General features: G+C 50.7%; 7 protein-coding genes and 1 long non-coding RNA gene across 29 annotated transcripts; 3 read left to right on the forward strand and 5 right to left on the reverse strand.

The window, feature by feature from the left end:
- The first annotated feature begins 739 nt into the window (after positions 1-739).
- ITGB7 (integrin subunit beta 7) lies at positions 740-17,257 on the forward strand. Of its 4 annotated transcripts, XM_047742790.1 has the most exons (16): positions 740-782; positions 7,880-7,956; positions 8,636-8,839; positions 10,565-10,766; positions 10,844-11,014; positions 11,767-12,008; positions 12,360-12,518; positions 12,831-12,926; positions 13,069-13,158; positions 14,030-14,176; positions 14,727-14,920; positions 15,281-15,504; positions 15,750-15,969; positions 16,108-16,316; positions 16,608-16,765; positions 16,986-17,257. In XM_047742790.1, the coding sequence occupies exons 3-16, from the start codon at positions 8,639-8,641 to the stop codon at positions 17,064-17,066; spliced, it is 2,394 nt and encodes a 797-aa protein (XP_047598746.1). In that variant the 5' UTR covers positions 740-782; positions 7,880-7,956; positions 8,636-8,638; the 3' UTR covers positions 17,067-17,257. The 4 variants fall into 4 exon arrangements, with proteins under 4 accessions (XP_047598746.1, XP_047598747.1, XP_047598749.1 ...); XM_047742791.1 differs by lacking the exon at positions 740-782 and having other exon boundaries at positions 7,945-8,016; XM_047742793.1 differs by lacking the exons at positions 740-782; positions 7,880-7,956; positions 8,636-8,839 and adding an exon at positions 10,269-10,325.
- A 436-nt stretch (positions 17,258-17,693) lies between these two features.
- Positions 17,694-27,582, reverse strand: ZNF740 (zinc finger protein 740). Of its 5 annotated transcripts, none has more exons than XM_047742810.1 (7): positions 27,077-27,356; positions 25,879-26,201; positions 23,309-23,490; positions 22,872-22,961; positions 22,290-22,413; positions 21,879-21,997; positions 17,694-20,984 (listed from the first exon to the last, which is right to left on the reverse strand). In XM_047742810.1, exons 3-7 carry the CDS (start codon positions 23,390-23,392, stop codon positions 20,895-20,897), a joined length of 507 nt encoding a protein of 168 aa, XP_047598766.1. In that variant the 5' UTR covers positions 23,393-23,490; positions 25,879-26,201; positions 27,077-27,356; the 3' UTR covers positions 17,694-20,894. The 5 variants fall into 5 exon arrangements, with proteins under 5 accessions (XP_047598766.1, XP_047598763.1, XP_047598764.1 ...); XM_047742807.1 differs by having other exon boundaries at positions 23,309-23,458; positions 27,077-27,353; XM_047742809.1 differs by lacking the exon at positions 17,694-20,984 and adding an exon at positions 21,257-21,366 and having other exon boundaries at positions 23,309-23,458; positions 27,077-27,582.
- CSAD (cysteine sulfinic acid decarboxylase) lies at positions 26,525-54,290 on the forward strand. 5 transcript variants are annotated; one of them, XM_047742802.1, is made up of 15 exons: positions 26,525-27,181; positions 43,773-43,909; positions 44,171-44,297; positions 44,387-44,477; positions 44,821-44,927; positions 45,358-45,473; positions 46,018-46,097; positions 46,413-46,467; positions 51,136-51,252; positions 51,329-51,393; positions 51,677-51,758; positions 52,183-52,382; positions 52,575-52,626; positions 52,801-52,890; positions 53,772-54,290. In XM_047742802.1, exons 2-15 carry the CDS (start codon positions 43,784-43,786, stop codon positions 53,943-53,945), a joined length of 1,482 nt encoding a protein of 493 aa, XP_047598758.1. In that variant the 5' UTR covers positions 26,525-27,181; positions 43,773-43,783; the 3' UTR covers positions 53,946-54,290. The 5 variants fall into 5 exon arrangements, with proteins under 5 accessions (XP_047598758.1, XP_047598759.1, XP_047598760.1 ...); XM_047742803.1 differs by having other exon boundaries at positions 26,618-26,845; XM_047742801.1 differs by lacking the exon at positions 26,525-27,181 and adding an exon at positions 43,083-43,546.
- A 17,023-nt stretch (positions 54,291-71,313) lies between these two features.
- On the reverse strand, positions 71,314-80,962 carry SOAT2 (sterol O-acyltransferase 2). Its single transcript, XM_047742799.1, has 15 exons — positions 80,718-80,962; positions 80,210-80,265; positions 79,615-79,751; positions 79,204-79,263; positions 78,779-78,886; positions 77,071-77,347; positions 76,581-76,650; positions 75,898-75,982; positions 75,357-75,402; positions 75,017-75,146; positions 73,964-74,061; positions 73,441-73,539; positions 72,580-72,715; positions 71,966-72,111; positions 71,314-71,769 (listed from the first exon to the last, which is right to left on the reverse strand). Exons 1-15 carry the CDS (start codon positions 80,791-80,793, stop codon positions 71,719-71,721), a joined length of 1,575 nt encoding a protein of 524 aa, XP_047598755.1. The 5' UTR covers positions 80,794-80,962; the 3' UTR covers positions 71,314-71,718.
- A 947-nt stretch (positions 80,963-81,909) lies between these two features.
- IGFBP6 (insulin like growth factor binding protein 6) lies at positions 81,910-85,624 on the reverse strand. The gene is made up of 4 exons (XM_047739783.1): positions 85,214-85,624; positions 83,041-83,180; positions 82,735-82,854; positions 81,910-82,256 (listed from the first exon to the last, which is right to left on the reverse strand). The coding sequence occupies exons 1-4, from the start codon at positions 85,542-85,544 to the stop codon at positions 82,134-82,136; spliced, it is 714 nt and encodes a 237-aa protein (XP_047595739.1). The 5' UTR covers positions 85,545-85,624; the 3' UTR covers positions 81,910-82,133.
- An 8,678-nt stretch (positions 85,625-94,302) lies between these two features.
- Positions 94,303-108,258, reverse strand: LOC125106146 (uncharacterized). The gene is made up of 3 exons (XR_007129245.1): positions 108,152-108,258; positions 103,214-103,217; positions 94,303-94,349 (listed from the first exon to the last, which is right to left on the reverse strand). It is a non-coding gene; the product is annotated as an uncharacterized LOC125106146 (long non-coding RNA).
- SPRYD3 (SPRY domain containing 3) lies at positions 100,876-116,034 on the forward strand. 6 transcript variants are annotated; one of them, XM_047739776.1, is made up of 11 exons: positions 100,876-101,000; positions 102,458-102,604; positions 103,640-103,715; positions 104,444-104,568; positions 104,892-105,027; positions 105,854-106,039; positions 112,636-112,785; positions 113,216-113,273; positions 113,951-114,070; positions 114,157-114,329; positions 114,650-116,034. In XM_047739776.1, exons 1-11 carry the CDS (start codon positions 100,978-100,980, stop codon positions 114,782-114,784), a joined length of 1,329 nt encoding a protein of 442 aa, XP_047595732.1. In that variant the 5' UTR covers positions 100,876-100,977; the 3' UTR covers positions 114,785-116,034. The 6 variants fall into 6 exon arrangements, with proteins under 6 accessions (XP_047595732.1, XP_047595737.1, XP_047595738.1 ...); XM_047739777.1 differs by lacking the exon at positions 100,876-101,000 and adding an exon at positions 101,175-101,315; XM_047739780.1 differs by lacking the exon at positions 100,876-101,000 and adding an exon at positions 101,231-101,248.
- Positions 116,035-116,274: 240 nt separating this feature from the next.
- On the reverse strand, positions 116,275-132,362 carry TNS2 (tensin 2). Of its 6 annotated transcripts, none has more exons than XM_047739772.1 (29): positions 132,178-132,362; positions 127,658-127,766; positions 127,174-127,211; positions 126,261-126,299; positions 125,911-125,949; positions 125,719-125,768; positions 125,365-125,536; positions 125,024-125,074; positions 124,579-124,701; positions 124,427-124,491; positions 123,498-123,581; positions 122,951-123,063; positions 122,796-122,856; positions 122,469-122,544; positions 122,094-122,223; positions 121,947-122,012; positions 121,760-121,873; positions 120,351-121,562; positions 120,060-120,210; positions 119,340-119,935; positions 119,135-119,224; positions 118,673-118,798; positions 118,383-118,475; positions 118,177-118,254; positions 117,926-118,003; positions 117,347-117,515; positions 117,194-117,262; positions 117,047-117,076; positions 116,275-116,917 (listed from the first exon to the last, which is right to left on the reverse strand). In XM_047739772.1, the coding sequence occupies exons 1-29, from the start codon at positions 132,250-132,252 to the stop codon at positions 116,779-116,781; spliced, it is 4,236 nt and encodes a 1,411-aa protein (XP_047595728.1). In that variant the 5' UTR covers positions 132,253-132,362; the 3' UTR covers positions 116,275-116,778. The 6 variants fall into 6 exon arrangements, with proteins under 6 accessions (XP_047595728.1, XP_047595729.1, XP_047595730.1 ...); XM_047739773.1 differs by lacking the exon at positions 132,178-132,362 and adding an exon at positions 130,417-131,331; XM_047739774.1 differs by lacking the exon at positions 132,178-132,362 and adding an exon at positions 130,417-130,442 and having other exon boundaries at positions 119,340-119,932.
- Positions 132,363-135,350: the final 2,988 nt, after the last annotated feature.

A 135,350-nucleotide genomic window follows, 5' to 3' on the forward strand; every position in this document is an offset into this window, starting at 1 on the left:
GGGTTCTCTTGGAAGCAGTTGATGTGATTTAGCTCTTTTAATTCTCACGGCAATCCTTAGTTCCCTGGGACCGATGAGAGGAAGCCACAGGAAGGTTAAGTAACTGCAGAAGTTCTCAGGGCTGTCATGAGAGATCCAGGATTGGAGCTCAGGCTGTTTGGCCCCAGAGCCTGTGACGTTCAGCCCGCAGCATGATAGAGTGGGCACTGGGTTTTCAAAATGAGTGCCCATAGTCCCTAACATTCCCCTTCCCGGTACTTACTGCCTCCCTATTTCTTCCTTTCTTATCATGTTCCTGTATGAAGAAGTAGAGAGGTCACACCAACTTGGGAAGCAGGCAGCCCTGGACGGAAAGCCCACACCAGCGAATTGTTAGCTATGTGGCCTTGAGCAAAGAAAGATGTTCATTTCTTACCTCCGAACCTCAACATCTATCTTTCCTCTTAGCCTCTATATCTGTAAAATTTGGGGGCTGGGGGCATATTAACCTGTGGCTGTGTCATGGGTTAATTATAATATCATGGGACACCCCAGCATGACATAGGGTCTTGGTAGCCAGACAAGCTTCCTTGCTTCCTTCCAGATCCCTGTATCATCACCCCCCCTTGGCTCAGTTCCACCCCTATGGGCTCCACCTTCTCCTAGGTCAGTTACCCCACCACTCCGAAATCTCCTCCACCCCACCCCACCCCAGGGCGTGTCACTTCCTCCTCTGTAGCCTCCCAGATCAGTACACAAAGGCCACCGCTGCTGGAGGAAGAGCTGCTCGGTGGCATGCACCTGTGAGTACCAGGGCACCAGCCCTCTGCCTCCTCTCCTTACAACCCAACCCCTGCCTGCTCCCTACCACCTCCAGGGAATAGGGCTCCGGGCTCTGACCCGAAGATGCCCAAGATCCGGCTGAGACTGGAGAAAGGCTCTGAACTCCTTTCTGAGTTCCTAAGATCCTCTTCCCAGTTCCCTCCTCCAGTTTCTCAAGCTCTCCCCGCCTCACCCCTACCTATCTCTCCTGCATAGGTTTCCCAAAAGTGGGGCTGGAGAGGGAGGCAAAGAAGGTAGGGGAGTGTATGACTGCTATCATTGGAGAGCCCACCATGTGCCAAAGATTATGTCAAGGTAGGGCTCTCCCAGTGTGACTCCCCAGCAGCTACACCAGTTGCCTAGTGCCTGGTGCTCAGCTCAGATCTGCCAGTGACAGCTTGACAGTGGCTACCACAGTCCTGGGGGATGGTGGCCCAGTGGCTCTGTTCTCTTCCCTCCTTGTGCTGCTGATTGAGCAGCAGAGGATTCCACCTGATTTGGGAGATCTGAATAGGTTGGGCAAATGCTCTGTTTCTCAGATGGTGAAGGGGGAATGTTAGGGTGTGTACTGGAGTCAGAATCAAGGCTAGGAAAATGGGACAACTACAGAGGGAAAGAAGGGAAGATGGCAGAAGATACCCTCAAGGGAAGAGAAAGGGGATCAGGTGGAGCCCACTGGAGTTGATAGGGAGAAGGCACAACTTTTGATGAGTCTCACCTGTCTTAATCCCTGTTCACTGTCACTTACAGCCCTGGGATTCAGGTTTGTAAAAAGAGGGGGATGAAGTTGACAGCCCTGCTGTTCTATGGTTAGGATAGGAGGGAAAAGGAAGTAGAACAAAGAGCTGTACAGAAGTGGAGAAGAGGGGCGCCTGGGTGGCTCAGTGGGTTAAGGCCTCTGCCTTCAGCTCCGGTCATGATCTCAGGGTCCTGGGATTGAGCTCCACATCTGGCTCTGTGCTCAGCAGGGAGCCTGCTTCTCTTCCTCTCTCTCTGCCTGCCTCTCTGCCTACTTGTGATCTCTCTCTGTCAATGCACATAAAATTTATAATTTTGTAAAGATTTTTTTTTAGACTTTATTTATTTATTTCAGATAGAGACAGAGAACGAGAGAAAGCACACACCATGCACATGCAGAGGGAAAGGGAGAAGCAGGCTCTCCACTGAGCAGAGAGCCTGTCTCACAGGGCTCGATCCCAGGACTCTGGGATCACCACCCAAGCCAAAGGCAGACGCCTAACCAACTGAGCCACCCAGGTGTCCCTAAAATTGATCATTTTAACCATTTTAAGTGTTCGGTTCAGTGGCATTAAGTACCCTTACAATGTTGTACAACCATCACTGCTATCTAGTTCCAGAACTTTTTCTTCACTCCAGAACAAAACTGCCCGTCAAGCGGTTATTCCTCATTCTTCCCTCCTCCCCAACCCCCCCTGCACTGACCACCTACTTTCTGTTTCTGGGGATTTTTCTAGTCACAAGAGTTCCCATAAACCGAATCATACAATGTGTGTTTTTTTGTGACTGGTTTCATTCACTTAGCATTGCGTTTTCAAGTTTCGGCGATGTTGTAGCATGTGTCGGGACTTCATTCCTTCCTATGGCCAAATAATATTCCATCGTGTGGAGATAGCACATTTTGTCTATCTGTTCATTAGCCGATGGACATTTGCATTGTTTCTACCTCGAGGCTATTGTGAATAGTACGGCTACGAAGGTTCAGGTACAAATTTTTGTTTTAAGTAACTTACTGGGGATTTATCAAACTCTGTTGTACCATTTTACATTCCCACCAGCAATATACGATGGTTCCATATTCTCTACATTCTCTTTTTCTATTTTTTAAAGAATTTAATATAGCCGGGGTATCTAGGTGTGTCAGTGGATTAAGCCTCTGCCTTCGGCTCAGGTCATGATCTCAGGGTCCTGGGATTGAGCTCCACGTCCGGCTCTCTGCTCGGCAGGGAGCCTGCTTCCCTTCCTCTCTCTCTGCCTGCCTCTCTGCCTACTTGTGATCTCTGTCAAATAAATAAATAAAAATCTTTAATAATAATAAAAAAAAGAAGTGGGGAAGAGAAAAGCAGCAGAAAGATGTCATCACATTTTTGAGTGAGGGGGGGAGAAATTAACAGAAACAAGCTGCAGGTCGTGTATCCCCAAGTTAGAAAGAAGAGGGAAAATTGGGGGAAGGGGGTTGGGAAGTCCTGGGCAGGAAGTCCCAAGGGCTCCCTTTATGGGAGATGAGTGGGTTTGAGATCTCTGGATATGTCCAATCCTGGGGGCCCCGCCTTGACAGATGAGCCAAAACTGGGCTTTGTGCTGCAGCATCGTTGGCCTCCTTGACCACAGGCATGCAGAGCAAGCAGGGTTGAGGTTACAGAGCCTGAGCCGTGGGCCGACCTTGCACAGGAGGGGGGCCCCGAGACATATACATATATATATATAGCACCCGAGGTCCTAAGTGGTAGAACAGCTGAGGTCAACAACTTGGCACCCCACCCCTTCCTCACGCTGTATAGAGCATCCATTTGAATCTAGAACCAGGAGGAGGAAGATGCAGGTGCTTCAGGCCAAGGACTTAGTTGGCCTTTCTCATACACACACCACTGGTGGGAATATAAACCGACACAGTTGCTAAAGTGGTTATGTCAGTGATAACCCGCCAACATTACAAGTGATACCTATTTATTGACCCTACAAACCCTCTTCCAGGGACTTTAAAAAAATTATTCATTTATTTGCCAGACAGAGAGAGAGGGAGAGCACAAGCAGAGAGAGGTGCAGGCAGAGGGAGAAGCAGGCTCCCCACTGAGCAAGGAGCCCGATGTGGGGCTTGATCCCAGGACCCCAGGATCATGACCTGAACTGAAGGCAGACGCTTAATCAACTGAGCCACTCGGGCATCCCTTCTTCCAGGGACATACCCTACAGATTCACTCACACACATGTGAAATGATAAGTGCATGAATTTCCATTGCAGCATTAGTTTCAATAGTGAGCAATTAGAAGCAATTTAAATCCCCATGAGAGATTAACTGTAATGTGATACATCTGTGCTAAGTGGAAATCTATATGGCTGTGAAAATGACAAGCAAGTTCTTTATTTTCTTCAGTAACAGGTTTCCAAGAAAAGTAATTGAAAGAAAAAAAAATAGAGGGCAAAACTGCGTGTATTCTAGAATTGTGATCGTAGAAATCTGTCATTTGATTTGACCATTTGAAGAACATATATACTTATATTAGTTTGTATATGCATAAAACAATCCCTAGAAGAATTATAAGCAACAAAAGATAATAAAAAAGTGATAGTTATTTATTTGGAGTGAGGTGTGGAAACGGGAGGATGGGGGATACGAGTGGGAGATTTGTAAATGTTTTGATGTTTTATGTGATAAAATGCACATAAAATTTATAATTTTGTAAAGATTTTTTTTAGACTTTATTTATTTATTTCAGATAGAGACAGAGAACGAGAGAAAGCACACACCATGCACATGCAGAGGGAAAGGGAGAAGCAGGCTCTCCACTGAGCAGAGAGCCTGTCTCACAGGGCTCGATCCCAGGACTCTGGGATCACCACCCAAGCCAAAGGCAGACGCCTAACCAACTGAGCCACCCAGGTGTCCCTAAAATTGATCATTTTAACCATTTTAAGTGTTCGGTTCAGTGGCATTAAGTACCCTTACAATGTTGTACAACCATCACTGCTATCTAGTTCCAGAACTTTTTCTTCACTCCAGAACAAAACTGCCCGTCAAGCGGTTATTCCTCATTCTTCCCTCCTCCCCAACCCCCCCTGCACTGACCACCTACTTTCTGTTTCTGGGGATTTTTCTAGTCACAAGAGTTCCCATAAACCGAATCGTACAATGTGTGTTTTTTTGTGACTGGTTTCATTCACTTAGCATTGCGTTTTCAAGTTTCGGCGATGTTGTAGCATGTGTCGGGACTTCATTCCTTCCTATGGCCAAATAATATTCCATCGTGTGGAGATAGCACATTTTGTCTATCCGTTCATTAGCTGATGGACATTTGCATTGTTTCTACCTCGAGGCTATTGTGAATAGTACGGCTACGAAGGTTCAGGTACAAATTTTTGTTTTAAGTAACTTACTGGGGATTTATCAAACTCTGTTGTACCATTTTACATTCCCACCAGCAATATACGATGGTTCCATATTCTCTACATTCTCTTTTTCTATTTTTTAAAGAATTTAATATAGCCGGGGTATATTATATATAATATAGCCGGGGTATCTAGGTGTGTCAGTGGATTAAGCCTCTGCCTTCGGCTCAGGTCATGATCTCAGGGTCCTGGGATTGAGCCCCACGTCTGGCTCTCTGCTCAGCAGGGAGCCTGCTTCCCCTTTCTCTCCCTCTGCCTGCCTCTCTGCCTACTTGTGATCTCTCTCTGTCAAATAAATACATGAAATTTAAAAATATATATATTAAAAATTTTAATGTAGCCATTTACTGGGTATGAAGTGGTATCTCACTGTGGTATTTGATTGGCATTTCCCTGATGATTAATGGTGTTGAGCATCTTTTTCTGTGTTTGTTGGCCATTTGTCTACCTTCTTCAAAGAAATATCTACGCCATTTAAAAATGGGGTGGTTAGGGGCGCCTGGGTGGCTCAGTGGGTTAAGGCCTCTGCCTTCAGCTTGGGTCATGATCTCAGGGTCCTGGGATTGAGCTCCACGTCCGGCTCTCTGCTTGGCAGGGAGCCTGCTTCCCTTCCTCTCTCTCTGCCTGCCTCTCTGCCTACTTGTGATCTCCGTCTGTCAAGTAAATACATAAAATCTTAAAAAATAAAAATAAAAAAAATAAAAATGGGGTGGTTTGTCTTTTAGTTGTTGAGTTGGAAGAGTTCTTTATATGTTCTGGATCCTTCCCAGATATATGATTTGCAAATATTTCCTCACTTTCTGTAGCTTGTCTTTTCGTCTTCTCCATAGTGCTCTTTGAAGCACAAAAGTTTTATATTTATATATTTATATTTTTATGAAGTCCAATTGACCTATTTTTTTTTTCTTTTGTTGCTTGTGTTTTTGATGTCCTCATTAAGAATCCGTTGTCAAGGGGCACCTGGGTGGCTCAGTGGGTTAGGCCTCTGCCTTTGGCTCTGGTCATGATCTCCGGCTCCTGGGATCAAGCCCCACGTTGGATTCTCTGCTCAGTGGGGAGCCTGCTTCTCTCTCTTTCTGCCTGCCTCTCTGCCTGCTTGTAATCTCTATCTGTCAAATAAATAAATAAAATCTTTAAAAAAAAATCCATTGTCAAGTCCAAGGCCGCAAAGATTTACCCCTCCATTTTCTTCGAAGAATTTATAGTTCAAGGACTTACATTTAGGTCGTTGATGCATTTTCAGTTAATTTTTGTATATGTGGTGAGGTAGGAGTCCAACTTCCTTCTTTCACATGTGGATAGCCGATCATTCCAGCACCATTTGTTAAAGACTATTCTCTCCGCATCGAGTAGTTTGGCACGCTTGTTGCAAATCAATTGGCTGTAAATGGATGAATTTATTTCTGGACTCTCAATTTTATTTCATTGATCTACATGCCTACCCTTGATCTACATGCCACATTGTCTTGATCACTGTAGCTTCCTAGTAAGGTTTGAAAGATGTGAGAGACCTCTGATTTCATTCTTTTTCAAGATTGTTTTTGGCTATTCAGGGTCCCATGCGATTCCATAGGAAGTATAGGACCAACTTTTCCATCTCTGTAAAAAAGGCCATTGCAATGTACGTTTCTGATTTTTAAAAAATATTTATTTATTTGAGAGAAAGCGCGCATGCACACAGGGGAGAGAGACAGAGGGAGACAGAGTGTCAAGCAGACACCGTGTTGGGCACAGAGCCAGAGGGACATAGGGCTTTATCTCTTGACCCTGAGATCAGAACCCTGAGATCAGGACACAAGCTGAAAACCCAGAGTCAGACACTTAACTGACTGCACCACCCAAGAGCCCCCTTAACTTTCTGATTTTTGTCTCTCTCTCTTTTTTTTTTTAAAAAAGATTTTATTTATTTATTTATTTGACAGACAGATATCACAAGTAGGCAGAGAGGCAGGCAGAGAGAGAGGGGGAAGCAGGCTTCCCGATGAGCAGAGAGCCTGATGTGGGGCTCAATCCCAGGACCCTAAGATCATGACCTGAGCCGAAGGCAAAGGGTTTAACCCATAGAGCCACCCAGGCTCTATTATTAATTGACAAACAATAAGTTTTTAACAATCAGAAATTTGCCTGGTTTTCCCTGGAGGTCATTCCAGGAATTACCCTGCCTTCAGGCTCTTTCTTCAGTATATATTTGCTCTGTGCAACATACAAGAAAGAGAAAAGTTTACCAACCATGGCTTGCCTTCCTGCATTATCCCAGTCCTTTAGAAATTTCTCTTATGGTCTAATCTTTATTCCTCTTGCTACCATGTCAGCTACCTTCCCTGCCTCTCTCACATACTCCTTCATTAGCTCTAGTCTTCCTTCCTCTCATTTTTTTAAAGATTTTATTTATTTATTTGACAGACAGAGATCACATGTAAGCAGAGAAGCAGGCAGAGAGAGAGAGAGGAGGAAGCAGGCTCCCTGCTGAGCAGAGAGCGCCAGGACCCCAAGACCCCAGGACCCCGGGATCATGACCTGATCCGAAGGCAAAGGCTTTAACCCACTGAGCCACCCAGGCACCCCTCTTCCTCTCATTCTTATTCCCTGACTTTCCTCCCTTAAATTTAGAACCCTTGACCCTCTTTCTTTTTTTCTTTTCTTTCTTTCTCTTTCTTTAATGTTTTTTCTCTTTTTAAAAAGATTTTATTTCTTTATTTGAAAGAGAGACCGAGACAGAGCATGAGCATGAGCAGTGGGGAGGAGGCAGAGGGAAAGGGGGAAGCAGACTCCCCGCTGAGCAGGGAGCCCAATATGGGGCTCAGTCCCAGGATCCTGAGATCATGACCTGAGGCCAAAGTAGACGCTCAACCAACTGAGCCACCTAGGCACCCCTGTTCCTTCATTTAGAATCCAAGATTATGAAAACTGCAAGGCCTGTCAGATTATTTATTTAACTGTCTCTCTTTACAGATGTGGGAACTAAGGCCCAGAGAAAAAGTGTGATTGGCCATACAGCCATCGAGTGACTGAAGCAGGTCCAGAACTTGGTGTGTTTCCTGTTTAGTTCTGTTTCCACTGTGGCTTGGAATCTTGGTGACTAGACATTGGTGGGTGTAGACCTTAGTGCTTCCGGGGCTAGTCCCCAGACTCTTGTTAGGCCATTTTGCCCACCTTTGCCCTGGCAAAGTCTGTGCAAAGGAGGGACAGGACTTCTCTGAGGCTCCTACCCACGTGTGGTGGCTGCCTCTTCCCTACATTTTTTTTTAAGATTCTATTTATTTATTTATTTGAAAGAGAGACTGAGCAAGAGAGAGAAAGCATGAACAGGGGGAGAGGGAGAAGCAGACTCCTCTGCTGAGCAGGGAGCCCGATGTGGGGCTCGATTCCATGACCCTGGAATCATCACCTGAGCTGAAGGCAGTTGCTTAACCTACTGAGCCACCCAGGCCCAGGTGCCCCGTCTTCCTGACATTTTAAAGAAACAGCTGAATCCACAAGGAGAGACTCTCAGAGGAGATAAAGAATTGAGGTAGAGGTTTGTTTTCTTAAGTAAACTCTACACCCAAGGTGGGTCTTGATCAAGAGTTGCATGCTCTAGGACTAAGCCAGCCAGGCGCCCCTGAGGCAGAGTGTTGAGAGTGACAAACACAGGCTAAGTTTAGAGGACTGAGAGCTTAGAGGCCCTTCCTTAAGGACCCACGTGTCACCCTTTATGTCCTATTGTAGGCCATGGTGGCTTTGCCCATAGTCCTTGTTTTCCTGCTGGTCCTGAGCAGAGGGGAGAGTGAGTTGGATGCCATGATCTCCCTGTCTGAGAAGGCCACAGAATGGAGGGATCCTGATCCATCCCTGCAAGGGTCCTGCCAGCCTGCCTCCTCCTGCCGGGAGTGCATCCTCTCACACCCAAGCTGTGCATGGTGCAAGCAACTGGTAAAGCGGGGCCTGTGGCCTTTGGAGACTGTGTATAGGTGTATGTGCAGAACAGAGCTCTGTGCGTAATTGTGTGGGCAAATGTGTGATTTCTGGGTGTACTCGGCAGTCCCATGGGTGACTGAGTTTGTGCACCTAGGACTCCTGTGTGTGACTGTGTGTGTGTGCATGCATGTGTGTGTAAGGGCCCTGTGTGTATACACTTATGTGTCTGTGTATTTGTGTATCTCTGGAGAAGACCTGGTGACCTTACATTTGGTGGAAGTGTGTTCTTGCTGGAACTCGCACTTGCGGACAGGTAGAGTGAGCTTTGGCACACATGTACATGTGAGAAAGTGTTTGTCAGCTCAGGCAGCCGTAACAACATACCACAGACTGGGTGGCTTAAGCAATAGGGATTTATTTCTCACAGTGCTGGAGCCTAGATCCAAGATCAAGGTGGCAGTCATTTTGGTTCCTGGTGAGAGCCCTCTCCCTGGCCTGTAGTCAGGCTGTAGAGAAGCTCTCTGGTGTCTCATCTTATAATGGCATCAATTCCATCACCCCTCACCCCAACCACGTGAGGGTTCTCCCTTCACGATCTCAACTAACCCTCATTTCTTCCCAGAGGCTCCATCTCCAAATGCTTTATCATGACATTGGGGGTTAGTCCCTAACAGAAAGTATATGACTGGTTTTCTGAGTCTGTGTTGGGGGTGCATGGGCATAGCCTTCCCAAGGTATGTATTCTCCTGTGGCTGGGAAAGTAGAAGGGAAGGAGGTAGAAGTGGGTAGGCTTTGGGGGAAAGACTTGATCTACCCAAGTGGCCCAGAAGGATGCTGGGGAGGTGTCTCCCTGGCCTGTCAAGCGAGGCGGTTCTTTTTTTGTGCCTTAAAGAGACAGGGCTCATGGAGTGGCAGAGCATGGTGGGTACCTGAGCTGGGGGGTGGAAGAGGGAGAGTTCTATCAGAGATGAGGGTAAACTCCCTAGAAGGCAGAGCTACAGAAGCTGAGTGGAGGCTGAACCAGCCTCCACTGTGGCACCTTGTGCACAAAGGCACCCTGTGAATCTGGGAGGACCGGAAGAGGAGACTCAGAGTCAGCGGGAGACAGAGAGCAGAGAGGGGAGACAGAGAGCAGAGAGGGGTGAGGCAGACAGTCAGATACCAATCTGCCTCCTTCAATCTCTGGACCTAAGACTGGCACCAGAGCCAGCTGAGAAGCCACTGTAACCATTTCCTTCCTCTGCCACTTCCCAGCCAGTCCCCAAGGGACCAGACACGGGGGTGGGAGCTGGGTGGGGGGAGGGGAGAGGAGTCTCCTGTTCTGTCCTGGTCTTTCCCCCTCCAGGGGAACTTAGCCTGGGTCTTCACCTGACCAGCTTTCCCATTTTGGCCTGAGCATGCAGGAGAGCTTGGACTAGGAGACCAGGTTCCTCCTTTTCTTGTGGTAGTGAGGTGCCTGAGATCTCAACAGGAAGTCTGTGGCCCTGCGGGGAGGAGAAGGGTAGGTGGCTAGGGAGAGGGGGTTGTCTAGATGAGCAGAGGGTAGGTGTGGTGCTAGAGGAAGTGGGCTCAGACAAGACAGAACCAGGTTTGGAGGTGGCTGTGGGGGGACGGAGAGGGGAGGGCATCCGAGGGGTTCAGGGCACTGTGAGGGGAGGGTCGCGAGCGGCCTGGATCGCAGGTGTTGGGGTGGGGGTCCATGGGGGACCAGAGTCCCGACGCGCTTCCCCTTGGATTCAGAACTTCACCGTGTCGGGGTTAGCGGAGGAGCGGCGCTGCGGCCGGCGACAGGAGCTGCTGGCGCGTGGCTGCCCCTTGGGGGAGCTGGAGGAGCCCCGAGGCCGGCTGGAGGTGCTGCAGGACCAGCCGCTGAGCCCGGGGATCCGCGGCGAGGGGGCCACGCAGCTGGCGCCGCAGCGGGTGCGGGTCACACTGCGGCCCGGTGAGTCCCCGGGGGTGGGGACGGAGGGCGGGGCCGAGGTGCCATCTCCAGCTCGCTGACCCACGCCCGCCCCCCAGGGGAGCCGCAGCAGCTCCGCGTGCGCTTCCTCCGGGCCCCGGGATACCCCGTCGACCTGTACTACCTCATGGACCTGAGCTACTCCATGAAGGACGACCTGGAGCGCGTGCGCCAACTCGGGCACGACCTGCTGGTGCAGCTGCAGCAGGTCACACACTCCGTGCGCATCGGTGAGCACCCCGCCGGCCCTCGGCTTCCCCCTGCGGGAGCTCGGGCCCCTACCTGCCCTCTCCCAGTTTTTAGCAGACCTGCTCAGGCAACGGGTTTCTGGTCTCTCCTCCCAAAGACATTCATCTTCTAGGACAGAACTGGAGGGGATTTAAGAAGCTGTCCAGTAGGAGCACTCATTCTACAGGAGGGGTAACTGAGTCCCAGAGTCTAGCCAGACGGGGTTCAGACAGGGTCAGACAGGGCGCCCTGGATCTACCAACCAGATAGTAGCCTGATACTGATACTACCGGATGGATACTGCCCTGACGCCACTGTCTCAGCCCAATCTGTGTCCCTCCGACAAGGGTTAAATGCCACTGTCCCTGGCTGCGACTTCTGCACTCACATCTCCCTTGTTCAAGGGATGCCCTCCTTTGCCCACCCTATTCCATCTCCTTCCTCCAGAGACCCTGCCTGACTGCCACTGTATCCTCCTCTTGATCTCTTCCATCCCCCACTGCCCTGAACCAGTGATCCAAACCTTTTGCTCCCCCCTCCACCGCCCCCACTGGCCAAGTAGGCCAGATACTCAGACCCTCCACGCTGGGGGCACTCGTTCTCATTATCTCCTCTACTCCTCTGTGACTGTCCCCCTGACCGCCCTCCACTGCTTCCCATGGACCTCTGCCTTCTGAGTCCTCAGCAGAGGCCCTTCCATCCTGCAGCTAGCCATTGACTTCTGGCACACCCCTCATGATTTCCACCCTCCCAGGATTTGGCTCCTTCGTGGACAAAACGGTGATGCCCTTTGTGAGCACGGTGTCCTCCAAACTTCGCCACCCCTGTCCCACCCGGCTGGAGCGCTGCCAGCCACCCTTCAGCTTTCGCCATGTGCTGTCACTGACCGGAGATGCTAAGGCCTTTGAGCGGGAGGTGGGGCGCCAGAACGTGTCTGGAAATCTGGACTCGCCTGAAGGTGGCTTCGATGCCATTCTGCAGGCTGCACTCTGTCAGGTGAGGACGTGGGGAGGGCATCTGGGTCCGAAGCACTGTTTGGGGCTGAGACTGCCACCTAGGGTCATGCAGTGCCCAATTCTAGGGGTGCCCTTTGTACCATCCTCACTGTAGTTTGCATATTCATTTGAACAATTTCCTGGTGGATTGGAGTAAAGTACCTTAAGGAAGAGGCATGTTTTTCTAGTTCATAAGAAGGCCTCCACTAGCAGCGACCATGTTTGGGGGGCTGGGGAGAAGCAGGGGGCTGGAGACAGGGGTGTACACAAACTGACTCAGAATGAGGCTGGCAGATCCTTGGCTCATAGAGCAAGGTGCACAGCCTAACTTCCACCCCCCCCCCAACCCCAGGAGCAGATTGGCTGGAGGAATGTGTCCCGCTTGCTGGTGTTCACTTCAGATGACACGTTCCACACAGCTGGGGATGGGAAGTTGGGTGGCATTTTCATGCCCAGCGATGGGCACTGCCACTTGGACAGCGATGGCCTCTATCGTCGCAGTCCAGAGTTTGTGAGTCTCTACCCACGCCCCACCCCTATTGGAGCCACCCCTCCTCTATGTCCAGGCCCCCCACCCCTGTCTCCCTGCCCTTACCAGTGACACCCTGCCCTCTTCCCCAGGAGCTCCTCTTCTCCATGTCCCCCCACTGGTCAGACAGAAACCCATGTCACCCCACTCCCTAGCCCCTCCCTCCTCCTTGCTGAGCCTCCAGGGTTCCTCTAGCTGGTGGAACCCTGGTTCCTGGACTTCCTGGGCAGAGGGCATGTTGGATGTTGTGAGGGAGACTGGCGGAGCTCACCTTGTCTCTACTCCCCTGCCCAGGACTACCCCTCTGTGGGTCAGGTAGCCCAGGCCCTGTCTGCGGCAAATATCCAGCCCATCTTTGCTGTCACCAGTGCCACGCTGCCTGTCTACCAGGTGAGAGCTGTCTGAATGCCGGACCTTCCTGCCGTGACCCTTTCCCAGCTCCCTCAAAGACCCACTCTCCTCCTCCCCATACGTCCTCACCCCGCTTCCAGACCCTCCAGAAGCCCATTTCCTTCAACTCCTCATAACCTAGGAGCTGAGTAAGCTGATTCCTAAGTCCGCAGTGGGGTTGTTGAGTGAGGACTCCAGCAACGTGGTGCAGCTCATCATGGATGCTTATAAGGTAAGGGGCTGGGACTGGGCAGCATGGCGAGCGCAGGCCCTGGAAAGGGGCCTTTGGGGAGGTGACAGAACTGAGAAGGACTGATCGCTTTTCGGTGTAGCCCTCCATGGCTCTTACTACAGTTTGTCTATGGCTGTCATTAATCATTCACTCAGCTGGGCTGACACTTGTACATCTGAAGTGTCTGGCTTGCGTGGAACACAGAGCCCTGCTCTAGGCAAGGAAGGAAAGGAACATTCATTGCGCCAGTATTTCATGCCAAACACTGTCCTAAGTGCTCATGCTGTTTGCCTTCCCACTTATCCCACTGAACCCCTGTTTGCTAACAATTAGCATCCCTATTTTATAGATGAGAATACGGACACAGGGGGCTGAATGACTTGCCCAGGGTCACACAGAGAACAGACAGAAGGGCTGGCATTTGTGCCCCAGTCGATCCATAAGGAAAGTAACATCTGGAGCCTACTTTCACTGAGCTTACAAATAATTCAGAGGCATTTTTCACAGGAACCATAGAATTTTACAGGTAGAAGGAACCATAAAGATCCTTAAGTGTTTCTTGGGCTTAGCTCTGTAACCATGCTATAGGCGTCTTATGACGGGGATCACATCCTAAAGCCACAGTGAGAAAATCTGAGACAGGATCCAATTTCCCAGGGCAAACTCAATTGAAAGACTCTGCCCTCGAGGGCTTTACGGGTACAGGTTGTATATCCTGATTGGGAGTATGAGAAGCAGCTCCTGCATGTTACAAGGGGCCCCATAGCAGGTTGAGGGCAGGCTTGTGGTGGAATTTGGAATGGCTGCAGAGGGCACAAGGTGGGGTTGGAGTCCTGCCTTCACGTGGTTACTCACTGTCTCCCTTCCACAGAGCCTGTCCTCCACGGTGACCCTCGAACACTCTCCACTCCCTCCGGGGGTCCACATCTCATACGAATCTCAGTGTGGGGATCCTGAGAAGAGGGAGGGTGAGGCTGGGGATCGGGGCCAGTGCAACCACGTCCGAACCAACCAGACGGTGAGAGCCAGCCGAGATAGGTAGAAGGAAGGAAGTGGGGTGGGGGAGGGAAATTGAAGCAGGCAGGAAAAGATTGGGGGCAGACACAGAGAACAATGCAAAAGCATGGGGTAGTTCTCCCTCCATCCTTTCTGAAAGGGTTTAATGAGTGGCTTCCTCCAGTGGGTTTCTTTTTCTTTTCTTTTTTTTTTAAAGATTTTTTATTTATTTATTTGACAGAGAGAGATCACAAGTAGACAGAGAGGCAAGCAGAGAGAGAGAGGAGGAAGCAGACTCCCTGCTGAGCAGAGAGCCCGATGCGGGACTCGATCCCAGGACCCTGAGATCATGACCCGAGCCGAAGGCAGCAGCTTAACCCACTGAGCCACCCAGGCGCCCCCTCCAGTGGGTTTCTAAGAGATGGGTGTTAGCATGATCTTATCCCTTCATTTCCTAAGGAATAGGTTCTCGATGATCAATGGGTTTGGCATGTGTGTGTGTGTGTGTGTGTGTGTGTGTGTGTGTGTGTACATAGGACCTTAAGTCTGATATTTGCCCATATTGTCCTCAGGTGAATTTTTTGGTTGCTCTCCAAGCTACCCACTGCTCCTCGGAGCCCCAGCTTCTGAGGCTGCGAGCCCTTGGCTTCTCAGAAGAGCTGACTGTGGAGGTGCACACTCTGTGTGATTGCAACTGCAGTGACACCCAGCCCCAGGCTCCCCACTGCAGTGATGGCCAGGGGCTCCTACAATGCGGGGTATGCAGGTGAGGCCTCCTGCTTCCTTTCAGCCATGTGGCTCCTCACACATGACCAAGCCCGGTATTCCTCCTCTCCCTTCTATCCTCCCGCTGGCATCTCTAGACATCTTTTTCCAGATGTCCCAAGACTCCACCCTGATTTTCATCTGAAGTTTCCCAGATATGCCAAAACCCTCCCCTCCACTCTTTTACTCCTTGGTGCTCAACCACATACCAGCATCCCTTCAGCCACTCATCTCTCTCCCACTCTTTAGAGATCTTAGGTTTAGAGGATCCTGGGAAAGATAGGTCAAGGGATGGTAACCCTCTGACCCGCCCTTCCCTTTCCTGGCTCTGCCTGACTCTGCATCTGCCTTCCCCTTCCAGCTGTGCTCCTGGTCGCCTGGGGCGGCTCTGTGAATGCTCTGAGGCTGAGCTGTCTTCCCCTGATCTGGAATCTGGGTGCCGGTCCCCCAATGGGACAGGGCCCTTGTGCAGCGGGAAGGGACGGTGTCATTGTGGACGCTGCAGCTGCAGCGGACAGAGCTCCGGGAGTCTGTGCGAGTGTGATGATGCTGGCTGTGAGCGACACGAGGGCATCCTCTGTGGAGGTACCTGCAGGCTTTGGGAGAAGGGAGCGGCTTTTAGAGTGGCTCCCAAGGGTATTTAGGCTCTGGGGACTTCATGGCCTTAAGGGTGAGTATCGAAGGTTCTGGTGTAGGTTAGAGGTGTCTGGCAACCTTGGGAGGGAGTTGGATGCACGGGAACAGACCAGCTTTAGGCAGCCTGTGGTGGCATGTGATGCCCATTGTGTGTGAGGAGCGTGGTTGTCAGCCCGAGCATGGCTCTGCCCCAGGCTTTGGCCGCTGCCGATGTGGATTGTGTCACTGTTTCGCCAACCGCACTGGCAGAGCATGTGAGTGCAGTGGGGACACGGACAGCTGTACCAGTCCCGACGGAATTCTGTGCAGCAGGCATGGACAGTGCAGGTGCAACCGCTGCCAGTGCCTGGAGGGCTACTTCGGTGCCCTCTGTGAGCAGTGCCCAGGCTGCGCAACGTCATGCGAGAGATACAGGTGAGGCCTCCGGTCCTGTGGCTTGGGAGCAGGGGCACAGCAGGGCTCGCAGAGCCACTCCCATCTGCCTGCTCCTTCCTGCCGCGTAGTGTGGGTGACAGCTGCCTAGCTGGTAATCTACTGGTATCCACTGGACAGGGACTGTGCAGAGTGTGGGGCCTTTGGAACTGGCCCCCTGGCCCTCAATTGCAGCGGGGCTTGTGGCTCTGTCAACGTGACCCTGACTTCGGCCCCTATCCTGGATGACGGCTGGTGCAAAGAGAGGACCCTGGACAACCAGCTGTTCTTCTTCCTGGTGGAGGAGGGAGCTGGAGGCAAGGTTGTGCTCAGAGTCAGACCCAAAGAGAGTAAGTGTGGCAGGGATGCTATGGGCATGCCAAAGGGAGCCCTGGAAGTTTGATGGGTAGGGCCTCAAAACTCCGGTTGGGGACATGAAGAGAATGGGAAATGAGGCTAGGGGTTGAAGTACAGCAGAGAGTCCAGGCAAAACTGGAGGTGATGGACCAAGTGGACAAGACTAAGGTCTTGGCCACTGCCGGGTTCCCTTTGTTTTCAAGGACAGGCAAGGCTGGGGAGGCTGGACACACTGTGGGCAATGGCTGATCAATCCCCATGGCTCTGTTATTTCTTCCCCATAGGAGCAGATCACACGCAGACCATTGTGCTGGGCTGTGTGGGGGGCATCGTGGCAGTGGGACTAGGGCTAGTTCTGGCTTACCGGCTTTCTGTGGAAATTTATGATCGCCGAGAATTCAGGCGCTTTGAGAAGGAGCGGCAGCGGCTCAACTGGAAGCAGGTGGGGAGACTGCCTCCTACCCTGCTGGGCTCTCCCTGGTTAGGACCTCTTTGCTCTCTGCTGCCCGCCCCCTCACTTTGGTCTGTACCTCCTCTGGCCCACCCCGCTGCTAACTTCCATCAGCTCTTGGGGAGCTGCTCAAGTTTGAGGTTGGCCTCTTAGGATTAGATAAAGGAAAGCCCAGGGATTCTTCCTCATTGTTTCCAACCTCCCTTCCCAGGACAGCAATCCTCTCTACAGAAGTGCCATCACGACCACTGTCAACCCTCGCTTTCAGGAGGCAGGGAGTCCCCTTCTCTGAAGCAGAGGGAGGAGCACTCCTCCCAGGGCTCTTCTCAGCTGCCTGGAAGGGGACTACTGAGGAATGGTCACCACCCACTTCATTCTCAGAGTGACACCCGAGGGTTGCCTACCCCTGTAACCACGCTTCCCTACCTCATGAGTGGGGGTTAGCCCCCACTCCCCGTATACAATAAAGAGTCTTACCTCAGAGCACCGCTGTCATCTTGCTTTACCCAAGGCCAGAGCAGGCTGTGGAGCCTGGGCCTCAGGAAAACACGTGCTCATTCCTCCCACCTGAGTGTAGGGAAAGCCTGTAACCCAAGGTGCAGGAGGATTGATAAGTGGCTGCCAGGTGGGAGCGGGCGGGGCTTCTCAATCCCCAGGTAATGCTGATGTGGGAGGACTGCAGACACACACTCAGAGACACATTGGTAACCCGCCTCATTTTGTTCTGGTATGCATGCTTCCCCCGCCCCCCCATATTCAGAAGTGATATCCTGTTCTTACTTGCACTTGTTGCTCTTCTGTGGAGGGGAGTTTTAAACAGTGGTTTAAAGGATGCTGGACGTTTGGAATGGTTATATTTGGGGGGAAAACAGAAAACCACTTTGGCCCCAAAGAAAAAGCTTTCCCAAAAAGAGAGATAGTATGTAGAAAAGCCCCATTTTCTTTTTATTTAAATATCCTAAATATATCACGAAGGAACATACACTGCACTTTAATGGTAAAAAGATACAAGTTTATAACATCTTATAAAAACTACCATTTAAAAGTGATCTTGTTCATTTGATATTCCCCTCCCCCAATAGCAAAATAAGTATATTAAAAAAAAAGAGAGAGAGGGAGGGAGAGGGCAGAGAGGAAGAGTTGGGAGGGATTGTTAAGATAAAAGCCTCAGGACTGCAGCAGAGGCAAAGAGCGTCTGGGGAGAGGGTTAGCAGTTGTGGTGGGACCCCACGTCTCATTTAACCCTCCAATGTCAAGCCATAGGGCACAATCAGTAGCTAAGTGATGAAAGAGGCTGTTGGGGGGTGGATGGAGAAGAGTTGGGGTGCAGGGAAGGGCAGGGCTGGTAGGGCCCAGTACAAGGCCCCCCCCCAGAACTGGTACTACTCTTTCCCAGGTCCCCAAATTCCATGTCCTGGTCTCTGAGAGCCTGCCCTAGCTCCCTTTCCCTTCACTCCAAACGCACCTAAGGCATCTGTCCAGTGCTAGACCCCACCAGCTGAGGAGGGCTGGGGCCTTGGGCCCAGGAGCCCCTGCAGCGCTCTTTGTGCTTTCCCTGGGGTGTAAGTGGGGCTTCCGGGCCCTCTGGGAGGCTAAATCACTCCTTTCTTCGCTTTGCTCCTCTCTCCTCACACATCCTTGGCCCCAGAACCTGGACACCTAAACCTCCCACCTGCTCCTGAGTTGCCCCCACACCCAGTCCTTGGCAGGGGTGCTTCTGGTATGGCTCTTCACACACCTGTGCACAAACTCCCTCTCTCTCACCCACCCTGGCAGGAGACTGGAGCTGTGGGGGGCCATGGCACACTGGGACCTAAGCACACATCCGCACATGTAGGGGAGAGGTCACTCAAGGGATTCTCTCCACACACACTCCACCCCTAAACAGAGTAGCTGCAACTGGCAGAGAATGAAGCCTCCTGTTTTCAAAAGTGCTCCTGGGAGAAGTTTTTAAAATGTTGCCTCCTTCCAAGAATCTACTCCCAGAGGTGAGTGATAAATTCCGGCCCCAGAAGAGCCCTCTAACAGGAAAGGGGCTCACTTACATACGGGAAGATACCCAGCTTGCGGGGACCACATGGCAGCTTCAAGGACTGAAGCCTAGGTTCTGGACGGTATCAAATGCAAGTGCCAGCGTAAAGCTAGAAGAGCACAGGCGGCAAACACATTCCCCAGTGTCTCTTGCAAAGGATCTCAGGCGCTGTCAGGGAAAATCTGAAGGGTGCCATACCTTTCTCTTTCCCTGAAATCCTCACATTTCGAGGTATAGAGCCCCTCCCCCCACCTCAGGTAACAGCCAGGAGCTTTCTGCTGCTGTTCCCTACATTTTCTAGGAAATGAAGTCACACTGTCTGGAGTTGCCATCTTAGAGCCCCACTGACAGCGTGGTCAGGTTCACCAAGCCTCCATGATTATTCCATGATTACTCCCCTCTATAGGTCAGGGCAGGCCACAGTGGGGGCCAACCAAACCCCAGGACCTTCCATAGCAGAAAGAGGGTTTTTTATTTCACTTTAAAAAGTTCATGTTTACAAGCTATGGCTTGGATTAAACATCCTAACCAGCCTGTTGAATCAATAAAAACAAAAAACAAAAAACAAAAAACCCTCCAAAACAAAGCCCTTCACTCCCCTAAATCAAGTTCCTCAGCTCCTGCTGGGACCTCAAGCACCCTCAGATTTGGTGGTGGTGATGGGGGCTGTTTCATGCTCATCCTCCCCTGAGTTGAGGGCCAGAGAAGGGTTTGGCTCAATAATATGCCATCTCCAAGCATACAAACACAAGCACACATTTGAATGAACACATTCACACGCACACACACACACACCCCTGATCACTTTTTTGAGGGTGGGTAGGGTGGTGGTGTTGGGGCAGAGAAGAGCAAAGAATATGATTAAGAATAAAACCTACAATAGATTTCTTCCTCAGTCCTTTCTCTGCAGCACCCCCCACACCCAATTCTTTGTTGGGTAGGGATGGCCATTAAGAAGGAAACGAAGATCTTATTCTTTGGGACCAAAGGCCACACCCCTATCTCCTCTCCCTGAATACAGTGATAGGACTTGGGCAGGGAGAGCAGCTCACACTGCTCAACCGTCATGTCAGGGGACACCAAACTCCTCTGTTTCTTGAACAGCTGTTGCTGAACTTGGGACTAGTTTCAGGTTGTTCCAAGAGGGCACAATGAGAGATAGCCCCCTTTGATATCCGTGACTACCTGCTGAACACCTCTGTCTGGCTCAGGAGTCAATGGCAGCGAGGTAGCCACACACTATCTCCAAGATCGAGTGCCCAAAGAGGGCATGGAAGGGCTCTGTGGGCCGCTCTCACCCAAGTTCCCTCCACAAGGCACTTGAGCTGACTCCATCAGGTACCAGGGTGGCCTAGGCCAATGCAACAGCTGTGGGCACAGCTCTTGCTCTTCCCTGGAGGAAGAAAGAGGTACCTGCCCACTCTAGTTGGACCCAGCCCTTATCTGCTCTTCCCGCCATTCTTCCTTCTGTCCTTACAGTGTATAAGGAGACCAAGGTGAACTCAGCTGCCATCCCTGATCCTACTCTCCTTCAAACAGAAGGTGAGATGCAGGGCTGTGGAACACTGAGGATCAACTGCAACTAAAAACTCAATTTTGGGGAGGGCTGGACCAGCCATAATCCCTGCTTTGACCAGGGCTCTATTGCCTCCATGTTACCTGTATCCACAGTGTAGCTGCTAAAATTGCTTTTGGATAAACAAAAACAAGAACAGAACAAACAAACAAATCCCTCTCCCCAAACCTTTCCATTTCAGGTGCCAGCTGGAGTCCAAGGTTGTGGGAACCACACCAGTCTTGGTCCTGTACCTTCAGTCCCCACCTATAACCTCAGCCAAGGGTCCAGGGACTAGCTTCCCTACCCAGGAATGCTGTAGGAACTTCCCCGAGATACTCATAGTCTCAGATTATTTACAGAGCTGAAGCTCTGAGGCCGCTGTCCCCTGATGCACTCTTCTGGTCTCCTGGGTCAACTCCTCCAAGAGGGGGACAGGTACAGACGGGGTGGTGGTGGGACCATCAGACCAGAGGGGGTGCGCTCTTCGGTAAATTCTTCTGATCACTCCCACCACCCAGGGCCCCTTGCGCCTATAGAGAAAACTGCCCGTCGGAAGTCTTGGACTGGCACCCTTGGCACATCCGTTTGTGTCTGAGTAATCGATCTGTCCGAGAAAAACACTGAGAAGAAAGGAAGGATTAAGTGTTGAGAGAACCTCAGCTACCTTTGGCTAGCTCTGCCGTCCCCACGTGGGAGGCAGGAATTCGGTTCCACATGCCCTCAGCAAGTACACAGACGGCAGGAGCACACAGCGGTTAAGAGCACAGGCTCTGAAGTCGGAGTCCTGGCTCTAGCCCTCAGCAGCTGTGCGACCTTGGACATGGTATCTAACAGCACTCAATCTGGACACTCATCTGTAACGGGGCTAAAGTACCTACTCACAGAAGGGCTGTGTCATTCATCCAATATTTATTGTCTGTCTCAAGGCAGGTACAGTTCTTGGGGCTGAGGACAGAATGGTGAACCAGAGGGGCAAAATCTCTGCCTCATGGAGCTTCCATCCTAGTGTTTCGAGATTCAGTGTAAGAGGGTGGAGCAAACATTCTCATCAGATCAGACAGTGACCACCCCCCCACCGCGGCAGAGATGGTCTTTCTTCCAGGTGCACCAGCTCTGAGTTTGACTGAATCCTGCCTCTGCCCTTAATCTGCTGTGACTTCAGGAAACTTAACCTCTTTGAATCTCAATTTCCCCATATGTGAAATGATGACAACACAGGTCTTTATAGAATTAACATGAGGATTAAAAAGATAATCTATGTTTACAGGCTCTCACAGTACCTTGCACAGAAATAAGAACATGAAAAATGCTATTGTTAATACAATTATTCTCATGGCCCCTCCCCATAGACAGCTGCATAAGGCCAGAGAGATACACCTCACCTGGACATACTAACTCTATCATGGCCAGGAATTCGATGTGGCCCCTTGTCAGAAAGGCGACGGGGGCGGGCCCTCCTTCTTGGTGAAGGGAAAGTTTGTTGTGCGGGGTGGGCGGAGGACACATGAGCTTACCTGATGACACCGTTCACACTGGTAGGGCTTTTCACCACTGTGCACACGCTTGTGACGCTCCAGGTGGTACTTCTGGATGAAGCGCATATCACATATATCACACTCAAATGGTTTCTCACCTGGCCCACGTGGAGAGAGAAGTTGATTATCATGAGGTACACAAGGTAGGGACTTCATTCCAGGTATTTTCCCAGAAATTTTTAATTTTTAGCCATGTACAGACACCTAATGAGGAAGGGTCCCCAAAGCTGTTGGTCTCAGTGACACTAGATACAGAGCCACAAAATTTCTCTAACTCACTTATCTTCTTCCTCTATTTCTAATACTTGGCCTCTAAAACAAACCCAACAAGAGCTACACACACACACACACACAAAACTACAGACTACTGAATATGAGCAAAAGACTTACCAGTATGAATAAGGATGTGCCTCTTGAGGTGGTAACTGCTCCTAAAGGCTCCAAAGCAGTGTTCGCAAATAAAATTTTTGGGAATCTTTACTTGAAAAGAACCATTTTGTTCCACTACCACCACCTAGAGGCAACAATCAGGCATGTCATAAGGCTATCTCTCAGCCTCCTTTTTGTCCTCATTCTATCCTAGGTCAATTTCCAGTTGCTGGACAAAGTAATCTTTCTAATGTTTTCATCTCCCTCATTCCCTAGATTTAAGACACCCTCTGAGGAAGGAGGTGGGTATGGGTAAGCTGTATGCCCCATCAAACCCAACACTTCTGAATGCGACCTGAGGGAGGTCTACCTGCCCACAGGATCCCATGCTTCCCCGGCCCTCCTTCCTTTACCAAGGATGTTCTGGAGAGGGCAGAGATCAAAGACCAAAATGGTCTATGGAAGAAATCAGAGTGACACATTCACTGGCTACGAGTGACCAAAACATCTAGGGAAAACTCCAGGTTGAACCACAGATGAAAAGAAAAGAAGGATTATCCCATTACCAAATGATACCAGTTTGGGGATTACCCCATTACCTGCCTTTTTAACAGTCTTCTTTGAATGAGAAGCCTCAGCCAAGCTGTCATCATCTTTGCGACTCCGGGACTTATCGCTGTCTTTTCGGTGGCCCTTTTAAAATAAATCAAAGCTAAACTCACAGCCTATCTCCCTACACAAGACAGGAAACCAAATGCTGTGCTTGCAGACAACTTCTAAATAACAGTAACCACCTGCCCCAAAGGTTTAGAGAAGGTACTCATCCATTTCCTCTCTAAGTTCTATGGTGTTAAGGGGTTATAGGTAAAGAAAAGCCCTTCCTTAGCTCTCTAAAATACCCACATTCACTCATTCCCCAGCTGGATCCCTTTTCCCCACTTCCCTAAATAGATGCACTGAGGAATTAAAGCTTGACATCTCCTGGCAGAGAGCTTGGGCCACCCGACCCCCAGGTGCCACAATGGACTCAAACGCTGTACCTGACTTGAGCACCTCAGCACATCAGGGCTACCTGCCCGCTCTCCATTCTCGGCCTGCTTGCTGGCAATCTGGCTCAGCATCATCTTCTTGCTGGCTGCAGTGGGAACCAAACTCACACCTGCTAGGCCTTCACAAGCCAGGAGACTTGCCTAAGTTGAAAGGAGATGAGGTGTCAGGTCACCTGGCAGGGCAGGGCAGGACAAAAACAGGCTGCCATCTTCTGTACAACTACCTTTCACACCCAGCCACAAACAGACTGCTTCTCTAAGGAATGTCCCACTCTACTGCGAGAAACTCTGTTTCCTTCAAGAGTACTCCCTAACTCACCTCACCAAGAACAAGTTACTTGTTATTATTCAGCATTTAAATACCAATCAAGTGAATAACCAAGTATTACTGACACTTTTGTCATTAGCAGTGTGCTAGGACATGTTACCAGGTACTTGACCTTGTGAATGGGCATGAGGGTCTGCCCTGCTGATCCACTGAAATGGGAGATTTCTAGCAGACTGTCCTCCTCTTCCTCTCTCAACAGAAGCTTCAGAGCTCATTATGATCAGCAGATATCACCGGTGCCAAATATATATTCTTTCAGGTCCCACAAACATGCTTATCAGCAAACTACATTATTTCTCCCTTCAGATTTTAAATTTCCGAGGTGTTGTCAATTTTAACTGGTCTAAAAATTAAATCACTTGGAAGGATTTTAGGGTTGAGTATCACTTTCTCTTGACCTCCAAGGCCATTTATTTGTGTGCAAATCCATATGTTTTCATTCTCTACTCTATGTGTAGTTTAAAAACTGCTCAAACAAGGAATGATTAAAAAAATTGCCTCTTTTCATGGCTATATTCTTCAAACTAACTTTGTTTGGCTAGCACTAGAGGATGTATTTTTCTTACTGAAAAAACATTCTTTAAGAAACACTTCAAAGAAATAGTTCATCAGCAAACTTCCACAAGTCATTTATTTAAAAAATTCCTTTTAAAAATACTCTCTTAAAAAAAAAGTTCCTTTTAGTATAACCTGCGACCCCTTCTTTCCTTTCTCCTTCAAGGACTTTGGACATAGAAAGGTTTAGAGGTGGAAAGTTCAGATCTGCTGTTTGCACTGCATAATCTTGGGCAAGTTACTCCACCTCTTCAGGTCTCAGTTTCCTTAAATGCAAAATGTTTACGAAGAGTATTTACTCTCACAGGGCTGACGAGAATAAAACTAAGATACAAGTACATAGCGGTACCCAATACAAAGTTAGTGATTAGTGAAAGGCAGTTTCTCAGAACAAGAGTGAACATGATGCTGTGATGGGGGTTGCAAACAAAGGAAGAAGAAACCAAAGAGCTCCTAATCTGCATGGAAAGGAGGAAGCTATGCATGCAGCTGGAAGAAAGCCAATTATACTATAATCAGACTGCCCTCCTGGTGAGACTGGTAGGGGAGGGTCCCTGGAAGAAAGCTGGGGGACGCTCCAGGGATGCCTGCACATACCTTTGCTATCCACACTTAGAACAATCTAACAGATCATCCTGTCTCTCCAATCCAATCCTGTCCCCTCACAATGACAGTTATCTTCTAAATACACTGATCTGACACCACTCTGCTACTTAACATTCTTCAGAGAGCTCCCATTCCCTACAGAATAAAGTCTGATTCCTTTTTTTTTTTTTTTTTTTTTAAAGTCTTATTCCTTAGCGAGGCATAAAGGGCCCTTGGGTTATACTCTTACATCCCTAAGAAACAACTCCCTTACCCTAACTCTTCCCTCTATCATTACCTACCCTGTCCCCCTCACCCATTTAAGTCCTTTCCTCCTTAACTAGCAAACTACCTGCAGTACTCCTAACCCCATTACATTCTCCTATGCCTTTAAGCCTCTGCCCATCCAGTTCTCCTTGTCTGAAAGCCGTGTCTGCTTGTTTGTCTAGGAAAATCCTATGTATTCTTCAAGCTTCATCTGCTTTTGTTCATCTAAGCAGAGGTACCCTTATCTCCTCTGCCACGTATATACCTCTATTATTGCATGTTCCTTTAATCAACAGTTTCATTGAGTCTCTGCTGCTAATCAACCACTATGCAAGGTATTATGTACGTAAAGATAAATAACAGACTTTCTCTCCACTTCCCCCAACCCCAACCCAACTATCCTGGAAGCTTGCTGGGGATGGGGATAATCTTATTCATCTTTGTATCCCCAGCATAATGCCTTGCATGTAACAGAGGAGTTCAATTAATTCCTGTTGAAAAAAACAAATGAAGCATTCACCAGACTCTTCACTCCCTCATGCCCCTCAGCACTTAATGTACCAAGTGTAAACTGAGTAGTTGTTTCGCAAATGTCCCATCAGTGCCTGTGATGCAGAATGGCCTACCTCCTTCATTTGACTGGAAGCTCCCTGAAGGCAGGGGCTGTGGCCTGTCTCCTTTCCTTCCTCTAGATCTCCCCCTGGTGTTTAATACAGAGCTTGGCTCACTGGGTTGGTCAATATGTTGACTAAGGCAGCATTCAAGAGTGAAACTGCAAACACGCTTCCCAGTGATCTTGAAGGAGGAGGATTCTATAGCTTTTTACCTGAGCCATGCTGATTTCTCACCCAAAAGTGAGAAAAGTGCAACCCAAAAGTTCAGGAGTTTCTTGAGCCACCTCTCCTAAGACACTGTTGTTTGAAGAACTGTCACCAAATCACTGTAACAACTCCTTCGTGTCTTTTCAGTCCTGCTGCCATATTGAACTGCCTTTGTCTTCAAATAGAACTTAGTGTCCTCCAAAGGGAAGATAGATGTTCCAAGAATCCCTGGACTCGGCCTGGCTCCTGCCTATGATCTGAAGAAGTCTGCCAGTCTTGGTTTTCCAACTGAATCCTCTCGTTGAAGTTCACGATCTGTTTCAGAAACCTGAAACCAGAAAAGGAGATGGGGCTGTTAGGTGCAACATTCTCAGGCCATACGACCTGCAGTAGGCTGGACCTTTTTTTTTTTTTTTTTTTTTTTTGTGGCCGTGGCCGCTCTCTCTGAACCTCAGAAAGAGGACATTAGTTAAGCAGAGTTTTCTTTCTAGGTCAGGAGAAGAAACTGGCCTCCAGGGCAAAGACGAGCTGCCAACAGGAGTAAAAGTAACTGGGGCTTCTCATGGATGAACTGCAATAGGCCAACTGCTTGGATTTGCCATCTTACGAATAGAAGAAGGGGGCGGAGGCCCTTCGGGGCTTTTGTGCCGAGTGGGCCGGGCCGCGAAGCTCGCACTCTATTAAGGAGGCCAGAACTGGGGTGGAGAAAAGCTCAGAGGCTATCGCTGGACGTCTGAGTAGCAAGGCAGCAACCGGACTGGCAGTGTGCGCCGAGCCGGCCCACACGTGCGCGTTCTCCGAGTCTGCCCCAAGGCACGGAAACTCGCTGCGGAAGAAGGCAGGCAGGCGGAGGCCGGCGCTCCGTGTTCCCTCCCTGCTCCTCCTCCTCCAGCCAGCCAGCCAGCCAGCCGCAGCGCCCCGCCGCACCGAGCCGAAGGAGAGCGCGGAGGAGAGCGCCGAGAAGCGCGCTAGGTGCGTGCTCGCGCCCGCGTCCCCGCCAAGCAAGCCCCTCTCCGCCGGGCCGAGCGAGCGGGGTGTGCGCGCGCGCGCGGCCCCTTCCTCTCCCCCGTGAGCCCCCTCCCTTCGCCACGCGCCCCTCCTCCCTTCCCCTCCCCCTTCCCGCGCAGCGCCCCACGGCCTGTGAGCTGCTGAGGCGCTGCCGCCGGCCCGGACGACGCTGCGCTCCCTGAGGCGTGCTCCTACCTGCCAGGCGCGGCCTCCCGCGGTCTTCCCGACCGCGCGGCGCCTCCTCCAGGCCCTAGCACACCGTGCCAGTCCCGTGGCCGCCGCTGCCCTGCCGGGACCGAGGCAAGTTTACAAACACCAACCCGGGGCCCGTTTCCCCGGAAGCACTTCCCCCTCCCCCTCGTCCTCTCAGCCGAGCCGCAATATCCACTTCCGGGCTCGGAGCCTGGACCGGCGGGAGCAGCCAGAAAGGGGGTGAGGCTAAGGACGCTGGGAGGGTTGCGCGGGGGGGGGGGTGGGGGGGGAGTGGTGGTGGTTGTGCAGCTGGTGAGTGGGCGGTACCGGCGCGCGGAAGGACGGGAAGGGGGCGGGCCGGCGGCACGACGCGTGCGCCGTGGCAGGGCGCGCCCCAGCGGCCATCTTGGCTGAGGGCAGGAACGAAAACTGAAGTGACGTGTGTTGCCTTCTCTCGATAGGTTTTGCTAAGTTGTCTGTTTGAGGCTCCTTGAAAAAACGCCATCAGTTTCTCTTCCTCGCGTACGTCCCCCTGTCGCATCTGAGCCTGCAGCCCCAAGTAGAGCCTGAATAGTTCGTACTCAGCTTTTTCACGTACTCAGCGAAGGTCCTCTTTATCTGAGTTTTCTTTCTTTCTTTTTTTTTAAGATTTATTTATTTATTTGACAGAAATAGAGAGAGAGATCACAAGTAGGCAGAGAGGCAGGCAGAGAGAGAGAGATGGGGAAGCAGGCTCCCCTGCTAAGCAGGGAGCCCGATGCGGGGCTTGAACAGAGGACACTGAGATCATGACCTGAGCTGAAGGCAGAGGCTTAACCCACTGAGCCACCCAGGTGCCCCATCTGAGTTTTCTATCAGACCCAGCTCTGAAGATTCTGGGGCCGCCCAGTTCCTGGGAGAAGAGTTAATTTTCTTTGCATGCTTCGGCCGTGTACACTCAATCTGGGCGTGTCCCGAGGCCAGTCTGGTTAACTTACACCGCTTACCCCTTCATTTCAGACGTTCCAGTGTCTAACATTGGCCTCCTCGCCTGAAAGAAGCCACAGGACTCCCCTCAGTAGAATACTGTAGTTTCATTGGAGACTAAGTCATAGAGAGAGGGTGGCCCTTGGGTCTGGCGTTAAGAAGATGGAAACTTGAACTTTTCTTTAGAATCTCCCAGCTTGAGCTATTAGGGAGAGGTCCCGCTAAAGATGGACTATGCCAAGTGTTCTTAGTGGAAGGAAATGTCAATCCATTTTTAATCTCAGCTTCTGCTGTAGGTGCTGCCAGGATGTGAGTTTAGGAGAATTAATTGAGATGCCAAAAGAAAAATACTTATTTATGAAAGAGAGGAATTCCCAACTACACTTTGTACACGGGCTTCATTTCCTTGAGCACTTCATGTTTTGAGCCGTTGACAGCAAATCTTTGTGCTCTTAGACTCATGATAAAATTGAGATAAAAAATAGAGATATGTCATCAGAAAGAACCTTTTTTTTTTTTTTTTTTAAAGATTTTTATTTATTTGACAGATCACAAGTAGGTAGAGAGGCAGCAGAGAGAGAGGAAGGGAAGCAGGCTCCCCGCTGAGCAGAGAACCCCATGCGGGGCTCGATTCTAGGACCCTGAGATCATGACCTGAGCCAAAGGCAGAGGCTTTAACCCACTGAGTCACACCAGGGGCCTCAGAAAGAAGTCTTAAAAAAAAAAAAAAATTCGCTCATACTTAATTTTTTTTTTTTTTTAACACAGAGAGAGAGATCACAAGTAGGTAGAGAGGCAGGCAGAGAGCCCGATGTGGGGCTCCATCCCAGGACCCCGAGATCATGACCGGAGCGGAAGGCAGCGGCCTAATCCCCTGAGCCACCCAGGCGCCCCACTCATACTTAATTTGACAAGTCCACACACACATAAGAAGAAAAGGCAAAAATGTTAAATGTTTTCTACTATCCTGTGCTCCTGAAGATAGTCACTTTTATCCATTTGGGAAATATACTTCCAGGTTTTTTTTCTATGTTCATACAATTTTTTTTTCATCCAGAGTGTATTTATTGAGCACCTACAGTGCTGGACACTGTGTTAACATTGTAGATATCTAAGTTCTTTAATATTTTAACAATTGTTGCATAATATTCCAACTTATATATTTGTGCTTTGATTTGTCTAGACTCATCCTGATGGACATTTAGGTTAGTTCCATTATTTGTTTTATAAACAGTGCCATAAAGAACATCTTCATACAGTTAATCCTTTTGCACTTATAGATTTGTAGATAGAATATGTGCATTTAACACATTTTTTAAAAGATTTTATTTATTTGAGAGAGAGAGAGAGAGCACAAGCAGGGGGAGTGGCCGAGGGAGAGGGAAAAGCCATGTGGGGCTTGATCCCAGGAAAATTCTTGGGAAATTGACCTGAGCAAGGGCCCCTGTGTGTTTTAAATCTTAATCAATTCTGTGAAATTGAATTTCACTTCGTAACAATTTACATGCTCACTCAGAACCATGTATGAATGCCCCCATTTCCTATCGCATAGCAATACTGAATACTATGAATTTTTAGTGTGGTTGCCAATTTGATAGATGAAAAATAGTTGGGGCGCCTGGGTGGCTCAGTGGGTTAAGCCTCTGCCTTCGGCTCAGGTCATGGTCTCAGGGTCCTGGGATTGAGTTCCACATTGGGCTCCCTACTCAGTGGGGAGCCTGCTTCCCCACCTCTCTCTGCCTGCTTCTGTGCCTACTTGTGATCTCTGTTCTCTGGCAAATAAATAAATGAAATCTTAAGAAAAAAAATAAAGAAAAATAGTGATTTCATCATTTAAATTTGCATCACCAATAGTGGAGTGGAGCAACTTCTATTACATCTTCTCAAAGTTATATTAACTTTTTATTTGTCATATGTGTTTAAAATACTTCCTCTTCGTTTTTCGTTTATCTTTCAGCTTCCCCCCTCCCCGAGCAAATTATGCTTTACAGGAAATTATTTGAAGCATTCCTATCAAAAATAGGAACAAGACAGGAATGTTTACCATCAAAGCTAATATTGTATTGGAGCTCCTGGCCACTGAAAAGTCTCACTATTTTCATATGATACATTCATCAAGAAAGAGAATTGACTGACAAAATACTAAAATAGTGAGTTCAGCAGTATGACCAGATGGGAGATTAACAAATAGAAATCGTACACATAAAATATAAGAACCGCCAACCATAAAAATGCCATGAAGTAAATACTCTCACAATAAGAATATTACACTTCTAGAAATAAATTTGACGGGAAACTTCAAGCCATATATTAAGAAAATCAGACTATTTTGGTGAAAGACAAAAAGATTTTGCTTAAATGGAGAGTTTTTAGCATGTATGAATAGAAAGACTTAATTTTGTGAGAGACATGAGTTTTTGCTGTCGATTAAAGTAAGTTCTGGGGCACCTGGGTGGCTCAGTGGGTTAAGCCTCTGCCTTCAGCTCAGGTCATGATCTCAGGGTCCTGGGATCAAACCCCACATTGGGCTCTCTGCTCAGTGGGGAGCCTACTTCCCCCCCTCTCTGCCTTCTGCTCTGCCTACTTGTGATCTCTCTCTCTCTGTCAAATAGGTAAATAAAAACTTAAAAAAAAAAAGTAAGTTCTAATTAAGATAGGACTTTGGGGGCGTCTGGGTGGCTCAGTCGTTAAGCATCTGCCTTTGGCTCAGGTCATGATCCCAGGGTCCTGGGATCGAGCCCCACATCGGGCTCCCTGCTTGGTGGGAAGCCTGCTTCTCCCTCTCCCACTCTCCCTGCTTGTGTTCCCTGTGTGTCTCCCTCTGTGTCAAATAAACAAATAAATAAAATCTTAAAACAAAATAAAATGAAGTAGAACTTTGCATGGAACTTAATCTGATTTTTAGATTTTCACAGAAAAGAGTGCTTGTGTGGCTAAGTGGGTTAAGCGTCTGCTCTCAGCTTAGGTCACAATCAAAACTTAGGTCTTGGGATCAAATCTGGTGGTTGGTCGAGTTCCCTGCTCAGTGGGAAGTCTGCTTCTCCCTCTCCCTCTGTCCTTCCTCCTCACGTGTGCTCGCATTCTCTCTCTCTCAAACAAATAAATCTTAAAAAATTAGAATAAAATAAAATTTTCATGGAAAAGAATAATTGCAAGGAGAGCAAAAATCACTTTGGGAAACACAGAGTGGGTAAAATAAGGGGTGGGGTAAAGCCATGAGTTCTCTTTAACCACTTTAATGGTGTCTTTCTTTAAACAGAGTTTTGAAGGTTTTATGTAGTCAAGTCTGCCTGTGGCTTTTGGGTTTTTGTGACGCTACCTCAAGATTATAAAAATATTTCCCTGTAGTTTCTTTTGACATTCTTATAGTTTTATATTTTCAGCTTATGTTTTTATCTTAGCTGCAGTTTATTTTTGTGTATGGTGAGAGGTAGTGAGAACTGCCAGACTTAAAAGTAACCAATAACATAGTGGGAGAGGTACTAACCTAGAATTCAGAAAATCAGAGATCTAGTCTTGTTCTCGTGTCACCCGTGTAATCTTGGACAAATTAACTCTAGACTGAGAGTCCTCATCTTGAAAACCAGGGTGAATAAATAAATATCTTTCAGGCTAATTTCCAGCACAATGTGAGGATCAGATGAGGTCACAGATGAGAAGGTTTTGAGAGAGAAAAAACCCTTTGCAAATCTTCTAAGATATCATTAATTCAGATTTTTGGTCTATGTAAATCAAATATAAGTGGAATGCAGCATTATTTTTCAGTACCTGGAAATAGTGGGTCAGTTCACTCAGATGTTCATTGAGTACCTTTGTGCAAAACCTTGGGGGAAGGGAGAGGGGAGAGGGGTGGATTGAAAACTAACATTTTTTGGAGTGCCTCTTTTGTGCTTTCCTTAAAGATAAGATTTTAACCCCCAGGAATTTTAACCCTCAGAAGGGGGAGAAAACACTAAACACATAAGGAGAGTTGGTGCCTTTATGGATGTGGGTATAGAGTCTGTAGGATTTGTGACCATGTAGATAGTACCGAGGTCAGTATCATTTTCTAACAGTAAGCCTGGCCAAAAGTGCTTTAAGGAGCAACTGCCCTGATCTTTTTTGCCTGCGCAGGCCTCCTCCTGTGTTACCTTCCCTAACTTATTTGGCACAGCTCTCCCCTCGGGCCCATCCTATCAGTTATTCAAATAGTATTGTAATGATTACCAATGAGTCTTTTCCTGTACCAGCTCTCTATCGCTTTAAGTCCTGAATGTTTTCTCTTTGAAGGCTGCCATGAGCCAACAGAGCAGAATTAACCAGCCCTGACTTTCCTTGTGAGCATTCCGCTCCTTTGTGGCAAGTGCGTCTGCCCACCTCTCTACTGGCCTGTTAGCTGGAGCACACAGGGTAGACACAGGCCCCGCCCCCCGCCCCGTTCCCCCTGGGTAGTGCCAGTGCCAGTGCCAGGGATACATAATGAGTCAGTGTTTTCTGAACTGGCTGATCCCATACCTCTCTCCGAGAGCCATTTGGGCTGCATCATAGAAATGAGGAGTATATGGCTACATTTGTCACCAGTGAGACCTTTTTTGATGATAGTGGATTGAAGAGTTGGAAACCACATGATGTCCTAGGGTCATTCTTGAGCCTGGTGATTTGTATGTTTTGGAGTTCTTATTGCCCCTTAACCTCCTTAATTTTTTTGTTGATTAAAAATAACCTTTATTTTAACTATGTGAGTAATATGAAATTATATAAAATTATAAAAGCATATGTGTATAAATAAGAAAATGAAAATAATTCATAATTCCAATAGCCAGGAATAACCCTAATTACTATTTTGAAAGCTTTCCCCATCTTTTTCAGTCTTTTAAAAAATGCATGGGGAGCGACTGCTAATAGGTATGGGGCTTTTCTTTGGGGTGATGAAAATGTTCTGGAATTAAATAGTGTGAATGATGCACAACTTTGTGAGTATCCAAAAAAAAAAAAAAAAAACAAAACCCCACTGAACTGTACAGTTTAAAAGGGTGAACTTTATGGTATGTAAATCGTATCTCAATAAAGCTATTGTTCTAAAAATGCCTGTAGATATATACAGTATTTGTCTTTTTCTGAACTGAGAGAAACTTGCAGATACCATACTCTTTTTCTGCTAAATGTTTCAGTATGTTTTCTCAGAATAAGAACATTCCCTTATATAACTACAATGCAATGATCAAATTAAGGAAATTTAACACTGATCGAGTGCTAATATTTATGATACCATCCATAGTCAGCTTCTACCAGGTGTTCCAGTAATGTTCTTCATAGCAGGTTTTTCCTTCCTCATCCACATCACAAGTAGGCAGAGAGGCAGGCAGAGAGAGAGGAGGAAGAAGGCTCCCCACTGAGCAGAGAGCCCAACGCGGGGCTCAATCCCAGGACCCCGGGATCATGACCTGAGCCGAAGGCAGAGGCTCAACCCACTGAGCAACCCTGGTGCCCCAACAGTTCTTCAGTCTTTCTTGGAGTTTCATGACATTGACATTTTTGAAAAGTAACCGGTTAGTTCTTTTGTAGAATGACTTTCAATTTAGATATATCTGTTTCCTCACAATTAAATATGGGTTACATATTTTTGGCAGAAATGTGACAGGAGTGAGGTTGAGTGCTTCTCAATGCCTCACATTAGGGCCATATGTCAGTCTGTCCCATTATCAATGATGTTGTCTTGATCACTTGGGTAAGGCAGTGTCCCCCGGGTTTCTCCACTATAGAGTTACCTTTCTCCCTTTAAAGTGTTTTTAAGGAAAAGAATTTTACAACAGAGCCCATGGGGGTGGGGAATGAAGCTTTATTCAGGTTTTGCTGTTGTGCTGATGTTTTTGGATGAGACAGAGAAAGATGTAACAATATTTGAAGACGAGATGAAAAGGGAAAAAAAAAATCAGTCAAGGATGAGGAGGCAGGGAATCAGAATCTAAGTTTGAGTAACCAGTCGAAGATGGGGCCATTCACCAAACCAGGGAACCTAAGAAGAGCAGTTTTGAGAGGGCCGATATTGAGTTTAATTTTGGACCTACTGAGTATGAAGTGCCCAGGAGTCTTCTTAATTAGGCAGGTGGCTTCATGGACCTGGACTCAGGAGAGAGGTCTGGAATGGAGGAGCTGCCAGCAGGTAGCCCTAGGAACAGAAGCAGTTGTCCAGGGAGTAGTGCAGAATTCAACAGGTAAAAGAGGCACTGGCAGGGGGGGGCGGTGCCTGGGTGGCTCAGTGGGTTAAAGCCTCTGCCTTTGGCTCGGGTCATGATCTTGGAGTCCTGGGATCAAGCCCCGCATCAGGCTCTCTGCTCGGCGGGGAGCCTGCTTCCTCCTTTCTCTCTCTCTGCCCACTTCTCTGCCTACTTGTGATCTCTCTCTCTCTGACAAATAAATAAATAAAATCTTAAAAAAAAAAAAAAGGCACTGGGACAGAGCCCTGAGGGACTCTAGCATTTCAAGACGAGCAGAGGAAGGTGAAAGTGCAAACAGATCTAAGAAATGGCTGGTGGTAATCCTATGGAAGCCAGGGAAATAAGATGTTTTTAGGATAACGCTGATGTGTGTCCATTGGATATGGAAGTTCTTGGTGACTTGGTGGTGGGCTGGGGAAAGTGTGAGAGGAGGGAAAGTGAAGATGGAGTGCAGATGACTCTTTTAAGAAGGTTGCTTGTGATGAGGAGGTGGCTAGAGTGGGAGCATGTAAGAGGCTTAAACAACTTAAAATGCTGTGAGAAAGGTAGTAGGAAGGAAAGTTGAAAAAATGAGGGGATAATTAGGAGGAAATCCCTGAGGGAAAAGGGGAGTGGTTAGACCAATGGTTAGATCAGTGGTTCCAACTTGGATATCTCCAGGGCCAGGCAGGTAATGCAGATGAGTGAGGTGGGCTGGTGTGGACTGAGGTGAAACAGAATGCAAAAAGAATTTTTAAAAAAGATTTTTAAAAATTTATTTATTTGATAGAAATGGAGAGCAAGAACAGGGGGGAGTGGCAGGCAGAGGGAGACGGAGAAGCAGGCTTCCCGCCAAGCAAGGAGCCCAATGTGGGGCTCCATCCCAGGATCAACCTGAGCCAGAGGCAGATGCTTAGCCAACTGAGCCCTCCTGGTGTCCCCAGAATGCAAACTTTTAAGGGTTTCTATCCAGTGCCCTTGCGATGAGAGTTTACATCTTCACCCATTGCCATGACTTTGGCAGTGCCCACCTGCAGGAGGACCAGACATCCTCACCTTGCTGTCCTGGGGTTGGCCAGGGTCTCCAGGGTATGAGCAGATGTGCCCCATGCTGAGGTTTTAAGAGTCCTCACATGGTTTTCTCTGCCTTTTGCTCCTTTCCTTCTTCCAGGAGAACATTGTGTCCCAGATAGGGGCTGCTCCTTCAGCCTAGGTGTTGGACTAAAGGCATACGAATCAGAGCTGTAGCCAGCCACACCAACGTAAACCAGGAAAGAGAGACAAACTTCTCTTGTGGCAAGCCTGTGGGATTTTGAAGCCATTAGTTCCTACAGCAAAACTGTCTGATGCAGGTGTTCACCTAAAATAAAACCATACTAAGATACCATTTCTTACTCATCAAACCACAAAGATTCAGAAGTTTGACAGCATACTCTGCTACTAAGGCTAAGAAGGCAAGCACTTTTTCATACACTGGTATAACCCTCTGTGGATGCCGGCAGTCCTCATCAAAATTACTGATGCAGGTGGCTATAACAAAAAGGATAACAATAAGTCTGCCAAGGACGTGGAGAAATTAGAACCCTCCCACCTTACTGATGGGAATAAAGAATGGTACCCGCTCTTTTGGGGGACAGTTTGGCTGTTCCTCAAAAAGCAAAACATAGAGTTACCATAAGACCCAGCAGCAGTTCCACTATCGGGTATGTACCCAGGGGAATTAAAAACACGGACCCACACAGAAACTTGTACATTCATGTTTGTAACAGTGCCTGCCGTTCACAATAGCCGAAAAGTAGACACAACCCGAATGTCCATTGGTTGGTGAACGGTTAAATAAAATGTGGTGTATCCATATTATAGGATGTTATTTGGCTCTGAAAGGGAATGAAGTACTGATACATGCTAAAAACACGGATAAACCTTGAAAACGCTATGTTCAGTAGAAGAAGCCATATCTTCAAAAGATCATATATTGTATGTTTCTGTTTATATGAAATGTCCAGAATAGGCAAATCTGTAGAGGCAGAAAATAGGGTAGTGGTGGCTGGAAGCAGGGGTGGGTGGGTGGGTGGATTGGAAATGGAGAATAAGGAGTGAGCACTAATGAGTTTCTTTTTGAGGTGATGAAAACATCCTGGAATTACTGATGATCGTTGCATAATTGTGTTATTATACCAAAAACCACTGAAAATGTACAGCTTAAAGGGTTATGTTTTATGGTATCTAAATTACATCTCAATGAAGCTGTTTGATTAAAAAAAGAATATAGGGGCGCCTGGGTGGCTCAGTGGGTTAAAGCCTTTGCCTTCGGCTCAGGTTGTGATCCCAGGGTTCTGGGATCGAGCCCGGCATTGGGCTCTCTGCTTGGCAGGGAGTCTGCTTCCTCCTCTCTCTGCCTGCCTCTCTGCCTACTTGTGATCTCTCTCTGTCAAATAAATAAATAAATAAAATCTTAAAAAAAAAAAAGAAAGACTATAGAAATTCTATGTGTACGAATACAGGATCACCTATATATTGTTAGCTGAAAGAAAGCAAGGTACAAATCGGTGATTATATGCTATCATTTGTGTCAAAAGAGAAAATAAGAATACATACCCACATTTGTTAGTATTTGCATTAAAATCTCTGAAAGGTTACCCAAGAAACTATTAAAATATGGTTACCAGTGGGGGTGGAGGTGGGAATGGGACACATGGAATGGAGTGGGAATTAGACTTTTCACCATTAATATTTTTATATATTTATATATAACATATATATTTTTATATATATATATGATTCTTGCACTACCTGAATATATTGCTTACTCAAGAATTAAAAAATGGGAAAGAAAGCATAACAAATGCAAACTGCAATGGTAATAAAGTGGCAATTCCAACTACAGGTGATTGTTGCTATTTACTAATTGAGGTCTACTGTTGGTAGGCCTTCTGTTTTTTTTCACCAGAAGCTGGAAGTTTCAATATTGACAATAGTTTTTAAAACTTTTAAAACAGGGTGTGCCTGGGTGGCTCAGTGGGTTAAAGCCTCTGCCTCCGGCTCAGGTCATGATCCCAGGGTCCTGGGATCAAGCCCCACATCGGGCTCTCTGCTCAGCAGGGAGCCTGCTTCTTCCTCTCTCTCTCTGCCTGCCTCTCTGCTTACTTGTGATCTCTCTCTCTGTCAAATAAATAAATAAAGTCTATAAAAAAAAGTTTTAAAACAGGGGTGCCTGGCTGGCTCAGTTGGTAGAGCACATGACTCTTGATCATGAGTTTGAGCCCCACTGGGAGTAGAGATTACTTAACAACAACAACAACATACTATGCAAACCAAATGAAACCACCTCTGTGTGAGATTTTGGCTCACCAGTGATCTGGCTTAGCTGCGAGCTTCATGAGGGCAGGGCTATGGCCTTTTCTTCCTCTTTTTTTTTTTTTTTTTTTGTTTAATTTTTATTTTATTAAGTAAGCACTCTGCCCACCGTGGGGCTTGAGCTCGACGACTGAGCCAGCCAGGTGCCCCAAGGGCTATGTCTTTTGCTCTCTATTGTATCTCTAATGGCCGCCAAAGTGCTTGGCACATACTAGATACTGAACAAATATTGAAAGAAGGAAGGGAGGAGGAGAAGGAGGAGTTGTGGGGGGCGCAGTCCAGAGGGCAGATAACCAAAAGTTGAGTGCTGTTATCCTTTGAATATGGTTATTACCTTCATTACGGCCCTTTGGGTTCCCCTCACCTCTCTCCTGTGTTGGAGGTGTTTGATTTGATCCGATTCTCTGTCTTTTGTCTATGACCCAGTTTTGGTTGGTTTGTTTTGTTTTATCTCTGGAAGTTTTGGATCCTCCGCTGTTCTAAGACAATATTATAATCTGTCTTTGTATTGGTCCTTCAGTGGATCCTTTTAATCTGTCCTTCTGTTCTACAAAGCTTTCTTTGATTTCTTTCCTCCTCCTTTCCTTCCATTTCTGAAACTTGTATTACTTGACTGTTGGTCCTTTTGGATTGCTCTAAGGTTCTTTTCTTTGTCCATCTCTTTATATTTTTATCTTTCTGTGTGATTTTCTTGGCATCGTTTTATTTCTAATTTTTCATTTCCGTTGTCGTATTTTTAAAATCCTCGAGTTTCTTCCTGTTCTCTGAGTATTCCTTTTTGAGGGTGACCTATTTTTTAATGAATACAATATCTTCTGGAAATTTTGAGGCTTCTTCTGCTCCCTGACTTTCTTTTCTTCCATCAAATGCCTTCTTTCAGTTTGCCTGTTTTTATCTATGTGGTTTAGGTTAGGGGCTTTCCTCTAGTGTCTGGTAACCTCTGGCTGGTTGGTTGCTCACAGTGAAGAGGGAGGCATGCCGGCATATTGGAAGGCCCAAGTGCATGGATGCGCCATATTGACTTGTGGGCATCACTGACCAGGAGATCAGGTGAGGACTGAAATAAGAGCATCAGGAGGTCTTTTCTCTGGGGCTGTCAAGGTCAGTTTCTCCAGAGAGGAATCCTCTACTCTCCTGGCCCTGGAACGTTTACCCCTGGCCACTGGTTCTGAATGCTGGTTAGGAGAAAGGAGTTGATTTGATGGTAACTTCCTCCTAATCTTCCTGTATTTGGTGCAGTGCCTCCTGCTCACCTGGTGTGCCTCAAGTCTCTAAGTCCTGGCCTCAACCTCCCTGGTGGTCTAGTGGTTAGGATTTGGCGCTCTCTAAGTCCTGGCCTCCCAAAGTCCCTCCCTACCTGTTCCAGTTGCTCTAGAAAACAAATCTCTTGCTTTTTTGGAAGCAGGGGGGAAAGGAAGGGGGTTGCCTGACTGTATAAGTAGGAGGAGGAGAGGGAGCTCTGACTGCACCTTACACACACTACTACAACTCCCTCCTGCCTTCCAAGATGGCTAGTGTTTCCAGTTCCTGAGCCTTTCTGAGCTTCTGCCCCAAGAACCAGCTTGTTTCCCATTGGCATAGCCATCTGCAGACATACTGGTTTTGACTTTCTGCCTTGTGCTAAACCAGTTACCGCTTCTCATCTGCCTTCTGTCTTCTGTGATTATTGACATTTCTCATCTCTCCTCATTTACTTTATTCTTCTGAATTTAAATTGCCACCGATACAGTTTTAGTGGGGTTTCAGGAATGAATGGTGGTACACGAAGGTGTTTAATCTGTTATGTTTAGTTGGAATGAGCACAGGGACCATGAATTTATAGCTATATCAATTTGAATGGCTGGGTGGCTTTTACTAGTAGAATCCAACGGTCCCGGTAGATTTGGTAAGAGAAGGATTGGCCAGTTGGATTGGAGTTTCCCCAGGTGGATTTCGTGGAAGGACCAAAGGGCGTAGGAGCTGAGGATTTTGCACAGAATGGCTGAAACAACAGAACATACAATCAAGGTTGCATAAGTGAAGAAAAGAAAGATATGAGGGAGTTGATGGCTAGAGGAGTTGATGGACTAGAGATCCCATGAAGTTGGAAGAAACATAAATTTTTAAACAAACCCTACTTGGTTCTACCAACATCTTCTCAGCCCTGCAGCCCTGTTCCTAACTCCATTCATATTTCTTTGCTTTATCATTCTATCCTGCAGGTTAATGTCCTTCTTCTTTTTATTATTTATTTATTTATTTTAAAAAAGATTTTATTTATTTATTTGACAGACAGAGATCACGAGTAGGCAGAGAGGCAGGCAGAGAGAGAGGAAGGGAAGCAGGCTCCCTGCTGAGCGAGAGCCCCATGTGGGTCTCGATTCCAGGACCCTGGGATCACGACCTGAGCTGAAGGCAGAGGCTTTAACCCACTGAGCCACACAGGCGCCCCTCCTTCTTCTTTTTAAAAAGAAAAACTCTGGGACATCTGGGTAGCTCAGTCGGTTAAGCGTCTGCCTTTGGCTCAGGTCATGCTCCCAGGGTCCTGGGATCGAGCCCCACGTTGGGCTCCCTGCTCAACAGGGAGTCTGCTTCTCCCTCTCCCTGCTGCTTCCCTCTGCTTGTGCTCGCTCTCTCTCTATGTCAAATAAATAAAATAAAACCTTCTAAAATATAAAAAGAAAAGAAAAAGGAAAACTCTTGGCATGCCTGGGTGGCTCAGTTTATTGACTTGACCGTCAGCTCTTGGTTTCGGCTCAGGTCATGATCTCTTGGGTTGTGGGATTGAGCCCTGAGTCAAGTCCTGAGTCAGGCTCTATTCTCAGTGGGGAGTCCTCTTGAAATTCTCTCCTTCTCCCTCTGCCTACCCCCCACTCCTGCATGCACCTGCACGCTCACTCTCTCTCTCAAATTAATTAATTAAAAAAAAAGAAAAAGAAAAACTCTGCAGGCGGGGGCCCTTCCCTTTCTCAGGGGCCCAGGGCAGGATTCTGTATGTGGAACAAGGGTGGTGATGTCTCACTTCTCTGTTTATCCCTGGAAAAAACTGGGAGTATTCAGAGCCCTTGGCTCCGGATTTCGTTTCTGAGCTATGACTCGGGTGGGAAGGATAAAGAAGGTCCTGGGAGGGGAGGATGGAGTCTCCCATACAGACCCTTTCTTTGGAGCTTTGGGGAAAGCGTCCCTCCTGCTAGGAGATTCTCTTTGTTAAGCAGTTGTTCTCGCCTTACAAACTCCCTGCAACCTGTTTTCTGCCCCTGCTTAGAAAGAAAAGTCTCCCTTGGCCTGCTTGTCATGTCTTCTGGCCTGAGCTCCTGTGAACACCAGCAAGCGCCTTGGAGGTTGTCTCTTGGAAACCCCTTATTTTACAGAAACGGAGGCCCTGAGGTGTCCTCACGCCTGGCCCAGTGGTCTCAGCAGCACAGCACACTCAGGGCCTGATGGAGCCTCGTGAGAGGCAGTCGAGCGTGATGGTTAGGAGCAGGGAGCTTCAGAGCGCACCATGCCTGGCTTCACACCCTGCTTGGCCATGTGCTGGCTGTGTGATCTGACCCAGCTACATCCATAGCGTCTCTGGAATTTCAGTTAAAATGTGGGCCATAGGGGCGCCTGGGTGGCTCAGTGGGTTAAAGCCTCTGCCTTTGGCTCAGGTCATGATCCCAGGGTCTTGGGATCGAGCCCCACATCGGGCTCTCTGCTCAGCGGGGAGCCTGCTTCCTCTCTCTCTGCCTGCCTCTCTACCTACTTGTGGTCTCTGTCTGTCAAATAAATAAATCTTTAAAAAAAAATGTGGGCCATAAACCTACCCTCAACAGTTGTAAAGATGATAATAATACACATTAAGGACAGAGTGTGGCACGTGGTTAAGTGCTTCATTGGTACCTATCTTCCTTTGCTTCTTCCCCTCAAGCCTCTCCACCCCAACACCCCACAGCTACCACCTGTCAGGGGAGCTAAAGCAACACTGATAAAGGACTGACCCTTCCATTTTCAAGGCCTGGGCTAGCTCCCCTCTCTCCCCCAAACCCTGTCTACTGAGGAAATGTTTAAGGGTTGGACCTCTGGGGTTCCTTGAACCTGTGTTTTCTACTAGTGTGGGGTCCAGTGGCTGCTGTTGGTGGATTAAACCAGAGCAACTCACTTTGAGGAAGTTTCCTCTTCCTATTCCCTTGATCCTTTCATTCACCTGTTTGAGGGGGGTTCCTAGGCCTTGGTGTTTTCCCCTCCCCCTGGCTGTCCCTCCGAACATTTTCTCCCGTGAGGAACAGAGTCCATCACAAGGCTTCAGCCTGTACCCTGACTCTCAAATCTGCTTTTTGTTCCCGTAGCTCATCAGAGCTTTGGGCGGACCTCCTCCTTCCTCTCTCCTTTCCTACCCACACCACCCTTTTCCAGTGTGCATCAGTTCTCGCCTGGTTTACAGCCACACCCTGTGACTTCTGCCTCCTGTGCTGTATACTGGTCTGGGCATCAGCTCATCACTATTCCTTGCCACTGAGACAGTGAGTTCCTGTTTTCTTTTTCTCTTCTTTTTTTTTTTTTTTTTAAGATTTTATTTATTTGAGAGAGAGAGTGAGCATGAAAGGGGAAAGCAGACTCCCCACCGGGATGGAGCCCCAGGACCCCGAGATCATGACCTGATCTGAAGGCAGATACTTAACCCACTGCCACCCAGACGCTTCAATGAGTTCCAATTTTCTGCAGGATAAAATTTAAATCCCTGGGCCTTTCTGGACTCAGGGCTCTCCCATAACCTCATGCAACTCTGCTTACCTTGCTTTTGCTCCAGTATCATCCTTGCAGACCTCCCTCCAGCCAGCCAGGCCACTTTCATTGACCTTACATCAAGCCATACATCTTCCCCATGTCGGCTCCTGGCATCACCCTACCCCCACATGCTCTCTTTCTCCCTTTTGCTAATCCTATTTCTCCTGCCTTCTTTCCAGATTCAGCTCCAGTCCCACTGCAGATCTTCCGCCGTCTTCCGCTGCCATCCACCATCCGTCTCCTCTTTAACTCTGTAGCACATGGGGTCAGCATCCAGCCTGCCTCAGGCTGTGACCGTTGCACGTGCATCTGTGCCCTCCCAGCAGACAGGGAGGCTGTCTCGGTCCCCGGTACCGTGTCACGAACACAGTTGGTGCTCACTTGAGACCACCACGTTCTGTGTATTGAGTGCTCTCAGCCTGCGAGGCACGCAGATTACACTTGTTTAACAAAACGCTTCCTCAACATAACCCCCCTTTCCTTCCTGCTCTAGGAGAGGGCTTTAGAAATCAGGATGGTTCGGGGGGCCTGGGTGGCTCAGTGGTTAAGTGTCTGCCTTCGGCTCAGATCATGATCCCAGGGTCCTGGGATCGAAGTGTCTGCCTTTGGCCTGGGTCATAATCCCAGGGTTCTGGGATCGAGCCCCGTATTAGGCTCCCTGCTCTGCAGGAAGCCTGCTTCTCCCTCTTCCACTCCCCCAGCTTATGTTTCCTCTCCCGCTGCATCTCTTTCTGTCAAACAAATAAAATCTTAAAAAAAAAAAAACAAAAAAGAAATCAGGATGGTTCTTTGGGGGTGGGGGTTCAAATAGATAAACTGTTTCACCTCTACCTCTCTCAGGCTCGCTCCCCCTTCTGTCTCCAGGGTCAGGGGCAGTAGCCCCCTGCACCACACCCCCAACATTCTCCACTAAGTCCGATCTCCAGCCCTCTGCTTCACAGTGATTCTTCCTGGCTGCTCTCTCAACCCCGATGTTAATGTTTTTTGCTTTTCTTTGCATTCCCCCCCTTCTTCAGGTCAGCTAATGATTATTCAGGGACTTATCTCAACCAGTTGTCCCTATCCCAAATCTCTAAGTTCTCTTCAGGGCAAGGGTCAGGAGAGTGAGCTCATGGTCATGTGACTGTTGCCTATACCTCACCCCCTCCGCTGTCCCAGTCCTAACTCTCTCAGAAGCTAGTTGGGGGCCTTCCCTCCGGCTCCCCTGAGCAGAGACCTGGGTGGAAAGGTAAGACTCTCATCATTGCCTGAGGTAGGCGGTGGCCACTGGTTTCCACCAGCTCAGCACTCACTGCCCGTTTCTTCCCTACCTGTTGCTACTGATCTTCTCCCTGGGCACTTGCTCTTGTCCGCCCAGCGAAGGCTGGGACTGAGCTGCGGCTGGGGTCCTTGCTGCTTAGGTCCTGCTGGGATACACTGGGCGGAGTAGGGAGTAACTCCTGCTTTGCTCACAGATCTTATCCTGATGGCTGACTCTAAACCACTCTTCTCCCCTGATGGGGACCCCATGGCTGCAGAAGCCTTGCTCCGGGATGTGTTTGGGATTGTTGTGGATGAGGTCATTCGGAAAGGGACCAGTGCCTCTGAGAAGGTGGGTCCTTTCCCCTCCTCCTGCCCATTGTACCTGGCTCCGAATTTTCCCCCGCCGACAAGGCTTCACCCCTCAGTTCATCACTGTCTCGCCGTGTGCCTCAGGGATTATATGCTGCCGCCTACTGTGCATATTTACCCTTGTTCACGAGTTACTTGGGAAACATTCCTAACTCATTTTCCATGCAAGCTGAGAGGCGGTGCGGGCAGCCGGTCAGTGGGGTGTCCACGGGCCGCCAGAACCTCCCACTCCTCCCACCAGGTCTGTGAGTGGAAGGAGCCGGAGGAGCTGAAGCGGCTGCTGGACCTGGAGCTGCGCAGTGACGGCGAGGCGGCTGAGCGGATCCTGGCACGGTGCCGGGAGGTGATCCACTACAGTGTGAAAACCTGTGGGTCCTGGGCTGCGGCGGGAGGAGCGTCTGGAGTTTGTCGACTGCCCTCTGAGCTCCCTGCCCCCCTCTCCACTGCCCTTCTCCAGGTCACCCACACTTCTTCAACCAGCTCTTCTCAGGGTTGGATCCCCACGCTCTGGCGGGGCGCATTGTCACTGAGAGCCTCAACACCAGCCAGTGAGTCATCTCTGGGCCCCTTCCCCCCACCTTACAAAGGCTTGGATTTGCTGGAGACATATCCCAGGGGGAGGAGAATGGTTTTGCTCCCCCCCATTTCCTGGCATCTCTGCTAGCAGTCTTTCTCCTTGTACCCTTTGGGCTCCCTTTCTCCCAGCTTTCTCATACCTCCAGACCCCCAGTTCTTCCTCATTCTTGCTTCCCTGGCTCTTGGTCACCAGGTCATTCCTCTCTTTGGACCTTTCCTCCCTCATTGTCCCCACCTCCTTTTCCTGCTCCTCTGAGTCTGACCCCGCTGGCCCTCCCTCCTCTTTTCCTTTCTCATCCCCTCCTCTCCTGGCAGGTACACTTATGAAATCGCCCCTGTGTTTGTGCTCATGGAAGAAGAGGTGCTGAAGAAACTCCGGTCCCTTGTGGGCTGGAGCTCTGGGGATGGGGTCTTCTGCCCTGGTATGTGAGATGGAGGGGGGCCTCTCTTTGGCCTTTTTGAGGGTTCTCCTCCCCCACAATTTTTTGCTCTATGCTGGTGGGCGGGGTGATTCCTCTCTGTCCTCTCCAGCTGGGCTCAAGCCAAACCTGAGAGAAGCTGCCCAGTCCCCTGTATCCTCATGTTTGTCAAACAGTCCATGGGATCAGCACTCCAGTGCCTGCTTTGGGGAGGGGAGGCACTTGCCTGGGTCCGCCCAGGATATGGAGGGGAGTAGTCCGGGGGAACCTGTGAATCCTGGGGCTGTTCAGGGGTTATCAGCATGCTCTGAGGAGAGCCCTGGGAGCCTATCACTCATGCTGCTTTGATCTGTTCTCCTGGGTAGAGATCAGGGAGAGCAAGCTCCAGTTTTGACCCACTGCGGCCTCCCTCTTGCCACCTTCCCTGTGACAGGTGGCTCCATCTCCAACATGTATGCTGTGAACCTGGCCCGCTATCAGCGCTACCCGGACTGCAAGCAGAGGGGCCTCCGGGCGCTGCCGCCCCTGGCTCTCTTCGCATCAGAGGAGGTGAGAAGAGGCTCAGACCTGCCCTGCCCTGGGCTCCTCATTCTAACGTCCAGTCAGTGGAGTCTGCCCTCCCAGACCCATCTCCAGGGCCAGCCTGCCCCCAGGCAGAAGCATTTCCTTGCAATCAAGGGGCTGGGTAAACACTCCCATTCACCTTGCCTTCTGTGCGCAGGTAGCAGAGGGACCAAGAGTGCAGCGGACATAGTCCACGCCCTTTCTACTCAGAGTGTGTGGTCTGTGGACCAGTAGCATCAGTGTCACCTGGGAACTTGTGAGAAATGCAGAGTCTTAAAAAAGAAAGAAAGAAAAGAAAGAAAGAAAGAAAAAAAGAAAGAAAGGAGTCTCAGGCCCCACCCCAGACATGCTAAGTATGAATCTGCATTTGAACCAGACACCCTGGTGATATGGAGGCACATGAACATTCGAGAAGCCTTAGTCTAGAGTCTCATCTGTTGCAGCTCACACATTCACCAGTGTCTCTCTCCTCCCTGTCCTTCCTGCCCTCTTGCCCCAAGCCTAATCTGCCCTCTGCCTTTCTCCACAGTGTCATTACTCCATCAAGAAGGGAGCTGCTTTTCTGGGACTTGGCACTGACAGTGTCCGAGTAGTCAAGACAGATGAGAGGTAAAGGTCCTTCTGTTCACATGGCTCAGAGCCAGCCTGGCACAGTGTGCCTTCCCGCTGCCAGAAGCTCTGGCCTCAGGCCCATGCCGCAAGTGGGCTCTTCTCCCCTCTCTGTTCCTACAGAGTTGCCCCTTCTGTCTACCAATGGCTGCTGGAGTCCCTCACCCTGTTCCCTGAGATCCACTTACCCCTCTTAGGAAAAAATCAACATTATGGCCTCTGTGTAGCTAACCCTACATTACCCTGCTCTCAGCCATTCTGCCTCCTAGCTGAGAAAACCAATTACTTCTTTACCCAGTCAGTTTTCTTTTCCAGAGGGAAAATGATTCCTGAGGATCTGGAGAGGCAGATCAGTCTGGCTGAGGCTGAGGTGAGTGAGAGGCGCTGGGACAGTGGAGCAGAACCCCTTGGTCTTTTCTTGGAGGCTTCTCTGGGCCCTCCCCACTCAAGGCGCTGCTCAGTCCCTCTTCTTGACCTCTGTGCCCTTCTTCCCCGTAGGCTGAAGTGATCAGTGGGTAACCTGAGGAGTCAGGACACTCTGTGCTATTCTTGGGGGCTTTGCCAAGACCCTTGGGCAGGACCGGACCCCAAGAGTCAGGAGCAGGCTTGAGTCACTGAGCATAATATAGAACTTTATTGCATAGGGTTGTTGTAGGTATTACATGAGTAAGTATATATGCACTTGGAACAGTGAAGGACTATATAAATACTAGTGGCCATTATTGTTTTTGTTGTTATTATTGGAGTACTTATAGCCATTTAAAAGAATAAGGTGGGTAGTATTTACTACCTTGAAAATACCCCCATTATATATTTAAGTAGACCTATATAAAGTACATATAGTATGTTGCAGTATAGAATGAACACTTTGAACCTATGGTTATTTATTTTTACTTTTTAAAATTTTTTTAAAAATTATTTATTTGGAAGAAAGAGAGCATGCAAGAGCATGGGGGGTTGGGAGGGGCAGAGGGAGAGGGAGAAGCAGGCTCCCCCCTGAGCAGGGAGCCCGGGATCATGTCCTGAGCTGAAAGCAGACACTTAACTGACTAAGCCATCCAGGCGCCCCAGAACCTATGGTTATTTAGAATAATACATACTTAAAAAAAAAGATTTTATTCATTTATTTGACAGAGTGAGGCACAGTGAGAGAGGGAACACAAGCAGGGGGTGTAGAAGAGGGAGAAGCAGGCTTCCCGCCGAGCAGGGAGCCCGATGTGGGGCTCGATCCCAGGACCCCAGGATCATGACCTGAGCTGAAGGCAGATGCTTAACGACTGAACCACCCAGGCGCCCCGAATAATATATACTTATTGATAAATGGGTGTTACCTCTGAGTAGCAATGTGAGCAGTAACTAGAATAGTCGAGTACCACTTTTATTGGGTAAACCTTTTCTTTTTTTGTAAACGCTGGACTGAGATATCATTCACATGTCATACAATTCACCCACTGAGAGTGTGCAATTCAGTGTTGTTGTTTTTTTTTTAAGATTTTATTTATTTTATTTGAGAGAGAGAGAGAGTGAGAGAGCATGAGAGGGGAGAAAGTCAGAGGGAGAAGCAGACTCCCCAGGGAGTTGGGAGCCTGATACAGGACTCGATCCTGGGACTCTGGGATCATGACCTGAGCCAAAGGGCAGTCACTTAACCAACTGAGCCTCTCAGGCGCCCAATTCAGTGGTTTTTAACAGAGTTGTGCAACCATCACTACAATACAATTTTCATCACCCCCAAAAAGAAACCACACACCCTCCATCCCCAATTTCCCCCAAACCTACTAGGCAGGACTATGCGAGTTTGTGTCTCTATGGACCTGCCTGTTATAGATTTTTCATATTTATGGATTTACACTATGCATGGTCTTTTGTGATGAACTTCTTTTACTTAGCATACTGTCTTCGAGCTTCGTCCTTGTTGTGGCGTCTCAACATTTCATTCCTTTCATTGCTGGGTAATACTCTGTTGTATTTCATTGATCTGTTCCTCTGATGATGGATATTTGGGTTTCCACTTTTCAGCTCTTCTGAGTAATGCCACTATGACCATTTGTGTACAAGTGTTTGTGTGAACGTATGTTTTTTGTTTTTTATATATATATATTTTTTTAAATCTTTTTTTTTTTTAAGATTTTATTTATTTGTCAGAGATCACAAGTAGGCAGAGAGGCAGGCGGGGGGTGGGGAAGCAGGCTCCCCACTGAGCAAAGACCCTGATGTGGGGCTCGATCCCAGGACCCTGAGATCATAACCTGAGCTGAAGGCAGAGGCTTTAACCCACTGAGCCACCCAGGCACCGCTGTTTTTCATTTTCTTTGGTATATACACTTGGGGACAGAATTGCTGATTCATCCACTAACTGTATTTAACTTTTGAGGAGCTGCCAAACTGTTTTTCCAAGTGGCTATATCAGTTTCCAGTCCCACCAGCACTGGATGAGGGTTCCAGTTTCTCCACATTCTCACTAACACTTGTTACTTCTTTTCTCCTCCTCTGTTTGCTTCCTTCAATGGAAGTATGATTAACATAAAGTGTTAAGTTAGTTTCAGGCAAATGACACATTGATTCAACAGTTCTATCTATATGGTACTCGGAGCTCACTAGGATAAGTGTATTCACCTTCTGTCACCATGCATTACCACAGTATTAATGACCAGACTCCCTATGCTGTGCTTTTTTTTTTTTAAATTTTTAAATTTTTTTATAAATATATAATGTATTTTTATCCCCAGGGGTACAGGTCTGTGAATCACCAGGTTTACACACTTCACACTGTGCTTTTTTTTTTTTTTTTAAGATTTTATTTATTTATTTGACAGAGAGCACAAGTAGACAGAGCATAGGAGAGGGAGTTAGGAGTAGGAGAGGGAGAGGCAGGCTCCCAGCCTAGCCTGGAGCCTGTCCTGGGGCTTGATCTCAGGACCCTGTCACCACCTGAGCCAAATGCAGCCGCTTAACCAACTGAGCCACCCTAGTACCCCTATGCTGTGCTTTCATCTCCACGACTTATTTATTTTATAACTGGAAGTTTGTTCCTCCTAATCCACTCTATTTCACCCATACTCCCCCAGCCTCCCCTCTGGCAACCACCAGTTTGTTTTTTGTATTTGAGTCTGTTTCTTTCTTTGTTTCTCTCTTCATTTATTTTTTTCAATTCCACATACAAGTGAAATGATACGGTATTTGTCTTTCTCTGTCTGATTTATTTCATTTAGCATTTTATTCTCTAGGTCTATCCATGCTGAAAATGGCAAGGTCTCATTCTCTTTTATGGCTGAGTAATACTCATGCACACACACTCACGCACACACACACACACACACACTACAGCTTCTTTATTCATCTATTGATGGACACTTGGGTTGCTTTCCTATTAGCTATTGGAAATAATGTGGCAGTAAACATAGAGGTGCATATATCTTTTCAAATTAGTGTTTTCATTTTCTTTGGGTAAATACTCAGTAGTGGAATTATGGATCAGATGGTAATTCTGTTTTTAAGTTTTTGAGGAACAGTGTCTATACCAATTTACATTCCTACCAACAGTGCACAGGGGCTCCCTTTCCTCCACATTGTTGCCAACACTTGTTTTTTGTTTTTTTGATTCTAGCCGTTCTGACAGGTGTGAGGTAATATCTCATTGTGGTTTTGATTTGCATGTCTGAGGATGAGTCATGTTGAACATCTTTTCATGTGTCAGCCATCTATATGTCTTTGAAAAAAAAACATCCATTCAGGTCCTCTGCCTTTGTTTGTTTGTTTGTTTATGATTTTTAAGTAATCTCTACACCCAGTGTGGGGCTTCTGCTGCTTTCCTTTCCAATCTGGATGCCTCTTTTTTTTTTCCCCTTACCTAATTGCCCTGCTAGAACTTCAGCATAATGTTGAATGGACAGGGGGAGTGTGGGCATCCTTGTCATGTTCCTGATCTTAGGCAGAAGGCTTTCAGTCTTTCAGCATTGAGTACAATGTTAGCTGTGGGTTTTTTGTAGTTGCCTTTTATCAGTTTGAGAACGTTCCCTTCAACTCTTAGCTTGTTGAGTATTTTTATCGGACAGGATTGTTGAATTTTGTCAAAATTTTTTCTGGGTCTGTTGCTATGTGTTTTTCCCCTCTTTATTCTGCTAAGAATGTATTATGTTAATTGATTTTGGGATGCTAAATGGAGCTTTTGCTCCTGGGACAAATCATTTTGTCTTAACGTGTAATTTTTTTATATGTTGCTGGCTTTGGGCAGCTAGTGTTCTGTAGGTTTTTATATCTATATTCACAGAGATATTGTCTGAGGTTTTCTAGTGATGTTTCATCTGGCTTTGGCATCAGGGTAATATTTGCCTCATAGGATCTATTCAGCAGCGTTCCTCTTCTGTATTTTAGAATTTTTGTGAAGAAGCGGTATCCGTTCTTTCCTAAATGTATTGTAGAATTCATCAGCGAAGCCATATGGGCCTGGGCTTTTCCTTGTGGTTGTTTTTTAAAATAAAAATTCAAGTTCTTCATGAACTTTTGTACTATTAGACTTCTTTTTTTTTTTTTTAAAGATTTTATTTATTTATTTGACAGACAGAGATCACAAGCAGGCAGAGAGGCAGGCAGAGAGAGAGGAGGAAGCAGGTTCCCTGCTGAGCAGAGAGCCCGATGCGGGACTCGATCCCAGGACCCTGAGATCATGACCTGAGCCGAAGGCAGCGGCTTAACCCACCGAGCCACCCAGGCGCCCTGTACTATTAGACTTCTTAAAATAGCATTTTGATCTTCAAGACATTAAAAGTGTTTGAAAGTGTGTGAGCTTTGAAACAGACCTGCAGCCAGACCTAGGATTGAATTCCATCTCTGAAGCTTCAGCTTGGGGGTGAATTTCTTATTACCGCTGAACCTTAGTGTCCTCACCTGCAAATTAAGGGGGCAACAGTGGCATGTTGTCAGGGAAAGGGCCGAGGTCAGGCATGCAGTAAGAGTTCAGAGATGGCTCAGCGCCGGGCTCTGGGTAGCTTTTTAGATCCCTTCACAGCCTCTTTCTCCTCCTGCATTTTTGCTGCAGGGCACTGTCCCGTTCCTGGTTAGTGCCACCTCTGGAACTACCGTGCTGGGGGCCTTTGACCCCCTGGAGGCAATTGCTGACGTGTGCCAGCGTCACGGGCTGTGGCTCCATGTGGATGTAAGTGAGCCTTGGGCCTGAGTGGGGGGTGGGCTGAGTCAAGGCCAAGGCCCACGTTATTCCTTTTGCTCCACAGGCCGCCTGGGGTGGGAGCGTCCTGTTGTCACAGACACATAGACATCTCCTGGATGGGATCCAGAGGTGCATACGGCCACCTACTTCCTGAATCCCACCCTTCCAATCCTTGACCCAGAGAATAGTCCTGGACTAGGGAGCTTCCAATGGGAGGGAGGGAAGGAGGTTGGTGGGAGGCGCACTGGAGAGATGGTGGATTGGGGCCCATCAGACGCTGGAATTCTTGACTGCTGGGCAGTCTCAAGCCCCTTTACTGAAGCTGTGGTAAAGGTGGGTGGGGGGGCTCTGGCTGAGGAGCAGCGAGCTGATGCCGCTTTGCTCTGCACACCCCCTCCCCCAAAACATACAGGGCTGACTCCGTGGCCTGGAATCCTCACAAGCTTCTCACAGCCGGCCTGCAGTGCTCAGCTCTTCTTCTCCGGGATACCTCGGTGGGTCGGCCCTGCTGCTCTCCTCACTCCACCTCTCACCCTGGACCTCCATCTTTTTCTCTGTACTCCCCATCCTTTGCAAGGGTCCCGACCTTATTCTGTTCTCCTCATCTGAAGCTGAGTTTCTGTGACCACCCTCATCCCCTGGGGTGCCCCCTCCCCCACTGTGGCCTGTCTTCAAGGCAAAGGGAAAAGTTTCTAGCTGGCAGTTGTAATCGAAGGGATCCTACACCAAATCTGGGGAGAACTCTGGGCATTGGGAGAAAAACCCGGAGAAAGGGGCCTGATGGCAGGAAAAGAATGGGTGGGCTGAGCTAAGAACCGCGCCCCCCTTCACCTTGCAGCTCTGGAGGTGGCCTCGGTGGTGAGGATGGGGTCTGACAGTCTCCCCCTCTTTCCTCCCCCCACCCCCGCAAACCAACAGAACCTGCTTAGGCGCTGCCACGGGTCCCAGGCCAGCTACCTCTTCCAGCAGGACAAGTTCTACGACGTGGCTCTGGACACCGGAGACAAGGTGGTACAGTGTGGCCGCCGCGTGGACTGTCTGAAGCTGTGGCTCATGTGGAAGGCACAGGGCGGGCAAGGGCTGGAGCGGCGTGTTGACCAGGCCTTTGCCCTAGCCTGGTAGGAGTGGGGGCGGTCCCAGTTCCTCTGCCCTGGGGTTCTGTCCTGGCCCATCCTGCCCCCACCCACTGCCCTGCTCTTCCCATTTTCCTTGTTCTCAGGGTCTCTGGGCTCATTCTGCAGGACTCTTCTGTTTCTGTAGCTCTGCTTTCCCTCCATTTGTGATTTTTTTCCCTCTCTCTGTGTTCGCAGGTACCTGGTGGAGGAATTGAAGAAGAGAGAAGGATTTGAGTTGATCATGGAGGTATGCTTCCCCCCTACCCCCTGCCCCGCCCCCCTGCATCCCAGTCTATCCCCACACAGCAAAGCCCTGGTGGGGGTGTGTGTGTGTGTGTGTGTGTGTGTGTGTGTGTGTGTGAGTGGGGAGGGAACATCCCCCTTCCACAGCTCACCTCTTCTCCTCCCTTATTCCTCCCAGCCGGAATTCGTCAATGTGTGTTTCTGGTTCGTGCCCCCCAGCCTGCGGGGGAAGCAGGAAAGCCCCGATTACAGTGAAAGGCTGGCTAAGGTAGGCTCTGTCTTCTGGGCTCTGGTCAGGCCAGTTTAGGGAGCTGCCATGCTTCTGGTGTGTTTCTGCCCCCTGCTGGCCATGCATGGCATGGCAGGTCCCTCTGCTAGTCTTCCTCCCGAGGTGGGGGTGTGAACAGGAAGACAACCCCAGCTTGTCCTCATTTCTGTGGGGATGGGGATAGGAAATAAGGTATGTTTCTGGAAAATGAAAAGAAGACAGAGAGGGATGTCATGGGAGAAGTCACCAGTGCGTGTATGTAATCCATGGGAGTTCTGCTGGGAGCTCCAGCCCAGGACAGCCATGTGAGGCCTTATTCCCTGGTGCTGGGGCAGAATAACTCTGTAAGGCTGGTCCAGACCTGTCTCCTACAGGAAAGGAGACATGTCATATCCCTAAGGATAGATTGGTGCTAAGTGCCACCGATGATCTGAAAGGACAAGAATGTTCTTGCCCTTAAGGAGTTATTTAGAAAAACGAGTTACCTATCTGAAACCAGTATGTTCGAGGCAGTCTTGTAAATTAAGTGTTAGATTACAGGGTACAGATCACAGATATTCCAGGAATTCAGAGAGGGGAGAAGAAGGTGTTAAGGATGACAAAGGCTAGATGTTAGACTAAAGCAGTGTTGGGTGTCAGGGAACAGTCAGGATTTGGCAGAAAATGGTCCGTGTGACATCCTAGAGATAGGTAAGGTAGGAAATAATGCAGAAGCTAGAGAAGGCCAAGCATGTGGGATGCATTGGAGAAGGTGACCCAGGGCCACGGTCAGGAGCTGAGTGATGAGTGCTCCCTCCGAAAGGTAGCCGAGTGGGAGGGAGGTGCACCTAGGGGAGTGGGCATCAGGCTGCAGCTGGAAGTTCTTTCCACCCCTTCCACAGGTGGCCCCGGTGCTCAAGGAGCGCATGGTGAAGGAGGGCTCCATGATGATCGGCTACCAGCCCCATGGAACCCGAGGCAACTTTTTCCGCATGGTTGTGGCCAACCCTGCGCTAACCCGGGCTGATATGGACTTCCTTCTCAACGAGCTGGAAAGGCTAGGCCAGGACCTCTGAGCCTCCTCCTCGCTGCTGGCCCTGACACCCCACCTCGCTCTCACTGTCTATGCGTTTCCTTCCTGTGTTCTCAATAACAGAGGGACCTTAACAACCTTGATATGCCTTGACCCACTAACTCTCTTATGAAATATTTGCTCTTAGGAGGACATTTAAATAAATTATAGTATATCTAGATCATGGGATGGTTCTCTGCCATTAAAATTATGTTTATAAACAAGATTTTTATTGATAGGAGGAAAGATAATTTTAATATAATGTTATATTGAAAACGCTGGATACAAGACTTTGTATATAGTAATATCTGAGTGGTGTTTAGACATACATAGGAGAAGACCGATAAAATGATATATGCCAAATATTAATCATTTTCAAACAATAATAATAATAAACCTGGGATGGGATTATAGGCAATTTAAAATTAATTTTTGTACTTTTTGTGCTCCTCCCTTTATTACATAATGAATATGCATTACTTTTATAATAATAAAGCATAATAAAGTAAAACCTTCAACTATATTATTTCGGAATGTTTTGAAGTTTGTTACCTTTCTACCAAATAATAGCGAATGAAATGTTTTTTTAAAGGGTGGTGTGAGAGAGGCTAAAGATAAGAATTTTTTTTTTTTAGATTTTATTTATTTATTTGACAGAGAGAGAGAGCACAAGCAGAGGGAGCAGTGGAGGGAGAGGGAGAAGCAGGTTCCCCACAGAACAGGGAGCCCAATGTGGGGCTCGATCCCAGGACCTTGAGGTCAGGACCTGAGCTGAAGGCAGCCACTTAACTAACTGAGCCACCCAGGCACCCCTAGAAGTTTTTTTTGTTTGTTTGTTTGTTTGTTTGTTTGTTTTTAAGAAATTTTTAGTAGGAGAGGAAAGACCAAAGTGAAGTAGTTCTAAATTAACTGTACTTTAGTGACATTGAAAACAAAATGGGTACTGATTATATGTTGGGACCAGAGCCTTGTCTGCTTATCACTCCTGAAAAATCCTCACACATAAAGCAAAGGAGGAATTTGCCTTCTGTAGGGGTGCCTTGCTGGCTCAGTCAGTAGAGCAGATGACTCTTGATCTTAGGGCCGTGAGTTTGAGCCTCATGTTGGGTGTAAAGTTACCTACTTACTTATATACATACATACATACATAAATTTAAAAATAAACACAAATTTTCCTTCCATAATTTAAGCAACAGAAACCAAGTTAAAAAAAAAAAAAAAGAAGAAGAAGAAGGGCACCTGGGTGGCTCAGTTGGTTAAGCGGCTACCTTTGGCTCAGGTCATGATCGGAGTCCTGGGATGGAGCTCAGTGGGGAATCTGCTTCTCCCTCTGCCTCTCACCCTGTTCGTTCTCTCTCTCTCTCTCTTTCAAATCAATAAATAAAACCTTAAAAAAAAAAAAAGGCCCAGCAACCAAACATCCATTTTACACTTAAAATCCTGGGCTGGGGGTGCCTGGGTGGCTCAGTGGGTTAAGCCGCTGCCTTCGGCTCAGGTCATGATCTCAGGGTCCTGGGATCGAGTCCCGCATCAGGCTCTCTGCTCGGCAGGGAGCCTGCTTCCCTCTCTCTCTCTCTCTGTCTACTTGTGATCTCTCTCTCTGTCAAATAAATAAATAAAATCTTAAAAAAAAAAAATCCTGGGCTGGTGTTGCTTTTCAGTCATTTTTTGGGAAGAAGGCAATTAGCTACCCAAGTTATTTGCTTTTATCGTTGTTGTCCAAGGTTAATTGAAGATATTACAGCAGAAAGATTCAAATGGCTCCACGAGGTGTTTTGAAATTCATCTCAACTCGAGACAAAGTGACCTGCAGACTGCAGACTGCCCAAGTCCAAGACCGTCAACATTTCCTCAGTGTCAGGATCCACTGCCATGGTCTCCTGCCCCAGCACTGAGACCTCAGGAATGTAATTCTGTCTCCTTTCTCTCTCCTCCTCCTGCAGTTTGGTGGAAACCCCTCTCACTGGGCCTCTCCAAGTCTGCTCCCTCTGACATGTGACAGGCTGTTCTCTCTTACAGAGCTTCTTGACGGGAATAATGGCATCTCCTCGCACACGGGCTTGTTGGCATGGAAGAGGTTGCCCAGGCACGTGTAGTACTTCTTGATGACCACGCAGCCCATTCTTCATGGCTTTGGTGCCAACGCAGCCCAGGTTGGTGGGTCTCATAAAGGAGGAAACAGTACTATGCAAGTTATTAAGAACAAGTGGCAAGTCTACCAGAACTTTCTGTTATTTCCAATTCCTAAAAATACCTTTTATGGAAACAATAATGTGGTCATGTAAAAATCATCCAAAGTTATTTGAAGAGACAAATACAGACTGTACAAACCATAGCAAAGGAACATCCAAATCACAGACCCAATTCTCTTGACCATTTGGCAGGGGGGAAAAGTCTATTTATAAACTGCTAACAATTCCCCTATAAACTTATTATTCTGCAAATGGTATTTAACTTCTTCCAAATAATAAAATTGTTTGAGAGTATTAATAATTTGAACTCTAAGCCCTATTCTTGTCTGCCCTGTTTTCTCCATGGCACGTGTATCTGGCATCGTCTATATTTCAGTCTCTATCCGTCTATCTATCAGTCAGTATATTTATTTAAATTATTTTCTGTCTCACCCAACTAGAATGTAATTTCTGGGAGCAGAGATTTTGTATCACTGCTTCCTAAAATGCAGTCTGGTACTTATGGGATGGATAACGTTGAGTGAATGGTTAATGAGCTCCAGGTAGTAGCTGACTTGCTGTGTCAGTCATGTTACTGAGTGGTGGAGTCAAAGCCAAATTCAGGCCATCTTCCTCTGGCTCTTGACCACAGACGTAGCCTGCTTCTGTTGTCATGTGTACATAATTCATAGGTGGGTGGGTGTTAGGCCCGTTGTATTATCTATATGCTGTGGAACTGCTGCTTGCAGGAAGGATGAAGCCATGCATAGGTTCAGATCCACATCTTGCCCTTGATCTGGGGAAATCGTGTTTTCACCAAACAGGAAACAAGGCTGTTGGGAGTACCTATCTGGGTGGGTTGCAATGTTGGAATAGGTTTTGTTTTGTTTTGGGTTTGGGTTTTGGTTTAGAGAGGTTGATGTATTCAAGTGGCTAGATTGCACAGGACTGGGGAAGGAAAATGGCACCCTCACAGGTAGGCCAAGGGGTGAGGTGCTAAGAGCTGGGTGGGCACCTGTGATATGGCCGGTCTTGAGGTTGATGGTTAAGAGCCTTTTTAGGAAAGTAGATGAAAGGGACCAAGCTACAGGAAGGTCAGAATTTGACTAAACACCTGGAACTTTTCTTTCTTTCTTTTTTTTTTTTTAAGATTTTATTTATTTATTTGACAGACAGAGATCACAAGTAGGCAGAGAGAGAGAGAGAGAGAGAGGAGGAGGCAGGCTCCCCGCTGAGCAGAGAGCCCGATGCAGGGCTTGATCCCAGGACCCCGAGATCATGACCTGAGCCGAAGGCAGAGGTGTTAACCCACTGAGCCACCCAGGTGCCCCCAAAATATTTTCCTTTTGAAATAATTTAAAACTTACAGAAAATTTTCATATAATAGTGACAGAGAACTTCCATATACTCTTTACCTAAATTTGTTGATTGTTCACATTTTGATACATTTTCTTTATCATTCTTTTATATATGTACTATAACATGTTTTTTTCTGAACCATTTAAGAGTTGGTTTCATGCAGTATGCCCCTTTATCTTTCATACTCTGGTGCTTATTTCTCAAGAAGAAGACTATTCTTAAATTTAAATTCAATTAGCCGACATGAGAAGAATGTTATCTTAAATAACCATGGTACAGTTATCAAATTCAGAAAGTTTAACATTGGCACTATACTTTAAAGTCCGTGTTCTAAAATTGTCTGTTGTCCCAGTAGTGCCCATTATGGCATTTTCCCTCTCCTACAAGATCCCAGGCCAGGATCATGTATCACATTTTGTTGTCATATTCTGTTTCCTTAAACTCAAGTAAACTCAGCTAAACTGAAATAGTTCCTCAGCGTTCTTTGTCATTAATGACATTGACATTTTTAAAGAATATGAGACAGTAATTCTATAAAGAATATGAGACAGTCATTCTATAGAATGTTCATCTATTTGTTTTTCCTGATGTTTCATCTTGACCAGATTCAAGTTCTACATTCTGAGCTGGAATATGATATAAATCACATGTGTTCTTTTCAGGGAAGTTAACCCCAAGGTCCACAATGTCCATCTGCTTCTTATTGGTGATGTAATTTGATCAAGGTCAAAATGGATCAAGGGGTTGTCTAGTTTCCTCATAGTATAGTTACTGTTTTCCCCTTTACAACTAATACACAATCTATGAGGAGACATTCTGAGAACATGAAATATCCTGCGGTGCTTGTACTCCCAGCTGAGACTTAGGATTCACTCATGATCCTTGCCCAAGCCAACTTTCATCATAATGGTTGCAAAATGGTGATTTTCTAACTCTAGCAAGCCCTCTACTTTTATCATCTGGCATTCAACTACAAAGAAGAGCCCTCATTTCTCCTCATTCATTCACTCATTCATTCATTCATTTATTTACTATTAGTATGGGGCTTTGTTTTATCCAGTAAGTTATAATCCAATTCTTTTTTTTCTTTTTTTTTTTTAGATTTTATTTATTTATTTGACACAGAGAGGGAGATCACAAGTAGGCAGAGAGGCAGGCAGAGAGAGAGGGGGAAGCAGGCTCCCTGCTGAGCAGAGAGCCCGATGTGGGGCTCTATCCCAGGACCCTGAGATCATGACCTGAACTGAAGGCAGAGGCTTAACCCACTGAGCCACCCAGGTGCCCCTATAATCCATTTCTATCCTTACTTATTTTAATGCTCAAATTGTACCATTTTTGACCATAAGAAGCCCCTTTAATCTGGCACCTGGGTCCTTTCACCATGACACTTTTTTTTTTTCTTTTAGCACTGCCTCTGCTCCTGGCACAAGAAAAATGTTCCAGGATTATCTTGTGCTTTCTCTGCTCCACTTGGAATCACCATGTCTTCAAGGAACCCTGATTCCTTTTGTGGAGAATGGCATTTGCAAACTACCGTCTTGGGGCGCTGGGTGGTTCAGTTGGTGAAGCATCTGACTCTTGATTTTGGCTTAGGTCATGATCTCAGAGTCATGGGATTGAGTGCTATGTACTCAGTACTGAGTCTGCTTATCCCTCTCCCTCTGCTCCTCCCCACCCCTTCTGTCTCAAATAAATAAATAAATAATCTTAAAGAAACCATGATCTAGGCACCCTGTTCATAGCTAATGATAGATTGATGGACTTGTGAATTTTAAACTCACATCCTCTTGGATGTGAGTTTATTTTCATTTATTTATTTATTTATTTTGGATGTGAGTTTAAAATCCCATCTTAATTGTGCTAAGGGAAACAAAGGGCCAGAGCTTTAAAGGGGGGAAGTGATGTTCCACTGGGAGATAACACAGAGGAAGCAGAGAAAATGGATTGAAAACCCAGGATTGTAGGTGGGGCGTGAGGTGCAAATGAGGTGGGGTGCTTGATTCTTCTCTCTCTTTTTTTTAAATTTTATTTTATTCTTTTCAGTGTTCCAAGATTCATTGTTTTCTCTCTCTCTCTCTCTCTTTTAATTTTAATTTAATTTAATTTATTTATTTGACAGACAGAGATCACAAGTAGGCAGAGAGAGAGAGAGAAGGAAGCAGGCTCCCCACTGAGCAGAGAGCCCGATGCGGGGCTAGATCCCAGGAACCATGGGATCATGACCTGAGCCGAAGGCAGAGGCTTTAATCCACTGAGCCACCCAGGCACCCTCTCTCTCTCTCTCTCTCTCTTTTTTTTTTTTTAAGATTTTATTTATTTATTTGACAGAGATCACAAGTAGACAGAGAGGCAGGCAGAGAGAGAGGGAGAGGTGGAAGCAGGCTCCCCACCAAGCAGAGAGCCAGACTTGGGTCTCGATCCCAAGGACCCTGAGATCATGACCCGAGCCTAAGGCAGAGGCTTAACCCACTGAGCCACCCAGGTGCCCCACTGTTTTCTCTTTTTTTAAAGAGAAGTTTCTAAATGTTAAATGAAGTACCTTGAAGGTCAGACTTTGTATAAAGAAGGCAACATTAAAAATAATAATAATAAATAAAAAATTTTTTTAATATTTTATTTATTTATTTGACAGACAGAGATCACAAGTAGGCAGAGAGGCAGGCAGAGAGAGAGGGAGAAGCAGGCTCCCCGCTGAGCAGAGATCCCGATGCGGGGCTCGATCCCAGAACCCTGGGATCATGACCCGAGCCGAAGGCAGCGGCATTAACCCACTGAGCCACCCAGGTGCCCCATAAATAAATTTTTTTTAAAAAGAAGGCAACATTCTCTCAACCCGTGGTTAGTGTTAGTATTATAAGTTTGCTAGAATAATAGGTCTTGGATTTGAAAGGCCTGCACAAGTACTCACTTGATACAACCTTGGCCTTAGGCAGATTTTTTTAACCTGTATTTTACAAATAAGGCAGCTGAGGCTGGGCAAAGCTATGGTTCTTACAAAGTCACAAAAATATCTCTTAAGGAGAACATGTAGTTTATTCTAAAGAGGATTACCATTGGTTTGTACAAGCCACCATCTCTTTTTATTTTATCCCCCCAAAAGCAACAATTCTGTGCTTTCTTTTCTAGACTGATATTTTGTCAGTTCTTGAGATCCAGTTTCCACATGTTAGAAGAATCTAACATTAGTCTGATGACCTAGTTTTGAAAAATTCCTGAAGTTCATTTTTAGCAAATTCTCCGGTGCCAACATAATTAGCTTGCACATTTCCTTAGTTTGTAGCATGTTATTTTTAGCTTTTTTTCCTTATAACCACATACATTTTAAAGTTGGATGAGAGGTTTAAGTGTTTTTAATGTCAGCTGGAGGTGTTTTGCTGCTGTTCCCTTCTGCGAAGGAAGGTAGACTAGAGGGTTCTATATACCAGGTATAGACACTGGGATTTCTTTGGGGGAAGATTCTAAACCACACATTCAATTTCTTTAACAGATCAGGCTGTTGAGGGCTGTTTCTTCTTGAGTAAGCTTTGGTAATTTCTGTCTTTCAGAAAATGGTGTATTTTCATCTAAGTTGCAGGATTTACTGATCTAAACATGTTTCCTTACTATCCTTTTAATATCTGTAGAATCCGTAGTATTGTTACCTGCCTCTCCTTCCTTATACTGGTAACTTGTGGCCTCTCTCTTTTTTTTCCTTTTCAGTTTATTATTATTATTTTTTAAAAGATTTTATTTATTTATTTGACAGACAGGGACCACAAGTTGGAAGAGAGGCAGGCAGAGAGAGAGTAAGGGGAGCAGGCTCCCTGCTGAGCAGAGAGCCCAACTCGGGGCTCGATCCCAGGACCCTGAGACCATGACCTGAGCCGAAGGCAGAGGCTTAACCAATGAGCCACCCAGGCACCCCTCCTGTTCAGCTTAGTTAGAGGTTTCTTGCTATTGATCTTCTCAAAGAATCAGCTTTGGGATTACTGAGGTTCTTAATTGTTCTTCTTACTTGATTTCTGCTCTAATCTTTATCCAAGTGAGTTTTCCAGATTGGCAATATTCAGTGCATACAGTCACACCCTGATGCTGAAAGAGTAACACATCCTGAGGGAAATGGAAGCTTTGGTTACTACAAAACTGTGGTATTCAGCACAGTGTAGGCTACAGTACAGACCTACAGACCAAAGTAAGAGGCTGAGAATCCAGAAATAAGCCTTCATACTTACAGTCAGTTGATTTCAACAGGGATGTCAAGACAGCTCATTGGGGGAAAGAATAGTCTTTTCAACAAATGGTACTGGGACAACTGGTTACCCATATGCAAAGGAATGAAGTTGAACCCCTTTATCACATCATGCACAACAATTATCTCATAATGAATTCTAGAACTAGGGGTGCCTGGGTGGCTCAGTTGTTGAGCATCTGCCTTGGGCTCAGCTCATGATCCCAGGGCCCTGGGACCGAGCCCCACATCGGGCTCCCTGCTCTGTGGAGAGCCTGCTTCTCCCTCTCCCACTCCCTCACCTTGTGTTCCCTCTCTCACTGTCTCTCTCTCTCTGTCAAATAAAATAAAAATCTAAAAAAAAAATTTGAATTCTGGAACTAAATATAAGAGCTAAGACTATAAAGCTTTGGGAAGAAAATAGAGAAGTAAATCTTAGTGTGCTTGGGTTAGGCAGAATCTTACATATGACACCAAAAACACAAGCCACCAAAGAAATAGATAAATTGGACTTCATCAAAATTTAAAACTTGTGCTTCAAAGGACACCATCAAGAATGTGAAAAGACAATGTGTAGAATGGAAGAAGATATTTGCAAATTACATATCTGATAAGGGACTTATATCTGGAATGGTTGAAGCCCTCTTACAACTCAACAAAAAAGACAAATTACCCAATTAAAAAATGGACAAACGGGGGCACCTGGGTGGCTCAGTGGGTTAGGCCGCTGCCTTCGGCTCAGGTCATGATCTCAGAGTCCTGGGATCGAGCCCCACGTCGGGCTCTCTGCTCAGCGGGGAGCCTGCTTCCTCCTCTCTCTCTGCCTGCCTCTCTGCCTGCTTGTGATCTCTCTGTCAAATAAATAAATAAAATCTTAAAAAAAAAATGGACAAACGATCTGATTAGACGTTTCCCCAGAGAAGATATACATGTGGCCAACAAGCAGGTGACAAGATACCCAACATCATTAGTCATCAGGGAAATGCAAATCGAACCCACAATGAGATACCACTTCATACCCAGTAAGATATTATAACAAAAAAAGAGAAATAGCACATGTTGGTGGGGATGTAAAGAAATTGGAACCCTCAGGAGAACCTGGGTGGCTCAGTGGGTTAAAGCCTCTGCCTTCGACTCAAGTCATGATTCCAGGGTCCTGGGATCGAGCCCCGCATCGGGCTCTCTGCTCGGCAGGAAGCCTGCTTCCCCCTCTCTCTCTGCCTGCCTGTCTGCCTACTTGTGATCACTGTCTGTCAAATAAATAAAATCTTAAAAAAAAAAAGAAATTGGAACCCTCATATACTGCTGGTGGAATTGTAAACTCGTGTAGCCACTGTGGAAAACAGTCTGGCCATTCCTCAAAGGTTAAATATAGAGTCATCATATGACCCAGGAATTCCACTCCCAGGTATATACCTAAGAGAAATGAAAACAGGCATCCACACAAAAACATGTATACAAATGTTCATGGCAGCATTATTCATAATAGTGCCAAAGCAGAAACGATCCAAATGTTCATTGTATTGGTCAGGGTTCTCCAGAGAAACAGAAACAAGAGGATATATATGTAGATAAAAGAGGCGATTTATTATACTAATTTGCTCACCTGGATATGAAGGTTGAGAAGTTCTACAGTCTACCATCTGTAAGCTGGGGTAGGGGTGGGGGCCAGGAAAGCCAATGGTGTAACTTGTTCTGAATCCAAACGCCTGAGAACCAGGAAGCCACTCAGATATCTCCCAGTAAGAGGCTGAAGGCCCAAGAACCAGGAGCTCTGATGTCTGAAGACAGGAAAAGATAGATGTTCCAGCTGAAGAAGAGAATTTGCCCTTCCTTTGCCTTCTCATTCCATTTGGGCCATTAAAAGACTGAATGATGCCTGCCCACATTGGTGAGATGGGATCTCTCTGCTCAGCCTACCAAATCCAATGTTAATCTCTTCTAGAACAATCTCACAGACATACCCAGAAATAATGTTTTACCATCTACTAGGGCACCCCTTAGCCTAGTCAAGTTGGAACCTAAAATTAACCATCATATTCATCAACTGATGAATGAGTAAATAAAATGTGGGATATCCATGAAATGGGATGTTACTTGACCACACAAAGGAATGATGTACTGGTATATAGTATAAAATGGGTTGACTTAGAAAACAGTGTGCTTAAAAAAAAAAAAAAAGCCAATCTCAGAAGACCATATTTGGTACGTTTCCATTTATTTGAAATCTCCATAATAGAAAGTAGATTTGTGGCTGCCCAAAGCTGGAGGGCTAGAGGGGAATGGAAAGTGATTTCTAATGGGTACAAGATTCTGGGGGCAGTGATGAAAATGTACTAAAATTAATTGTAATGGTTACACAAATCTGTGAACATATTAAGACTATCAACTTGTACCCTTTAAGTGGGTATATTAAATGGTATATGAATTATATTTAAATAATCCCAAAGTATATATATTTGAATAAAGCTGATATACTGTATATGTATACATCTTTCCTTCTAAGATCAGGAACAAGACAGAGAGGTCCACACTTACTCCTATTTAACACTGTACTTGAAGTTCTAGCTAGGTAATAAGGCAAGGAAAAAAAAGACATAAAAATTAGAAAGGAAGAAGTAAAATTGTTTTGATTTGTAGGTGACACGATCATCTATGTAGAAAGTTCCAATGAGCCTACAAAAATGCTACTGGGGCACCTGGGTGGCTCAGTGGGTTGAGCTGCTGCCTTCGGCTCGGGTCATGATCCCAGGGTCCTGGGATCGGGTCCCGCATCGGGCTCTCTGCTCAGCGAGAAGCCTGCTTCCCTCTCTCTCTCTCTGCCTGCCTCTCTGTCTACTTGTGATCTCTCTCTGTCAAATAATAAATAAAATCTTTGAAAAAAAAATGCTACTGGAACTAGTTTAGCAAGGTTGCATGATACAAGATCAATAAACAAAAATTAATTGTATTTCTCTACACCAGCAACAAACTATTGGAAGTGGAAGAGACAATATCATTTACAATATCATCAAAAAAGAAGAGAGAAATATGTAAGGACAATGTAAGGACAACTCTGATGAAAGATGTACAAATCCCATACACTGAAAACTAAAAAAAACACTGGTAAGAGAAATTAAGTAAGACTTAAATGGAGAGATATACAGTGTTTATTGCTGAAATGCCTCGTATTGCTGAGACGTCAATTCTCCCCAAACTTATTTTTAGATTCAGTGTAATCTCAATAGAAACCCCAGCATGGTTTTTGTAGAAATTGACAGTTGATTCTAAAATTCATATGGAAATGCAAGTGATCTGGAATAGCTACAACCAACTTTGTTTTTTTTAAAAAGACTTTATTTATCCACTTGAGAGAGAGTGCATGCGAGAGAGAGAGAGAGAGAGAGAGAGAGAGCGCGCTAGCACAAACTGGGGGATGGGCAGAGGGAGAGGGAGGAGGCTCCCTGCTGAGCCGGGAGCCCTATGAGGCCAGGAGTCCAGGACCCTGGCATCACAACCTAAGCCCAAGGCAGGTGCTTAACTGATTGAGCCACCCAGGCACCTCCCCAAAACAACTTCAAAAAAGAAAAAAGTTTGGGGCACCTGGATGGCTCAGTCAGTTAAGCATCTGACTCTTGATTTCTGCTTAGGTTATGATCTCAGAGTTGTGGGATCAAGCCCAGGGTCCAGCCCCAGGTGGAGCTCCACACACAGCGGAGAGTCTGCTTAAAGATTCTCTGCCTCTGCCCCTACCCCCACTTGCACATGCTTTCTCTCTCTCTCTCTCTCTCTCTCTCAAATAAATAAATCTTTTTTAAAAATATTTTATTTATTCATTTATTTGAGAGAGAGAAAGAGCATGAGTGGACAGGAGGATCAGGGGGAGAGGGAGAAGCAGACTCCCCACAGAGCACAGAGCCCGATGTGGGGCTTGATCCCAGGACCCTGAGATCATGACTCTAGCCAAAGGCAGACACCTAACAACTGAGCCACCCAAGAGCCCCCAAATGAATAAATCCTTTTAAAAAAGATTTTATTTATTTATTTGAGAGAGAGCAAGTGCACATGAGCAGGGAGAGGGACAGAGGGAGAAGGAGAAGCAGGCTCCCTGCTGAGCAGGGAGCTGGATGCAGGCCTCCATCCCAGGGCTCTGGGATCATGACCCTTTAGCCAAAGGCAGGCACCCAAACAACTGAGCCACCCAGGTGCCCCTAAAATAAATAAATCTTAAAAAAAAAAAAAGAGTAGTGTGTGACTATGTTGGAATACTACACAGGTAGCAGCAGAAATTTACATATTTAAATGTAGCACCATTTACATATTTTTAAACAGTGATGAATAGAATGAGAATTGTAGCATAAATTACTTGATATAAATTAAAAAGGTAAAGTACAACACTGTTATTTTTCAAGAACACATAGAGATTTGTCATGTACTAGAGTGGATCCCTAAGGGGGGAAAGGAGATGACAGGACGGGATGAGTGCTTGAGTAATTACCCCTACTAAACTGTGAAGAGACACTTTTGTAGATACATGATTAACTCAAAAGTGAGAGGAGGTGAGAAAACAGCCACAGTGAGCAGACAACTTTTTCCAGAAGTTTGGCTATGACAGGAAGCTGAGCAGGGAGACAGCCTGATGAGGATCTGGGGTGAAGAGGGGAAAGTTAGAGATGGGACATAGTAGAGGAACTCACCTGGGTGCTAATGGGAACATTTTGGTAGAGAGGGGAAAGGAGGGGGAGGTGCCTGGAACTCATAAAAGGGTCTTAGTGTTGGAGGTGGTGGGAGGGGAGGGAATGTCTTGTGATGTGAGGAGGGCGAATTCCCGCAGTTCACAGGAGGAACCTGGAGTCGGGGAAAGCTGGAGTGTGTGCTTTGGGTGGATCTATAGAGTTGGAGATGAATGGTGAGAAAAGAGAGAAGAAATCAAGTTGTTGGGGATGCCTGGGTGGCTCCGTTGGTTAAAGTGTCTGCCTTCAGCTCAGGTCATGATCCCAAGGTCCTGGGATTGAGTCCCACATCGGGCTCCTTGCCCAGCGGGGAGCCTGCTTCTCCCTCTGCCTGCTGCTCCCCCTGCTTGTGCTCTCCCTCACTGTCTCTCTGACAAATAAATAAATAAATAAATAAATAAATAAATAAAATCTTAAAAAAAAAAAAAGTTGTTCTTTTGGAAAGTGGGGAGGGAGTCCTCCAGATTAATAGGATCACTGGGCATTGCTGAAATGACCATTCGAGTTCTGTGTTTCAGAGTTGTGGAGTGTTTGTTATAGGAGGGGTGCTCCCAGCAGCAGAGTGAGGGAGGAGTAATATGGGAGGTAGAAATCCAACTAGTGGAGTATGGGATGATATGTAGGTCGCAGACCACTGGGCCAGCACAGATTAGGAAGAAGGCCACAGAAGAGGGGAGTGAGTGTTACATGGGATCCCAGGACAAGCAAGGAGATGTGGAAAAAAAAACTGGACAAGTCAAAGGTGTGAGTAGAAGGTGTTTGAGTTAGAGGACAGGCACAGAATCTGAGGGGCACAGATAGGGCCCCAGCGAAGAGAACCCGGACAGACAGACAAGGGGGTTCCTAACCCAGAAGGAGGGCCTTGCTGGGTGGGAAGATGGTCCCAGAGTCCTCCCTGACTCGAAAGCAGATGCCCACTCCAGGCGCTGTATCCCCACTGATGTCCTGGCCCAAGGCTGGTGGGGTTCTGCTGCCACCCTCTGGGTACCAGGGTAAAACAAGGTTCCACGAAGGGGCCTGAGCCTGTGCAAAGGAGGGGCTCTCTGGTCTGACCCACCTCTACTCCACTTTGGTTCAGCCCGAGGGGTTCTTCTGGTCTGGGCACACTTGGCTCTCTGCCACTGCCTTCTTCTCAGACCAGGAGTCAGGGCACTAAAGCCCCCGAGATGGCTTTGGTGGGCTAGGGGGCCTGGATGGAGACCAGTCGTGTACGAGCCTCAGGATGATGAATAAGTTGAAGAACCCACGTAAAATGAGGAGACAATACCTTCCTGACATTGATTAATTTCCTCACCATAAAAAAAAAAGCTATAATTTTGAAGAAGAAGGGTGGCTTGGTTTCATGAATTTATTGCAGGGGTTGTCAAAGTGTGGTTCCTCAACCAGCAGTGTCAGCATATTTTGGCAATTCCCAGGCCACGCCCTAGAAGGAATCAGAAAATCTTGGGGTGGGGCTCATCCTATCCTGGCCCGCCCTGGAGGGGATTCCAGGGTGTGGTCCAGTTTGACAATCGCTGTTCTAAGGGAATTTCCACTGCAAACACCTGCCTCTTCTTAACCAGTATTGCTGGGGCCAGGTGCTGGATGTGCCAGTGAGGGCTTGAACTTGGAGTTAGGAAGGGGAAGGCCTAATGAGGAAACCTGGGGAGGAACGTCCTCATTCTCACCATGTAAGAGTCTGGAGACCAGCTTTGGAGAGCCCCTGACCAGAGGTCAGGACCATGGGGGATCCTGAAAGAACATGACTCAGATGACCCTGGCTTTACGGGGATGAGGTCATCATAGCTGTTCTTCCTGCCTACCAGGCAGCAACAGGAACCACTGAAGAGTTAGAAGACAACTTAAGAAAATATTAGGAGCACTTAAAGAGCTTCAAGTAGTGTACCAAAAAGTACTTTCTGGAACTAAAGAAACGTTATTTCAACAATCACAAAAATTAGTATATGCATCAAAAGAGAAAAGTCTGGTCCCTGCTGGGACTCAAATTAGTGGCTTGGAAGGACAAGTGGAAAAAATATTTCAAAGCACAGAGCAAATAATACAAAGAGATGGAAATAAAGAGGAAAATTTGAGACTTGGAGAATAGATCCAGTAGTCCTAACATTCAAATGTATTAGCTCCAAAAGAACGAAAAGGCACAGATGGAAGAGAGGTAATAATTTAAAAATAGAAGAAGACTTCAGTGACTTGAAAAAAAGATCTCAGCTTGCAGACCAAAAGGGCACAGGAAGACACAAAAAAGGAAAGAAAAGAAAAGACAGACATCTAAGCATGAAACTACTGAATTCCAAGATTAAAGAAAAACATTTTCAGGTTCCTAGACAGAAAGATACAGTTCTGTACAAAGGGAAAAACATCAGATTGACCCAGGACTCTCCATCTGAGGTACTGGAAGCTAAACGTGGGACAGCAAGAGAAAAGGATCGGCTGCCCAGGGACCCCATCCCCAGCTGGGAAAGCTTTCACCTGTCAGAGCAAAAGAAAGATATTTAGAGCTATAAAGAGTATCACAATCTCCTATCTCACCTGAGGAAAATACTCAAGAAAAAAACTCAGTTAGGGAATGGAGAAGTCGAGGTAGAGGAAGATGAGGGGGGAGGAAAACCTCCAGTGAATAGGACACTTGGCCAATATCACGCTGTTAAATGCTCACGGAGCTGGACAAACACCTAATTATACCTAGGGCCCTAAGTACCGTGTTCTCTTGGGCACACCTAGGGATGGGAAGCAGAGTAAGAGAGATCAAAGTATTCTGAAGGTCTCTCTTAGCGGGGTAGAAGTGGCAGGAAAATAAAACATCTTAATGGAAGAAGTAATTGGTATATTAACTTTTTAAAGTTTTTGTTTCTTTACTTGAGAGAGAGAGGAGTAGGAGCAGGGGGAGCAGCAGAGGGAGAAGCAGACTCCCCACCGAGCAGGGAGCCCCAAATGGGGCTCGGCCCAGCACCCCGAGATCATGACCTGAGCTGAAGGCAGATGCTTAACGGCCTGAGCCTCCCAGGTGCCCCATAACTGGTATATTTAAAAATGATGACGAAGAAGTAGGTAGTGGATTATCAGTGCAAGTAAGGATAGGTAACTATCAAGGGATTGGAAAAGTGCACTTGAACTTCCAAAACAACAAGAGAGTAGGGGAAATGGAGGGCATAGCCGCAACTCACTGTGGCATGATGAAGGAACATCTGATACAAGATATGATACATAACACATTGAAACCAAATGTGCCATTCATTCCATTTTGGAAATCATAATTCAAAATAACACATAAAATCAGTTGATTTCAATATGCTAGCAATGAACAATAATAAATTGAAATTAAGAAAACAATAGCATTAAAACATATGAAATACTGAGAGACAAATCAGATGTGCAAATTCTGTGTGCTTAAAACCATGAAATTTTGGGGTGCCTGGGTGGCTCAGTTGGTTAAGCGGTTGCCTTTGGCTCGGGTCATGGTTCCAGAGTCCTGGGATCAACCCCCACGTCGGGGTCCCTGCTCTGTGGAGGGCCTGCTTCTCCCTCTCCCTCTGCCTACCTATGTATGCTCTCTTTCTCTCTATCTCTCTGTCAAATAAATAAATAAAATCTTTTTTAAAAATTAAAAAAAATAAAACAGTGAACAAAAATTGTTGGTACATATAGGAAAGTATATTCCATTTTTAAAGCAGTGATCATAAAGCAAAATGAAGATAATAGACATAATTTTCTGCTTATCAGGTTGGCCAAAATAAAGAAGTTGACCCAACCCCATATGCGCAAGGGCATTGGGAAATGGGTGACGTCATATATCTTAAATTCACTTAAACCTTCCAGAGGGAAGTTTTGAATTTGGCAACTTATACAAAATTGAAAGTAATACCACCCAATGTTCTAGTAATTCTGTTTCTCGAAAACTGCAGTAGGAAAGTGCACAAAGATTTGTATACGTACACGAGGAAGTTCATCATAGAATTGTGTATAAGAGCCAAATACTGGAAACAATTGAAATGTACATAAATAGTTAAATAACTTCTAGTGTATACATGCAGTAAGTAAAAGTGAGCAAATAGATCTATATTGTTGGCATGAAAAGATATCCATTCACACCGTTAACATGGAAAAGAAAAAAAAAGAAGTACCGGGTGCCTGGGTGGCTCAGTCAGTTGAGCGTCCCCGTTCAGCTCAGGTTGTCATCCAAGGGTTCTAGGATCAAGCCCTGCATCAGGCTCCCTGCTCAGCGGGGAGTCTGCTTCTCCCTCTGCCCACCCCCCTGCTTGTGCTCGTTCTCTCTTGCATGCACGCAAAAATAAATAAATTAATTAATTTAAAAAAAAGATTCTTATTAAAAAAAGAAGTACCCATCCCTCTCTCAGGAATCCTGGTTTGTTTGATCCTCTGTGCCCCGGGGCTAAGTTCCCTAAAAGTTTACTGGTCTAGATGTCTTCCCCACACCAGGTGAGGGGGGACCTGCGTAAGGAGGACAGAAACGATCCTCTCCTTAGAGTGACTACACAGTCTGGTTTCTGGAATGGTGCTGAACATGAATCTTTTGACCTTCTGAACCTGTACGGTGAGGACACTCTTCATTTTAAGGTCCCCTTATAGCTGTGGAAAATGGGGCTCAGGAAGGTGAGATAATCGCATCAGGTCTGTACAGGCACTTCCTCTCCTGGGTCTGCTGTGGCCCGTCCCAGATGTGCCAGAGGTTGCTGGGAGCAGAAGGATTAAGGGGTGTGGAAATGTGAGGTGAAGGAGGAGTAGAGGTGGAAAGGAGGGCAAAGTTGGGTTTTGGGGAGGGGATGGCATTAAAAAGGCAATGGATGTCATCCAAGACCCTCAGCCCCTCCCACCACACAGTCTTGCCTCTGGGGACCCAGCTCTTCCAGTGTGCCTGTCAAAGTGGGCCTTCATCAAAGAATGAATGAAGGAATAAACCAATGAATGAATAAAAAGAGACACAGTTTATTATTGTACTGGAAACAGTACAAAAAGCCAGCCAAACCCTTCTCAGACCTTGGTGGCCCCGGCTTCTTTAGGTCACCCTGCATTGACCAGATCTGTAAGATCCTTCAAGTCTTCCCAAGTCTGGACAGTCATGAGGTAGGAGGGGACTCTGTGCCTGGTCGAGGGGGCTGGAGGCTCAAGAGCCACCACCATTCCGTGTCTGTGCTCAGTGGCCCTCTGGGTCCATGGATCTCCGTCTCTGGAGTTCCCTAGTGGGTCATGCCTGCCAGGCCCCCTTGACTTGGAGCTAGATCTAGGAGTGCAAGGAGAGGCACCCTGGTCCCGGGATTTGCAGGCAGAGAAGAACTTGGTGGTATCATCTGGGCAGTGAGGGTGCTCTGATCTCTAGGTATGGCAGGACCAAGATCGAGGTGTCACCAGCCCCCAGAAGGTCGTCTGTGCCAGAGAGAGGTGAATTGTACATGAGTTCCCCTGTGCCCACCCTACACATCCAAGACACAGAAGCCCCCACACCAGGCCCTGGTCCCTGACCAAATGGCTGTTGAATTGGGGAACAATAGAGGGCTGGCTGTTGTGGAGGGGAGGTGTGTCCTTCTGGATGGGGAGTTGAGTGACGGTCGTGGTCCCTTACCTGGGGGAGGGGGCAGTGTCGCCGAGCGTACCATTCCTGGCAGTACAGGCTGACCTGGATGCCTTGGCCCAGAAACAGCATGGTCCACATTAACACATTCCACGCCGGGCCCGTGTGCCGGTCATGCATCATGAAGTTCATCAGCCCTGATGTGGAGGAAAGTTTGTTATGCCAACTCCAGACACCTTGTCTTCCTGGCTGCCTTCTCATTCCCAGGACACTGGGGAGTGATGGAACAGGAACTTGAACCCAGATCTAGCAACCCATAGAGATCTCAAGTGGCTCATGTGAAAGCAGGATTCCTCTGTTTATAGCAGTATTCTGGATCTTATACTAAACCTTCTATCCTCATGCCACTTCTCCCCCTTGTCTCCCTCTATGTGTGCCCCGCTCAGATGCTCCTCTCCAGCCAGAAATCTTCTCCCACATCCCCCAAGAAAACCCCTGCTGCCTCCCTCCCTGTTCCCAAGTTCCTTCACACCCCAACTTTCATGCTTCCCCCTCCAGAAGGGTGTGTGTCCTCCCCTGTCAGTCTGGAATTTCCAGAAGCAGGACTCCAGGCTTCCTCCCTCTGGATGGCTCCCCCTCCCATGGCACATGGAGGCCCAGCTCACCTCCAATAACTAAGAAGAGTATCAGCATGACGGGGTAGAAGAATCCCAGGACAAAGCAGAAGATGTACTCATGGACCACGGCAGAAACCAGGAACACACCCAGCATGGCGGCCCCTCGGGCCCGGCCGCCAAGGAGCTGGCAGGGGTGGGGGGAGGAGGGTGGAATAAGTCTCCTCAAGACTTCTCCACAAAGAGCCCCCTCGTTAAGGAAACCAGGAGAGTGTATGGTACAATGGAAAGAATATGGGATTTGGGGTCTGAAGGGCTGGTATGTCTTATTTAAGAGCACTTTATTAGTTCTTTGGGCTAATGCAATCTTTAAAAGGGGATATAATGATACCTGTCAGGGTTACTGTGCAGATCATGTATGTGAAAAGTCTTGGTAGCTAATAGTCGCTATATGCATGTTCCTGAGGAGTCTAAGGAGGGGGAAATGCTGTGTGGGGTGGAGTTAAGGATAAGGAAGGAAGGGGGCGCCTGGGTGGCTCAGTAGGTTAAAGCCTCTGCTTTCAGCTCAGGTCATGATCCCAGGGTTCTGGGATCGAGCCCCGCATCAGACTTTCTGCTCCGCGGGGAGCCTGCTTCCTCCTCTCTCTCTGCCTGCCTCTCTGCCTACTTGTGATCTCTGTCTGTCAAATAAATAAATAAAATCTTTGAAAAAAAAAAAAAGGAGAAGGAAGGAAGGAAGTTAGACCCTAAGGAGGATTTTCTGCCCACTGGGTTGGGTAGAAGAGCGTAGATGGAGGTCAAGGGGGCCCCTGGGTCTGGAAAAGGTGAATGGTGTAGACAGAGGGAAAGAGAATGTTCTGGAAAGACTCTACTAGCTATGGGAGCTGGGCGGGTGGTCTGCTGAGCTCATACCCACAGCCCATCTTGATATACGTAGCTGTATAACCAGTCATGGACCACCACGTTCCAAGTGCGGTAGTAGTTGGAGAAGGACGTCGAGTTCCACCAGTCCTGGGGGAAGAATGGGGTCAGGGTTGGGGGAAGGAGGTGAGCATCAGGGTCCTGACTCTTCTCGGGCCCCAGCTGCTCCTCCTTGCTTCCTGCACCCTGTCCCAGTGTTCCCCAGGGGGCTGGTCCCCGGCCAAAGAGAGACAGCAGGCACTCTCCCAGCTGCCTCTTCAGGATCTGGGGACCTCCCTCCTTTGCTCCCTCTCAGGGGAAGACGATTCCAAAGTAAGATGCGAACGAGAGCTTTTGGCCCTGGCTAGTTGGGAGGTGGAGAGGTGACATCAGAACCATATCCAGGGCAGCCCGTTTCTCACGTGGGAGACTGAAGGCACAGCGGAGGTGACACCCCATGGAGCCACCAACGTCCCCAGATCACTCTCCGGCCCTCCCTGCATCCAGCTCCCAAGGGGTCAGGTCCAGGCCCCACCCGGTAGAACATTCTGTCTCCAAATTGTAGCATCTCTGCGAAGGCGTTGAGCCAGCAGTGGAGGAAGGCAAAGAAGATGAGCAGCAGCATGAAGATGCCTGGTGAGTGGGGACAAGGGCTGAAGGTCAGACTGGCCCACCTGGATCCCCTGGGAAGCTCCAAGGGCCCCTCATTGGCAACCAGGGCCCCAAATCCTACCACCACTTATTTGTCACTCACTAACTCATGCATTTATTAATCCATCCATCTGCTCATGACCCCCATGTTGGATGCTGGGGATGCACAGATGAAGCTCAAAGCCCCTGACCCTCAGGAGTTCATGGAGTGGTTGAAGAGAGAGAGAGAGCAGAGAGAGACAGAGGTAGAGATAGGGACGGAGACATGTCCAACCATGCATCAAGGTCAAGTGTGCTGGGAGCTAAGCATGGTGGCCATTGATGGGCTTAGCAGTGCAAAAAAGGGGTGGGTCATGGTGATTGATGGCTAAAACTGAAAGGCTTCCTGGAGGAGGAGGCTCCAAAAACAGACGGGACTTCGCCGCTGGAAAATGGGGAAAGGAAATCCAAGCTGAGGGACCAGTATCAGCGAAGGCCTGGAGGCATGAAAGTGAGTATCTTTCAAGGAATGGGCGGAGCCTGGGGCAGGATGAGAAGACAGGAGGGGCTTTCTGGGAAGGGGCCTTGAATGCCAGGCCAAGGGGTCAAACTGTATCTGGAGAGGCCAGCAATGGGGAGTCACTGGAGATTTTGAACCAGGGTGGGGAATGACTAACCTGGAGGAGGGACGTTCATCTGGGCAGCAGTGTCCGGGGCGGGCGGGGGAGGAAAGATTGAAGGGGTAAGGAGACAGGTGAGGAGGCCAATGTGGAAAGAGAGAGAGTGGAGTGGTCATCTGAAGTGAGCCATGATGGGAGAGGCCACACTTGGGAGAGGTTCCAGAGGCAGGATGTGTTGAATCTGACTGAAGGGAAAGAGAGAGGGGAGGGAGAAGTCCCCTACTAGGAAGGCTTCACCTGGGTGCAGCCCTCCCCAGCCCTGCCTTTGGTGGCCACACCTGGCAACGTGGCATGCATGATGGAGAGCACCAGAGCCCGGGTACTGAAGGGCTCCCGGCTCATGTTGGCAAAGACAGGAACGCAGAGACGGCTCAGGATGAAACAGGCATACAGCACGCAGCCCAGGGCCTGGGGAGGGGTGCGGGAGGGGTGAGGGACATGTCACTTTAAGAGGAGTCACAAGCAGCTCCCCCTCCTTCTGGAATTGGATTCTAGCCCAGCACCTGCCTCCTCTTACCTTAGCACCACCCTCTGCCCTCCTCCCCAGCACTCCCCATCTCAGTCCCAGAAATGCCCCCTCAGCCACCACGTGTCTGCCCTTCTACCCCATCTTCTGACCTGGGCGAAGTTCTTGGCCACATAATTCCACCTGACGTTGGGTGTCCTGCAATAGCAATGGGGATGACATGTTTCCCAACCTTTTATTTTGTTCCCTGCCTACAGGGGCACAGGCCCTCTCTCTGAATCTCCTGAAGTTCCTCAGGCCTGGGAGGATAATCTGGGGAGGTAAAGGTCTAGAACATTCTGCACCATCCATACTAGACACGGCAAACGGATTTTTAGCTCGAATGTCAATTAAAGTGACTAACCATCAGGAGTTTGCTCCAGACTGACCGGTTTCCCAAGGTGGAGGATTTTTGGTACTAAAACTGGGGCAGCCCTTGGCAAGCCAGGACAGTTGGTCACTCTCGTGTCACCATGGGCTGTGCAAAGGAGAAGGGATAGTCTACCTGCCACTTATTTCCCATTGTAATTATGGGAAGCTTCTTGAGAAACTGGCCAGGGTCTGGAGAGAGGCTAAAGACCCCAGAGAGAGGAAAAGAGAAGGGCAATGTCCCTGATGGGCCTGGGCATTTGGGAAAGAGGTACAGGGTCTTACCTGGGGTAAGTCTTCCTGTAGATGAGTGTAGGGCAGAAGAGGAAGTAGAGGTAGCTGGAGAAACTGGGGGCTTGTTTGCCGTCACCTGGGGAAGAATGAGAGGGCTCCATCAGTGAAGGGGGAAAGGAGAGAGAGTGGGAGAGGGGTGGGGGCTGGGGAAGGGCCGGGTGGGTGGAGGGTTGGGTAGGACAGGGGTTCAGGGGATGGGTGAGGGGCTGGATATTGGGTCTGGAGGTGTGGCAGGGAAGGTGAGACTACGCAGGAGCTGAAGCTGCTCTTTGACACCCTTCTTTTGCTTCCATTCCAGGTGCCCTACTTCCTGGTACAGGACCTGCTTTGTCATTTTTCATTTGGCACCCACAAGTTCCATCACACATTCCTTCTCTCCTTCTGTTCTGACTTCCTAATATAAGGCTCTCATACCCTGGGTCTTTCCAGGCTAGGCCTGGAAATTGGAAAGTGCCAGAAGTCCTGGGTGTCAGAGGCGCCATATCTCAGAGGCGGGACTTGAGAGGCGGGACTGATGACTAAGGCCCACAGAGTCCAGCTGGGAGGCCAGAGTTCTGCCCTGGGGGCAGCACAGGATCAGGAAGCCAGAGCTTGTATGAGAATCTTGCAACCGCTGACTTCACTCAAACAGCCAAAAGGCCTGAGTTCACAGAGGGCCCCGCGCAAGGCCTCACCTACTCTGGCACAAAGGGCTCCAGGCACAGCCTCTCTCAAGAAGGAGTAGCTCTTCATCAGGAGCCTGACCTGAGATGGAATGGAAAGGAGGTTAAGTTGCTGTGTGGTTTTGAGCTAATCACTTAACATCTCTGTGCGCTCCTTTACGAAGAGAGGCAGGTGGATTGCAAAATCTGTACCATCAAAGCCCGTATTTTATCTTTTTGTCTGCTAGTCTTATAGCCTAACAGGTCGCTCCTGAGATGAATCAAGGGTAAACGGGTACAGGAAAGGCCAGAGTGGAGCCTCCAGCCAGCCAATACCGGTGACTCCTTGCAAAGTCCGATTTCATTTGCACAGCAGCAAATTTCCTTGGAGCCCCCGCTGGTGCGTTCAAACCCTTGAAGACGGACTCCGCCCCTAGGAACTAGCTCCGCCCCCACTAGTACTATAGTATCTAGTGCGTCCCCACCCCCCGAGCCCCGCCCCGAGCTTCGTCTCGCCCATCACCTGCTCGAAGACTAGGACACTGCGCGAGGCCGGCGGGAGCTGATACTTCAGGGCCACGTGGACCGGGAGGACGCAGAGCACCGCGTTGTGGGCGGCCAGCAGCACGCAGCCTAGGCCCACCCCCAGCGTCCAGGCCCCTCCAGCCCGGGGCCTCGCCCACAGCCGCAGGGCCTGGTAGGGCACCAGCAGAGTGGAGAGGAACATGGGGACCCACGTCATCAGCGCCAAGGGCAGCTGTCCAAAGCTGAAGATCAGTAGGTCAAACTCTAGCATCAGCCTTGGAATGGAGAGGGAGAAACAAAGGAGACAAATGTGTGGCCCATCTTTGTCCCCTCCCTCTGCAGTCAGAGCTCTTGGAAGACAGACCGAGGTATTTTGTGAAAGTTACCAGCGCCCCATATCTGAAGGTTTTCAAGATGGCACCTCTGTTGTCCCGAAGTTCTAGCACAGGGTGTTGCCTGAAAAGACTCAATCGTGGGGTGGTTTTGCTTACACATGACCTTTACAGCTCTCTGAATCTTAGAGTGTTGCAGGAGGGCTCAGAACTTTGTATGCTGCTGGTATTAAAATATGGGGTATTCAGAGTTTAGCCTTGATTTCCGTTAGTTGTGTTCTTTTGGAGTGTCTGTAGCTGTAGATGGAGTTAGTAGAAAGCAGGTCGTTGGGTGTTTTATTTGCTTATGTTTAGATTGTATTGGTTTATAACAGGGAAAAATTGGAAACCACCTAAATGTCCATGAGTGAGTAAAGGACAGTGGGCTGACATGGAAAAATCTTTAAGAGAGGAAGATAAGTTATTAAGGAGTAAAAACACAACAGTAAGTACAGTAAGTATCTTATTTATGCAAAGCCTCACAACAGACACCTTCTTGGTTCTTATGCACATGTGGATGTGAAGGCATGGAAAATGCCCTGGAGGGAAACTGTCAAAACTGTTAAAAATGTTATCTCTGACAGCGGTCTGGGGCTGGTGGAGTGGTCAGGAAGGACTGTCATTTTTACGTGTATTTGAACTTTTTACTGAGATTTGATCCTTCTATTCCTCATATAATTAATAACGATTTTGCCAGAAGGCAATTCTGTTGCTGAACCCACAGATTCTTGGTCCTCTTCTTTTTACTGCTTCCTAAACTGTACTTCCGGTGAGACAGGGGAGGTGTAAATACAGACCCCCACCCCGGGCTCTTCACCTCTCTGAGACTCATCCCCAGAGTCGGCGGTGCTCTGGGGGGATGTCAGTGGGCATGTCTGGGTTCCCCACAAGACTGGGAGTGCCTCAGAGACTGGGATGGGGTCTGGCTCTCATCTCTGGCCCTCAGGTTGGGGAATTGGAAGGTGCCCAATGGAGGTTACTTGGATCAAACACTGCTGACTTGGGAGGGAGTGTGAAAGGTAGGAAGTGTGCCTGTGTGTTCACATGTATCTGGGCATGGTTGCTACTGAGAAGTATTTGAGCAGGAGACAGAATGTCCACAGAGTGGCTGACCCGGGAGGTCAGACCAAGGGCCATCCAAGGCTGTGGAAGGAATAAGTTTAAGAGTGTCTTTTAGGTGGCAAGGTTGTTGGAAGCAATGGTGATGTATGTCCAGTAATCAAAGGATCAAAGTCGGGGGGGGGGGGCTGTGGTTGCTCAGGCCAGTGGCAGGTGGAACACTGGGGACCTAGGGGTTTGATCTGTGTGCCTATCCCAGGCGGGAGGGGGGCCTACCTGCCCTCGTCAATGAAGTCGATGGCCAGGGTGCTGATGATGAAGACACACAGGCCGGCGATGAACATGTGGTAGATGGTACGGAAATGTTGTACTTCCATCAGCTCGCTGCAGGGACAGGGGCCCGTATGTTGGTGTGGGAGGGTCCTCAAGGTCATGGGGACCAGCTCAGGCACGATACACATGCGGGATGGGGACTAGCGATTGGGAACTTGCAGCTAAGGGCTGGGACATGGCTGGAACTTCTCATCCTGGTGGTCTTTCTTCCACAATCATGCCCAGGGCAAATGGAACATGAACTTTAGAAACTCTCTCCAAGTCTTCCCTCCAAACCCCTAGAACCTGGGGATTTGAATCGAGGGGTCCTGGACCCCAGCCAAAGCTCTTTCTTTTCCTCCCATCCCAGGTCCATGATGTGGACTTACTCAAGCAGGGACTTTCGGATGATGAAAATTTTCCGTTTCCCCAGGGATGGCTCCCGGGCCCTGAATGAAGACAGTTCGTCTGGGTCAGGACCTGAGAGAAGGCGGCTCTGGGCAGAGAGCAGAGCCTTGCAGAAGGGTGGATACTTGGGAGCCAAGGGCAGTAGTGGAGGAAGATCAGGGTGAGGGCCAGAGGGCAGGACCAGGTGGAAGGTCAAGGCCAGGGCAGAACAAGGCCCAGAGGTGGAGGTCAGTGTCAGGCAGGCGGAGGCCATAAAGACAACAGAGAGAAGGTTGACATCGTGGTCGTGCCCACACTGACAACAGATGCATGAGATGATATTTAGGGCTCATAACCCTCGCTGCAGAGGTGCCTGCTACAGGAACCCAGCCCCCAGCTCCTCAGATGCTTACTTGCTCGAGGAATCTGGAGGAACGGAGGGCGGAGGTCCACCTTGCGGTGGGTAGGACTGAATGGCCTCCCACATGGCCCGGTCCAGTAGCTCCATCAGCGGTCCCTGAGCTTGCTCCAACAGCTGCATCTTCACGGCCTACGGGACAGAGCAGGGCAGGCTGGCGGTCGCTCCCCCCCATGAGCCGTCCTCTCGTTCACCATGTATTTGCTGAGCTTCTCTGCGTGCCAGCCATGTTGCTAAGTGCCGGGAACAGGCAAGGCTCTGGCCCAGGGGTTCCCCCCAGACTTCTTTCTCCCTGGCTTCTCAGGGCAGCAGTGAGGACCAAGGAAAGCCACTTCTACAGTCAGGGTCTGGATGCCGACCACCTTGTCCTCTTTGACCCTACTCTCTTCTCCCTCTCCCCAACCTTCCCTCTCCTGACCTTTATCCCGCCAACAGAAGACTGTTCACTGGCTGACTTTTGGCCCCTGGCCTCCCGATAAGTATTTCCGACCCCTCTATCTTAACCCTTAGCTCTCACCTCATCTAAAGGGTTTGAGCCCCTCCACTCCAAGACCTGTCCCTCTTGACCTCTGACCTCTGACTTCCCTCACCTCCATATGGCGGGTCCATTGCACCAAGTCCATGCCTCTGTCCTTCTCAGTGTTTCCTAGGAGGAGGGGTCAAAGGGCATATCCAAGGGGGAGGAGTTAGGCTTCTGCCACCTCAGACAGACCCAGAAGCATCCTCTGTCCAGGAAATGCTTTCTGTCAGCTCAGCAGCCTCCCTGCCCCCAACCAGGGGAGTATCTTGTATCATGGCGGGGTGATCAGAAGGGGAATTTTTTTTGCAGAGGGTGAGGAGGCTACTGGGAGACTGATGACAGTACCTGGGAAACGGGAAGTTACTTGGTTCACCCTCAGGAGTGAAAGAGCCCACAATATAGGGCAAGGCCTCAGCTCTGAATATCTCTTTTCACTTCCCTTTCCTGGCTGGGCAGTGAGGGGCAGAGACAGCGGCTGCCTTCCCTTGCCTCCCAAGACAGCAGGGACGCCCTCTCAACAAGACATCCCCACCTCCAGCCCCCATGAGCTCTCTGCCCACCCCTCCAGGGCAGTTCACCTTCTGCAGAGGGTTGGTCCTCTTGCTCTCCTCTCAACCCTTCTCCCCTCCGCAATCGGGCCGCCTTTGGCTCCATGATGTGAGTCTTGACGGGTCAGCAGGCGGCGGAGAAGTGGCAGAGAAGTGTCCCCTCCCTTCCTTTGCAGCCTGCCAAGCTCTTATCTCACTCAGCTCATTGGACAGCTCCAAAGACTAAAGTCCTTTCAGGAGGCGGGAACCTCCAGGAGCTCAGCAGGTTAGAGGGTAATGCTTCTCAGTTCCAGACTGCTGGCTGTCCCAGGAATGGTTGCCACCCCCAGCAACCCAAGCCACCACCAGGTGTCCAGCTGAGGGAGCCACGCCTCCTGCTAGAATGGTGGCTTTGCATCTCTGTGTGTCGTGGGGAGGGGGGCTTGTCACCTAGCACTTGCTTTCCTAGCAGCCTGCAGGCTCTTCAGGTAACAATGAGCTCGGCTCCCTTAGACCGTGCGATAAAGCATCTTATACGCGTGTGATTCATGTTATGATGGGGTGCCACCTGTGACAAAGGTGATGCTGTGGCCCCTCCAGGAGGGGCTGGGTGCCTACAGCTGCTGGGGTTAGCTCTTCCCTACACCTGCTGGGGTTAGCGTGTGGGCAGAGAGGACACAAAACCAACACTTATTCTGGATCTAGGGAAGGCCAGGCATTGTCACAGACGGAAGAACAAGATTTAAATCTCCTATTTACCAGCTGTGTAACTTCAGGCAAGTGACCCAAATATTGGAAGCCACAGTTTCCTCCTCTGTAAAAACAGGGGCAAAAGTCCCTACCTGACAAGGTTATTGTAAGCACACAATGAGGCAGTCCACGGAGACGCACACGCTCCAGGGTCTGGCCCATGGGAGAGGCTGAAGAAGCAAGACTTTCCTTCCCTTTTTAGTAGGATGTAACAGAAAATTAAGTGTTTCGAGAGTTCCTCTTTGTTGGGTTCCTGCTGGGGATTAACTATTAATCCTTTCTCTCCCCTCTCCCCTTGTGTCCAAATATTAGTGTTAGAAACAAGGTCACAAACTCAGAAAAAAGCCATGGCCTCTATGTCTGTCCTGCTCCCACTCCCTGGTGGGTAGCTGGGAGAGGCTTGAGGGTTGGAAACCTCCACCAGTGGCCGGAAGGTGGGAGAAAGAAGGACTGGGGCTCCATACATGTGAGAGGTAGAGACACAGAGACGTAGGCCAGAGACCCCCAACACAGCTTTATTCACACCCAAAGCCCACTCTAACAATCTTCCCGTGTGTGGGGTCTAGGGGTGAGGGGGGACAGTGGGGGTAGGGCCTGAAGGTGGAGTATGGGGCTCAGGGCTCCTGAGTTACTTATCACGCAACAAATGACCCAAGATGGCAGCCCCATGCTCCTTCCAGGGGCCCTGCTGCATCTCCCCACCCCACCCCTCCAGCATTAGCCGCTGCTCCCAGGGGGGCAAGAGGAGCTTCCATCGCCATCCTGGGACCCCTGCAGGGGCTGGCCCATCCGATCCACACACCAGCAGGGACCTCGGCGCTGGCCCTGGGAGGAGCGGCACTGGGGAGAGAGGCACAGAGGATCAGAGGGGTCACCGTCAGGCCCCGGCAGGAGGGACGGGAGGGCCCATGGGTACTGAGTCTCTTGCTCTACTCTTCTCCACCCACTCAATTGGCCCTAGTCTTCCAGGCCTGAACCACAGTTGTCAAGGTGCGGTTCCCAAACCAGCCTCGGGCATCAGCACTACGGACGGCTTAGAAATGCAAATTCTCCCTGTGAGTTCATAGCCCCTAGGCCCCCAGGTGACCAGAGCTGTCTTACCAGTGTGAGCCCGGGATTTAGGCATTCCTGAGTCAGGCAGTCTGACTCCATTACTCTAGCATGTGGTTGTTCTCTGTGTTTGTGTGGGTCCTAAAGTGGGGAGATCTTAAAGGCAGGAACAGTCTCCTTAATGCCCTTTGTAAGCGCCCTTCACCCCATCCCTGGTAGGCACCTGTGCTGCTGGACCAAGGGGCAGAGAGGAGACAAGGAGCCTCACCTGCCGCTTCCGGTAGAAGCCCCGATGGTCACAGTTAGGCACGTAGAGGGTGTGAGCCCCTCGGTACACCTCAGTCTGTAGTTGCTGGAGCACTGAGTCCAGATGTCTGCGGCACGGGCCCTGGGAGGAGGGAGAACAGGCAGCTCGGAACAGCCCAGCCTAGCTCCACCATGCCATCCCTGTCTCCCCCAGCTGGGCTCCCAGGACGTGCACATGGGAAAATGCTCCATGCCCAAGGGGACAGCCTGTGATGGGAGTTTCCAGGGGTCCCCACCCCTCTGGCTCCTCCGCCAGTCGCAAACGCACCATCTCCGTGTCTTGGACACCCCCAGGACTGGGCCGGCCCGCAGTGGTAGAGGCCCCTGGATTCCTCTGTTGGTCTCTGCGGTTCACGTCCTGGGGACGAGTGGTCCCTGCTTGGGGTTTGCTCTCCTTAGGATTCTCTCCTACAGCCACAAGAGGAACGGGGGAGGAAGAGTCCAGAAATTGGGAGTCAAAGACCAGAACCAAATGGAAGAGAGCCTTGCTCACCCTGACTCCCTGAAGTGGGAGGAAGAGAAGATCTTTCCAAGCAGTGGAAACGAGGTCAGTTAGAACTTGCCTCCACCTGTACCTTCTTCTGGCCTCAGTTTCTCTCTCTGACAAAGAGGGATATTACCTTTCCTGACAATATGTCCAGACTAGTCTTAAGGCAGAAGCACTTTGGAAAGCAAACACAGAGTGTAAGTACAAATATATCTGGAGGCCTTGGGCTTGTGGTGAAAAGACCTGGCTGTTCCCCCCAGAAGCCAGCAGGGGGTGCACCAAGCCAGGGAGATGAGGCAGAAGAGCAAGGGCTGTGAGAGGGGGGTTAGTCGAGACCCAAGTGGAATGTGTGTCCCTGGTGTGAACCTGCTGTGACTCAGCCCATCCCTCCCAGGCTTTAGACACGGTTACTTTTGGGGCACTGCAGTGGGGGCCTCTCCCTTCTGGTCCCCCATATCTCAACCCACCTCAACCCCAGGGGTCCCAGGAGCAGGTACGATTCAGCCCTTGACCAGGACAGGCAGAGGACAGGTTGCAAAGATGCAGGGAATGAGGGACTTCTAACCTTCAGACTGTTCTTGGCTCTGGAGAAAGTGTCATACATGGTGTCTGGGGAGCCTAGGAAAGCTCAGGATGGGAAGGGGTGAGGAAATAAATTGGGACCACCAGGAGGATGTCAGGGTGAGGAAAAGCAGGGAGGGGAGTATGCACTGCTTGGAACTTGTCCCAGCTGTAAAATTAGATATTATGGCCCCAAGGGATCAGCTCTTCCTTTCGGTGCCCAAAGACAAGATCTGCTCAAGTACCCAGTCCTCAAGCCTAGACAGTTGCTCCCACTTGCCTTATACCCGCAGCTCAAGAGCCAGTCCCTCTGCGATCCTGATTCTGATCCTTCTTCCTCCACCCTTCTCAGACCTTGCCCCTCATTTCCTCCATTTAGTACCCTACCACAACCATGCTCCCACTACCTTCTCTGACCCACCTAGACAACCTTTTCTATTAGGACCCCTAGCAGCCCGGACACAGGCATTTGGACTGAAAGAAACTCCCAGTTAACTTCTCATCCCTTCCCATGAAAGAAACCAGGAGCCCCTGGGTGGGGGAACTGCTTTCATTTCCTGCCCTCCCCTGTCCTTGCTGCCCCCCATCTTTTGGATTCTGACTCACTTCTGTCCCACCCACCCAATGACTCAGACTTCTATTTTCCTCCCCGGGGTAGGGTGGGGTAGGGTGGGTGGAGGGTTCTGAGCAGCTTTAAATCATAACCCTGATTTGGCAGATTCCTTCTTTTCCCACCTCTATCCCCTTCTCTTCAGGCCCCTGGAGCCTGCCCTCTGACCCTAGTCTAGTCTGAAACAATTCTGGGTTTGGGTCATCTTCTGTTCTAGAGCCCATGCTCAGGTGCTTTGGACACCCTGATATTAAGGGGAGAAGGGGGGTGCTATTTCTCAGTGTGTGCAGGATTTTGGAGTCTGGATTCCCTTCTCTCCTTTTCCAAATGGAAGCTGGGAACAACATCTGGGTCCTTTCTCCAGCTGGGAGTAGGGGATGGAGGTGGGGGGATTGAAGGAAGGAGCAGGGGATGCTGTGGCATATGGCATGGCCCTAAACCCCTTCATGCTCACCTTTCCCTTCAAGAGAAAATGAATTGGGGGGGGGGGGTAAGGTTCAGAGTTCAGACATTTCCCTGCTTTGTCCCAGAGCCTGTAGCCACACCCCAACCTTCTAGCTGCTTCCCCCTCTTGTCCCTTCACACCCAAAACGTGTCGACCCCCCCCCCCCCCCCCCCCGCCAACCTCCCGGCCCCGGGCTAAGAAGAAGAAGCATCACTGACAGAACCCAGCGGCTGGCAGGTCCCTGCTCTCCAGGACCCTGCCGGTCCCTGCTCTCCAGGACCCTGCCCGGGGCTTTGCGGGGCTCACGTGGGCGGGGCAGGGGCGGGGCGCCGACTCACCCTGGGGCCCGCGCGCCCGGCGGCAGCGGCCGCGGCCCAGCAGCAGCGCCCGCAAAGGCGCCTCCTCTTCCTCGGGCGGGTGGCACTGCAGTCCTGGGACGCAGTTGGGGGTGTAGACCCCGCACTGCTGCCCCTCCCTCCTGAGACAGCCCCCAGCTTCCGTACAGGCCTCCGCGGGCGGCCCCCCATCCTCCTCCTCCACGCAAGTCCCCGGACAACCCGCCTGCACCCCCTGCCCGCAGCCTGGGCACCGTGCCAAGGCGGCTCCTGAGCGGGCAGCGAACAGCACAGTTAGCAGCAGCAGGGGCAGCAGCAGCCTGTGGGGGGTCATGGTCAGGATTTTTGCCCGGTCCACTCCTCCCAGAGCCCTCGCAGCGCAGCTGCTGCCCGCCGCCGCCCCTCTGCCTTAAGTAGCCGCCGGTCAGGGGCCGGGCCCTTTAAGAGCCAGGTGAAGGGGGGGTGGGGGAGAAGGCAGGGGCATTCCCTAAACTGGGTGGGACTGGAGAGGGCCCCCCCAACCTGGGTCCTCCCCACTTTTCTCTCCCCCCTCCCTTCCCAGTTTCTGTTTACTTCCCAAATTACTCTGATTTTTCTTGCTTTGTTCCCGGGACTCGTGGCCGGAATTTGGGAGCTGGACAGCTGGCCGGAGGCACTAGAGGGTGGGGAGGGGTGGAAGAAGGAGAGGACGGGAGTTGGGATGAAGCGGAAAAACCTGGAGTCCGGTTCATGTGTATGCATGGGGGATGAAGGGGCATAGGGACTCTGGTGGGCAGTGAGGGGCCTACTGTCTGAAAGGAAGGGGGAAGGGATGGTGTGTGGGAGTCACAGGAGAAATGTGTGCAAAGGGAAAAGACAAAAGGCCAGAGATGATGGATAATGGGGTCTTGGGAAAACCCACTGCTGAGGGGAGAAAGTAGCCTAAGGAAGAGGAGCGGAAGAGCCACGTTTGAGATGTTCCTATGGGAAAACGGATCAGGGGGGTCAGACTGGGTGAAGGTGGTAGAAGGGGTTGAGGGGAACAAGGGGAGAGGTGGGGGGAGGGTGGGGAGGCACACTTTGAATGTACAGGTTTTAACCCTAAGATTGTGGTGGGGCCACCAGAATATTCTGGTGTGCAGGAGTGAGAATAGCTGAATGCCCGGCCCGTAGGGACAGGGTAGTTGGTCGGGGATTGGCCTGCTGACATAATGGAGGTGGAGGGGGGTGGGGCAAAAGTTTGAGGAACCCACACTCTGGGTGCTGTTGGCAACAGTGGACAGAGAACAGACCCCCACCACCACCACCACCAACTTCTGTCCTTCAGGTTAGCTTCCATTCCTTTCCTTTCTTAGAATCTGCCCCTTCACCCCCAGTATCAGCCACTGGGTTGTCTGGATTCCGTGTCGGGTTTTGCTCTGCCCAGGGGGTGCTGGACCACTGCGTCAGGGTATTTCTGTCTTCACTACACTGTCTACCAGCCCCTCACACCCACGTCCCCTCTCCAGGGCAGCGTCCCGCCCATCCCCAGCCCTCCTAGCTGAGCCTGCCTTCCCAGAGGCAAGAGGCAGGAAGAAGGACCGCTTCTCTTGGCAGCTCCCGCCGGCCCTGCTCAGGATTACGCAACAAGCGCCATCTCATTCTTTCCTAAAACAAGGGCTCAGGCCGGTGACTTAAGTTTAAAACGCTGGGCCCCCAGGCAACAATGTCAGCAAGGGCTTCCAGAACTTTTACGCAAATACAAAAAAAAAGAACTTCACTCCCAGCACCACTCCACCCCCTGTCCTCGCTACCCTGGGACCCTAGAACATGAATTGGGGGAGCAGTGTCTTGTAGTAGCTGTGAGACACTGAGGCAGATGAGACAGGCTGGGAGGAAGAGTTGGGGGCCTGGGAGGGGGAAGCTCCTCTCCACTCTGCGAAGACCCTGTGACCTCCTGCTCCAAGTTGTGAGCCCAGGGTGGAGAGCTCCGTCCTGTCCCCAGACCCTTATCACTGTTTATTTTGCCCTGTGGATGGGCTCCAGCAGGAAGTCCAAAGGAAGTTTGGGATGAGAAAGAGATGGATGTGCTCCCTGCAGGATCCCAGTGTGACTTTTTAAATGCTTCTCCTTTGTGGATTATATTGCAGGAGAGCCCAGTACTCGGGAGCCTCTCCCATCCGCCCTTCCTTCTCAGTAATCCCTTCTCAAACTCCCCATCACCCCTCCCACATCACCACCACCCTTACAAGAGATTTGCTCTGTTTACTGCTCCCACCTGCCCAGCTTCTCCCTCCCTGCCCTGTGAGCCGGAAGCCCAGTCCAGGACCACCACCATGCTGGGGGCACCACACTGCCCTTTCTCCCAGCCCTCCAGCACGGACGTCCAGAGCTGCACTGTGTGGGTGTTGGAGTCTAAGCAGTCTTTTCCTTGCAGACTGAGACTCTGGGACTCAGTCTTTTCCTCCCTCTGGGATGCCCTTTACTGTAGCCCCAGAAACAGTGGGAACCGCAGGACCTGCCAAGTGCTCAGGATGGAGCACGGGCCAAGGGGCAGACCTGTGGGACTCGAGCCTCCTTGTGACAGAAGAGTTAGCTGAAAGCTTTGCCAGGACTGTGAAAACAGGCTTTTCCAGAAGTAAATGCTGCTGGACCTCCTCCTTCTCTTGCCTGGGATGCTCTCTTCTCTGGCTCCCTTATGCACTGTGTCTCTCACACACACAGCCTGTCTGTCCAAATCCCTGACACCCCAGGGGCTGGCTTCCTTTCGAGAACAAGGGGTGAAGGAAAGGGCTTGCTTAGACCCTTCGAGATTTGAGTCTGAAGATAGACAAGTGATGGCCCATTTCCCAGACGAAAAGACCTGGGGATGTGGATCAGTGACCACATCAGGACATGGCCCAAGTCTGGTGTGGGCTGGATGAGAACTGTTGAGATAACCTCAGCTGGCCTCCAGCCTCCAGTCCCTGCAGTCTCTCTCCCACACAGCTTTCCTGTTGGTCCTGCGGCACCCAGTCCTACTCACGTGTCTCTCTCTTCCTCAGAACACCTCCGCTGAAATGCCAGATCCCCTCCCTCCCATACGCATAAGGCCTGTGCTCCCAAGGTGCCTGGGTGGCTCAGTGAGTTAAGCCTCTGCCTTCGGCTCAGGTCATGATCCCAGGGTCCTGAGATAGAATCCAGCATCCAGCATCTGCATTGGGCTCTCTGCTCCGCGGGGAGCCTGCTTCCCCCTTCCCTCTGCCTGCTTCTCTGCCTCTGTCAACTAAATAAAAAAAAAAAAGACCTGTGCTCCCATCTACCATCCATGGCCCTGCGGACAGTGAACCTGAAAGCACTGGCTGGTTCAGCCAGCTGGCTGGGTCACCCTCCCCAAAATCCCCTTGGTGGTCTCCCACCTCTGGGCCTGAACAGAGATTAGGGGAAGCAGATGTGCGGCCTAATTGATGCTCAGAGGTGATTTCTTCCTCTGGACTCTACGCTTTCAGCTCCCAGGGATAGAACCCTCATTCCCTTCCATATACACCAAATTCCATCACCTCTTCCTCAGTGGCTGGGCCAGCTCTCTGCCTTCCTTTTATTTCATCCACATCGTTGTGTTGCTGTCTTAAATTTTTGTTTATCTTTTCATGTGTCCTACTTTTCTGGTTGGATTTGGAGTACTTTGAGGACAGGGGTCCCACACCCTCTTCATCTCTGGGCCACCAGCTACCGTTTAAGAAGTTTGGAACTGATACAAGTAGAAGTTGGTGTTTTTGGTGGGAGCAAAGGGCACTGAGAGGTGAAGGGAGGAGCATTGTACCTCTTCTGGAAGCTCTACCATTGCTCCTGAATTTCTGGGTTAGCCCAGCCCACCCCAAGAGGTCTCCTGGCCCTCCCACCCCTTCAGCCCTCTTCTCTCTTTTCCTCTTTTTCCCCCTTGCTCTTAGGGTAACGGCCAAAGAGTCTAAGAGGCCCAGAGGACGGTCAGGGTACAATAGGAGAGGGAAACCTGGCCCCGGAATAGATTAAAGAGGGCTTTCTGGAGAATACGACTTTATACTAAAATTTGGGAGAAGAGATGGGAGGACAGCACCGCAGTTTTCTAGCCTGGGCTGGAGTCAGCCAGCCAGTTTGGGAACTGGGAATCATTAGTGGACAAGGAGCCGCAATTGGGGATCTGAGATTTACTTCTTTGCAATTAAATGAATAAAAGTATATTCAGTAGATTCACTGAGCATCTATTTATGTGGATGTAAATAGGTTATATGGACACAAATAGGGAGAAATCATGCTCTCAGAGAGCTTAAGATTTATATCTGTCCATCCAACACATACTTCAAAAGCACTTAAAAAAAAAACAACAGGGATGCTACGGTATTCTGGGGTAGAATGTAGACTGTTGCAAATAAATCTAACTGTATTACAGGTCTATGACATAAACACACTGAAGGGGGTAAGGGACAAAAAGGTGCTGACCTAAGTAACTTTAGAAAACAGTGTTTTGGGGGCACCTGGATGGCCCAATTGTTTAAGCATCTGCCTTTGGCTCAGGTCATGATCCTGGGGTCCTGGGATCCACATTGGGCTCTCTGCTCACTGCTTCTCTGTCCCCCTCTCCCTCTGTGTTCTCTCTCTCTTGCTCTTGTGCTCTCTCTCAAGTAAATAAGTAATATCTTTAAAAAACCTCAGGGTTTTGCCTGGGAACTATAAGGATAAAGATAAAAGGTACAGCATAATCTACATGAACACTGTGCTCTAGTTGATAAAGTTTCTCATGGGCTTATAGGTTACAAATTTTTGAAACTGCTTTCATGTATAATTGGGTTGAACAAGTAAGTTATGGATAGTGGGAAGCCAGATTTCCTTTTTTTTTTAATATTTTATTTATTTATTTGACAGACAGAGATCACAAGTAGGCAGAGAGGCAGGCAGAGAGAGAGGGAGAAGCAGGCTCCCCACTGAGCAGAGAGCCCGATGCGACGCTCAATCTCAGGATCCTGGGATCATGACCTGAGCTGAAGGCAGAGGCTTTAGCTCACTGAGCTAGCCAGGCACCCCAGGAAACCAGATTTCTCACTGATGGTGGGAGAAATCACAGGTAAGTAAGAGGGACAGGCTGGAATGTATCCTGTGATGTTTGGTTAGGAATCAGAGGCACAGTATGAACTCATGTTTCACTTAATATATATACACAGATGGGTGAATACAGAAGCAACTCTAGATATGTGTATCTACAGGGTTTAGCATATGTATTATCTAACTCCATTCACTGAGTGGGCCTAGAAGCAATGGCACCCCAATAGCAGTGAGCACAGCTAGCAACCAGATCTTGGTTTTTAACTACCCATTCTCCAACAAAAGGAAGCAAAACTCCTTCGAGAAATAGCTGTTTCTAGGCCTGGTACAGGAAATACAAGATGAACTAGAACTCCTTGTAGTGTAAGAAAGTAAGGAAGTGCTCAAAAAACCAAAAAGATGGGAACATATTAAAGAGATGTAAGAACCAACCTGAAAGGACTCTCAAAGCTGAAAAAATTTTATGCAACCATTAAATAATATAATTTTGGATTAAATAAGGTAGAAAATCAATATACAAGTGCATATGGATCATATTCATTTGCTAAGGCTGCTATAACAAAGTACCATAGATTGTGTGTTTCAAAACAACAGAAATTTATGGTTTCATGGTTCTGGAGGCTAGAAGTCCAAAGTCAAAGTGCTAGCAGGGCCATGTTCTTTCTGAGACTCTGGGTAGAACCCTTTCTTGCCTTTTCCTAGCTTCTAGTGGTAACCGTCTATTCTTGGCAATCCCTGGCTCGCAGACGCATCAGGCTAATCTCTGCTTCTGGAATCACATGGGCATCTTCACGTTGGCTTCCCTCTGTGTGTGTCTGTCCAAATTTCCCCTTTTTTACAAAAATACCAGTCATATTGAATTGGGATCTGTCCTAATGATCTGAACCTGGTTAAATCTGTGAAGAGCTTATTTCCAAATAAGATCATACTCAGAAGTACTGGGAGTTAGGACTTCAACATTTCTTCTTCTGAGGAATACAGTTCAGTCCATAACACTGATATAAATAAGTGGTTGAATAAACAAACAAACAAAAAAACAAATGGGGACGAGAGGATAAATTTTCCTTCCAGGAGACTTCCAATGTATGTAGATACTCTGCTCTCCAGAAGGCATGAGCTTAATACCTCTCCTGCCTTGGGCTAGACTTGGTGACCATGCTTCTAAAGAATAGAATACAGGATGTTGTTTTTCCAAGAGAAGAGGGAGATGGGGGCAAAAGAATACACTACGGGAAGGAAAAATAGTAACTTCATAGGGAAGACATCTAGCAAACTCTACCTTAACCATGTGATCAAGGTTAACCTCACCAGAGTTGTCAAGTGGGTATTCACGTGTCCCCTGATATGATGACATGGGAAACACTTCACCTATGTGAATTTTTTCCCCCACAAATCCATACCCCAATCCAACTATGAGAAGAATATCAGACAAATCCAGATTGCAGGACAGTTTAGAGGACACCTTGCCTGTTTTCCTCAAGACTGTCAAGGTTATGAAAAACAAAGAAAGACTGAGAAACTGCCTCAGACTAGGGGAGACTGGGGAGAGATGACAATAAAAGCAATGTGGTACCCTGGATTGAATCTCAGAACAGAAAGAGGACATCATTGGAAAAATGATCAAATCCAAATAAGCTTTTCAAATGTCAGGGGGCAGTGAGTGCCTGGCTGGCTCAGTTGTTAGAGCCTGCAACTCTTGATCTTGGGGTCATGAGTTCAAGGCCCATGTTAAGTGTAGAGATTACTTAAAAATAAAATATTTTTTAAAAATCCAAATAAAATCTAGAATTTAGTTTATAGTGATATACCAATGTTGGTTTCTTAGTTTTGACAAATATACTATAGACATGTAAAATAATATCAGTGGGAGGAACTGGGTGAGACGTATTGGGGAACTCTCCATATTATCTTTGCAACTTTGCAATAAATCTAAAATTATTGCAAAATAAAGGCCTTATTAAAAATACATATCATAGCAATGGTTTAATCTCAGTTTCTTTTAAAAAAAGATTTTATTTATTTATTTGTCAGAGAGAGAGAGAGAGAAAGAGTGGTAGAGGGAGGAAGAGAGAGCACAAGTCAGGGTGAGGGGCAGAGAGAGAAGCAGACACCCTGCTGAGCAGGGATCCTGATACAGGACTGGATCCTGGAACCCTGGGATCATGACCTGAGGCAAAGGCAGACCCTTAACTGACTGAGCTACCCAGGCACCCCTAATCTTAGTTTCCAAACATACAAACAAAGTTTTGTATGTCCTATGCCCTGAGCTAAGGATACAGAAATAAGTAAGATGGGGCACCTGGTGGCTCAGTGGGTTAAAGCCTCTGTCTTCAGCTCGGGTCATGGTCCCAGGGTCCTGGGATCGAGCCCCACATCGGGCTCTCTGCTCAGTGGGGAACCTGCTTCCTCCTCTCTCTCTGCCTGCCTCTCTGCCTACTTGTGATCTCTGTCAAATAAATAAATAAAATCTTAAAAAAAAAAAAAAGAAATAAGTAAGATGGCCCCTACTTCCAAAGAGATCACAGTCTACAGAGGATGTCCACATGAGCTACTGACAATGATAATGATAATAATTAATAATAATAATAATAATGCTAATAGTAGCTTATGTTATCTAATGTTTTCTATATGCTGAGAACTGTGCTAGTACTCTACATTTAATGCTTACTGTAAGTTTATAAGGTGGGTGATGTTATTATTCCCATTGTTCTTCCTATAGGAAGCAGGGGTTTGAACTCAGATCTCATTGAACCCTCTGTGACCTGCCTCGTTGTTTCCGGCCTCCTACTTGCCTTCAGCAGTGTTGGCTGGAGGTCTTTGCTTAGAACCATCTACTGGGCAAATCCGTATCCAAAAGGCCTCTTTATTTTTTTTTTTTTTAAGATTTTATTTATTTATTTGACAGAGAGAGATCACAAGTAGGCAGAGGCAGGCAGAGAGAGAGAGAAGGAAGCAGGCTCCCCGCTGAGCAGAAAACCCGATGCGGGGCTCGACCCCAGGACCCCGGGATCATGACTCAAGCCAAAGGCAGAGGCTTTAACCCACTGAGCCACCCAGGTGCCCCCCAAAGGCCCCTTTAAACATGATTACTTTGACTGGGGAAAGGGCCATTCCACAGAGCATCGGTGGTTAAATTCTGAGCCTTTAATATGTTGCTATGGTCAACATGGCTCTCAGAACATTAGCTATCAGAAGAAAGAATATGGGAAATAAACCAGAGACATTACCTAAGATCCTAATAGAATTTTGCACTGGTACCTGTTTCAAGCCCAACACATCTAAACCATTCTTATTCTGTCCTCCCACAAACCATTCCTCAGCTTTCCTATTTTGCCAATGGTCTCAACACTTTCCCAATTTCCCAGTCATCCTCTACTCTTTTTTCTTTTGAAATTACCTGGATATATCTTTTGATATTCCTGTTGGTTCTCCCATCTGGTCTTTTTTTTTTTTTTAAGTAGGTCCGTGCCCAGCATGGCCCAGTGTGGGGCTTGAACTTACAACCCTAGGATCAAGACCTGAGCTGAGATCAAGAGTCAGATGCTTAACTGATTGAGCCACCCAGGTACCACCCCACCCCCAACCTGGTCTGAAAGTGTTTCCATTTCTATGGGCATCCTGATGGTTTGGGTTTTTCATTGTCTTTCACCTAGACCAAGCCAATAGCTTCTTTTGGATTGCCCTGTTTTTAGACACTACCTTCTCGGTACCCAGACTATTCTCTCTGAAATGAAAAATAGAGCATATAATTCCTCTGCTTAGAAACCTTCAATGACTCCCTAAGAACTCCAGGATCAAGTCCAAATCCTTGGTTCTTAATCCACTTGTTCTATAACCCCTATTATTACCTTACAAGAACCACCCACCCCTTGACCAAATATGCTCTTTAAATTCATACTTCTGAGCTTTTTTAAAAAATATTTTATTTATTTATTTATTTGACACAGGGAGAGAGAGAGAGAGAGAGAGAGAGATCACAAACAGGCAGAAAGACAGGCAGAGAGAGGGGGAAGCAGGCTCCCCGCTGAGCAGAGAGCCTGATGCGGGGCTCCATCCCAGGACCCTGAGACCATGATCTGAGCCAAAGGCAGAGGCTTTAACCCACTGAGCCACCCAGGCACCCCTGAGCTTTTTTTTTTTTTTTTTTTTTAAAGATTTTATTTATTTGACAGACAGAGATCACAAGTAGACAGAGAGGCAGGCAGAGAGAGAGAGGGAAGCAGGCTCCCCGCCGAGCAGAGAGCCCGATGCGGGACTCGATCCCAGGACCCTGAGATCATGACCTGAGCCGAAGGCAGCGGCCCAACCCACCGAGCCACCCAGGCGCCCTGAGCTTTTTTTTTTTTAATGAAGATTTTATTTATTTGACAGAGTGTGAGTGAGTGAGAGAGAGAGAGAGAGAGGGAGAGAGTGCACCAGCAGGGGAAGTGGCAGGCAGAGGGAGAAGCAAGAGTGGGGATCCTGACTTCAGACTCAATCCCAGGACCCTGGGGTCATGACTGGAGCTGAAGGCAGATGCTCAACCAACTGAGCCTCCCAGGCGCCCTACTCCCGAGGTTTTATTCATAATCACACTCCTAACTTTTCCCTTCTTCTCCAACCCTGTGTTTTCTAATTTTTTATTATCAAGCTCTGGATGAAATTGAGTCTGTTCACCCTGATCCCAAGAAGCTCACAGTCTCTGGGGAAAACAGAAAAGCAAATCAACAATGACACCACATAAAGATAGGAGGGACCAAGGACTAAGTGACACAAAGGGAGAAGAACCTAAGTTTGTCTGGGAGAATCAGAGAGAAGGCTTCACAGGGGAGTGATGCTTTGATTGACTCTTGAAGGAGTAGAAATTTAACAAGGAAGGACTGAGGGGAAGGCTTCTAGGCTGTGGGAACAGCACCTGTCTTTACCAGTTACATGGCTGTTCATCTTGTATCTCCTCTCAACATCCCTTATAGTTTATCTTGTATTTCTAGCAGCTTTTCATATACCATATCTTATCTTCTTCTGATTGGCTTATGAATGCCTTTAGGAAAGTGCCCACATCCTCTATTTCTTTCTTTTTTTAAAAATTTAATTTAGGGGCGCCTGGGTGGCTCAGTGGGTTAAGCCTCTGCCTTCAGCTCAGGTCATGATCCCAGGGTCCTGGGATCGAGCCCCGCATCGGGCTCTCTGCTCTGCAGGGAGCCTGCCTCCACCTCTCTCTCTCTACCTGCCTCTCTGCCTACTTGTGATCTCTGTCTGTCAAATAAATAAAATCTTTAAAAAAAATTTAATTTAATTTTTTAATTTTTTAATAAACATATAATGTATTTTTATCCCCAGGGGTACAGGTCTGTGAATCACCAGGTTTACACACTTCACAGCACTCACCATAGCACATACCCTCCCCAATGTCCATAACCCCACCACCCTCTCCCGACCCCCCTCCCCCCAGCAACCCTCAGTTTCTCTTGTGAGATTAAGAGTCACTTATGGTTTATCTCCCTCCCAATCCCATCTTGTTTCATTTATTCTTTTCTTACCCCCCCCCAAGCTCCCCATGTTGCATCTCCACTTCCTCATATCAGGGAGATCATATGATAGTTGTCTTTCTCCGATTGACTCATTTCACTAAGCATGATACCCTCTAGTTCCATCCACGTCGTCACAAATGGCAAGATTTCATTTCTTTTGATGGCTGCTTAGTATTCCATTGTGTATATATACCACTTCTTCTTTATCCATTCATCTGTTGATGGATATCTAGGTTCTTTCCATAGTTTGGCTATTGTAGACATTGCTGCTATAAACATTTGGGTGCACGTGCCCCTTCGGATCACTACGTTTGTATCTTTAGGGTAAATACCCGGTAGTGCAATTGCTGGGTCATAGGGTAGTTCTATTTTCAACATTTTGAGGAACCTCCATGCTGTTTTCCAGAGTGGTTGCACCAGCTTGCATTCCCACCAACAGTGTAGGAGGGCTCCCCTTTCTCCGCATCCTCGCCAGCATCTGTCATTTCCTGACTTGTTAATTTTAGCCATTCTGACTGGTGTGAGGTGGTATCTCATTGTGGTTTTGATTTGTATTTCCCTGATGCCGAGTGCACATCCTCTATTTCTATTCCTCTGCAAAATGCAAAATGCAGGTTGCAAAACTTACTTTACAGAATTGTTGTAAGTGTGTTAGGGGAAATTCATGTGACATACTTGGTAGGTACTCAGTGTTTTTGTTTTTGTTTTCCTATGACGAATAAAGTTCCTGGCCCACACTAATGTACTCAGCATTTAATGAGTGAATGATCCTACCCTGGTTCAAAAATCACTTTCACATCTGAACTCTGGGCTTTGGGAGGCCTCATTGGATGGGAAAAGATCCCAATCTTTCAGCAATGTTCCATCAGGGCAAGGATACTAGCCTGTGAGAGCTAACCAAATAGATGAGAGCTGTTCAGTCTGAAGAGGAAGCAGAGATATTCAGACAACTCAAGTTTACTGAATGCTTACTTATATTTTGCATGATTCTCACAATGTTCCATTACCATCTTTGCAAATAAGAAGACCTATTTAGAGATGTTCAATACCTTGCCAAAGGCCACAGAGCTAGATGGTGGGATCCACTGGATTCCAAGTTCAATGCTCTTTTCACTTCAACATAAAAACTTTCATGATGCAGAAAAACATGAAGACTTTGGATAAGTTAAACACAGACTTCTTTGCTAAATTATCTAAATAGTCAAACCACATGTAACTTCTAGAGCTAGAGAGAGGTTGTTTTAAGGCAACTAAAAGGAAGGTAGCCTTATGTTGCGGGTAGGGTGGGAATAAACACAAGAAATGTATTATTATGATAAACAGCACAGACTGAAAAAGGAAAGAAGTTAGAAAAGAATTAATAAGATCATATATAAAAGATCCCTGGTAAGTCACGAAAAGACTAGACCTTCTCTTTTTCTGCTTCTTGAGCTATGAGAATACCCCCAGCTTAAGTCTGGGCTCTTTCCAAAAGCAACCTGGGGCTGATTGAAGTCTGGGTTCCTGCCCTTTTTGGTAGGCCAGCTCTGCCCTCTTTATAACCTGTCTCTGGCAAAGCTGTTGAAGAAAGTATCCTAGACTGTAACAAAACATTGGTTATAGTAAATATTTCTTTTTCCTCCCTAAAATTTTGGCCTGAAAGCCTAGAATTTAATATTAAACAACCAGAGTAAGTTAAGAAGGATAGCAATTAAATCTATTACATCACCATCAAATACAGTTGACCCTTGAGCAACATGGGTTTGAACCATACTGGTCCACATACAAGCAGATTTTTTTCGATAAATACAGGATAGCACTATGAATGTATTTTCTCTTCCTTATGATTTTCTTAGTAACATTCTTTCCTCCAGCTTACTTTGCTGTAATAATACAACATATATGTATAACATGCAAAATATGTGTTAATTGACTGTTTATGTTTATGTTATGTTATGTTTATGTCATTAGTAAGCTTTCTGGTCAACAGTGGGTTATTAGCAGTTAAGTTTTGGGGGAATTAAAAGTTATATGCAGATGTATCATATTTATTAGGAAAAAACCCACACATAAGTAGATCTGCACAGTTCAAACCTATGCCGTTCAAGGGTCAACTGTACTCTTTGGGAAAGACTGAATAACTGTCTCAGATTGAGGGGACTAAGGAGACATGACAAGGGAATGTAATGTCGGATCCCAGATTGGATGTTGTACAAGGAAAAGGACATTAGTGGAACAACAGGTGATGTCTGAATGAGGTCTGTAAATCACTTAATAGTATTATACCAACGTTAATATCCTGGTTTTCACTAATTATACTATAGTTATATAAGATGTTAACATTAACATGTGGAATTCCATGCACAAGTATAAACTGTTTCAAAATTTTAAAAAAATTTATTAATGGTTTATTGACTTAATGCAAAATCTAAAACCATAAAACTTCTAGAAGAAAACACAGGAGAACATTTTGTGACCTCGGGCTAGGCAAACATTTCTTAAATGGAACACCAAAAGCATGATTCATAAATTAAAAACTTGAAAAGTTGTACATCTTCATGATTATGAACTTCTGCTCCTGGAAGAACACTGTTAAAGGATGAGAAGACAAGACACAGACTAGAAGAAATGTAAATCACATATCTGATGAAGGATTTGAAGTCAGGATATATAAAGAACTTTCAAAATGCAGTATTAAGTGAAGCCACTCGATTTTTAAAACCGGACAAATGACTTGCACAAATATGGCCACTCTCTCGGTTGTGGACTTATGAGGATTCGTTATGGATTAGCCTCAGGATCTTCACCTACAAAAGGAGACATAATAAGATTCGCCTCGGAAGACATATGGATGACAAGTATGCATCTGAAAAGATTTTCAGTATCATTAGTTATTATGGAAATGCAAATTAAAATCACAACGAATCACCACTACATACCTACTAGAATGGCCACAGTGAAAAAGAATGACAACACCAGCGTTGGAAAGGTTGGGGAACAAATGGAACATTCATACGCCGCTGATAGGAATTTAAAATGATACAAGCAGTTTGGAAAACAGTTTGGCAATTTCTCAAAAAGTGAAGCATACATCCACCACGTGGCACAGCCATTCCTTCCTAGGGGTTTCCCAAGAGAAGATGAAATGTACGTCCAGACAGATTTGGCATACACGTTCATAGCAGCTTTATTTATAACAGCCCTAAATTGGAAACCACCAAATGTCCATCTGTCAACAGGTGAATCATAAGCAGTCTGTGGTATAACCACAGAGGAGCATACTACTCAGCAATAAAACAATGGATGAATCTTAAGGTAATTATGCAGAATAAAAGGAGCCAGACACTCCTCCCCCACAAGAGCATATACCCTGTGATTTCATTTATGCAGAATTTTAGAAAATGCAAACTCAGCTAGTGACCAAAAGCAGATTAGTTGTTTCCTGGGGATGAGAGAGTGAGAGGGAAGGATTACAAAAAGAGCACAAAGACACTTTTGGAAGTGATGGGATGTTCACTGTCTTGACTGTGGTGATATTTTCATGGGTATATACATAACTTATAAAATTGTACACCTTAAATATGTCAGGTTTATTATATGTCGATTATATCTCAATAAAGTTGTTTGATCAAATACGTTTAGATACCAAGCACAAATTACCAATTAAATCCTGAGGATGCCAACTGATGGAGGATTCTCTGAAAGGGCCAGCCCCACACCTGGGACCTGATCAGAAAATCTCGGATGGAATCACCATCAGTAACACTCTGAAAACACCTTCTTCTGATATTTCTCCATTTCAGGCCCAAACTAGCTAGCGAGTTCCTGGAAGGAGCCAGGAGACCTTGTGTGGGATGGCTGTGACTCTGGAAGCAGCCTTGGCCTGTTGCTTTTTGGCTGCCTTTGGGAGGAGTGGAGCTGAGGCTGGGGGCTATTGTCATAGCTTAGGAAGAGGAGGTCAAAGAGAAGCAATGAAGGAAACAGGAGCCAGAGATGAGTTGGGAAAAGTAACTCGATTTTTGCAATCCAGGGGTTGGAAAGGAGCTAAGAGATCACATGCTTCAAAATTTTTGTTTATGGGTAAGAACACCAAGACCTGACCTCAGGCACAGACAGAACTGAAGCTTTCATCCAGATTTCCCAATTTCCGATCTACAATTACTTTCCTCATCGATTTCCATCATGCCAAGTGGCCAAGTGGCTGCTGTTTGGTATACAAGATGATGGCTTCCATCCCATCCAACATTTGTAACAATAACTATTTATAAGCATGGGATAAAGCCCAGGCTCTGAAGGATACCACAGTCTGTCAGAGATAGATCTATATACAGAGGTGACACTTAAATAATAAAGGGTAAGAAAAAAGTGCTAGCGATGAGGCCCAAATGACATGGTATGAGAATGCAGAGGAGGGAAAACCCTCCAATCTGGAAGAGAAATCTGGTGATGGGAGGCGATCTGGGCAGCTCCAAACACTCTTCAGTAGGTGCTCAATAAATATAAGTATCCTTCCACCCTCACGTAATGACTCCCGCCTAACTTTACTTAGGTCACACCCAGAGCCTCCGGTCCAGAACAGCGTGACGTTTCGTGCCACTGAGCTTTCCGCATCCAAAGTTCTCTCCTCCTGGAATGGACTGTCCTTCCCAGAACGAGCGGAAGATGACATGACACGGAGCTCCGGAGAATAGAGAGCACATGGTAACAGCACAGGTCCGGCGAATATAAAGCATGCGGGAACAGTTAGGTGCACGAGCTATGGAGGCCAGCCTCAGGATCTTCATTTGCAAAAGGGAGATAATAACAAGATTCATTTCAGAAGGGTGCGGAGTGGATCAAAAGGACGTTGCTACGAAGCCTTCCTCCGCCGCACGTCCCGCACAGAAGGAGCGCTCGGGCAAGATTGGCAGTCGCGGTAGGTGCGCAGCGACCTTCTCCCCGCCCAGTGCGGGAGCCGCCCCTTGGCTGCCCAGTCAGCGCCCAGGGCGCCGGGCCGCGCCGCCACGTCGCCGCCTCCCACCCTCCGACACTCGGCTTTACCAGCCCGACCCTGCGCTAGGTACCCAGTTCACCGGGCCGCGCCCGACCCTGCCTGCGTTCCTCCGATTGGCCCCTGCAGATGTCCGTCGTCCTGGGCCGCTGCAGATTGGCCGGGGTGGGAGGGGAGGGGCGGGCCTCGGGGGAGCGTAGGAAGGGCGGGGACCCGGATGTGTGTGGTGGCGGCGGCCGAGGAGCTAGGGTGCGGAGCTGAGAGGCCTATGGATGAGGAGGACGCGGCGGCCCCGGTAGGCGGGGATCGGGGGCGGGGTCCCGGAGGCCTCGGGTCTCCTGGGAGCTTGAGGCAGGAGGCGGGGGTCCTGGGCGGGGGCTTCGGGGTCAGGGGCGTGGCGTGAGCCCCGGTTACTGGGCTTCCTGCCTCGGGACCCTCCTCGGTGCCGGGCCTGGGGAGACTGTGCGTAGTCGCGGGGACGAGCCGGACCCCCGGGTCCCCGGGTCTCGTCTGAGCGACCAGGCCGTGCCCAGGCTGGAGGAGGTACCCGGCGCGGCTGCCACTCGTGGGTGCCGAGGCTGTGCGGTTCTGGGCGAGCAGACGTCCCCAGGTCTGGGGGCCAGTATCTGTCTAGGGTGGAGCCCTGGTTGCTGCGAGGAGGGCAGCCCCGCTGGTGCCTACCCTTCTGGGCCACGTGGTGGCTTGCAGCTACTGCAGGAGGGGGCGCTTTAGGATTGAAGGATTGAATTCAGCCCAGCTGAGGCTTATTTAAGCACCTACTGTATGCAAGGCACTGTCCGGCCTTGATGGAACCCCTGTCCCAGTATTGGGTGACAGGAAGAGAAAATAACCTCCTGTTTTTCTCACTTTTCGCTTCCAGGAAAAACCCATCCATCCATCCATCCATCCATCCATTCATTCATTAGCATTGTGGTGGTTTAAATACCCAGGTCATTCTACTTCTCTCCATTTTCACTGCTACCATCCTAATGGATACCATGTCTCATTGGAGCTGCTGGAACAGTCTCCTGCTAAATTGTTCTCCACTTCTGCTCTTGCTTCTGTTATGATCGATTCTTCAGACAAGGGCAGGAATGATCTTTAAGATCTGATAAACCTTAAAATCCTATCATTTTCTTGCTTAAAACCCTCCAGAGGTTTCCCATCCCACTTGGAAGGAAATCCAAACTCCTTAACATGGTCTGCAGGGCCTTGTAGGGCCTCTCTCTGGCTCCAGCCTTCTTCCCATCCTCTTCTTGAACATTCTCCCACATTTTCCCTACACACCAGCCACCCTGGCCTTTCTGTTCCTCTACCATGCCTGCTCCCTTCTAGCCCAGGACCTGTGTCCTGGCTGTCCCCTCTACCTGAAGTACTCTTCCTTGGGCTTGTCACATGGCCTGGCCTCTTCTTAAATCAAATGTCACCTCAGAGAGGCCTCCTCTGTCCACTGTATCCAAAGTAGTCTTTAGACTTTACCCCATTATTCTGTGTCACCCCACTCTGTTGTTTCTTCCACTGGCCAACACTGTCGGGTCTGTGTCTCATCTGTCATGCCTCCCGACTAGAATGGAAGTGCAGTGAGAACAGGAATGCCACCTGTTTTTGGTGCATATAGCAGGAGTCAGTACATGTTTGCCAAATGAAAGGATGGCTTCGAGTCCAGTGCCCTGTCCACGTTCTGGGTCAAACAGGCTGAGCTGCTTTGCTCAGGGCCCTGCTTCCTTCTCAGTCCCCTTTTCCCCGTGGCAGGTTTGTTCTCATGAACAAGATGGATGACCTCAACCTGCACTACCGGTTTCTGAATTGGCGCCGGAGGATCCGGGAGATTCGGGAGGTCCGGGCTTTCCGATACCAGGAGAGGTTCAAGCACATTCTTGTAGATGGAGACACTTTGAGGTGAGGTGGCGGCGGCTGGGGGGTGCTTTCACATTTTCCTTGCTCTGCCAGATCTTAGAGATGAAAAAGGGCTTTTTTGGAAGCAAGAACTGTCTACACTGGGCGAGCCTTTGACCCTGGAGGCCTTTCTGAGTGGAGCAGCATGTGCTCCTACAGCCCTCACTTTGTTCTGCCTGTTCCTGGGTCACTCTGTCCTGGTCCACGTTGGAAGGAATTATGAGATAGGAAGCGGCAGGTGCCTTGAATTATGAGAGATAGGAAGCGGCAGGTGCCTTGAGTTGCCCCAGCGCCTCGTTGAGAGGACTCCAGTGTGGGGTGTCTGTGTCTCCACAGCCTGGGTCTCAGGGGTTGGGTTTGGAGGAGAGTAGCCATGTCAGAGGCAGTGGATTTCCTGTTTTGGAAAGGACAGTTCCCTAGTGCATCCTGCCCGCCACTGTCCAACCCTTTGGGGTGTGTGTTTGTGTTTGTTTTCTCTCTCTTTTCTGGCTTAATCCCCTTCCCTGACTCCTTCTGAACCTAATTCTCTCACAAAGCTGTCCCTGAAGTGGGGGAAGGAAGTAGTGCTATTTAGCCTGGAGACAAGAAAGCTGAGGAGTGGGGACCCAATACCCATCTTCCAATCTACAAAGGGCTTTGGTACAGAGGATAGAGACCAGACTTTCTTCAGTTCCATTGAGGACAGAGCCAGAGGAAAAGGGCTGAAGCTGCAGCATGAGGGACTGAGGTTAGCACAGGGTTGTGAGACCCCCTACTAGGCAACTAAGGGAGGCTCTGCATTCTTTTCCCCCTGGAAATGAAGGAGCCAGGCTTGTGTTGGTCTGGTGTGGGCTGGACCCTGGCTGGAGGCAGCGGGAGGGGTGGGTGACCTCAAGTATTTCATTATGGTGTCTGTGCAGATGTCCTGAAGTGTGGTCTGATGGAGTCTCCACTGTGTTGGCCCTTGGGGGTTGGGGGTTGGGGGTGGAGATGCTAAGGCCCTCCCCCCAGCTCTTGGGCTAGGCTGCTCATGGAACTCCCCCCTCATTCCTCCCTCAGTTACCATGGAAACTCCGGTGAAGTTGGCTGCTACGTGGCTTCTCGACCTCTGACCAAGGACAGCAATTATTTTGAGGTGATCAAGGCAGTGGGTGGGCAGAGCAGGGGGAGAGCTTGTTAAGCTCCAGGGAGCTCTTTTACTAGATTCTTGATCTGATCCTTTTAATTTTGTTTTTTTTTTTTTAAAGATTTTATTTATTTATTTGACAGAGAGAAATCACAAGTAGGCAGAGAGGCAGGCAGAGAGAGAGGAGGAAGCAGGCTCCCCGCCGAGCAGAAAGCCCGATGTGGGGCTTGAACCCAGGACCTGGGATCATGACCTGAGCCGAAGGCAGTGGCTTAACCCACTGAGCCACCCAGGCGCCCCATGATCCTTTTAATTTTCCATCAGGGCTGTCTACTTGGCTGAGAAAAGGGCACAGGATAGCATGGTGCCTCAGCTGAGAGACAGGTGCCCTAGTCCTGTTACCCTGTCCCTCTGTTCTCCTGCCCCTCAGCTAGGTAGATGTTGACATATCCCCAGACTCTGACCCATGGCCTTTCCCACCTGCTAACCTGAGCCCAGCCTCTGCTCCATCTCCTGTCTGTTTCCATAATTTGGAAATGACTTTCTGAGTAATCCTGACAAAGTAGGCCCCTAGTCTCCCCAGTGCTTCTCTTAGTGCCCTGACTTTTCTCTGATTCACATGTTTTTGGTCTCTCTGAGCCTCTTTGAGTTTTTGATGTCTGACTGCTCTTCCCCAAGCCTCCAGCAACTCATCCCATTTCTGGTGCCTGCTGACTGCCCTGCTCTCCTCCCCCCAGGTATCGATTGTGGACAGCGGGGTCCGGGGCACCATAGCTGTGGGACTTGTCCCACAGTACTACAGCCTGGATCACCAGCCTGGCTGGTTGCCTGATTCTGTAGCCTACCATGCTGATGACGGCAAGTGAGTTACCGTCTGTGGAACCTTACCCCTTTCCCATGGGTTTGGGGACCTTAGATAACAAAGGACTACCTTGGGTGGCTTTTGCCCTTCCTTCACCTATCTTGGGGTATTTTCATGGACTTTTCTGATCAGGACAGAAAGGTGGCCTGATGGCGAGCCTTGGAGGTTTGAGGACTTAGAGGGGAGGGTGGAGCTCATGCGTGGACACAGGTAGGTGCGTCACAGAATGACTGGGAGCAGCAAGAGGGGCCCCAGAGGTCCGGTGCTCTGGAGAAGTTGGGAGGCCAGAGTCAGGTCCTCTGTCTGTGCTGCCCCGTCCACAGGCTGTACAATGGCCGAGCCAAAGGCCGGCAGTTTGGGTCAAAGTGCAACTCTGGGGACCGGATTGGTTGCGGCATTGAGCCCGTGTCCTTTGATGTGCAGACTGCCCAGATCTTCTTCACCAAAAATGGGAAACGGGTGAGTGGGAAATCCTGGGTGGGATTTAAGTGGCTTGAAGCCATCCAAGGAATTGTGGGAATGAAAATCTCCCAGCTGGGGCTTGCCCAGGGACCCCTTGGCTTAGTTCCCACCTCCTTCAGGCCATCCTCGGCTTCCCCCGAAGTCTGCACGTGGGAGAAGCCACTTCCCCTGCCCAGGGAAGCTGGGACATTAGCCTAGACGAGAGATGCAGAGGGGCAGGTGGACCGAAATGGGGTAGGGGGAGCAGGATTGAGTGATGTGGGGGAAGGTTTTGAGCAAAAAAACGAGAGGTAGAGGTTATGGCTTTGACGCATAAGCTGGAGGTCCTCTTCGGAGCTTTGACTTGAATGCTTTTGAGGATATGTCCTTTCTGTGTTATTTTCTTGTTTCACATCTTTCCTTCCCTCTTCAGAGAGAGCCTAGTAGTGCTGAAGGGATGGGGAAGAGCAAGTAGAAGAGAGGGACCCCCAGCTCTCTTTCTTCTCCTACCCAACTCCTTCTCCCACCCTGGGAGGATGGCTTTCTTAGGCCTTGGCCACGATGACGTCTTTCCTTAGTGTCCCTGCCTCTGCTCCAGAACACACTCACATGCCAAAGGTCAAGAGACTTGTGTTTGCCGTCTAGCGCTGTGGGTGCCTTGCTCGTCCAGGAGTCCTTAGCCACTTTTTAAACTTCTCTGTACCTCTTTTTTTCTGTCTGTCAGTGTGTGTGATAATTATTTGTTGCATCATCTCAGAAGTACCCTGGTGAGAATTAGGTGCACTGAGGAACAGGGAGCCAGGTGGCAGCTCCTTCCCTCCGGCTCTCCCTCCTTCCGCTGCAGGTGGGCTCCACCATCATGCCCATGTCCCCAGATGGACTGTTCCCAGCGGTGGGCATGCACTCTCTGGGTGAGGAGGTGCGCCTGCACCTCAACGCTGAGCTGGGCCGCGAAGACGACAGTGTCATGATGGTGGACAGTTACGAGGACGAGTGGGGCCGGCTGCATGATGTCCGAGTCTGTGGAACTGTGAGTGACAGGCGGTGGGGTGGGGGTGGTCGGCGGGGAGGGCTGGGCCGAACCTCCCTGGGCCGCATAAGCGGGTCTGAATTATTAGAATGGGGAGTGAAGACAGTGTCTTTTGTAGGGTTTTGGGAGATGGGAATTTGGGACCTTGACATGATTCTTTGAACCCAGATCCGTGTTCCCCTTAGTGCTGATTGTTTTTCTTCCCTTGCCCGGCCCGGAGAGCTCAGGTTAGTTGCTCTACTCTCGGCATGGCACTAGGTTCTCCTTTGCCTTCTTTGGTTCCTTCTGTACCCCGTGCCCTCTGCTGCCCTATACACCTGCCTTTGAAAGGCTGGGGCTCACTTGCAAGTGGGATGCCTAGATCCCCATTTTGCCGCATCCCAGTTCAGCAGGTCCAAGCTCTCCATTCACTGTCACAAGTCCCAGTCCCATGGGGGAAGGTTCTGAGATCTTTTTGTAGTAAGCGTGACTATCAGAGTCTTCTGTCTTCTCCCTACATTTAAAAAAAATATTTTTTTTATCTATTTGACAGAGACACAGTGAGAGAGGGAACACAAGCAAGGGGAGTGGGAGAGGGAGAAGCAGGCTCCCCGCTGAGCAGAGAGCCCGATGTGGGGCTCAATCCAGGACCCTGGGATCATGACCTGAGACAAAGGCAGATGCTTAATGACTGAGCCAGCCAGGTGTCCCCCGCTACATTTTAATAGAGGACGAGAACAGAGGCAGATGAAAATTCCATGAGCATCCTGGACTCTGCAAAGCTTGCTTTTTTAGACATCTTCCCATTGTACCTGCTCTGGTCTTTCCCTGGATTTGAAACTTTCTTGGGGAATATTTGAACCTTGGGAGAGGGAAGTTCTTCACCTTTACCCTCTCTGTCTCATGCTGGGTTGGGAGTGAATGGCTGCTGAGTCAGGGGTCTGGCCCTGACCTCCAGTGGGCTGCTTGGGCCTCCCACTTCGAATTGTCCCCCTGCTGCCCTCTTGCTTCTGGCTCAACCTTATTCTCCACCCTCTGGCCTTCTCACCCAAACCCAGGCTGTTTTCAGTTCAGCCTTTGGTAGCAAAACAGAGACAGTGGGGGGTGGGAGTGGATTATGAGCAAGGCTCCCCCCATTCTGGAGTTCAAGGTGAGTCAGACTTAAGGAAAATGGCAGCATGTGTGCCCTCCTGTTGCTTCTGATACTCTGCACCCCCTCTGGCGTTGGGTTCTGAGGATGGTGCTGGCTGCAAGCCAGGGGCTTCAGATCCCCACTCCTTGACCCTCATCTCTTTCCTATCTTTTCCCCCTTCTACTATCCACTATCATTTTGACAACATCTACAGAGTTGAACTTGGGACTGAGCCAGGGCGATGTTCCAGCTCCCATCCCTGACCTCTCCTCAGGAGTGTTTTCCTGGCATCCTTTCCCTGCCTGGACCTGTCCCCACTCTGCCCCCAGCTCCTCCCAGGCAATCTTTTCTAATCGATGTAGAATCCTGTAGACATTTATAAATAGTCTTCCTTCCTCTCTGCCCTCCCCCAGTGCCCTCAGGTCACACTTTGGAGAATTTTTTCTTTCTTAGACATGAGCTGTGAAGTCTGGCTCTTGTCTCAGACCCTCACCCCAGGCTGGGACTGCCGGCAGGGTGGGCACTCCGTTCCCTGAGCACCTGCTCCCCTGGGGCAGACGAGGGCATGAGCCTCTTGACGGATATCTGCCTCTCTCCTCCTCTTGCCACCTTTCTTTCTTTCTTTCTTTCTTTCTTCCTTCCTTCCTTCCTTCCTTCCTTCCTTCCTTCCTTTCTTTCTTTCTTTCTTTCTTTCTTTCTTTCTTTCTTTCTTTCTTTTTTTTTTAAGATTTTATTTATTTATCAGATAGAGATCACAAGTAGGCAGAGAGGCAGGCCGGCAGCGGGGCGGGGAATGAAGGCTCCCTGCTGAGCAGAGAGCCAAATGCGGGGCTTGATCCCAGGATGCTGGGATCATGACCTGAGCCTCCGAAGGCAGAGGCTTTAACCCGCTGAGCCACCCAGGCGCCCCTTCTTGCCATCTTTCAAATGAGGGTGACTTACCCAGTTTCTTCCATCCCCACTTGTCTCTTGCCCTGCTCCCTCTTGTCCCTTCTGACCACCCAGTGTAATTCTGATCCAGCCCTTAGAGTTGTGTTTCCTGGAGGAGCCTGGGAGAGGTCAGTAGGGCCATGCCTGTACCTCCCATTTCTAAAGATGTCTAGCTCAGCTCTTTCTCCTCTTTGCTCTTCCTGTTTTCCGTCCCCTCTGTGGGGAGCCTTTCCCTGGGGCCTCAGACCTCTTGCTGTGGGTTGGAGCCTGTCTTGGGTGAAGTTTCCAGTCGAGTGCCCTTTAGAACCATAAAGGTTTGAGAGAGGCTCTGATGCCATCCAGTCCAGGGCTTCTCAGCGCGGAGCTGGAGACCGTTCCCTGACACGCATGGCCTGCAGTGTCCCCGGCGCCCAGACCCACGGTGCTTGGAGTTCCCTCCCATAGTCATCCTTGTCATCATGACAACCCTCGTGTTCCCACAGCTCTTTTTGTTGTGTGGCTGATGAAAAGACAGCCCCACTCAGAAGCGAAGAGACTGGTTCAAATGTGAAACAGTGAATTAGCCACGAAACTAAGCCCAGACACTCATTCTTGGATCCCTTGCCCTGGCCCTGTCCACTGCCAGATACATGCTGTGCCTTTCTCCCCAGCCCCTCTCCTGTAGCCCATCGTCTCTCCTCCTGGCCCCTCTCATAAGATGAATCTGGAATTCTGGGCTTAAGTTCCCACTTGCCCTGCGAGTCTCCTGACTAGCTCCCTTCGCCCCCGTCCTTCTAGGGGAACTTACCTGGCTGCCATGGGACCCTTTGCCTCCTAGGCCTCTCTCTCAATTCGGAGTCTCAGTTATCCTCTCTCTTCCCTTCTCAGCAGTTCTTCCCACAAAGAAGAGCAAATTCCTGACCCCCATTTTTTTTTTGCTCTAACGTTACATTATGAACAATTTCCAACATACAGAAAAGTTGAAGCAACAGCACAGTGAGCACCCATCTCCCCACTACCTAGCTTCAACAGTTGTCATATCCAGACTAACCTGGCTCTTTCTTGGGTGGAATTCTTCCCCCTGCATCCTGGGGCCTCAGTTTCCCTTCCCAAGGAGTCCCCCCCCGCCACTTTGCAGAGCACTGAGGGTGTTGAAGAGTTGCTGCCATGTTTGCTCAGGGATGGGGGTGTTGCCCCTCACCTCATCCCTGCCCGCAGGCCTTGCAAAGTGAAGTCATGTGTGGGAGGGTGGGGGGCAGTAGGTAAAGCTGAGGGATTAGCCTCATTCTCTCTTTGTTTCCTGCTCCTAGCTCCTCTGGCAACTCCTTAGTGACGGGACAACACCTCTGGTACACAAAGAGGGGTGAAGGAGGCCCCACCCTCTGGGGTCCTCCCCCAACCAACCCAGGAGGAGACCATGTTGGGGCCTGAGCTGGCCGGTGGGGAGCATATTCTGGGTTCCTGTTTCAGCTGCTTCTAGGCCCTCAGGGCACTGAGCCCTCCCTTGCTCCTGTCAAGAGGGATTAGGGTCTCTGCTGGCAAGAGGAGAAGGGCTGCCAGAGGAGGAGGGCGGATACCAGCAGGAGAGAAGAGGCTGGGAAGGCACTGCTGGTACGCGGTGGGGGGGTTGGAGCGCAGGAGACTCTCTGCCCCGGGTGCTGCAGCCTTGGCTCTGTGCCCTTGAGTCCACCTGTTTGGCCTCCCGAGGCTTTGGGGGTGTGAGGAGGATGTGCAAGAGTCAGGGGGGTTTGAGAGCCCCAAGGAGTGGCTGACCCTGCCCCCCCAAAGATGCAGGGGTACATTCCTCTTGGTCCAGCATTGTTGGAGGAGAAGCACTAAGAGGGGACAGCTGGTGGATTGGGATGGAGTCATCTGGGGCTCATCTCTCCTGGCGGGGGGAGTGACCAGTTCTGGGAGCCTAGAGGGCCATTGTAGTTGGAAGTAAGGGCTGAGATGGATTGTTTCCTTCTGTGATTGGCAGGTCTAGTCTGTTGTAGCTCTAGAGTGGCTGTTAATGTTTAGGGAGCACCGACGTGTTGGAATGTTCAGGTCCAAGCCCCATTTCCTGATTTAGGGAAAGGTAGAACAGCTACTGAGCCCCTGCTGGGTGCGGGCTCTGTGCTGGGCACTTGACACCCTTCATTTATTTTGGAAACGCAGGTGGTAGTATCCCTATGTCACTGTTGAAGAAACTGAGGCCTAAAGCAGAGGAAATCACTTGCTCGAAGTTAGTAGCTAGTAAGTAACTGGAGTTAAGATTGGAACCTGGGTCCATGCAATTCTCTTTCTAACGGAGAGGCTTCCAAGGCACAGGTTGAGGGACCAGTATCGAGAGTCTGGCAGCTCAGGGGTAAAGCTCCCATCTGCTCTCAGCCCTGGTCTCAGGAAGGGGAGTGAACTTGAGCTAGGATCTGCCTGCGAGGCCACAGTGTCCACCTGCCCCGTAGGTGTTGGGAGCGCTCTGGGGGGACTCACTGTGAGGGCTTGGGGGGCCTTCATCGGACAGGAGCAGGAGAGCCCATGAGAGAGCAGCAGGGGAGTTGGGGGGCTTACAGCCTGCGGGGCGGCTGTGCCTCACTTGCGGAGGGCGGCATTGCGGGGACCTAGCCTCCCAGCTGTCAGCCGTCATGTCTGAGTGGTGGGCTGGCTGGGGAGTGGGTTGCAGAGTCCCAGGTCATGTGCTTGGCCCTCCTGACCTTTTAGCTGGAGAAAGTGGCCCCACACTGTGAGCGGCCAAGACCGCAGTCTGCAGTCTCCTCGGGGCTGAGGCTGAGGAAATGGTTGGGCGGGTTTTTCCCAAGGATCGGGATCTGGAGCATCTGTCTCTTGGCTCTTTCAGCAAAGAACACTGTGTTTCCTACACCGAGGCCAGTTGGACGAAGTGGGTCAAGGGCAGCTGTGGGGTCCCCCACCCAGCTCTGCAATGCTGGCCAGAGAGGGTGGGTTGGGGGCTGCGCACACTGGGCGGGCTGGGAGCCCGCAAAGACGCCACCCCTCAGGCCTGCAGGGAGCTGGAGGAGGAGGCCGGCTGGGTAGTCAGCACAGAGGGCCGACTGGGGAATTCCAGCAGTGTGGAATAGTGAGTAAATCAGAAGATGGCCTGTCAGGGACCCCATTCTGAGGAAAGAAAGCAGGAGACCTGGGCTAGGGGTGTGACTACGAAAGAGCCATTGTAACTCGAAACACGCAGGGTGGTAGCCGGAGGACATTGAAAGGCCTGGGTGTGGATGTCCCAGGCAGCCCTGGCTTTTCCCCTGGTCGCCTCCGCTCGCCTCCATTCTCTTTTGGAGCGGGAAGAGAGGATGGACTTGAGGTGGCCGGGCTTTGGGGATCCCAGCCCAAGAAGGGGGCCCAGTCCCTCCAGTTCCTCTCTGAAGCAGTGGTGCAGATTGCAGGCCCTGCCTTGCTGGAGACATATGCAGGCTTCCACGCTGGTGCAGGCGATCCTCATTCCTTTCCTGTTCAGGCACGAGTTCTCGGGGTGGGGGGGGGTGAGAGGCCAGCGTCCAAAGGCTTGCCAGGGAAAGTGGAGGAGGTCCCCAGGCAGTGTTTCCTTTGGGGCTGGAGGGGCGGGAGGGTAGAATAAAGTCTTGAGGGGCAGTTTGGCTAATTAAAAAGGGATTAAGGATTCCCAGGTGATGCTGAGGGTGGGGAAAGAGGGGATGGGGTTGAGTCATAACCTCACCATTACCATGACAACTGATAAATAAATCCTCCCAGCTTGGGGGTTGCCGCCCCATCATGCCCGGGCAGGACCACTGTGGAACTGAAGAGCCCCCAAGAGTCCATCAGTCACCTCCCCTCTCCCCACAGCCCCACATACCCCAGCCCTCTGCAAGAGCTGTGAGGGGCTGCAAGCAGGAAAGCTTGCCTCGTGTGTTTGGCCCGCCGGTTCCCTGCCCTCATGTTAAGTAAAGGAGTAGAGCTGGTCATTCTGGGTTCTCTGGCTTCCCTTGGCACCTCCCTGACCCAGCTCTCCAAAGGCGAGTAAAACAGACCTTGAGGAATTATGGTCGTCCCATCCCAGGCAGAATCGGTTTCTGAGCTCATCTCCCTTCCTTCAGACATCTGGACCTGGCACCTAACACCCGCACCCTCCCTGTCCTCCCCATTAGGCCCCTCCAGGGGTCCGCTCAGCCTGGTCTTCAGGGCTCCTCCTCTCTGTGCCCAGGGCCCTTGGGGAGGCCTCGTCCAGCAGGATGATTCAGGGAGGTGATGGCACAGCCTGGAGACCGCCCCTCCACCATGTGCTCCCTGGAGCTCAGCCTTCCGGGTTGCTGGGCTGGCGCCCGCTTCTCTTCCAGAGCAAGGAGAGACTGCAGCTCAGGCGGCAGGTGTGTGCCGGGCTCACCCCTTCTGCCCATGCTGCCACCTTTGCTGCCCGCCAGTCCAACCTGTTCTCTCATGCCTGCCTAGAACGTTGGGGCCCACGGCGCGCTGCTAGGTGCCTTTCCCTTTCAGCCAGGGGTTTTGTCAGACCCAGGAAGCTGGTCTCGAGTGCCTTGGGACCAGGTTTCTAGGGCAGGTGTCTATCTGCCCTCCATACCACCCACTGCCCTTGGCTCTTCCCCTGCAGCTGCTGGAGTACTTGGGCAAGGGCAAGAGCATCGTTGACGTGGGGCTGGCCCAGGCCCGGCACCCACTGAGCACACGTAGCCACTACTTTGAGGTGGAGATCGTGGACCCTGGAGAGAAATGCTACATCGCCTTGGGGCTGGCCCGGAAGGTGGGCACTCATGCTGGCTTTTTACCTGTACTGCTACTCAGGCCTGGGCCTATTGGGATGGGGCCTGGAGACTCTTGGGGAAATCGGGGAGAGGTGTTGGGCAGGCGTGGACAGAATATGGTTATATGTGTTCGCTGTGGGAGGGTACAGACCCTTCCCCCTCCTCCGCCACAACCTGAGAGAGGGTCTTGACTGTACCATGCACACTGGGCCTGAAGGTGGGGCTAGGCACAGCCTGCAGCGCCGCCTGTGAAAGCCAGGTCTCCTGGTCACCTTCCCTGCTTGTCCTGCTTTCCCAGTGCCTGAAGGCTGTGGGAGGCCGCAGGGGTATGAGCAGCCATCTGTCTGAGAAGACTGAAAGTTCAGATGCCCTCTCCTGTCCTTTTTCCATGCATGCTACCATAGGTTTTCTTTTTCCTTCTCGGTGCAGGATTATCCCAAGAACAGACACCCTGGCTGGAGCAGAGGCTCTGTGGCTTATCACGCAGGTGAGCTGGGGCTGTCCTGAGGCCGTCAGGGCAGTGGGGCATGTACAGGCACAGGGACATCCATTTTCCTGAAACCCCCCCCCCCCCACCCCCCTGCAGATGGGTTTCCCCTCTAGCGACTGGCTGGAGAGCCTTTCCCTGCTGCCGTATCATTTCCCCTTCCCAGGCCAGTAGTGCTTTCTCCTCGTCTGTGTTTTTCCTTCCAGCCTGAAAACCGAGGGGAGCCGAACAGGGGCGGGGGGATCTGGGCCCAAACTGGACATTCCAGGCCTCTGAGTTGGCTCCCTCTGCGTCCTCTTGCAGATTCTGCACTTTCTTTTTTTGGTTGGCTTGACTCTCTTTAGGGCTTTCTTTAGAAAGGAGTTGCCGTGAGCTCCTGGTGTCACCCACATCCCCTTCTCGGCCCCTCGCCCCTTTCCTGCCACCTCCCTGAGCGAGTCAGCCCCTAAGCTTCTTTAGTGAACAGATACTGTATCACTTTTTTAGAAAAAATCTGGGGCCTCTTCCTACTTCTGTCTCTCCATTTTTGTTTCACCTTGACTCCCTCTCTTCCTCAGGGCCAGAGAGGGAGGTGAGCAAGGATTCTGCTCAAAATACGGGCCTCTTTGTGGGGAGGGGGGGGAGTGTCAGCCCCTCCTTCAAGTGTAGGCCTTATCGTCTCCCCTCCTCCCCGGCAGATGACGGGAAGATCTTCCATGGCAGTGGCGTGGGCGACCCATTCGGGCCACGCTGTTATAAAGGGGACATTATGGGCTGCGGAATCATGTTCCCCCGAGACTACATTCTGGACAGCGAGGGTGAGTGGGGTAGGGGTGGCCAGCCAGGCTGATTGGGCAGACGGTGGGGGCAGCACCACAGGAGCTCAGGTTTCCTGGCCTCCTAGGTGACAGTGATGACAGTTGTGACACAGTGATCCTGTCCCCTACTGCCCGAGCCGTCCGGAACGTCCGGAATGTCATGTACCTGCACCAGGAGGGAGAAGAGGAAGAGGAGGAAGAGGAAGAGGAAGAAGATGGGGAAGAGATTGAGCAAGAGCATGAGGGCAAGAAGGTGGTGGTAAGTGGAGAGGGTGTGGGCTTGGACTGGGGTTCCTGGGCCTGGGCAGGGGCTGTTGTAGTGGGCTAATAGGAAGGGAGCCAGAGGCAGGAAGAGGGAAAGCCTGGTGGTAGGCGTGTTCTGAGATGCTGGATGCAGCCAGACTATGGTGGGGAGCTGGTTTCCAGACGCCCTCTTGTGGTTACTTCCCATGTCACCCGAGTCTCTCCCCTTTGGTGGTTCTGGGAGTTGGGAGCTTCCAGCGCTTGGGTTTCAAGCCTGCATCATCAGAGGAGGCCAGAGCCAGCCTGCTCCACTCCTCTCTGTGCCCCCACCCCCAGGTTTTCTTCACTCGGAATGGCAAGATCATCGGAAAGAAGGATGCTGTCGTACCTTCTGGTGGCTTCTTCCCCACCATAGGAATGCTGAGCTGTGGGGAGAAAGTCAAAGTGGATCTGCATCCCTTGAGTGGCTAGGGGCTTTGCCCCTAGACCTGCCCCGTCTCCTTTTCCTTGCCCTTTGCAGAACCAGGTGCCCAGTTCCTACCTTCCAGGATTTGTTTGCCCAGCAGGCCCCAGGGAGTGTGTAGTCCCTCCACCTCTCACAGATCAGGCCCCTGCCAAGCCCCTCTGTGTCCACATCCCTGACCTGATAACACCCTGATCATCAGTCAGTCCTGGGCCCGAGTCCCTGGTTGGAAAGGAGCAGGCCCAAAGAGTAGTGTTACTCTGTTGGTGCATGCCACTCGCTCTGGCTGGTGGACTCTCGCACCCCCCTTTTGCCCCCTGGCCGTGTGAGTGGAGAGGAGTGGGCACCTGTCTCAGCTGCTGTGTGGGCACGAGGCTCTTCTGAGGGTGGAGTAGAGACTGCCCGCTCCCCTATTTAACACAGTATTTCTCTTTGCATCTTCTCTTTTTTTGTTCCCTGTCCTCATTGTGTGGACCAGTTGCTGCTGTCGTCCCCCCTGGCTGGGCTAGGGGGGCTCTCTTGGGCCTTGTCTCTCCTTCCACTGACTGCTGTCCCAGGAGTACTAGTCCAGGGTCTCTGTTCTTTCCCCTGAGAGCCTCTTTCTCCCTCACCGCCTGCTCGCCTGCCCACCTGCCCACCTAGAATCCGAGTCTCCAGTGCCCCCGCAGCTGTACGCACCTAGGTGGGAGTCTGCTATGTGTTCAATGGAGTGAGAGGGGCTACTTGGTGAGGGGGGCTGGGGTCTTGGCTCCTGTTCCCCCCTTGCCATCCTTGGGATACCTGTGGCCTCCTTGTCCCCAGTTCCCGGGCTTTCAGCAGAGACTCCAGAGCGGGTCTCTCTTGCCGTGGTGAGGGCAAGACCCCAGAGCCGTGGTTGTGAGCCCAGAGGGCAGCTTGGCCCCTCACTCCCCTTCCCTGCACAACCCCCCACCCCGGGTCCCAGCTTGCTGCCTGTGCCAGTTGCCTGTTTTGCTTCAGTGTTTGATTCTAGCACTTACATGTGTCCTCCCCCACCGAGCCCTCCTATCTCCTACCGCCTTGACCCCTGACCCCCTTCCTATACAGTGACTTCTGGGAGGAAGAGGGAGTGGGAGCTGTTGGCCTTGGTTTGCACAGAGTGGGTGGGCCTTGGCGAAAGAGGGTGAGCTGTTGTGTTGCTGGGGTCCCCTCTTTCGGCCCTCCACTACGATGTATGAAATGTATGTACAGCCCAGAGATGTTTATACAGCCAATAAAGATGGAGTTTCTGTATTTATCAGCACGGCCTGGACAGGGGAGTCCTTGCCACTCCACAGGGCAGGGACAGTGCCAGAGGTGCGGGCAACTGAGCAGCTTGCTCACTGGAGACTTGGACTAGTACAAGGCCAGGGATGGGGACTGTGTGCGCTTCGTGGGCCTGGCTGTGGGCCTGGGATGCCCCCCAAGAAGCACAGGTATGCCCTTGGGAGACACGAGGCCTTGACCTTCCCGTGAATGAGGTTTGACTCCAACTCCAAAATAATGTTAGAGAAATTCTTTATTAGACAAAAATAGACTCTTTTTTTCCCCCATTCATGTGATCCTACTCTGATCTCTCTGCTCGGTGGGGGGAGGCAGAGGAGGGAGTGCCTTGCTCTCCCCACCTCTTACGCCTCTCCCTGCCAGGCTGGGACCTGCCGCTGGCAGAGCTGGCAGGCCTGGTTCGCCCTCCAGGCTGATGTTCTCCTGCAGGCGGGGCTGGCCAGAGATGCCCCCCCAGGGTTCAACTGCTGCCTCCTCCCCCTCCACACGCCCATCTCTGCCATCTGCTCACATGCAAAGTCCTCTCACAGGCCTATCCAGTTGGCTTAGCAGGCTGGGGCAGGGAAGGAGAGCAGTGTTCCAGGCTGAGGCCCATTACCCCTTCCTGTGGGGGGTGGTGGCTGGCTCCTGGGTCTCCTGCGCCCGGGCCAGGGGAAGTGAGGACTGTGGGGTGCTGAGAGGTGCGCGGTGTTGAGGTGGGCTCTGAGCTTGTGGCCTGCCTTCACTTTCTCTGGCCCAGTAGGACTTTGGTGATGAAGGTGACAATGGCACCTGCAGGCTGATCTGGGTCAAGCTCTGCAAAGAGGTGACACACATTCTCCCAGGGGCTTCCTGGCTTCTTGGCCACGAAACCAAAGATCCTAGGGATACAAAGCAGCGTGGGGAGGAGGCTCAGCATCCCTTCCACAAAAGACAGCAAAGCCAGGGTTGGGGAAGAAGGGTACACCTCAGTCCCATGGAGGGAAGGGGTGGTACTTGTGGAGGCTTACTTGGAGGTGGTCCCGTCAGGGTTGGCCCATCTGAAGAAAGAGAAGAACCATGAAGAAATGCACCCAGGGGTGTAGCTACTGAAGGAGGGCTGGGGCCGGGGGCTGCCCGGTCTGCGGGGGCTAATGGGAGCGTGGGGCTGTGCTCACCTCCGGTCCTGAGGATCCGTGCTGGAGAAGGTGATGCTGTTCACTGGGTAATGGCGGCGAAAGAAGAGCCTTCAAGGAGGATCATGGGGAAGGTCAACAACAGCCAGAAACAGGGGTCTCCAGGGTCCCTGGGGGTTCGGCACACATACTCACTTCCTTTGGTTGTCTGTCAGTGTAATGCCCTGGGCCGAGACCTTGAAGTGGATGATGGCTGGGGTGGCCCGGGGGCTGCAGCTCAGAGCTGCTGAGCTGGCCCGGGCCACCGCCTGGGGGCCGGTTAGTGACTCTGTCTCCACTGAGGTCAGGTAGAGCACACTGCAGGCTAGGAGACAGGAGGGAGCTGGAGAGGAACACTGGCTTCGCCAGCACCCAGATCTGTCTTCCCCTATTCCTCCACACCCCTGGCTCTCGCCCTTTCCCCCATCAGTGCTGCTCAAAAGTTGTTAGAATCACAGCTCACCTGTTAAAAAGGCAGATTCTACAATTCCCCAGATCTACAGTCAGGAATGCTGGACAGAGGCCCAGGAATCTGCATTCTAACAAGGCCATCCCCAACCCCCACCAAGATTTTAATGTTCATGACTTTGGGGTCCTAGACTGAAGACCCCCTTTCCACCCTCACTACAAATAGAAGGACCCGCCCACCTCCAGGCCTTTCAACACCTCCTGCCTGCATCTGTAGTGCCCCACTAGGTGCCCAGGGAGAGGGAAGAAGGGAGGGGAGATCTCTACCGGCGCCCTGACGGAGGAGGTCTGCAGCTGTGCTCATGTTGGCGGGCACTGGGGCCTCTGGGGTCTCCTCTAGAGGATCTGAGGGAAATGAGGGCCAACAGGGAAGGTCAACAGGGAGCCACATTCCCCAGGGACTGGAGAACTCTCTGCTGGTCCCACCGGTAGGCAGGCTGGGAGCCAGGGCCTGGGGGGTGCTGCCTTGGGCTGCAGCAGGTGAGGGGAAGTGGGAGGACCGACCATGAGACACCCACCTTTGCTGGGAATGCGCAGGCAGCAGGGCAGGGACAGCGGGGATATGGAGTGCTGGGACACCAGGGCGGACAGGCTGCCTGCAGGGAGAGGTGAGAGGAGTCCTGTAGTGTCCCCAAAGATCCCCAGCTCTCCCTCCACCCTCCCTGAGACCCTTTGGTCCCCCCAAAACCGACCCACTGGAACCTTCTTGGTCCACGCTGCTCACCAAAGTAGGGTTCACTGGGACAGCCCTTGATCTTCACCCCTTTGGGCCCAGTTTCAATGAGAAAATGGCGGACCAGCTGTTCCAAGGGGTCCCCTGAGGGGAGGGGAGAGGAAGGCTTTAGCAGATTTTGGGTCCCAGCTTTCTCCCCTGCTGGGATTCTTTCCAGAACTGGAGAGGTCCCTTCCTGCCTCTCCCCACTGAGAAGGGCCATGGCCCACCCCACCTTGTCTTGCCTCTGGTACCTCCCGCCACACCACTCCCCTTCTCCCTCAGGTTTGGGCATTCTGTACCTTTCCAGGGCTGGGCGCTGGGTGGCGGTGTGGCCACTTTGAGTGCCAACCCATAGGCTCCTTGGAATGAATGACTGTCTCTGATCAGGAAGGCCCCGGGATCCTTGTCTTTTAGTAGGGCAATGGCTGGAAGGACATGAGAGAAATTTTCACAGTGGTGATTGAGCCCCACGGAGCCCCCGTCTACCTCTGCTACCCAAGCTCCCTAGGCCTCTTGCCCTGACGGCTGTGGTGTTTTGGGGCACCCGGGGATGGAACTTTCAAGTTAAAAGGGCACTGACTGTTGAGTCAATCTCCTTGGGCCCAAAGCCCAGAACCACCTGCTAGTGAGAGACTCAGCCCAGGTAAACCTGAGGAGACAGGGAGGAGGCACCAAGGGTGTCAACTGGAAGGATGGGTTCTTGAGCCAAGATGCAGCCCAGGGGAGGGGGGTGGGAGGAGAGGGACAAGCTAGCTTCTCACCTTGGTCACGGGACAGGTGTGGCTTGTACCAGAACTTGGATGTATCCTGGACGAACTTGACGTTGCTCTGGCTCTCTTGCATAGGGGGCTCTAGGACAGGGAGGGACCGAGCTTGGCCCCCAGTGCTTCCCAGCGCCCATGCCATGCCCCTCCTTGGGAGACAGGTTCTCACAAGGGGGTACCACCCTCCTCAAGGCCTCCATACCTGGGGGCTGGGGGACATTATCCGAGAGCAGAGGTGCAAAGGTGACATGGTGACTGGTGCCTCTGGCTGGTGGTGATGCCTGCTCTGAGCCCCAGGGCCCTGGCTGTTGCCCAGGTCCCAGCAAGTGGCGTTTCTCGGGAAGTGGGGGCTGGATGGGGCCATTGATGTCATAGGAGGCAGCCAGGGGGAAGGCAGGCGTGGGTGAGCTCTGAGGCGGCTCTGAACTGGCCACGAGCCAGGGCATCTGGGTAGGCACAGGAGTGAGGGGGGATCCATCCGGACTATCTGGGGGGTCTCGAAGGCCCTGCCAGGGGGCATGGCGGAGGCCAGGCAGCGTGGTGGGCACGGGGCCCCTCGGACTGGCACCGTCCGAGCGGCTCCCCGGGCTCTTCTCCTGAGGCCAGTCACTGGGTGAGTTGGGCGGGGAGGTTGGGGAGAAGGGGCTAGGGGCCGGAAGCTCTAGCCCGCTTCTTCCTGGCAGCTCGGGAGCCTTTTCAGCGCCTCCCTGGGGAACAGATGGCAAGGTCTCGCCAGAACTTAGTCTCTGAGTGGGCACCAAGGTGGGGGACGATGTGGTGTCCTGCCGTCGGGTGCTGCAGTTTGGGAGGGTAGGCCGGTGGTCAGTAGGTTACTAGGGCTCCAGAGCCCTCATGGGAGCCGCCACCAGCCCCAGTTTGCCAGCTGCCTTGGTGCCTGGACAGCCCCAGCCTCTGCTCGTACCTTTCCTTGCCCTGGACTGGGCTGCTGGTGTGCAGGGGTGTGGAAGGGGCAGACAGCTCAGAAGAGGCACTGCATGGAGCATCACGGGGAGACCGAGGTAGGGTGCTGTGCCCGCTCGGGCCCTCCCTCCAAGACCCTGGCTCAGGGGACTCTGTGGGAAAGGTGAGAAAAGGGGCTGTGAGTCGGAAGTCCCTTCTGTCCAGCTTAGCTCTCTCTCACCCTGCACCTTCCCCACCATCTTCCAGAACCCTCCTCCTCTTCCCTTGGCACTCCCCACCCCAGCACCCTCACCTGCAGATGCCAAGGGGCCTGCTGGGGCCAGGTGCCCAGGCATGGGGTACCTGTCCCCTCCCTCCTCCGCAGGAATCTCGTAACTCAGCTTCCTGGACTGTGGGTAGGGCGGGCTGCCTGGGGATATGGAGCCAGCCCGTGGGGAGTGGGCGCCAGAACTGGGGTACCCTCTGCCCTCAGCTGGAGAGCCACAGCTGTGGGGCACCCGGCCGTATGCTGGGCAGTAACTGGGAATCGCTCCTCCATAGCTGTAGGTCACCAGGGCAGGGTACCCTGGGTGCCCATACCTGTTCTCAGGGCACATGGCATAGGTGCAGCCCTCATGCCCGTCCTCAGCCGCCTTGGGGGGTTTCAGGCAGCTGTAGTCGGGCATTGGGGCATGGTGATGGCCGCAGGCAGGCACCAGCAGGGGCAGCGGGTGCCCCGTCCGCACCGGGTGCAAGAGAGGCTTGCCGGCCTCGCCTGCCCACCCCTCTCCGGCCTCCCTCTCCAGCCGCAGCCCGTATAGGGCTGCAGTGGGCAGGGCCAGCTTCTCCTCACAGGCAGGGCACGAACACAGTGCAGGCAGCCCGGCGTCCTCCAGGATCACCACCTCCCGATATCCCGGGGCCCGGAAGCTGAAGTCCCCGGTGGCTGGTTTCCCCAGCTCAGGAGGGTAGGGATATGGCCCCTCGGACAGTGATCGGCAGAGGCGCCTCTTCTCCACGGAGGCCTCGGCGTAGCCCTGGGGGTGCCCCTCGTAGCCCCCGTAGGCCAGCCGCCGCCTGTCCAGGGTGCCCTCTGGCCGGTAATAGCCCCCATTGGGGACCCCGCAGGGCTCCCGGTAGCCTTGGCGGCAGGAGCAGTGGCGGCTGAGGCCAGGCCTGTGGCCCGAATACATCCCGAGGGGCGGGCCTGCGCCCGTGGGGGGCTGCTCTTCGTCGTCTAGGATGGCTGTCTCTCGCCCAGCTCCCCGGCCCCCACTGGCCACACCGCAGCCGCCGAGGAGGCGGTCCAGCTCCTGCCGCTCAGCAGCTGTTGGGGGCGGCCGGCCAGGGGACTCAGCTGCGGGCTCCGTGGTCAGCGTGGACGAATGGCCAGAGTCACTGCTGACAGAGAGCATGGGGGGTGGAGGTGGCTCCGGAGAGGGCGCTGGCGGGGTCTGGCGGGGGGCCCGCTGCACCTGGGCGTAAGGACTGCCATCCAGGGGTCCTCGGGTGTGAGTTGGGGAGCCTGAGTGGGGAGAGGACCGGGGAGGGAGGGCAAGTGGAGAGAAGGAGAGACAGAGAGAGCGAGAGCAAGTGAATGAGAGGGGACAGTGCAGGAGACTGGTGCTCCAGGGTGTCTCTTGGGAGGGGTAATCTGCCAGGGAAGAAGGAGTGTGCCCCCAAACCTACACCTCCCACCACCCCTGGGCCTGCCCCACGCACCGTCCACACTGTCCTCGTGGTGCTGGTTGAAGTTCTCGTAGGAATCCCAGCGCACAGCAGGCTCCGCGGTGTTGTAGTCAACAGAGACCGAAGGCTCATTCCGTGGAGTGTTGCCTATGGGAGGGCCACCCAGGTGTTGGGGAGCAGGGACCCAATCTTTAGCCCCGCCCCAAGGTTTGGCTCTTACCTTTGATCTTTTCAGGGCTGGAGGAGAAGACAAACTCCACTGAGGCTTGGAAGGGGAACCTTTCATCTGCAGGGAATGGACGGTGAGGAGCTAGGCCCCCTGCCTGCCTTCGCCTGGGCTCCAGCCCCACCTCTGTCTCCAACTCACCAGCCCAGGCCTCGTCTAGCTGGTCCTTGGGGAAAGTGAGTCGTGGCCCGTGGATGGTGCACGTGTGAAACTGGGCTCGGAACACCAGGGTCCGGTCTGTCCCCCGGCCACCCTTGTGATAACAGGTCACCTGGATGCGGGAAGGGAGACCGGGGGTCAGGCCCTCCTGGCCACTTACGTCTCCTCTGTGCTTCCACCCTGGGGACTGTGTGGTCACAGCTCTGCCCCACCTCAACTCAAGGTGATGACCACCCCCCGACCCCTGACTAACTTTCTGCCCTGCAGTCTGCCTTGAACGGATGACTCGCCATAGACTATGCACCTGGCGGGATACAACACCACCCCTTGTAACGCCCTCCCCATGGGCCCCCTCACCATAACATCGCCTTTGAGGAGGAGGGCTGGCTCCAGGCTGATGCAAAGCTGCTGGGGCCCAGGGCCTGTGATGTGGCTGAGGAAGAGAGGACAAGGCAGAGGCTGAAATCTGGGGCACTTGGGCTGGGCCAGGGGTGGGGAGTATGAGGGCCAGCCGGGAGCTGGGAGGCTGGAGTCTGAGCCTTGAGTGACGGACCTTTAGCTGAGCATCAGCCTCTCCATTGCTGGGTGCAGCGGTAGGAGCTGGGGGTGGGGGTGAGGGGGGGGGCTTGGGGAGGCTGGAGGAATAGGAAGCCAGGAGCAGGGGCCTGGGAACAGGGCACTCACTAGATTCCAGAGGTGTAGACCAGCTGCATGGACTGGTAGATCTTGAGGAAGGGCTGGAAGCCTGGAGGCGCAGAAAGGAGAAGGCATGTGGGGGCTGCTGAGGGGAAGGGATGGGGGACGGCCCTCCCTGTGGAGCACATCCTAGGCAGACTCACCAGTGCCAGGTTCAAAGGCTGGCAGCACAGGCACAAGCACATAGTGCAGGAAGAGAGGGCTGCTGTTCATCCTGATGGAGCCAGACAGGAGGCCGCTGAAGTAGCTGATGTATCTGGTAGGGAGCGTGTCAGTGAGAACATAAGCCCCTCCCTCGGGGGGATCCCTTTGTATCATTTCTACTACGCACACACCCCTCATCCTTAGAAGGCCTGCCCTTCTTAGCACTGCCTTCCCATCTTCCGGCTCACCAGAAAGTTCTTGCTGTCTCCAAGGCTTGTAGTTGCTGGCCCCTCTGCCTAGAATGCCCTTTCCCCCCAGATCTCGGCTTCCCGTGACAGAGATGGGCTCTGACTGTCCTGCAAGCCTCTCTTTATCACAGGCTCTGTGAGAGCAGGGACCTGGTTCATTCGGAATTCTCAGCACTTGCTACAGTGCCCGGCACACAGAAGGTGCTCCCTTAGGGTGTGCTGTATGAACAAGAGGATCTGGGCCCTGGGGCCACGGAGGGAGCAGCTCCTGCGGCCCATCCCCACCCAGGCTGCTCACCGGCGCTGGGAGGGCTGTAGCTCCGCCGCCACCTTGTCCTCGCAGAACTTCCTCATGGTGAGCGTGGCCAGTGCCTGGTCTGCCCTGGGGACCGCAGGGGCAGTGTGGGGGATCAGGGGCAGGTATCCATCCAGGCCTCCCAACCCTAAGCCCCAGGGGAGGGAGGAGATGGGTGATCCCACGAGTCTAGAGGAAGCCCAGAGCCATGGCGAAGAGGACAAGAAACCCCACAGATAGTCACTTGACTAGTCGTTGGACCTCAGGCAAGTGTTCCCTGAGTTTTTAGTTTCTTCCTCTATAAAATGGGGCAATAAAACCATGTTATGGGTTGAATTTTGACTCCCCAAAACATATGTACCTCAGAATGTGACCTTATTTGGAAATAGGGTCGTTGCAGATGGAATTAGTTAAGATGTTATACTGGAGTAGGGATGAGCCCTTAATCCACTATGGTGCCCTTAGAAGAAGAGAAGAGACAGACAGACACACACACAGGAAGAAAGCCGTGTGATGACCCAGGCAGAGCTGGAGTGACACAGCAGCAAGCCAAGGAACACCAAGGATGGCTGGTCACCACCAGAAGCTAGAAAGAGGCAAGGAAGGGTTCTACCCAGAGTCTCAGTGGGAGTGCAGCCCTGCTGACACCTCGTTTTAGACTCCTAGACTCCAGAACCGAGGCAACTAATTTCTCTGGTTTTAAGTCACTTAGTTTGTACCACTTTGTTCCATTGGCCCCAGGAATCTGATTCGAACCCTCCACTGGGAACCCTGGTGAAGTACAAGTGAGAAAAAGGAGGTGGAAAGGCCAAGTTGATAGTAAATGGCTCTCTGAACACACAGAGGTGGGCTTCAAGGGAGACGGGCTCATCAAGGCCCACTGGAGAAAGGGTCACTGGGGAAGGGACCAGTCAGGGGCCAGGGAGCCTCACCCTGCAGAGATCTTGCTGTAGTGCATGTAGGCAGAGACAATGACCCCGAGCTTGCCCTTGCTCCCCTGAGGACAGAGAGGGAGGAATGTAGGGCAAGCTGGGGCCCCAGGCTGAGGGCCCCCCAGCCCTTTGAACCTGAGGTCCCAGCCCACCTTGCAGTACAGTACGACCACGTGCTGTGGGTCGGCACTGAGCCACGTCTCCATGGCTTTGCAGATCGAACACAGCTTGTCCAGCGGGGGTGCATGTAGCTCAGGCCAGCCGAAGTCCTGGACCTGGGATGTGTGGGGGTACAACTGATGGTGGGGGCCACAGGCAAAGAGAGATGGGTGGGGATGGAAAAGGGACCAGGGGTAGGGGTCGCTTGAGGCCAAGGTCAAGGGACTGTTGGTTGTCCAAGACAGCCTCAACACTTTTCTCACAGGTACAATGGGCTGATGCCCGCTGCACCATGCTTTGGAGTGTCTCAAGAAATAAGTCACCTGGGAAAGTGCTTAAGAGCGAAGTAGATGCCAGTCGCTACTATTAATGATGAGGAGACTGGGGGCTTCAAGGGTGGGGCTCGCTCAGTTGAATGGCTTTAATCCCCTCTCCTACCTTGGGGTTTAGGCGGGTCAGGTCATGTCTTTTCTCTGAAAGGTTGAAGAGCTGCAAGTAAAGGGGAGCTTTAGACGGAGATGACCTCAGGGAGCGAGGCACAGTCCCCTGCCGTAACCCTAAAGCAAAGTCTTTCTTCCAAACGAGGAGATCGCGGTCCCTAGAAGCCGGCTTAGCCTTGACAGCCCAGAGGGGGCGTTCCCGATCGGCTCCTGCGGCCCCGCCCCGTGCCCCGCCCCCCTGGGGCCGCGCCTCTGCGCGATTGGCGTCGGGGGAAGCTCCGCCCTTCTGGATCTTCCCAGCCCTATCATTGGCCGACTGTGGAAGGCCCCGCCCCTCACCAGGTACTTGTCGCGGTGCTTGGATTGCAGCACGTGAGCCAGCTCGCGCAGGTGGCCCCGGTGTCGCTGTTCGTCGGGCCGCGCGGGGAAGGCGGCGGCCAGGATCCGCTCCGTCACGTAAGTGAGGTCCAAGTCCCAGCGGCGCTCCATAAGCGGGTCCAGGCTGAAGCTCCTAGGAGGGGGCGAAGCCTGCGTCAGGCTCGGGGGCGGGGCTCCCGGTGGGAGCGGAGGGCGAGGCCTCAGGGGTTCCCAGAGTCTGTGGGGCCGCTCACGGGCGGGGGCTGCCCCGGAGAGCTTTTCTGGGGGACGCTGCGCAGGGCTGAGGTGGGGGACCACCCCGGCGCCCTCACTTACCTGGGCAGAGTGCTGCGCTGCTTTGAGTGGTTCAGAGACTTGGTGGATCCCTGGTGGATGAGAGGAGACGGTGCACAAGTTCGGGTGCCCCCCCCCTCCGGTCTAGGCTCCCCGCTCCAGAGTCCCCAGACGAAACCTAGGTCCGTACTCCCAGAGCTACCTGCTTCCGCCCCCTCCTCCAGCATCACTCACCAGGTGCTCTATGCGCCTCACAGGGGCCGTGTTTCTCCGCTGGAGGGAGATGGAGAAAGCGAAGGGCGGGGTTAGGGCGGGGGCAGGGACCAGCCTGGGGCTGGCGGAGAGGGCACGCCCGCGTCCCTGTGGGGGCTGTACTGGGCGAGGGGACAGGAGTCCTAACCCCCAGCAGGCCCAGGGGCAAGAAGAGCAGAGGTCTCATTTTTTCCCTCTCCTTCAGGAGGACCAACACCCACAGCAGTCCATTCGAGTTAACCCCCTGGGGGCCCCCAGTCTGTGGCCACCAGACCTTGGGACACCTCAGCCAGGTTCCTTGCCTCCCTCACTCCATCTCAGAGCGCACTCACCAGCTCCGCAGGGGGCAGGGCCTGACAGGACGAAGTCACCTGGAAGGGGACCGAGTGAGGCACTGAGCTCCTGGTGCGATGGGCTCTCCTGGGCTCGAGGATGGGGCTACCCTCAGCCTCAGCAAGGTGGAGGGGCTTTCCACAGATGGGCGCACACTCCAGCTGAGTTTCCTCTGTTTAAAAGAGCTTCCCCTCTGGCCTCTTGGTCTCCCACCCCTGGGCCCCCCACTTGTTGCTCTTGGCTCCCAGCCCCCTTCCCACACAGACCCCCATTCATCCAGCTGCGGGCAAGGGTTATATATAGAGCCGTGGAGGCAGGCCGTGGCCAGGAGCGGACACTGGCCTCTTTCACCGGGAGACCCCGCCCCTGGGCACACGGCTCCCCCAGACCAACTCCAAGCCCTGGGACCCCCCCACTCTGCAGGACGAGGACCAGGGAACCTCTGCAGAGATGGGGCTGTCTCAGGTCCCCAGTGGACAGTGGTGCTATCTTGTACCTTCTGCCCAGCCTTTTCCAGGGCCCAGGATGAGACCCACCCAGGCATCCTGAGGACCCTTCCCCAGAAGGAAGGCACAGCCCATCCGGCTGCTCAATCTTTGAAATCCTGCTCCCCCACCCACTCACCCCACCCTTCCTCCTCCTCATTCTCCTCCTCTTCCCCACCCCCATCCTCTCGCCAGCTGCAGCCTGGGCACAGCACCAAGACAAACGCTGTCTCCTGTCCACCGGCCTGGGCCAGCCCTCCAGGGGGTGGAGTAGGGTGGTTCTTAAAGGGCCCAGTACAACACCCTCTCCCACCCCCAGCAGGGGTTCCCCAGTGATGAGTGGGGTGGAGGGTTGATGCCAGTGTGGCCGGAGAAGCCTGTTTCAGAGCAAGGGATCCCAGTCCCCCTTCCCCAGTCAAGTACCCACCTTTGCTTCACATTTTCTATGTGTTGCCACCTTGCAAACTAGAGAGGGATGGTGCAGAGAAGAGAGAGGTTAGCAAGGGCCTTTTGGGGGCACCCCTCCCCCCATCTCCCCAGGCCCTGGGACCAGATCTTGGAACTTCCACAAATGTGTTGAGATGGAGTGGGGGTAGAGGCAGGGGCAGTTCAAGGGAAGCATATGGCAGTGGGTAGTACTACCCAGGCCAGGGAGGGAGGGAGGGAAGTCCACATAACAGGTCACAGTGGGGAAGTGGTGGGGAACAGTGGGTCTCCTGGGTTCCGGGGGTGGTTGGTTGTCTATCACGGGGAGCAAGTCCTGTTTGCAGGGGAGGCAACTGCCTCCTGGCTCCTGTGTTGCCCGGTCCAGGGACAGCAGGCTCATTATGATTTCCGTGAGTTTGCCTGCTGCGGTTGTGCCCAAAGTGGTGCTGGGTGAAGGGTCTCAGTCACAGGACGGGGCACCTCACCTCTGCAGGAGACGCCAGTCCCATCGATGGTCACCTTACACACTGCACAGACTGGTGGCTTCTTCCGGAAGACCTTCTCTCGGAAGCTGTGTGGCTCAGCTTTCCTGGGCTGGGGGTGGAGGGACACGCGGGCAGAGGTATCAGTTCTCAGTGGCCCCACCTCTGAGACTGAACCAGGGTCTTAGCATGGCACTGGTTTCTTGCTCTCTCCGTCCTGATAAAGCCCCCACACTCCTAAGATGCACTTGGCCACACCTGTTTCCAGGCCACTGTGGGGCCTGTCTTTGATGGTGTGGGGGATTTAGCCCCTTGCGTCACCCCAGCCGGGTCACCTCCTGATCACTCAGGCCCTCGTGTGTGAGACCCTTGTGGTCACTGCCTCCCGGAGTGCTGGAGCTTTCCTCCTGGTTGGGGGTGCTAACTTTGCTGTACAATGATTCCCCATTTCTCCTCCCATATACCCTCCCCAGTTGATGGTCCCCGTGGAGAGTGAGCAGGAGGGGAGTCCTACACGAATGTAGGATGTCAGTCACGTGATACCCAGACTGACCTGGCAGGAGTGGCCTCAGCCAGTCCTACTCCCCTGGCTCCCGCTGTCCCCACACTCCAGACAGCTGACATGCCCTCCTCCCCTACTGTCAGAACAACATGTTTACTCAGTGCGCATTGAGGCGGCAAGCAGCAATTGTGTAAGGAGGGGGCGGTGATGCTGGAGGGACAGGCAGACAGAGGCGGCAAACTGAGGGAAACAGTTCGCTGCCTTTATACTTTTGGATGTAGGGAGCACCCCATCATTTGTGGAGGTTCAAGTGGGATTCCAGCATGGAATATAAGAAGGGATGGACTAGATGCCCTGGTAGGCCCCCTCCCTACCTGGGGTGCAGTGAGGCAGGGATGCCCTCTCATGGCCCTGAAGTCACATCTCTCCCACTGTGGGTTCACCTCACTCACCCTCTGTCTGGGGACTGTACGCGTCTTCTCCCTTTTACCCATGTTTCTCCTGCATCAGGAGTTCAAGCCCCCTCCCCCCATAATAGTCTCATGTTGCCCTGAGCTGCTTCTTTTGGAGGTAAGGCTAAGAAAATATGGGGAAATGGAGTGACAGGCCTCCAGGTTCCCCATCCTGGGGACCCAGGCAGCACTTTTGGTCTCTTGGCTGTCCCAAAGCAGCTGGATTAAACCCCAACTGAACTGTCTGGACCAACCTAGTCAGACCCATTAGGAAAGCTGGGTGCATTCTGGCACTCACAGCACGCACAGACGATATCAGGGGAAAGCAAAGCCCCAGTGTCTAAAGCACTTCCAAAACCTGGCTGCCACCACCCTCTGTTTGCCACTTCCCCCCCCATTTCCCCCAAACTTCTTAGCTCAGGGAAGGGGCCTGATCTCTTAGCCCTGCTCTGGGGCTCTAGGTGGGACCTGGAAAAGTGCTACCGTGAAGTCTGTATACCCGAGTGCAGGTCTAGGGGTGAGGATCCCCAGGGTCGCCCTGAATTAGGGCAGGGAAGCTGAAGGAGCCAAAGCAGACACCAGATTCTGCCCTAATCCAGACTTCTGCTGCCCATACCACAGCCTGGGCCGCTCCAAAGAGGCAGTGTGGTGAGGGCATGCAGGGTGGTGGTGGTGGGGGTCTGGCCTGAGTCCTGGTCCCCTCCCCCACTGCCCATACCTCCTCCCCTGCCCCTCCTCTGCCCAGCCAGCGGGCACTCCTACCCTGTTGCTGGCCCGGCTGCTGTCCCTCCTCCCCAGGGCTCTGAGCAGCCTCTCCACGGGGCCGCTGGACTTCATGATGTCCGGCTGGCTGGGGTGCTGACTGCGGGTCTGAACAATGCTGGGGCCCGGCCCGGGGCTTCCTGGAAGCGGCCTGGCGGAGGCAGCTGCTTCCCCTGGGTGGAGGGTAGTCTGTCTGGTTGGTGTGAGGAGAAGCCCGGCCCTGGAAGTGGAGGGGAGTGCAGGCGGGAAAGGGGCAGGTCGCTGCTCCAGGAAGTTGGGGGGGGAGGATGTGGGGGAGGCCAGGAGATCAGATTCCCAGGATCTACCCTGCTGGGAGTGTCAGCCCAGGATCTTTTGCTCCCAGTCCCCTGGCTCTGGAGCTGCCCCTGACCTGGGATCCACCCTATCCAGGGATCCGAAAGGATCCCGAGATCCAGCCCCCGATGGGGCGGGGTCGGGGTGGGGGGGCTATGTGTGAGGATTTAGGTCTTAGGGCAGGGCTCAAGGGCCAGTGGGGAACACTGTGTCCCCGACCAGGCCAGCCTCCCAGCCTGAGCTCTCAGGCTCTCAGGGGACCTCTGGTGGGGAGGAAGAGGGAGCTGGGAATCACTACTCCAGCCAGCCCAGAATCAGGAGTGCATCCTGAGGGGCAGGGAAAATAAACTGAGGGCCAGCTTCCTGCCTCAGTTTCACTGGTTGTGAAGTAGGAAAAGGAGAACACACACTACTTCCCCCATCCCTCCCATACACGCTGGAAGGCCTAATTCCAGCCACAAGAGTGTTCTCCCTACAGGAGTGCTCCATTCTCCTGCTCCAGCCCAAGGTGCTGGAGGCTTTCTCCTGAGAGCACCCCAGCAGCTCTGCTCCCGACAGTCCTCCCTCCCCCGCCACCCCCCCCTCACACCCCCATTCGTTAGCTTCTTCCTGCCAGACCTCCCAGATCCCTAGCCCCTCTTCCCAGCCCTGCTATGTAGGCCCTCCTCCCAGGCCTTAGGGCTGGGCCCTATCTGTACCCGACCCCTCCAACACCCCAGGCTGAGTATTACCTTCATGGCTCTCCTAGCTCTGCTCTCCTTCCTCAGCAGCTGTCCCAGGGCCTAAGGACTGGACAGGAGGATCCCCACTCCCAACACATACTCCACCCCCCTCCGAGGGCCTCCTGCCTCCCTCCTGGGAGTATGGCCAACTTCCTGTCCCGGGAGTCAAGGGAAGGAGATGGACTGGGGCCTTGGAAGTGTGTGTGTGGGGGGTAGAATCTTGCAAAAATATATGGGGTTAAGGGCCAGGGGGTCCTCAGCCCCAAGTCTTGGACAGCAGCCCTTTGACTGGTTGGAGCTGTCACTTGAAAGAATGTGCAAATATGCCTCTCCTCATTTGCATGGTATTTACTGAATGTACCAGAGCTCAGGCTTCTCCCACCAGGTCCTCAGACTTGCCTCTCCCTCCTTCATGCCCAAGGGACTGGTCTCATCCTGCCATCTCTGAGATGAGCTCCCCTATGAGAGCCCACTCGGGACACTTCTTTGGACCCGCCTGGCATGGGCCTGGGCTGAAGCTTTGCCTTTGAAGCCCTAATCCTCCTTTCAGGTCAGGAAGACTGTCCCCAGAGTACCTTGGGCAGGGAGGTATCTCTGGCCAGGCTTGGGCCCCTAGCGTGTAACTGGAGAGGGGCACTGGCTCTGCGACCCACTCCCATCCCATCAACCCTGGCTGGGTCCCAGGACATTCCAGGCCCCTGGCCAGTGTTGGCAACTGGGTCTGGCCCGATCCAGTTGGCAGCCAAGCTGCAGGAGAGGAGGAGCACTGTGGTGGGTGGGTAGGTTGGGGTGGCCTTTCTCTGCTCCTGTTGCATGTACCTTGACCAGAATACCCCTTCAGCATTCTTCCTTCTGTACCTGCTGTCCCCAGAGGGGCTGTAAGGTCCCCTCACACGGTAGTTCCCTCTGGAGGACTCACTAACCCCTGTGTGGGTTGGCCAGGGAAGCATGGCTTTGAGTCTCTCCCCACTCCGTGGGGTGCCTCCGAAGTGAGATGGAAATGGGGAAAGCCAGAGTTGAGAGAAAAGGAGCTCATGGGGGCAGGGCTGGAAGACATGGCCAGACCCTCTAGGACCCTCGCCCTCCTCCTGCCTGGAACATTCCGGAGCCTGTTAGTCTCTCCCCCAGCCTGGCCCCCTCTCACTCCGAAGCGTTGGGTTTGTTTGGAGAAACCCCTCCACCCACACTCCCCCTTCCTGGAAATAGCTGTGGTTGGATGAGAGGCTGGGAGCCCAGCCGCGGAGGAGGGGTGAGGCCCCGCGAAGGAGAGGCGGGATATATGACTGCGCCCGGAGGGATCTGTAGAATTGAGGGGAGAAGCAGAAAGGGGGGCTGAGGAGTGGGGCTGAAAAATCGAACCAGCCTCAATCTCCGCAGAAGTGAACTAGAAAAGGAAAAGCCTCGCATACACTCTCTCGGGCCAGGCCGGCGCGCAGCCTCCCGTTCCCGCCCAGGTCCCTGGTCCGCATGTGGGGGCAACGTGCGCCCCATGGCGGTCGGGGCGCCCGGGACGCGCGAGGGCGGGACAGCAGTACGACCGCGGGCCGCGCCCCGCCCCCTGGTCTCCTGTAGGGCTTCCCGCCCCTGGGCGCACCGCGGCCCTCCCGCTCCCCGGCCCCCAGCCCCCAGCCCCAACCTCCGGCGCGACCTCCCCCGGCCCCGGGGCCCATGAGTCCCCGGCCCGCCCCGCGCCCCCTGGCGACCGGCCCCGCCCGGCCGCCGTGACGCACCGACCGCCGCCCTCCCGCCCCGCGCCGCGCGGCCACTCACCTGCGGGGGGCGCCCGGCGGGGCGGGGGCGCGCCGGGGCGGGGCAGCAGCAGGGGGAGCCCCCGGGCCAGCCCATCCCGCCCGGCCCGCGCGGAGCGGACGCGGAGGAGGCGGAGGAGGCGGGAGCGGGCGCCGCGCTAGCCCGGGCTCCCTCCCGCTCCCGCCGCGCCCCGCGCCCGCCCTCGCTCCCTCCCGCGCTGCTCTCCTCCCTCCTGCCGGCTCCAATCCCCACGTTCCCCCGCTCCCCGCCCCTCGGGCGCCTCCTGCTCCCTCTCGTCCTCCCCGCCTTCTGCGAGCCCGCGCTCCCAGGGCGCAGGGCGAGGAGGGACGCGGAGGCTGGCACAGGGGCGCTCGGAGACAGGAAGAGACCGGGATGGGGAGAGCGGGAGGAGGCGGACACGGAGGACACACGGACGGGGAAGGCTCCGAGCCCGGGAGAGACGACCCCGGCAGGACACAGCAAAAATCAAAACAGAACCCAGGAGCCGGACAGACACAGAAGAAAAAGTGGCCATAGGTCCAGAAGGCATTAGAAACGCTACAGAGAGCTGCCGCGGCCTCTCTCAGTCCCCCCCCCCCCCCCTCTACAGGAGAGTATTTGGGATTGAGCCTGACCCCTAAGTCAGGACCCACCCGCGGCCTGGTCTGGTGGGGCCCTCACCACCTACCCCACGGGGAGCCAGACTCAGATCAAGCAAGATGCCTGCTGTTCCCGGTGTCCCAAGTCGCTGGACACCCTTCCCTAGTCCTCTGCCACCGGGGAGACGTCCTGGCCACCTCTTCTCCCCTAAGGATTCACAGCCGAGGGCCTCCACGTCAAGTTCAAGCTCCCACCCCCTAAGCAGCTCCAGTCGGCCCATCCATCACTCCGCTTTGGAGCTGGACCTGGGTGGTGATGCCCACTCTGAGCCTATCAAGAAAGTCTTCCTCCTATTTAACTTAAGTCCCAGGTGTTCCAGTAGAAATGGAAGTTCAGTCTGTGGTCTGCCATTCCCTTATGCAGTGTCTGGATCTGGTACTGGATAGAAACGAATGGGCCCTGGGGTGATTTGAGTTGTGTCAGCCTGGAGGGGAAGGTAGAGGGAAGGGACGTCTTTCTAGAAACTCTGAATCTATTCGCATTCTTAGATTCATCGGTGTTTTCTAGTATTGAGCACTTCCTCATCCTCCCTCCTGCCCTCCCTCACCCTCCCACTGGATTTTCCATGATGCAAACTGGTGTGTGTGTGTGGGGGGGGGGGCGGTGTGGATTCTGAGAAGCCAGTGCCCAGGGCTCAATGTCCAATGCCTGCTGAAGGCAGCCAGTACCACCAGCTCCAAGGCCCTTTGTCCCTCCCTGTCTCAGCTCTCAACTGGGTCATCTCTGTGCTCCTCTTGCCTTTGGCAAAGGCTGGAAGTCTGGTTCTGATTGCAGTCTGGCAGCTGGGGAGAGACATGGTGACAAAGTGGGTCCCTCAGAGACTGGCATTTGGAAGGGGTGGGTGTGGCTGGGACTGGGGAGCCTGGATCTTACTGCTTGTGGCTGGTTTCCTGTCTAGTAGGCAGTCTGCTAAGAGGTTAGAGCAGCGGGAACCACTGGAGGGAGGGCGGGGTGAGGGGCGGAGGGGTTAGAATTGGGTGGATAAAGAAGAGGTGGGGAGGCACTGGGAGGAGGGGGGAGGCCAGAGTTTGGGGAACCCCCAAAGAGAGCAACAGGGATCAGAGGCTAGTGGGGAGGGGGCAGGGCTGAGGGTCATTCTGTGTATTTTGGGAAGATTTGATTATGTAATCAAGATAACATAGGAAAATTTGCTCATTTCTTTGGAGTCTATAGCTAACTCTTTTGTTTTTAAATTAAAAAAAATTTTTTAGGGGCACCTGGGTGGCTCAGTGGGTTAAAGCCTCTGCCTTCGGCTCCGGTCATGATCCCAGGGTTTTGGGATTGAGCCTGCATCTGCTCTCTGCTCAGCGGGGAGCCTGCTTCCCTTCCTCACTCTCTGCCTGCCTCCCTGCCTACTTGTGATATCTGTCAAATAAATAAATAAAATCTTAAAAAAAAATTTTTTTAAGTAGACTCCATGTCCAGTGTGGAGCCCAGTGAGGGGCTTGGACTCATGACCCTGAAATCAAGATCTGAGCTGAGATCAAGAGTCAGACACAACCGACTGAGCCACCCAGGGGCCCCTTTATAGCCAGCTCTTTTAAAATCTTTTCCTTCCCAGAGTTCAGGGGTCGTTGGCTAGGTGACTGGGATGCCTGCTAAAGGGGGTAAGTTCTAAGCCTTATTTATTTTTTAAGCTTGTTTATTTAAGTAATCTTTACTCCCAGTGTGGGTCTTGAACTCAAGACCCGTAGATCAAGAGTCCCACGCTCTTCTGACTGAGCCAGCCGGGCACCCCAGGTTCTAATATTTAAAGGTACCGAGGGAGAGACTGGGACTTAGAAAATAGGCCCTTGATTGGATCCCTCAGCCGGGGGCAGGGCTGGAGCCTCATGGTCCTGCTGGTGGTGTTGCCCCTGAGAGGAACTTCTGAGGATCCAAGGAATTGGGAGTTACAAGATGGGTAGCTGAACTTCCAGCTCATACTTGAGGGACCCGGGGAACAGGTGGTTAGGGACCTGCCAGAGGGAAGATGATGAGGAAGGTTGAAAGTGAAAAAGTATATATAGGAGGTGCCTTGGTGGGAGTGAAATTAACGTGGGTGGCATATGGAGCCAGCCAGACATCCTGACTACCACTTCAGAGTGGCGAGTGGTGGGAGCCTCTGAAGGGAGGGGAAAGGGAGCAGAAAGGATGGTGTTAGTAAAGGTGGAACAGAGTTTCAGGAACACCCCCTGACCCTTTCCTCCATGCAGGTTTTCTTACCTTGACTATGCAGAGGGCAGCCCATCTGGGGACTGAAGGCTGAACCCCCTCTTCTGAGGTCTGGGGAGATCCCATGCCTGTGACCGAGTGTGCTCAGATCCTCTGGGTGGGGGAACATCGGAGGGCTTTGAGGGGCATGGGCTGTCCTGGCTGGAAGAGCACTGGGTCAGGGGGACTTCGGTGGAGGGTTTGGGTGCTGGGAACCAGGAAGAGCGGGGGAAGGGGCAGAGCTGAGACCAGAGGCGGATCTGCTGGCCGAGGACAGAGGACAGAGGGCGTATTGTCCAACTGCTGCAGCTGGGCGTGGAGCAGCACAGCTCGCCTCTTCC

Source organism: Lutra lutra, chromosome 8 (assembly GCF_902655055.1).
Source record: "Lutra lutra chromosome 8, mLutLut1.2, whole genome shotgun sequence".
NCBI classification, from domain to species: Eukaryota; Metazoa; Chordata; class Mammalia; order Carnivora; family Mustelidae; genus Lutra; species Lutra lutra.

What these genes read in the sequence shown, in the direction of transcription:
- TNS2 (XM_047739772.1), bottom strand. Translation starts at nt 132,252, where the DNA reads ATGGGCTGGCCCGGGGGCTCCCCCTGCTGCTGCCCCGCCCCGGCGCGC. An exon ending in TGGTCGTACTGTACTGCAAG is followed by an intron (nt 124,492 to 124,578) that starts GTGGGCTGGGAC and finishes CTCTGTCCTCAG; the next exon opens with GGGAGCAAGGGCAAGCTCGG. An exon ending in TCCCAGTGAACCCTACTTTG is followed by an intron (nt 118,255 to 118,382) that starts GTGAGCAGCGTG and finishes CTCTCCCTGCAG; the next exon opens with GCAGCCTGTCCGCCCTGGTG.
- SOAT2 (XM_047742799.1), bottom strand. Translation starts at nt 80,793, where the DNA reads ATGGAGCCAAAGGCGGCCCGATTGCGGAGGGGAGAAGGGTTGAGAGGA. An exon ending in TACAGGAAGACTTACCCCAG is followed by an intron (nt 75,403 to 75,897) that starts GTAAGACCCTGT and finishes TTGCTATTGCAG; the next exon opens with GACACCCAACGTCAGGTGGA. An exon ending in GAGACAGAATGTTCTACCGG is followed by an intron (nt 73,540 to 73,963) that starts GTGGGGCCTGGA and finishes TTCTTCCCCCAG; the next exon opens with GACTGGTGGAACTCGACGTC.
- ZNF740 (XM_047742807.1), bottom strand. An exon ending in CAAAGAAGACTGTTAAAAAG is followed by an intron (nt 22,414 to 22,871) that starts GCAGGTAATGGG and finishes TGTTGCCTCTAG; the next exon opens with GTGGTGGTAGTGGAACAAAA. An exon ending in AGTGTGAACGGTGTCATCAG is followed by an intron (nt 20,985 to 21,878) that starts GTAAGCTCATGT and finishes CTTTCTTCTCAG; the next exon opens with TGTTTTTCTCGGACAGATCG.
- CSAD (XM_047742802.1), top strand. Translation starts at nt 43,784, where the DNA reads ATGGCTGACTCTAAACCACTCTTCTCCCCTGATGGGGACCCCATGGCT. An exon ending in GTAGTCAAGACAGATGAGAG is followed by an intron (nt 46,098 to 46,412) that starts GTAAAGGTCCTT and finishes TTTCTTTTCCAG; the next exon opens with AGGGAAAATGATTCCTGAGG. An exon ending in TCAGTCTGGCTGAGGCTGAG is followed by an intron (nt 46,468 to 51,135) that starts GTGAGTGAGAGG and finishes TTTTTGCTGCAG; the next exon opens with GGCACTGTCCCGTTCCTGGT.
- IGFBP6 (XM_047739783.1), bottom strand. Translation starts at nt 85,544, where the DNA reads ATGACCCCCCACAGGCTGCTGCTGCCCCTGCTGCTGCTAACTGTGCTG. An exon ending in CCGGGCGCGCGGGCCCCAGG is followed by an intron (nt 83,181 to 85,213) that starts GTGAGTCGGCGC and finishes TTGTGGCTGTAG; the next exon opens with GAGAGAATCCTAAGGAGAGC. An exon ending in GTGTCCAAGACACGGAGATG is followed by an intron (nt 82,855 to 83,040) that starts GTGCGTTTGCGA and finishes CCCTCCTCCCAG; the next exon opens with GGCCCGTGCCGCAGACATCT.
- SPRYD3 (XM_047739776.1), top strand. Translation starts at nt 100,978, where the DNA reads ATGAGGAGGACGCGGCGGCCCCG. An exon ending in GTAGATGGAGACACTTTGAG is followed by an intron (nt 102,605 to 103,639) that starts GTGAGGTGGCGG and finishes TTCCTCCCTCAG; the next exon opens with TTACCATGGAAACTCCGGTG. An exon ending in TACCATGCTGATGACGGCAA is followed by an intron (nt 104,569 to 104,891) that starts GTGAGTTACCGT and finishes CCCCGTCCACAG; the next exon opens with GCTGTACAATGGCCGAGCCA.
- ITGB7 (XM_047742790.1), top strand. Translation starts at nt 8,639, where the DNA reads ATGGTGGCTTTGCCCATAGTCCTTGTTTTCCTGCTGGTCCTGAGCAGA. An exon ending in GTGCATGGTGCAAGCAACTG is followed by an intron (nt 8,840 to 10,564) that starts GTAAAGCGGGGC and finishes CCTTGGATTCAG; the next exon opens with AACTTCACCGTGTCGGGGTT. An exon ending in AGCGGCTCAACTGGAAGCAG is followed by an intron (nt 16,766 to 16,985) that starts GTGGGGAGACTG and finishes CTCCCTTCCCAG; the next exon opens with GACAGCAATCCTCTCTACAG.